Here is a 144,179-nt window from a genome sequence, read left to right on the forward strand (position 1 = left end):
ATTCAAGTTCATTTAAAGATTGATTAATTACTGCAAATATAATTTTGTTAATCTATTATAGTCATGTATAGTGACAGTATGAACAATTAAATGTTCTGTAACTAAGAGATAAAGCAAGGCCGGCCCAGCCTATACGCAGACTATGCAGCTGCTTAGGGCCACCACTAGGGGCCCCCAATCTGGCAGCCTCATTTTATATGTTGTTAATAGAGCATTGTGAATAATGTGGCGCGCATTGCCGTTTATCTATGCAAACATCCATTTTCTTGTCATGACAATCTGGCAACCTGGGGAGTGACGTCGAACCTGCTTTGCCATGATTGGTGCTCATATTTGCTTGGAAAATAGATGCACGGATATGTGAAGAGAATTTATCCTGGAGCAGAGAAACGAACGAAGAAGAAAATCGGAGAAGAAAAGAAACAACAGTATCAAGGTAATAGAGCATTTTGTTGTTGTTGTTGTCCAAGACACTTCGACTTGAAAGTTGTTGTCAGCTGAGCTTGTCAATATGCCGTACTGGTAATTGCCATTAGCCGCAGGGCGAAGGCCCGGAGCTAATCAAGTAAAGCCGAGCAAGTTGTCACCTGTCGGCAACGGCAAATGTACGGCTTCCGCTGATTGTAGTCAAACGATTGTAACATCCCAAATAATGATGTCAGGCTTCCGTTGTTTTATAAAGATTTATTTCAATCACTAACACAGCACCTGCACGGAAAAGCAGAGCGTGCTCTCCCACTCTCGCTGCTGTGTGATGCGTTTAATTGCGATCACGAAAAAAACACTGATCACAAAATAATGACAGTCTAAATTAGAAGGAGTAGTAATTTCGAAATTTTCCATGGGCTAGGAATGAGTTTCCGTTTCAGAAATAAACCGTGCGGGCGATGACGTAACACATTAGGCTTCTCCTTTTTACGCATGCGTACTTTGTGCAAATGGAGGTGTACTTTGCAAGGGGGGGGGGGGGGGGTTAAACGCACCTTAAACGAAGTGTGAACAGGTATAAAAAATAGTTGGCAAAATACCCTGGAAAAAATTAACTGCCTTAGTGTAGTCATTTCATTTATATGGGACATTATTATCAAGTGGTATGTCTCGTATCAGCCTATGGTGAATTAGTTGCGCACTCCCCACAGTACACGTTTTTGTTGACGAATATTTTCCTGGGCTAAATTTTGTTCCATGTAATCATATTTATTACTTTGGATAATTCAAAGGAGCTATTGAGAAGTATCTTGGAATTGGAGGTGGAGTGCCGTCCTCTTCACAAAATGAAGATTTCCCCAAATGTACAATTCAAGGTAATGCTTGGCAATGTTGTGTACATAGTTGTGAGACCAAGAATCAAGAAAGATGCATATGAAGTTACAATTTTAATACATTATACAAAAATATAGGCCCCTTGGCATTATTTTGCTTAGGGCCCCCAAATGGCCTGGGCTGGCCCTGAGTTAAAGTGCCTGTGACACAATAAAAAAATCTTAACTAGCATTATTATTGGAATTAAAATCATATTTCAAGATGATTCGACAATTTACAACAATTTGGCAAAGCGCAGATGATGAGAAATGTGTCTTTTAATCTGCCGTTTAGCTCCTCCTGTCATTATAGCGCTCTGGAGGAGGAAGCGTTTTTCAGCGATTCTGGTTCAAGTGTGGATCTTTCAAGCGATTTTGTCAATCCAGTGGAAGCCTGTCTCATACAGCGCATACATGTTTGAGTCGTATTAGGTGGAGGAGGAAGATTGAGAACGACAACAAACACGAGGCTAATTGCGAAATAAATTGGGTGGTTATGACAAATAACAGTTTTGTGCTAAATGGCGTATGAAATATCAAAAATGCATTTATTGAGTACAACAGGACTAAATTACTGCACAATGGTCAAAGCTGCCGACTTCTTAAACCTCCTGAACGGTATTTTATACCACCGGAGTTAGTCTGGCTCTTGGTATATCCCTGCGGGGACTCGGAGACTAAGAGCTAGGCTACATGCTAACCCGAACCGAGCGGCTCTTTAAAGTACCTTCCTCGCCTTTCGAACACAAAAAAATCACACAAAACTACTCCCAATTATGTCACACACGGCGGTGGGAGTTATTGTCTTCACTGATCAGCCAGCCCCCGGCGGTGAGCAAGTTTGGGCTTGTCGTTTCCCTGCTTCGGCCCCGGCAAGCAGGCAGTGCTCGTCTCTGGGGACGCAGAAAGGGAATCAACGCCAAAAATGGGGAATTCTCGGTGGACAAACCGGCCGACGTTGGAGCCAAGGATAGCGATCTCTCGGTGGGCGAACGAAGAGGGCAGAGAGAGGTGGGAGTCTCTACACAATCAAGAACCGCAGACGAGAGCTCATGGCTGCCCGAGTACGGGCACTCATTGGCCGGTGACCATGGTATGCGACAAGCCGCTAGTCGTCGGAAGAGGTAGGCGTTCCTGCCTTCTCGGTGGACAGGGAGCATTGTCACCCACAAAATGCAAGCCACCTCCTTATTAAAACGTGCGCCATAATTCCAGTATCTGACATAATATAAAACACGTAGCTTACTCACTTCCTAGTCCGTCCAATGGTCCCAAGGTTGTCGGACTTATTTTGCCCATTCATCGCGGTGAACGGTATCTTTTTGGAACCCAAAAAGGCTCACACGCCTCTCCCTTGTGCAGCAACAAATGCCTGCAGCACATTGGGCTGGGGTGATGAAAAAAAATATTTATCGGCAAAATCAGCTGAATCCACAGTCCTTCTGTATAAGTTGTTATGGTTTATGGTGAAGATGACTAGTCTGCTCACGTCACATTCGCATTTTTCCTCAATCCAGACTCTGGCCGGAAGTCAATCATTTTCATGGCGCATGATTAAAAAAAAAATAATAATAATAAATATATCGATAGCTTCCACACACATCCGAGTGGTCAATTTCAGTCAGGAGCATAAAATAAGGTGTGAAATATGAAATAATGTTTTTTAGACAACCATTCACACCCTCTATGAGTCAAGGTTGAAGCCTCACTTCCTGGACAGAGTCAACTTTTAATTGTCATGGGGAGCTGATATTATGACATGCTGTTATGTTGTTGTCTGGTAATGTTGTGTTTGTTTAAAATAAATCATTTAAACTAAATTTAATTTGAAGTCCGTCACCTAAGTTAGGGCATCAGCATCAATACCCAAAAGTGAAAATATTACAATTATAACATATTATTTTAAGGGCCACCATTTTTCTCTCTGGACCAAAAGGAGTGTGTTATTAGTGTCCACATTTTATTGGTAAGGTAGATTTTAACATGCTTTAATGAGAATTGACATGGGGAACCATGCACAGGACTGCCATTAGATACAACACATACAATACTAGTTGTGAATTGTATTTTCAAGCACCTCTCTCTCAGTCATATTTGTAGAAGATGAGACAATAGTCTAAAACCCATAAACACTGGTATATAGTACATAGAAGTTGCAAGACTGAAGAGGGAAGACTGGAAACATGGTTTCATCTTTTTGTCGACTGGAACCTTATTAATTAGCGTTACAAAGCTATAGAAGCCTAAAGTCCTCCTTCAGGACATTGTGAATTCACTGTATTCACAATCACTTTCTCTTGTTTTTGTTGTTGTTGTCTTTTTTCAACTACTAGGGCTATCAGAGATTAGGTCAGCTTTTGCTACTCCGAAGTGATAAAATGAAATACTGTAATTTGGAGCAAAGGTGCACTGTTCCGGGAAGCAGTGGTTTATACCACTTAATGGTCACATATGAGTATTTTTCGAGCACACTATAACTATTATATCGCCATGGTTTAATGCTGAAGTCGGATCTATATTTACAAAATAAATCAGAAATGTAAATTTTTGCCTTAATCAGAGATGCGAATGAAAGAATCATTATGATGGAGTGCAGCCAAGAGAGCATGAGGCAGCTTACGACAACCTTTTTTTAATCCCCTTGCTCTCTGTCTCTCTTTCGCCCCCACTCCCTGTTGCGACCCCATCCCATCTTTAGCCTCTCTGCTCTCTCTCTCTCTCTCTCTCTCTCTCACTCTGTCTCTCTCTGGCTTTTTTTTCCCGATCTGCTGCACAGTTGTTGTTGTTGTTGTTGTTTTTTTTTTTTTTTCATGTGGCGAAGACAAGCGGGGAATTGGCCAAATAAAACGTAATAATGCTCTCGTTATATCACTATGACATCTGGCCCCAGAGTGACCTCCACCTGCCCACGGGAGGTGCAGTTGTGCCGCTGGTGCAACAATGCAAGCTGTGGATGTGCTGGCTGGGTCCAGTGTGCACTCAACATGCCTCCGGTTGGGCCCAGAGAGCCAGGAGAGGCGTACCTACACTAGGAGGGTCAGGGACTTTTAAAGGTGGCAAATGAGGTAAGGCATTTCTGTGAATATTTTATCCTTACAAAAAATCTACGTAAAACAAGTACAACATTGAGTGTGAAGGAACACCATGTGCAATACACTGAAGAGCAATTTCAAGAAAATTCCTGAACTCTATTGAACTTTATTGGATAACATAACACAAGCGATTGATTAACTTGATTGAGCTTAACCACAATGTGTTATGTGACCAAAATGTATTTTCTATCACAATTCATTGACAACTTCTTACTGTTTGTTATTTTAAGGTCTCCAAGTATATATTCTATTTATTGGTTAAAAGTAATATAGGGAACAAAAGCATGTATGTTAGAACTATTCACTGATGATGTCTTAACAGTAATAAAATATACCGTAGAAGGACACAATATATCGCTATGCTGTAATACTGTATTTGATTATTAATATCATGTGTCCATTATTTAGTTTATTTGTTTTCCTCCATGACGAGGAAAACATTTTTTTGTTTTTGTTTTATAGCTAAATTATCTATTATGGAGTGTTCATTTTGAAAACCAACTTTACTCACATGGTGCTGTTATGGAAAAGTGGTTAGCACGTCTGCCTCACAGTTCTAAGATCAAGGGTTCAGTCCCGCGCTCTGGGATTCCTGTGTAGAAATTGCATGTTCTCCCCATGCTTATGTGGTTTTTGGCTGGCTTATGAGGCTTATTAGAACACTCCAAATTCCTCTCTAGGTGTGATTGTGACTAGTTGTTTGTCTATGGGTGCCCAGCAATTGGGCACCCAATCCATTTCAGGGTATACCCCACACCTGCCCATAGTTAGCTGGGATAGGCTACAGCAACCCCGCAACCCTTGTGAGGATAAGTAGTACGCAAGATGAATGAATGAATGGATTAATGAATAATTGGATGAAAAATGTCTCAAACACAAATGCAGGTGCCCACTGATCCGCAATTCAATAATTCACAAGCATAATTGAATAGTTAGAAATGATAAGGCAAGATAAATACACGCATATCGCGAAAAATAAGAAAAAAATGATGGACATATTTGTGCACCCCAGAAACACATTCAATTCATCAATGAATTTGCAGATCTGAGAAACAAAATATTATGAATATGTTTGTGAAAATCACAGACATTCATGTATTTGTGAATCTGTAATGTGTAAATTGCAAATGTACTTATGTGTAAATATCTAAGCCTAGATGTCTGATGCCTTTTCTCAATCATGTATGAGCGTGACCACTTAGCCACAAACACGGCTTCGACAATTTAAAAAAATATTTTGTGGATATATTCGTGCATTTCTAAAATGCGAGTAAATCGCGGATGAATTTTTGGTTCTAAAACCTTGAAAATCGCACATATATTTTTTGATCTTCATAAAAAAAAGTGTGAATTGCTGCTGTATGTGCGTAAATATTTTCTTCAGACAAATCTCTCCCCATACAAGTGTATGGAAAAAGAGGAAATTTAAAATACTAAATATTCAAATTGGATCCAATCAGCTGCTATTTAATGCGCAACAGCACTTGTGCAGAAAAGGAACAACTAAAATAGCAAAAAAAGGACATTCGGGGCGCTTTCAACGCAATTTGTTGTGCTAACCTGATCAAGTGGCACTCAAGGTTATTAAAAAATGTTTAAGGTAAAGAAAGAAAGAAAGAAAGAAAGAAAGAAAGAAAGAAAGAAAGAAAGAAAGAAAGAAAGAAAGAAAGAAAGAAAGAAAGAAAGAAAGAAAGAAAGAAAGAAAGAAAGAAAGAAAGAAAGAAAGAAAGAAAAAACACAGTTTAGTTCCACTTTAATTTAAATAAACATAGAATGAACTACATTTGTAAAGAAGGAAATCGTTCAGTTTTTTTTGTTTGTTTGTTTGTCTGTTTTTCATTTTTTATTTGTATTTTTTTACAGTCTTAGTAGTGAAAGTTAGAAAGTGTGACCTGAAAAAGCACACATGTGGAGTGATAAAGGATTTCACATTTGGGCCAACGTTAACATTTATTGTGTGTGTGTGTGTGTGTGTGTGTGTGTGGGTGGGTGTGTGTGTGTGTATATGTGTGTGACTGCATTATACGATTGTGTGGCACCTTGGATTAGTGTAATAGTCAGTCCAGATGGCTATATTTTCCCTGTCTGGCACAAAAAGTGGGCTTCTGGAAAATAATGTAACATTTCTGTAAATGAGACAGGGTTAATCTCCTTTGGGGAGGTGGAATGGGGGAAGGGATTGTGTTTTGCAGTCAATGAACTGAGTCCAGAATAAAAAGTTTGGACTTGTTTGGGTTGTGAGTAAATGTTTTCATTCGAAAGGATAGCAAATGATTAAAATTATTAGGGGTTTGTATAGTAAAAACTGTACAAAACTGAAGTGCAGTACCATGTATGTATGCAGGTATTTATTCAATGTGCAGGGGAGGGAGCTGACACCAAAGGCGTAGGTTTGGTCTCAACATGGGACGATATGACAGCAAAACCTGCATGTACACTTTTTGCTGGGAACGGGACATTATTTAGACCAAAGAGATTGTGTGAACGGGGTCAGGGCTACGTTTCTCACGAATATGAACCTAATTAATTGATAGGCTATATGATCAATGCAAAATAAATCTGTATTGATTTATACTAGCCTTAGTTCATATTGGTTCAGGTGATACTCTGTTCGATTCAAACCTTTAATTTCAAAACTAGTAAACAAACATTTTTGAAAACTTCCAGAATAATTGTATGGATTTTATTAGCAAAGTTAAATTGTAATATTTGACCATAACTTAAATTACCATATATTAACATGCACAATAAATACAAACTTGTTACAATAGTCTTTTAACTATCCAGGAATGCAAAGAAAAATAAACGTTTGGCTTTGGACCACTCAACATTGTCTAGCTAAATAAATAAATTAAATATAATTTAAAAAAAAACTTCTTAGTCAGAGTATACCAAAAATGGTAAACAAAAACAAACAAAACAAAATCAGGTAAAACACTACTGCTTTTATCCACAGCCAAACAAATGTATGATTATCTGAAAAATAAATGTTTGCATGGGCTGCAAATAAAAATATTTTTAAATAAATACCTTTGAAAATAAATAAATACATTTCAAAAAAATCCAAGACATCAGGCAATGAAACATGCGTTGGGGGGGTGTACCAGCTCATTCAGCAAGTGAAAAGGGGTAAATGTAAGTCTGAACATAATTACAATAATTCCCTTCATAATGGTAGGGTCAATTCTACCCTTACAACAAATGGGAATAGTATTTAAGTTAACTACATAACTGAACTCATTATATAATGCAAATAAGGTTGCTTTAGAGTTGGTGGAGACAATTTGAGCATCCTGAAAATTTGGTATTGTTATGTCCCTACTGTCCCTATGCAAACCTATGCCCTTGGCTGACACATATCCAAGCTGACTTTGGGTGAAAGGCAGATGACAACCTGGACTGGTTGTCGCCAGTCCAACACAGGGCAACACACATTTAAAATCACATTCACACAGTCACTAAGTGAAAATTAAAACCGCACAAGTTAATCGTCACACCATCAGTGATTGGCAAAGTAGTAGTAGACGACAGCCAACCCGAATGAGTGTGATTAGTTGAAAGATGTTCACCATTTATAAGATATAAGTAAGCTTCTTCGATTTGATATTTTAAGATGTTTTACAGAAAGGTTTTAAAAAATTAGGAAGAGTTTTTATTTTTCTCTGTGTCCGAGTGGGTGCGTGTGTGTGTGTGTATGAATGTCGGTGTGCAGGGGTGTGTATGCGTGTGAGCGGGCATGTGTGAAAAGGCCAAAGACGGATTTTGGACCCAGCTGCTGTGCACAGTAACTTGGCCTGGAGCCTGCTGACACACCCCTGTCAGCTTGCATCTTATAAATGCCTTCCGGAGACTGCACATGAACAACATATGTGCTCCACACATGATAGGAGGGAAACCATTGATGTGCTGCGTTTTATTCATGAAAACCTATATAAAGTATTTTACAAATTGATGCTGTGATTGGAGTTCCATTCAAATGTGGTTATTTTGTGAGTGGGCCACCGTCAACTTTTTGGCCTCTCTATATTTTGTGCTAATCCTGTACATATATAAATATAAGGGGAATAAGTGAACAGTTTTTGCCACATTTTCTATTTCAGGTCAATGAACACTATACTGTACAACTCCTTCTGCACTGAAAAAAAAAACATTTGGGGATGTTTAGATTTACTCAACTCAAACTCAAAGAATGTTCAGGGAACGAATTCTAAACTCCTTGGCTGAATGTGATGTAATCACTAAAACAAACGCAATTAAAAAGTGTTCCACGCTGTATTGCTTTGTTGTTGACGAAAACAACAATATTTTGTCTACGAACAAATTTTTCATGACTATGACGAGCTAAAAACATAGCTTGGGAGACTAGAACATAACGAGACCAATGCGAGTTTTCGTCCAATGAGACGCAATTTAAGAGCAGTGCACACAGTGTTGTTTTGTTGTTGTTGTTGACGAAAACGAAAATATTTTGTTGACGAACAATTTTTTCATGATGATGACGGGCTAAAAACATAGCTTGGGAGACTAGAACATAACAAGACCAATGCCAGTTTTCGTCAAATGAGACGAAAATGTCATATTCATTTTCTGCTTATCCTCACAAGCGCTGCGGGGCTGCTGGAGTCTAACCCAGCTAACTATGGGCTGGATGCTGGGTACATCCTGAACTATGTGTCAGCCAATTGCAGGGCACATATTGACAAAACAACCACAAACAACAACAGTTGCACCTACAGATAATTTGTAGTGTCCAATCAGCCTACCATGCTTGATTTTGGGATGTAGCAGGAAACAGGACTACCCCAAAAATACCCACGCAAGCACGGGGAGAACATGCAAATTCCACACAGGAAGGCCCGGCATTGAACTCCTCAACAAATGATGGCTATCTAAATTTGGGGCCTGTTTTTTGGGGGGTGGAATGGTTGAATCAAGACAACTAGACTTAAAAAATATTGTTTCCTTGAATCAACCTTTGTGGATTAACATGACATTGATGATTGAGAATCTAATCAGAAATGATTTCAGGCAACCTTTAAGTGTTAGGTCTCATGAGCATGGTCACAGAACAAATTAACTTAACTCAAGGCAAAACTGCATTTGATTGATTATTAATGTGTACCATTTGATAAAAAGAATGACACTAAACAACTTGTTAGCTGGTGGTGTTTACATTGAAAGTTAACTTTTTTCAGCACATATATGTATATATGTGTTTGTGGGGGGCTACGATTTTTGTTCATCTGTGTCTATCTCTGATGACTAGCTGGTATCTGTGTTGATCTGACAGAAGAGATCCCCCAGCTTATGGCACTGTGCTGCCCAGCCTGCATTAATCCCAAAAATCTTGTCCAAAAATATCACCTCCACAAACTAATGTCCCAAGAAATCCTAACAAAGAGTAGACCATGCAAAACAAGATCAGCAACACAACAGAATGTCTCTGGACGCTCTTTTGATAGATGATTAAATTACCTCTTTATGTACCACACACTGACCTTTGCTACAAACTCTGTGATTCTATCATAATGATCAATATTTTGTATGCCCAAAGACCAGTCAGAAACTAATTCAAAATTAGTCTCCAAGCGATATATATATATATATATATATATATATATATATATATATATATATATATATATATATATATATATATATATTTTTTTTTTTTTTTTCAAATAAACTGTATGAATGTAACTTTGACCATGCATGCTTACTTGCATACATACTTGTATTTGGCCCATACAACCATAGTGTAAGTGACGTGTTTATTCCTACATCCTTCTACAATTGAGGTTCAAAATGTATATTGTAAATTGTATAGATACCAAGTTATTTTTTATTTTATTTTGGACCTATATGATGGGCGCATCTGCTCTGCTACAGAAGAGTTGGTTTGATACTAAGCTAGATCTGGCTGAACATCTGTTCATTTTAACACACATCTGGTCAAGTCACAGGGGTTAGCTCACTAAAATGTGATATCTCTTAGAGCAGCATGCAATACCATATTTGTGGTACATATCTCACTCTATGAGAACGCACACGAAGTGCAAGCTATTATCTTATGGCTTTCTCACTGATTGACTTGCTGTGTATTAATAGAATGGCAAGAATAGACAGAGCGGCAGGCGTTCACATGTGCCCCATGTGACACCTCTGTTTTAAGCTTCCCTGACACAAGTCCAAGGTCATGCTGTTTCTTTAGAACTAAATTCTCATCCGTGCTGCAGTGTACTTTTGTCTAAGGAACTGAAATTTTATGGCTGCTTTTCTTTTTCTATTCACGTGACTCACAGACACCAGCGAACCTTTAAAGAATTCAATTGTTGGATGACTATATCACCAGCTTTCATCCCTGAAATCTTCATTATTCAATGGTGACTATTAGAATAACAAATAGGATATCAAAGTAGGGTTTGTGAGGGTATCAAACGGATTAAGATACACATTGTTGAAAAGAAGGCCACCGGGATTGTTCGGGCATATTCTTGTTACAAGTGGAGTTGGCTTCCTTACATGCCAATGTGTTTTACAGTGTGCAAAGTGGTATGCCACTGGGGTTTGTGCATCCAGGAATCTGACATTTGATCATACATAAACTCTGCTGTTGCCATCGGGAGCCTTGCTTTCTAATGATGGAAGATTTTTGGGACCGAACAGAACAGAGCAATGGAGAGTCAGCCGCATCCTTCGTTAGACTGCGCAGAGCTTGGCGGTGACTGTAAAATATTGGGATGTAATGAATGGATCATTTTTTAAAATGGCAAGTTGGACAAAAACGATAGAAGTCACATAGGGTGAGAAAGTGCATTTATTAACCTTGTGTCGATTCATGTATTAATAGGCTCAGTATTACTTTCCATAATGTGACCACTACATTATATTAAATTTGTTCAAATTTAGTATCGTTTTCATGATTACTAAATCGCTTGTCTCCAATGACCTTCTTCTCTGTGTGTAATTCAAATTGTTGCGATAGAAAAATAGGATGTGAGCTCTGGAAATTGAATATTGTAAACAAAAAGAAAACACATTATACAACCATTTTGAAGGTAGTTGCTGAATATTGATAACTAAGTCATAATAGACAGTCGACAAGCAATGGATAATCAGTGCTCCAAAATAGTCTCTGTCACCTTAGCAAAGAAACACATGCTGCTTTATTGCCCCGAGCATTAGTCCTATGAGAATAAGGAGAGTACTGTCCAGATTTTGTTTTTACACTCATTTACCGTTTTCACAATCACACAATTGTCACAGCAATGAAATGTCAGTGTAAAAAAAAAAAAAAAAAAAAAAAAAGTCGGGATTTGTCCTTTTTTTCTTTCAGCCTCCCTTCTCCATTTTTGTATATTTCTTTTGGTTCTTATATATCTTGCCCTACTGATGGTCTTCAAGGACATGATGTTGTGTTTATTTCCAACTGACTAACTTCTTGTGCCTTCCATTCCACAGGTCCCCTGGAAGAGAAGAGAAGACGTCGATGTGATTGCCAAGCAGTTTGTACTGTATCCTCTGGCAGAGCCACTCATCTAGTATCTGGTTATTTGATCCTGGGTCCTGTTGTTCTGCTTTGGATTAACTGGAGCCATGGACATGGCCCTGGTAGACTTTGGGAGCCTAGATGACCTTGACATTGGCCTTGAGGATGAGGACACTTACACGGATGAGACCACAGCTCTTACTGTGGACATACAAGCCCCAGATCATGAAATGCAAGGTGGCACCTACCGACTGCGAGCGCCACAGATTGCCGCATGCACACCATCCCAACCCAGTCCTGTTCCATCGTGCATGTGGGAATCCACATCCACAACACCACTGCCATTTATACAAACGTTGGAGGTGCCCCATTCCCCAATGCTCACTCCAAGCCTAGGTGGCAGAAGTAGTCGCTCTAGTATGATCTCCAATTGGAAGCTGCTCCTAAGTAGTGAGTGCACAAAAGAAAGTGAGGCAATCTTTAGCCAACTTGCTAAAGAGTGTTGCGAAGACATTTTCGTCGATAAAAGAGGGCTGGATGATGGAGACCAAAAAGTCATTATTAACATCGCCGGTCTTCGCTTTGAAACTCAGCTCAAAACATTGGACCAATTTCCAGATACACTGCTGGGAGACCCTCAGAAGAGGATGGACTATTTTGATCCAATGAGGAACGAATATTTCTTTGATCGGAATCGACCTAGCTTTGACGGGATTTTGTATTACTACCAGTCTGGGGGCAAAGTCAGGCGTCCAGCCAATGTTCCTCTGGATGTGTTTGCTGATGAAATATTGTTTTACGAGCTTGGAAGTGAAGCCATGGAGCAATTTCGAGATGAAGAAGGATTTCTTAGGGATGTTGACATACCCCTCCCTAATAATGACATTTCCAGACAATTCTGGCTGCTATTTGAGTATCCAGAAAGCTCCAATGCTGCTCGGTGTGTTGCACTGGTGTCCGTGCTTGTCATAGTCATATCCATCCTTATTTTCTGCATTGAAACACTACCGATATTTAGAGATGACACTGACATTGTTGTGCCCATGACCATAAAGCCTCTCAACTTATCAAGAGCTTACACTTCTGCAGCACCACCTGGTGTAATGCCCATCGTTTTCTCTGATCCCTTTTTTGTTGTTGAGACTGCCTGCATTGGCTGGTTCTTTTTTGAGCTATGTATCAGATTTTTGGTCTGCCCAAGCAAAAGAGATTTTTTCCACAATCTTATGAACATTATTGATATCATATCCATTATCCCTTATTTTGTCACTGTGGTGACGGAACTAATCACAAAGCCTGAAGAGAGTTCTGGACAGAATATGTCTTTGGCCATTCTACGGATTATACGCCTGGTCAGGGTGTTTCGTATTTTCAAACTCTCGCGCCACTCCAAGGGGCTGCAAATCCTGGGACAGACTCTTAAAGCCAGTATGCGAGAACTTGGCCTACTCATCTTCTTCCTTTTCATTGGAGTTATCCTTTTCTCCAGCGCTATCTACTTCGCTGAGGTAGACGAGCCTAATACACAGTTTGTTAGTATTCCTGACGGTTTCTGGTGGGCAGTGGTGACCATGACAACAGTAGGCTATGGGGACATGTGCCCCATCACTTTAGGCGGCAAAATGGTTGGGACATTGTGCGCCATTGCAGGTGTACTGACCATTGCGCTACCCGTTCCTGTTATTGTCTCCAATTTTAACTACTTCTATCACAGAGAGAATGAAGCTGAGGACAAGCTGTCCTTGGAAAATGCTGTTGAGCGAGCCATGATGATGGACATGGGTATAAAACAAAGGAGCAGCACCTCACTAAATAAAGCCAATGGTATTTGACAGAGGAATATATTGTAACTAAGACTATTTATTTTGAAATGTCTTGAATACACACACTTGCCGGTATTTTACATGAAAAGGGGAGCAAGAGAGAAAGTGCTACGGATATACTGTATTTAACCCTTTAAAACCTAAGCCTATTTTGGCCGAATTTGCTTGGCTTTGATGTTGCCTTTATATTTCAAAGAAAAAATTGTTCACAAAGGACAGGTTGGGTCCCTTTTTTCAGGACACCATAACCTCCATGTCCAATCTGTTGTTTTCTTCACTGACCAATAATAATCAACATTTTGGACCCAAAAAGACAAAAAAATCCCAAAATATTTTTTCAAAATCTGTCATGTTGATGTCCCATTGACAACCAAACATGCTCGACCAACCGTTTTGAAGCTTGATAATATTTATTCAACTTGTTAGCATAAACATTCAATAGAAAAATTAAGACTGAATAGTTTTATGTTTGACAATTCAACACAAACAGCAGGTATGGTCATAGGCGTTTTTGGCCTTTACACATACTATGGTCAAAACAGGTTATATACAGTGCAAAATAGTGAGATTTTTTTCTTTTTTAATATAAATATATATACATCATCTAACACAAAAAGGGTTTAGAGGATATCTCTTTGTGAGGTTAGGTATTCTACCCATCACCTTATCAAAGTATATACATGCAATCAAGCTTCTCGAACACACACATCTATATACAAACTGAAAAGATTGATAATGAAGGAAAAATCAAATATAACCTTGAAAAAAAGTATTTTAAAAAATAATGAAAAGTAGTTCAGTTCCATTTTTTCAGGCAAGCGACTCAATGAAGAATTTTTTTTTTTTTCCAACTCAATAAAGTTTCCTCTTGAACAGGACACGGAGCTGCGTCACACATGTCGCAAAGCCCACTCTTCCGCCGCTTGCGCACTGTTACTTCTACTCGCCGAGACACCGACTCATCCGAGGAAAACAACGACAAAAACGTCTCATCCTCTTCCTTGAGTTAATGAAATAATGCATTAGCTTGCGCTAAATTTAGTTTGCGATACAGTCCGCACGTTTAAAAGTCGCTCGCTCAATCCAACCGGCCGGGGCTCGCTTCGCATGCCTCGATTTCCTTAGGTGGCGCCTCGCTCGGCAATTTATTAAAAATGTTCACAATAGGTTCGCCGTTCTTGACCTCACAACGGCTCTTGAGATATGTACTGTAGTCTTTCTTGCTGCTTTCAGTTTTGAAAAAGGACAAGAAATGATGAAAAAATGGAGATAAATACATGGCCCATGCAGCGTTTTAATGCTTATTCATGAGTGCAATAAAACTATAAAACTCAAATGACATTATCTCCCGTTTTACTTGATCGATTGACTTCAAATAAAAACTGGTGTGGACATCAACTTCCGCGCTTTCAAATGAGAGGAACCAGCAGCACGTTTACAGCGTGATGAGACTTCAAAGATGATATGCGCAAACACGTCGCCGCCGACACGTTCGGTGTTAAAGGGTTAAATATAGTAATATAGCATACTGCATCAACTAAATAATGATTGGACTAAATAACTTTCCATCATCCAGTGTCATCTTTGTTTTAATATCCTATCATTAGTTCTGATGTTACTTTACTTTACTTTCTCTAGATCAAGCCGCATAATGAAATAGAAATGACCAAATTGTCCTCTTTGGTGTTGAAAACAAGGTACAATGAATGACACACTATGATTTGAGAATAAATTGGGTGAAAATGCTACTCTTACCTTAGAACGCCCACACAAATAACTACAAAGTAGTGTTTTTCCTTCCACTGTTGCAGTGCAGCGTGCTCCTCCTCACTTCATACAGCAAATATGTTAAATCATGCTTTTATTATATGACGATGAAGTCTTATATCTGTAGTGTTAAATTTTGTTGATTTTCTGTTGCTACAAATATACAGTACATTATATCTAGCAGGTAGAATTACAGCCGAGACAAGTCAATGTCATGTACAAAAATGAATAAATCATTTCAAAGAATTCAATAAATTAATAAACATATTTTGTAGGTGAGGCATTCCTTTAATTTCTGCATTCTTTTTTTATTTTTCACCTTCTGTGTTGTAGCCGCGTATACCTTTGAAATTGCTATGATACTAAATACTACCTGTTTGTGTCATAACTAGAACCTGACCATCCTAACATCAATCGATCTATTCATCCTTGCATTCATTTCCTCTTTCCTGTTCTTGGTTGGACATGCAGTGTTCCTTCAAATGATGTCCATGACTAACTCCTTAATTGCATGACATTCCATTCCACCCAAGCTCAAATCAGATGTAGAACAATCCATTCATTCTCCACATATTGCATACTGACATTCAGAAAATTTGCTTGTACACAAAATATTTTTTGACAGGGAGGACATATTGAACAAGCACTGCTGTCCTACAACAGGCTGAAGGTTAGCCTCACTGGCTAACTTGTAACCTACAACAACAATAAGTACACAATTACTTAATCACAGCTAGCCAGGGGCGTTACCAGGGGTGGGCAGTGCTCACCCACGGACATGCTCTGCCCACCCAAAGAAAACTGGATGAAGTACCACTGGCAGTCTGGGTACCACGTATGGTATCCCATTCATATACTAGTAGTACTGATGTGATCTAAGTTTAAACCTTTGTGTTGTTACCTCTTCTTTCACCTTAAAACAAAACAAAAACAAACAAAAAAATGAAATGAAATGTTGGTTTTGTTCCTCGGGGGCGTTACGCACATTTACGCATATTTTTATTTATTTATTTATTTATTTATTTATTTTTTATACATTTTATCAAAGTTTTCACCAGTGTTCACCTGGCTGTTGAGTTTGGTGAGTTTTGAAGCATTCTGAGGGGGTCAAAGTAGGGCTTAATGCGTCGGCAGGACAAAGAATGACTGCTGGGGGGCGCTTGCCGCTACATAGTGTATTTGGAATTTGTCTTTGCATGGTCAAAGATTGCACCTGTGTTGACCTGCCTGCCGATTTTGGTGCATTTTGAAGCATTCTAAGGGGGTCAAATTGAGCTCAAAGGGCCTGCTGAACAAAGAATAACTATAATAATAATAATAATAAAACCAAGGAACCACAATAGGTTACCTAAAAAAATATTGTCACCTGCATGTCCATACTGTTCAGTCATGGATGTGTTCTAAGTCAAATCAAATCAAATCAACTTTTATTTGTTTAGACCAAATCACATCAACAGTTATCTCAAGGAGAAAACAAAACATGTTGTAAGGTGCAGAAGCCCTACGCAGGATTTCAACCTACTTGAGCATTGTAGCATTTTTTTTTCTTTTTTTTTCTGCCCACCCAGGTAAGACTAATACCCACCCACACCTTGCATCTAGGTAACACCACTGGTGCTAACCCATGCTACATACAGTATCTCGGAGAAGAACGTCAAAGTTAGTGTCCAGTGGGAACAAGGGATTAATAAATTGATGAAATTTGTACGAACAAATATATGTAGATACAACAAACTCCTTTGGGTCATTATTGTAGCGTCACTAACACAATCACATGCTATGTAGGAAGAAATTCATTCTTCAATCAGCAGCCTTTTGCTGTTGTACACTTAAAAGAGCCCAGTTTAAGAGCCATTCCATTCCCAACTGTTCATTTCTTTTAATACAGCAATCTATTAATAATAGAAGTGGGTAGTAGTGTGTTCCATTATTCCATAATACAATAAACATCTCCAACATAACACAGCGTGGATCAATCTTTCCAGAGGTAAACAGGAAGCAGGAAGTGCACCTATTCTTCTCCACATTACAGGTAATGGCAGAGAGTAATGCGTAATGCGCAAGTCAAAAAGGACAATATAACTGGAGTCGGCTGCGGCCACGCATATGCGGAAAGATGTGAACCTCTTCACTTAAACTTCATGTATACAGATCAAATTCTAATCAATTCATACGACTGATTTCAATTAGATTGAAGAAAACCACCCATGTGAACGTACCCAAAGTTACTTATGACTAGAGTATTATTTTCACCGAATACTTTTTCACTTGTACTGACTTGTAATTTATACATACTGTATATATAATAGGCCTATATGAAAAAAAATCGTCGTCTCGCCCACCCGGGCGGTATGGTCTCTCCTTTCAAGCACAGGTCCTCTACCAGAGGACTGGGAGCTTGAGGGTTCTGCGCAGGATCTTAGTTGTCCCTAGGATTGCGCTCTTCTGAACGGCGATGTCGGACGTTGTTCCTGGTATCTGTTGGAGCCATGCACCCAGCTTGGGGGTCACTGCCCCTAGTGTCCCGATCACTAATGGCACCACTGTTGCCTTCACTTCCCACATTTTCTCCAACTCTTCCTTCAACCCTTGATATTTCTCCAGCTGTTCGTGTTTTTTCCCCCTGATTTTATATATAAATATATATATATACATATCAGGGGTCGCGTTAACCGGAAATTTTCCGTCGTTGACCGGTTTTTTAAAACGGTGACGGAAAAAACTGAAGTCCGTCCGTCATTTTGACAGGTTGCAATTCACACCCCAGACCACAGGGTGGCGAGTTAGCATATTAATTAGCTATTGTCTCTCTTAATGCATGACGTCGTTGGATATTGTGTCAGAATATTGTAGCGTCACCGGGGTCTGGCGGCGGCACCGTGATTGACACATCAACGCGAGGTTCTTATTGGTGCACCCGGTGTGCCAGCGCGTCATCCAATTGATGGAAAAGATTGCCGCCTGTGTATAGAGCCCAATCACATGACGTCACAACTCCGCCCCCCTGACCGGAGCCGCCATATTGTGTGTCAGCTCGTCATGCTTACACATTACCGCTACGGACATGCCTCCTATTACGGTGTGTTTTTCTGCTCGTTCATATTAATAATCAAAATGGTGAAGTCATGTGTGGCGGTTGGTTGCTGTAACAGAGAAGATAGACGGAGAGACTTGAAGTTCTACCGTATTCTGAGAGACCCGAAGATGAGAGCGAGATGGACTGCTGTAATTCGACAAGAAATCTGGGCACCAAACGATCACCACAGACTATGTAGTAGTCTTTTTATATCTGGTAAGATGCATTTAATATATATTTAGAAGATTTTGGGCTGACAACCACAATTAAGATCATTGTGTGACGTTGGTGATTGGGGTCTATATCGTTGCCTCCTTTTCTTTGGGGGCGGAGTTGTTGGCGGTAAGCAGAGTAAAAAGGGAGAAAAATACCACGACTTCCGTGTCTAATTTTTCGCCGCCAAGCAAGCGTTACAATATTAATTAAAAATGAATGAAAACTAAATACTATTGAATATGTCATCATTATCATTTAAAAAATTTAAGTGACGGGTAAAAATAGACTATGACCGGATTTTTATGACCCTGTCAGTCAAAATGACGGACAACGAAAATGTCTAGCGCAACCGCTGGTGTATATATATATATATATATATATATATATATATATATATATGGCGGAAAACACAGACAAGACTGAAAAAGCAGTTTCTGCTCTTGTACTCCTCTTTAAAAGAAACTGCTGTATATTAAGCCAAAACAACTGTTGTGTTTGATAGAACAATATTTCTATATGCTACCCTAGCAGATTCATGGCGCATTAAGCCCCCAAACTATTTTTGATTTGCCCATTTTACCCTGAAAACCCCCGTTTACAGACGTCGCGCAACCGTTTTTGTTTCAACCCAGCCATGAAAACAAGGTAAGTAATTATATTTATTATTCAAAATGTCTGTCATTTTTAGCTTAGAATCATTAACTGATGCCTAATATTAAAAAATATATATTTAAAAAAAAAAAAAAAAAACTTAAAAAAATTATTCACTCGCATATTTTAAACCTTTAAAGAAATTACGTCACAATGAAAAAAATGGTCACGGATATCTACCTCATAACTACCAGTGAATTGTTTTTTTTTTGTTTTTTTTTTGTTACTGTCTCATTTTCTTTGGTAGATGATAAATAATCGATCCAAAGAAAAAATGTTTAAAAAAACGTTTAAAGGGGTAAATATAAGAAAAAGAAAATCCCGACCACTCCTTGATGTCTGCGATTTCTGCATCGCGACCCATGTTATATTACCATGTTTCACCCATAAAAAAACAAAAATAAAACAAAAACGTAGCTGTGGCCATTCACAGCTGTGTCTTAACACTCAGTGATACCTCCAACATTTAGGTTTTGGATCAAAACAAGGTAAGTACGTGATAATATCTCGTTAAAATCATGGCGTCTGTAATTCTGCTCTCGCGTGCTCTCACCTCCAGATAGGGTTTTGCTGTTTAAAAAACTTTTTTTTTTTTTTTTTTTTAATCAAAAATGCCCTCCTGTCCAAAATGTTTCTTCCCCCAGAAAATTGAGATTTTAAGCATTCCAATGATGTATCACACATGCATATCAGACAATTTTGAAATTTGGCCAAATTGGGGGGTCTAAGAGTGGAAAGTCAAGTCACCTGAGTGTTTTCCGCCATATATTATTTTGAAGTTTTGGCTACTCTACACACCTCTGAATATGCCAGTCAATTGTAGAAAATGTGTCAAACATAATATCTTGTACCGTGGTTAAAATATCAAACATTGAGATTTTTTACATCGGTTCACCTCTAAACTACAAGAGAACATTATAAATGAAATCTTAACTTTTTTCCTTTATGTTTATCAGCGTTGTCAGTAACGCGTTACTGTAATCTGGTTACTTTCTTTCAATAATGAGTAGTCTAACATGTTCATTTTTCCAAACCAGTAATCTGATTGAAGTTAGTTTTCATAGTGTCTTTGCGTAACTATTTTGTTATTGTCGCATAATGTATGCAGCATGAGGAATATTGTAGTGTAGGAAGAGCATTTTGAATAGAAAAATGCTTGAAAAGTTCCAGGTATGTGTTTCCATAGTAACTGCTCACAGCTACTTCCTGTTTTGGTCTCGAGTCACACGCGCTAACTGTTTTGGGACTGAGAAAGCGTGGGCCAGGCTGCCAGTGTGGGTGCACATTCGAGCCCAGTGTTGAGATGTGCAGGGGAATGTTGATCTGTGTACATCCATGAATGAGCGTGAGTATTTTTCCTTCATTCTGGAGGGTATCAGCGATAGTTTGAACCCCCACATGTGCGTCTGTTTCGTAGCTTTTGTTGCTACGACGGGCAGTCATCGCTCCAAGTTGGCAAGCATTGTTTACATCATATTCATATTGCACATTTATGCTGTGAGGGGACATGTTCGTTTAGCATCTTTGGGATGTGTTGTAAATCCGACTGAGTGTAAAGTGCTTTGTTGCCGCCACGTTTCGTGGCCAAATTCACAGCGTGTGTGTACGGCGTATTTCCAGCTTGTACATTTGTGCCCGCCCCCACCTTTGTGTTTATTGCACTGTGCAATTCATTTGTGTGTTGTTGATTACTGTGCAGTCAATTTGCATTGTTTTACATTGGCACTGTTATGTTGTTAATCCTAACCTGAAATTCAGAATTTTTGACATTAGGATTAATCTTCGAGTTAGCAGGGTTTAATTTGTCGGTGGAGTTGATTTTTAAAAAATTCCATGCAGTTTGTCAGTTATTTGTTAGTTTGAGGGCTCTGGAGTGGCTAAGCTAGCGCGAGTCAATGGTGGTTGAAATCAACTCCATTGACTAATTAAACCTCCGATAAATCAAAGATTAAGCCTTATGTAAAAAAAATCCCCATTTAAATTCAATTATCGGTAAGTTAATTACATGCGTTGTCATTCTTATGTTGAGGTGGCAAAGGGAGAAAAATTGTTGAAAAGTAACTGATACATTACATTTAAAGTAACTTCATTACGTTGATAATGAAGTAATCAGTAAAGTAACTAGATTACTTTTTTTGAGGCGTGCTCAGTAATTAAATTACTTTTTCCAAGTAATCTGTGACAACACTGGTGCTTATATTTTGATAAGAGAAACACACGTCAGCTAAAAAAAAAGTGCTACAAGCAAAGACAGTGGTGATGCCAATAAAATTATCTTCAAGTATTGGTCACCGATTTAATAAACATAATCTCCCTCTTTTGTCACTTCTACAGAAATGTCCTTAGGCAGTGGAGGTCAGCGGATCCAGCTGTGGTTGCACAAAGTATGAGGTTTCTCGAATACTTGTATTATATGATGAGTGAGTGGGGACATCGTTATCAAAGATGTTTTGTAAATAAAGATATCACTATAATCGACTCATATGGGCATTGGCACTAACTTCTAGTATCTACTACTTGTAAAATGAAGCACATGGCATTGCCGTTGCATAACATAATAATCCTTGTGTGAACAAATCATTTCCAAAATGTGTTTTATACAGTCAGTTGAGGTCTCATTGAAAGCAAATGACTGCTAAAGGACCCAAGAATGCAGAACACAGATCAAAGATTTATTGAGCGAATTCCTAGACAGGAAGGAGCGTTGTCTTTCTATGAATTCTGGAGCGTTGGATGAAAGGGGCAAGATAACATGAATGCAAGTCAGGCAATGGCAGGAAATGTTCTGGGTCAGATCCCCGTCACTGGTTGAGGGTCACTGAAATACAGGCAGAAAAAGGCAGAGACACGGGCAGGGTACAGGCTAGAGGCAGAGATCCAAAAGGTCAAAAACATGTATTAAGGTCTCGGAAGGCAAGATGACATTAGAACACTCATAAGTTGCTTGCAAGGGCTAACAAACTCGCACTGAAGTAGAGGCCTGAGAGTGTATTAGTAGGGTGGCTATGTTGACCATCAGGTGTGCAGAACAGGTGGGTGGAATGAGTGCTAATGATGGGGGGGGGACGCTGGCCTGCTGCTATGCTCTAACGCAAATATTACAAACATTATTGGACAGTAGGTACATCACATCACCAATTTCAATAACCTCCACCCCATCTCCAACCTACCTTTCATTTCCACAATTCTTGAAAAAACTGTTGCATCCCAATTCCATAACCACCTAATTACCAATGACATTTGCGAGCACTTTCAATCCGGTTTCCGCCCCCTCCATAGCACCGACAGACTTACTCAGAATTACAAACGACCTCCTTAAAGCATCCGATTCCGGTTTATCATCAATTCTCGTCCTCCTCGATCTCACTGCCGCCTTCGACACCATTTTCCACACAATCCTTCTCGACCGTCTCTCCTCCATTGTTATCACTCACACACCCCCTTCCTGGTTCACTTCCTACCTGTCCAACCGCACACAATTCGTCAAATTCGGCCCCCATAAATCCAATTCCCTCCCTGTATCCGCTGGCGGGCCCCAGGGTTCTGTCCTGGGGCCGCTCCTCTTTATCATTTAGTACATTCTCGCCCTCGGTTCCATCTTCCGCAAACACAACATTCACTTTCACTGTTATGCGAATGACACCCAGTTCTACATCTCCTCAATACTAACCGCTCCCTCCCACCTTCATCCCTCACCCTCTGCTTAGATGACATTAACTCCTGGTTCTCCTCTAACTTCCTCCTACTCAACAGCTCCAAAACAGAAGTCCTCCTAGTTGGAACCACCGCAATGCTTTCTCATGTCCATAAGTTCTCTATTACTATCAACAATGTAACCATCTCTCCTTCGTCTCAGGTTAAGAGTCTGGATGTCATCCCTGACAGCATGCTCTCCTTCCGGTCACATACTGTATCAACAACATCACCAGATCAGCCTATTTCCCCCTTTGCAACATTTCTCGTCTCCTCCCTTCTCTCACCCGCCATACCGCTTCCACCCTGGTCTGCAATCTAATAACCTCCCAGCTCAATTATTGCAACTTACAGCTCTTTGGTCTCCCTAACAAGTCCCTCCAGAAACTGCAAAACACCACATCACCTCCATCCTCACTCAACTTCACTGGCTTCCCGTCAAACAAAAACTCAATTACAAGATCCTCATCATCACTATCAAAACACTCCATGGCCTGGCCCCTCCCTACCTTTGCAATCTACTCAGTTTAAACAATCCAACCCGTCCACTTCGCTCTACCACCATTCCACCATGTCCGCCTCTCCACCTTTGGTTCCAGAGCTTTTAGTCAGTGAACCCCCCAGCTCTGGAACTCCCTACCCCTGATCTTCGCAGCATATCTACCCTATCACTTTTCAAATTCAGACTGAAAACACACCTGTTCACTCTTTCTTACCCACCATAACCCCTAGCTCTGCTTATATTTTTACTTCTTTTTATTGAGCTTTTAATCTTTTATCCTTTTAAGACATTTTTATCCTACTGTGATTCCATGCCTCTTGTGAAGTGTCTTTGTGTGGTTTGAAAAGTGTCATTAATTTCATAAAGATGACAAGGTTTCTAATAGGAGGCATACAAGTGATTTGGAAATGTCTCCCTTAAATAGAAACAATCAAGTCTGATAACTCACTTTGGCACACGGGAGTCTTCCTGCTTTGAACGTGCTTACCTTATCTATTCTTCTTCTCCTCATTTGACTTTCTTTAAAGCAAAATGGTTTCTTTGTTCATCACATGACAGTTACTGAACTGCGCCCAGTGGTTTTGTGTGACTCTTGAGAAAGGTTTGTATGTTTTCATTCAAAATAAAAAGTCTGTTGGCTACTAGTGTAACTGAAACTGATTTGCAATTTGTATCACCAAATCAGATCTTTTCTTTATACTGAAGTAGGAACTTGAATAATTTATGTGTGAGGTCACAAGACAACTGTCCAAATCCTGCGTGCTCAAAACCTGGAAATGTACTATCGTGCGTGTGAAGACCTATCAAGTGTATATTTTGATTGGTTGTAATTTGTTGTCAAAAAATCTTACAAATAGGAAAAACAATTGAATAAACTACATTAGTGACCTTGTTATTGGCCACTCATGAAAACAGTTACTAAACCGTTCACACTGTGCAAGAGTTCAGCCAGGTTCGGCCACATGGTTCAATCTTCAGCAGGCCAAAAAATCCATACGCTCACAAAAAAAAAAAAAAAAAAAAATTACCCATTCATTAAAATTTAAATGGTGTTCTCCAGTAAAGTCTGACATCTGTTTCACTCTGCTGATTGCGTGAACAGGATTAATGAGAATTATCCACATCGGGCCTAACAGATTACCCAACTTCAAGACAGATAAACCAACAGTCATGGTAGGTCACAGTCATTCTGAGGCTCCATAAGTGACACATTTTTAACCACGTGTTTTTTGTTGGAAGGGTGTTGTTAGGTAGTTATTTTATTTGTGTTTACCACTGTTTCACTCAGCTCCACAGTACAAAACCCCAGCAGTGCAATGGAATAAAAATGTATATTTGTAAGATTTTTATAAATTGAAGGTTGTGGATTCAAACCTCAATCCTTGTGAGAGTGGAAGATTATTCGGCACAATAGTGAATCCCCAGTTGCTCCTGGTGCGCGGAGCGACATAAGTAAATGAATAAGAAGACAGTGTTAAAACACTTTCAACGCCAAAAGATGACGAAATGAGCAATTGAAATCAGTATCAGCAAACTATTTGAGTTCAGGAAAAAATGTTTTACTGTGTAACTAAGGTTGCTCTGGTTTATAAATTCCAAGGTCACAATCTCGCTAACAATTCTGCTGTATTTTATACAAGAGAATTAAAGATTTAGACACGTGATTATCCTTAATGATATAACAATGATAATGATATTCATTTTATTCAAATAGGCATAGTTATTCTTGTTGACCTTTTGGCACCTTATGTTCCTTCTCAAACCTTAAATGACTCCAAGGGGAAAAAAATGAAGTCAGTAGGTTCCAGAGCATTTTCTGTTTGGAATCCAGAGCTTTGGAACAGTTTAGCTCTGGAAATTAGAATGGCTCAATCCTGGAAGGAGTATTCTCTCTTATTTCCTTAATATAATATGTAAATTGAAATTTAAAACTACAAATCAAATTAAACAAAATAAGCGTTCTTAAATGTGATACATAATATGGGAAATCACAAAATTTGCCAATGGTGTAAAACTAATTGGTGCTCACAAATATAGCCATTCAAATCCTCAAAAGTATCAAAGCACTTTGATGTATAGTATTGCATATCCCCTCACATACACCAAGTGAGGTAATAGCATAAGTAAGGCTTTACAAACCATCAAGATGGATTTAATGCCCTCCTTCCTCCCCTTGCATGTGTAATCGGAGGATAAAATATATACAAACACAGCTAGCATGTACAGTATGAGAACAGAAAGTTTTCTGGAAGGTAGGCGACAAATGCAACAGAGAGCAATATCAAGATGGATAATAATATATATATATATATATATATATATATATATATATATATATATATATATATATATATATATGTATGTATATATATATATATATATATATATATATATATATATATATATATATATATATATATATATATATATATATATATATATATATATATATATATATATATAAACATTTTTAAGTGGGTGTTTTTCTTATCTGTGATGAATGAAATTTATTTAGGTGTTCAGTTAATGCCCTGGTTTTAGAACTTGCAACACCCCATGTTACTCTTCACACTATTGCTTTGGTCATACCATACCAGATCCTCTTCTGCCTGCTTTCCAATCTAATGGATCCAGAATGGTGGAAATGTCCTCAACCGAATCGTAAGTTGACTTTGTCTGAACCATTGTGTACAATTTAAAAAAGTCATCAAAGACTACGAAATTGTTATTTTATTTCACCAAACTATTCATTTGCAACTAAAGGAGGTGGAATATAAATAATAATGTAGGGTAAATGTTATGTTTTTTATCATTTGTAATTTTCCTTAACAGTATGCACTGGCACATAAATTATGACTGAGCAATAGTGATATCTACAAACGTGTCCTCTCAGGTCTCAGTTTTTACAAAAGTAGCTGCTATCTGTGTGACAGGCTTTGGGGTAGAAGAGCAGCGTATTTTATAGGATGTTTTTGATTCATTAGGAAGGGATTTTTGCTCTGGCTGTTGTTTTAGTGTGTGTATGTTTGTTTGTGTGTGTTATCCGTATCATCCGCCCACAATCTTTATATAAGAGGATCTACTAGCAGGTAATAGGCCATCTGTATGACACGGGGATAGATATCAAACAGACTGTTTCAAATCAGTGCCAACATATTCATAATTGTGACAGAATGAAAAGATGATTACTGGAGCAGGGTATTCTTGTGGGGTACATGCAGGTCAGTAACTACGGAATCACAGGAATGTCAAAACAAAACACAAAAAATACACAAATAAATAAATACATAAAGAGAAATAAACACTAAAATAAAAATGTTCAATAACATAAAATTTTCACAAACAGAAAAAACTGACAATGTTTATAATTGGATGATACTTTTATTCATTGAAAAACACAAAAGGGAAAAACAATGGTAATTTTTGTCGTTGACTTTCACTTTTTTGTCATTTAAAAACAAAAATGGGAAAAACAATGTTAATTTTTTTCTTTGCCTTTTCTATTTAGCTTTTCATTGTCCTTGTCTTTCTCTTTCGCAATTGCCTTTTTCTTTTGCTTTTAACGAAAGCAATGGTCTGTCAACTTAAATGGCGGTGGCATTAAATTTGATTGTCATGGTGACGGTGTAGTTGCCTGTCAGCTGCTTCTCTAATCAGTTGTGAAATGGATTTTTCCATATCCCTTCAAATAAATGATGAATTAAAAATCGCACGTGATAGGTTCCCCACCCCCCCCCCCCCCCCCCCCGTCCCTCAACTAAGTCACTTACCTTCGGTTAAAAAAGGAGTAATCAGCTATCGACTACTACTGCTATTCCTGTTTGGAGAGCTCCTCCCAACGTCATTTGATTGACAGACCATTCCTTTCAGTAAACAAAGGCAAACAGCAATTGCGAAAGAGAAAGGCAAGGACAGTGAAAAGCTAAAGAGAAAAGGCATAGAAAAAATTCGCCATTGTTTTTCCCGTTTGTTTTTCAATGACACAAAGTAAAAGTCACTGACATAATATACTTTTATATTTTCACTGATTTATTGATTCATGGTGGAAAACACTCAGGTGATTTGAAGTTCCGCAGAATAATTGTATATCAGTGTGTGATACATCATTGGAAAGCTTAAAATCTCAAATTTCTGGGGGAAGAAAATTTTTGAACAGAAGGGCATTTTTATTAAAAAGAAAAAAATATATATAAACAGCAAAACCCTAACTGGAGGTGAGAGCGCACGAGAGCAGAATTACTACACATATCACTACACATCACTGGCACTGCACTTTCCTGGTTCCACTCCTACCTCACTGGCCGACAACAATTCATCAGCATTAACAACTGCACGTCCCCTGCTGTTTCCCTACCACAAGGTGTCCCCCAAGGTTGTTCTTGGCCCCCTCCTCTTGATTCTTTACATCCTCCCCCTTGGTCAGATCATCCGTAAATTTGGACTGCAATTTCACTGCTACGCCGATGACATCCAAATATACATCTCCACAAAAACCATCTCACACAGCACCAAATCTACACTTCACAACTGTCTCAGCGAAATTAAATCCTGGATGCAACTTAACTACCTTCAACTCAACAGCAACAAATCTGATATAATCATCATAGACCCTACAGCTCACATCAATAACAGTCAATTCTCCCTTACCATCGACAACTGCACCCTCCCTCTCTCAACACACTCCCGCAACCTAGGTATCATTTTCGACAATGAACTAAGATTCGATCAGCACATCAGCCACATCACCAGAACTGCCTTCTTCCACCTCAAGAACATAGCCCGCCTCCGCCCCTCCCTCACCTACTCTGCTGCAGAAACCCTCACACATGCATTCGTCACCTCCAGACTCGATTATTGTAACAGCATTCTTTTCGGATCTCCAGCCAAACTCCTCAATAAACTACAATATATCCAGAACTCTGCTGCACGCCTTCTCACCCGTACCCCCTACAGCAGGGGTCCCCAAACTACGGCCCGCGGGCCGGATACGGCCCGCAGCCACATTTGGTCCGGCCCCCTGAACAACAAAAAAAAAAAATTGTTAAAAAAAAAAAAAAAAAATTTTTTTTTTTTTTTCAATAGAGTTATTTATGTCCTGGCTTTTTTCTGTGAAGAACTGAGCAATGGTTATTTGGTTATTATCTATTTAATTAATACAGTATTATTATATTATATTATATTACATGATATTATATTATATTATATTATATTCAGGGGTGCACATAAGTGGTCCGCACATGCGTACTGGACGTAGACAAACGCGCTGGCCCTCAACGGCTTCCATACGCTTTTGCATACCGATGGCTGACCACTATTTGCGGCGGACACGAGAAAATAACTTCTCAAAATGTCGATGAGGCAGGCCACACTGAGTAATTACTTCCGTGTTTCCCCCACCCCCGTCAAAAGACAGACAGACGACAGAGACGTCACCGGAGCTACCGAAAAAAAGGACTTTTGCTGAAAAGTGGCTACAGGAGGTACCATGGCTAGAAGCGAATGATGCTCGCACGGAAATGCGGTACAAAATGTGCCGTGAGAATCCCAATGTCGCCGATTAGAGCAACGCATTTTATGTAGGGTCAAAGAATTTCAGCCATCCAAACTTTGAAAAGCACGAAAAAAACAGAGAGCATGTGGCAATTAAGAAAACTATCGATGTCAAACACGACCCCATTCGCCCTATGGACATGTGGCGGAATAGGGCGGAATAAAGGTAATGAACAGCGACATGCACTGACAAACGTGTTTTTGCTCGCATTTTACAAAGCTAAACATACACGTTCAATGAGGTCTTATGAGGAGGACATCCCACTTTTAAAAAGGCTTGGAGTTAATGTGGGAGCCGCATAATGCCCTTTATTTTGAATTGGTGCTTTTATGTTTATTTCTTAACATTTCACTTCAAAGTAATGGCAATTTTGTTGTGCCAGTTGATGTTAATCAAGCATTAACTGTTAACATAATTAATCAAAGTTAATTGGCTCTAAGTAAAGCTTGTCATAAATTTATCGCATCAGGTGGGTCGGCTCTCAAGCTCAATGAGGACCAAGTCACATCTCCAGGTCCTCCTCTGAGAACCTGGGCAAAAAAATTATGTGCACCCCTGATTATATTATATTATATTATATTAAGGGCTATCAAAGTTATCGCGTTAACGGGCGGTAATTAATTTTTTTCATTAATCACGTTAAAATATTTGACGCAATTAACGCATATGCCCCGCTCAAACAGATTAAAATGACAGCAGTGTCATGTCCACTTGTTACTTGTGTTTTTTGTCTCCCTCTGCTGGCGCTTGGGTGCGACTGATTTTATGCACCATGAGCATTGTGTAATTCTTGACATCAACAATGGTGAGCTACTAGTTAATTTTTTTGATTGAAAATTTTACCAATTTTATTAAAACGAAAACATTAAGAGGGGTTTTAACATAAAATTTCTATAATTTGTACTAAAATCTATCTTTTAAGAACTACAAGTCGTTCTATCCAGGGATTGCTTTGACAGAATATTAATGTTAATGCCATCTTGTTGATTTATTGTTATAATAAACAAATACAGTACTTATGTACAGTATGTTGAATGTATATATCCGTCTTGTGTCTTATCTTTCCATTCCAACAATAATTTACAGAAAAATAAAGCATATTTTAGAGATGTTTGAATTGCGATTAATTACGATTAATTTTTAAGCTGTGATTAACTCGCTTAAAAATTTTAATCGTTTGACAGCCCTAATTATATTATATTATACTATATTACATTATATCATTTTTATTTTATTTACTTTGGTTCCGTGAAGAATCCAGAAAGGGTTATTTGATTGTGGCTTTCTGAAAAACAATACATTTTTACATTTAGGCACTCCTGCAATCGTCACACTTTTTCTGTTACAAACTGACCCCGGCCCCTCATCAGAGAAGAGAAGGGTTATGTGGCCCACACAGGAAAAAGTTTGGGGACCCCTGATCTAACATATTGGGGAAAATGCAACAGTAGCAAAAAAAAAAAAAAAATTAAGCCATAGTTTTGAGGTAGATATCCATGACTTATTTACAAACGCCATTTTTTTCATTGTGATGTAATTTGTTTTAAAGTTTAAAATATGCGAGTGAATAATGTTTTTTTTTTTTTATTTTTTTTTTTAAACAAAATATTAGACATCAATTATTAATTCTAAGCTAGAAATGATAGACATTTTGAATAAGAAATATAATTACTTACCTTTTTTTTTTTATGGCTGGGTTGAAACAAAAGCGGTTGCGCAACGTCTGTAAACAGAGTTTCCAGGGTTAAAATAGTTTGCTGGCTTAATGCGCTATTAATCTGCTATGGCAGCATATAGTCATATTGTTCTATCAAACACAACAGTTGTTTTGGCTTAAAATACAGCAGTTTCTTTTAAAGAGGAGTGCAAGAGGAGAAACTGCTTTTTCAGTCTTGTCTGTGTTTTCCGCCATCTATATATATATATCTGCAATCTGAAAAACGAAGATGTATTTTTACTTTAAAAAGTTTTAATATTAGTTATAACTTTGTTATAATGAATTAGCTGAAAATCTAACACGGATGAGAATTACGTGTTAAAACACTATCAACATAACTTCTCAATCAAAATAACAATTGTGTGCGTGTTAAATATTTGCAACACTTTGTTATGTTTTATGATACATATTTCCACAGTCCTTAGGGTTTATTGATACCTTGAAAATGTTTATAGTAATACGAATTCCCAAGATAATGAGCAAAGAGGAAACGGAAACATTTAAGTTGCAGGCAATTGGTTTATTTAAAATTACCAAGTGTTAACTACAGTAGGTGAAAAAGTAAAACTGCCCATATGACAATACGCCACAACATCAGTATACTATATAGAACTTCACCAAAATATTACACCAGGAAATGAAGGATGCAGTTTTTGAAATTACATTTGTCAGAGGTGCACAATGTAAGATTTGGACTTGAATTGTTCATGAAATGGCCATAATATTTCTATAGACACTAAAGTAACAGTTTTTTGGGAAATACTTGTAAAACGGATCTCAAGGGTTAAGCAGCAATCTTTCAATTTCCATTTTAAAAGATGATTTACGCGTTGCAAATTTGTTTCTGTTTTGCTTCCGTGTTGATCATCAGCCAATCACGAGACCCGTTTCCAGTCTTCGTCTGGATTGCCACAGCCTGCGCCAGCTTTAACAAACCGTCTAAATTATGTCTACCACTCCAGCAAAAAACGTCGATACGAATTTCAAGGGATTCAAAATAATAACAGGAGCAAAACAAGTATATGCATTCATTTGGCGCAATTGCGCTACGTTATTTAGCATGTGGATCCACTGAGCGGTGCTACGTTTCAGTCCTTAGCATGTGGATCCATTGACCGGGGCAGAGATAAGTCTTTACGCGTGTAAATATTTAGTCGGTAATTGAAATTAAAATGGATGGAGCGATAAATTTTCTTGGATGGATGCTGTCAATGCATGACCAAATTATACTGTATTTTTCTTTGCCAGTGTGCTTATACATTCAGAAAAGTACCCCTCCCTGCTGTCATGGTGAGATAAACTAACTTGGACCTCATATCATGGCTCTTTTCATTGTAATTACCAGAGGTGGGAATCTTTGGGCACCTAAAGAGTCAATTATGATTCAGAGGCTACGATTCGATTACAAGTCGATTATTGATGCACCCCCCCCTCCCTTAAGCAGCTTTTAATGTTTCGTACATTAGTTACAAAAATAATCTCAGGCTTAAATAAACAACTATTTCAGTATCAAGTTAACAGTTCAAAACATTAAATAAAATACTCACGTCCCCATCCTGTATCAGCAGCTTTAAACTACATTAATTTAATGTTGTGAATCAACCGTTAAAGTTGTTAAAATTGCTCCCGTTATTCCATAACTTCCCATCTGTCTACTTTCGACATTTGAAATTTTCAAAACTGTTTCATCATTTAAAGATAGAATCAAGTCAAGATTTTGTCGATGTAGGAGTATTTTAGACAAAAAGTTAATTAGGTTCGTTTGTAAGATTCGCTACAACAGCCTTCCAGGGAAGTCTACTGCTTTAAGATGGCGGCTGTTTAGTAACGCCGGCAAGTCTATCATTTCGCATCTAATTTTCTATACTTGTGCTGCTAACGCCACCGAGTCTGTCATTTTGCATCTAGTTCTTTATACAATTGATATCTACTGTTGCATTATGTGGGTGTAGTTTGTAGCGGCTGTCGGCAGCCGTCAGATATTATTGTTTTTTTATTTAGCGGCATGACTTAAGCCAGAGACGTGGGTTCAGCATTGTAATTACCCGGCTAATGACAAGCATGATGTTTACTCTCAGACCGTTCGCCATTGTGTCCCGAAGACCGTGCTGACTGTGTTTTAGTTCCGCTATTTGGAACTAAATGGCTATTTCAAGGAATTTGGATGTTTGTGAATCGTTCTCGAATCTTTCACGGCCGAATCGCAAATAATCTAAGAATCGGAAATTTCTCACACCTCTAGTCATTACTAAATGTTGGCATTATTACATTGAAAACATCTTGGATAAAAATAAAAAATAAGATATATCTTCTGCAGAGCATTTGTCGTATGCCACTTAAAGTTCTTTTCCTGCAGCTCCTCCAATCTGAAGCGGTATTCTAGGAACTCCAATAGGGAGGGAATTTTGTGCTGGTCAATATTTTGATCTAGTTGAAGTTTCCTTTTTGGACATCAACCCTACATTGCGCACCTTTAATTAGAGTAACATGAGCAGTTTAAGACTGTTTTCATCTGTGACAGTGCTTTAATGCTTTAATTGACCGACTGGGTGCTTGTCAGTGAAGTATATTGCTGCATGTATAAAAACAACATGAAAAATGCTTCATTACGTTAATTCAGTCATATGCCTATTTACAAAATAACGAGGTACAAATGCCTTACATACATGACTGAAGCATAAGGATGACTGTAATTAAGAGAACGAGAAGACAAATTCTTGGACACCACTTAAATACTGCCAAATGTGTACAGTGGACCCTCCTCATACGAGCACAATTCGTTCCACAGTCAAGCTTGTAACGTGAATGTCGTCGTATCATTAATGTATTTTCTCATAAGAAATAATTGAATTACAGTTAATGTAACACTTCCAATGAAACCCCCATATTACCCTAATATTAATTAAAGGCATTACTTTTAAGGCTAAATAATCAGAAAAAGAAACTAAAAGTACAAGACAATGTTATTTTTATATTGTATAAACGCTTACCAGATTGTAGAACTCGAACGCTTATACTCATAACATGCTAACACGTGCACTCTTTTCATCTCCTTATTAGTTTTTGCATTGTTTCAATTCCGAGCATTATTTTCTTTTTCTCACCATTGTCTTTGGCACCACTTTCTTAGGGTATAAAATTGATGTTTACTTGTAAGCACAAATGATTTGGATGCATTTAGATTTTAAAAAATAATTTAAAAAACGAGGATGAGCAGCAGGTGGACAAATGGGGGACTGTTGATGCGAGATGCTCGTATGGCCTCTGGTGGGACGCCGAGACACTTTGGAAACACAGCAATGCCACCTGGTGGGATGCCGAGGCACTCGTACACGCCACGTGAGAAAGAGGCTTTTCTGGATTTCACTTGTATGGTGAAAATTTGCTCACATAATCAGAGTCATTTTCTCCCGTGACAATGCTCGTATCGTGAAAAACCCATAAGGTGAGGTGCTGGTATCATGAGGGTCAACTGTACAATGAAGTGCTTAAATGATGCATTTCATCGTAACACAGTAAACCAAAGTGCTCTTTGGCAATATGCAAACAAAGAAACTGTGTTGACACAAGTTGAACACATATTAAAGAATATGCTTTCTGGGTGGACTACTTTTGGAAAAAAAAAAAAAAGTCTTCTGGAATTTTACAACCCTCGCAACGGAGGTATGGATCGCAAACCTCCAAATCTGACACTTTCAGAATAAAGAGGAGAAGCAAACTTGCGACGTGGAGGGCGACTGTGCTTTTGTGGAACCTCATTTTGAGCTTGACTCAACAACTGCATTATGGACAACATCCTGTGTGGTAGATCAGAGCAGATATAATGCAAGAGACATGTCAGTCCACATTGAAATTTAAGAAAGCATGAAACAATAGGACCTATACAAACTAATTATCCACTAAATAATGTGTCTAACCTGTCATTCAGGTTCTTCTTGAAGGTACAGATCATTATTCCAAAAAAGAAGACTGCAAACTGTCTCAGGCCACACCAAGTCCAAAAAGCTCGTTCTGGAGTCTTTCGGAGCAGCACCTCAACTCTGCGTAGGTTAGAAAGTGTAGACCGCTAGTTAAAGTGGATCAATGTGTGTCAATGCTGAAAGATGCTGTTGTTTAGATGTGCAAAAGACATCGCCAGTTCCTACATCACATGGTAAAGACGCAAGTATAAGATAGCTTTCACATATCGACCCTCGTGAAAAAATTCCTTGTGGGTTATCTGAAACCAATCTTATGTAACTTATCTATATTTCATGGCAATGATTCTGTTCACAACTTGACACACTTCTTAAAGGGCCTCACTTATGGACAAAAAATTGGCACTAATTTTATAATTTTGTAAAAAATACTTTCCTGAAAATAGTCTGAGTTGTATTTTAGAATTGTCTTCTGAGGATTTTTGTGATAGATTTTGGCCCTCCCACACTTAAACTGAAAACTGTGAGCACAAAAATGAGTCCATTTCCCAACAGGAGTATGTGTGTCTCTCCCATCTAATGTAAAAAATCAGATGCCATAGCTACTTTTCACTTTTCAGTGTGCCGCCAAGACAGTCGTCATATTACCTATCTGCGTTGGTGAAGCACATATATGGGGTATTTGTGTGATTAAATTATGTATTTCACTGCCTCAAAGCGAAACCATGTTCAACTATTTTTTTCAAGTTTTTAACAAACAAGTCTAACGCAACGCCTCATTTGTAACTGTCGATCCACTCCATTGACTCCAAGAAGTTGTGAACATTGTTAAATAAAAAATACATAATCATAAACATGATAACATAGATCAAATACAATAATAACATGTAGACAGAGGGACATGTGAGGCCGCGGTGGGCATTGGCCAGAAAGTCATAAATTTTGACATTTTTAAAGAGCGATTATGAGTTATTGATTGTGGTACAAAAAAACATCCCTCCCTGTACTATTATCATGAAAAAATAGTGTTGCAATGGACATTCAAAAGTGTGTACAAAGCTTTAAACAGGTTTATTTCATAGAGAAAAAGAAATAGAAAATTTTAGAATGGCACTCGAAGGTGTCAGATTCACTTCACACTCAAAACAAAAGTTATGTCACCCGTATAAGTATGATCTTGTTCCGTTGTTGCGCAATATTAATAGTTATGGCATGCCCAGGTGAAGGAGGTCGGATTCTTACATTTCTACAGTCTCAATCAGAGTCTGGAACAACAGCATCATAGGGACCAGCAAGTAGGTAAAATATCCAGAGGGTCCCAGCATGCTCCAATACGTTGTCACGTTGCCCAGCAGAACTGTAACAAGAATAAACATATTTGACTGGGCTGGGGTCTGTTTCCTGAATGCAGCTCAGGTAAGTGTAAGGTAAAAATGCAGTCCATACCATTCTTGGCGGAGTCAAAAGTGAGAGGAAGTTCTGTAATTGTCAGTTTTCCAGTTGAAGATTGGAGTTCAACAGAAGTGTTAATCTGCTTGCTTTGGCTGCCTTGAAAAAACGGCAATTCTGTTGTCTCAATTTCATTATCCTCTTCTTCCTCGGGAGCAGTCTCTGGGAATATCGGTGTTTTTGTGCAAGAGTAGTTGTCGAATCCTTGGGACATGGTAAACATGTTCATGTTCGAGAGAAGTTCTGAATACAAGGAGGGAGGAAACGTGAAATAAAGATTTAAATTTGTCTGTGCTTCCCCTCAAGGTTTACCTGACCTACCATTGCGCAGAAGAAATTCATAGGCATCTTTGTAACCACTGTGATAGGCTTGTTCTACAGTCTGAATCAAGAACAGAACATTTTGTATTGGTTGCCAGTAGTTTAACTTGAACGACGCAGCATGAAATTGAGGTTCAACATGAAGGAAGCCATTTGTTATTTATCCACGTTGACAAAATAGGTCAACTCATTACTGCTTGGAGAATATAAAAGATATAATCAGTTATTCCGCAATTCATTGTGAAATAAGGCTCACCTCTAGCTTTATGGGGTAGAGTGCATTCCAAAATCTTAGGCCATTGGCCAAATTGCCCTTCAGAGTTAGTCCGGTCACCACCATGTCCAACATGCATGGTTGATCAGGGGGGCAGATGTCTGTCTCTCCAGAGAATGGAGAAACGGTTAAAGTATGACTGGGTAGTGCCAGAACTGGCTGTATTTTGCTGAAACCTCCATCCATATAGTGCTGAAGATAGGATAACACAGACACATTGTAGTAGACTATAACATGACATGGTAATTTTTCAATGCTACAAAATACTCACTACTCCATTAAGGGAGGGAGGCAGCATGCCGCAATATCCCGGAACAAAGCAGCTACAAAGCAGGGCCTGAAGTATCGAAAATTGAATTGAAAATGTAAAAATGAGTTAAATCAATTGCTATTGTGTTTTTAAGGGTTGCTATGAATCAGCAACAATCATTTTAATCTATAGCTGCCCTCACCTGTACGACATCCTCTTTTGACTGGTACTCTGTTATAACAGTGTAATGGCCGTCATCCAGACGGGTCATAGCGACAGCGAGACGCCCATTTGCAAGGAGATGTGCATCAGTGGGAAGGTTTTTGTATAATACATATTTTAACCATTGCAGAATATCAACAGAAGGGTTAAATGGCCCAAGTGCAAAGGCCTTCATCACTTTTGCGAAGTTCAGCATCTCATTTCGCATCGAGACTGGGGAGAAAATGAAGAGAACATGATTGGAAAATTAATTTGCAAACACAAAAAAAAGCATTCATTAGGAAAGACAGAGACACTTACTCAGGTTTATTTCACAGGCAACAGCAGCAGCTACCAAAGACCCTGCTGATGCACCGAGGATTCGTGGTGCCTTGTGCAGTATCCATGGCGCATTTTGTAGAAAACACTGAGCAACGCCTATCTGGTAGGTGGACAAAAAACCTGATCCAGAAAATGAAATTGAAGATGGTGCCTCTCGAAAATTAACACTGGATACCTCGAGAACCATTTTGAGGCTGTCAGTAAAAGCCAAATTCCAATTTCAATCAGTTATCTGAGAATTGCCCAAAAATGTGTGTCCGTCTCAAAGATACTATTCGGTGAACTGTAGGAGGTTTTTCAGTGATGCCTTTTAAAATATCTCAATTAGCCATAGCATATTAGTCAAGCACATGTGATTCTCGTGAGCATACAACACTCTTACTATTTGTCGTCTACTGTTAAGTTTATTCCTCTGAAGCTATTTTCCATGTGACACCATCAGATGATATATTCAAATTTGTTTTAATTACGGATGTGGATCATTAATCATAGAAATATACCCAAAATATAATTCGACAAACAGATGTCCCTTTGGAAAAGTGATTATACAACAGAAACTGTAAATGAGCCTATTTTTGTGTTCTAGTTGCAGTAGGGTTTAATGATTAATAATAGAATTATTTCACCATCATGGTAAAAGAAGCAAGAAATAAAATGCACACACTTTTGGTCCTGCACAGATTTGAATATTTATTAAAACAAGAACTGCATTGAGCTATTGAAATGTGTACTGTTGGTCACCATGACATATCTGTGCAAAATCCTTATTCTGTTCAAAATGAATCTCACAATATTTGTTTCTCATATGAATTATAATTTTTGTAGGCTCTGCCTGTACGTTTCATCACAAAACACAACATTAATGTAATTTTGCATTACAGAAGTCAACGCAGCATGTTTTGTGGAATTGGGTATAGTGGTCAGCACCAAAGTTGCTGTTGTTCACTCCTATATAGAGCACATCCCTCTCTCTTTCCAAAAAGCAAGCTAAAAATGACCAAAACATTGTCTAAATCATTCATTCAACTGGCGCAAACTCATAATGATCTAAATTTGGGATATTTTGCAGTTTTCTTTTTTCATACCCGTAAAAACATTTGAATACAACTCTTCAGTAATGTTTTTATTAGTGTTAATTGTTGTTAATTTATCAACAGAGGTGGGTAGTAACACATTTCATTTACTCCGGTACATTTTCTTGAGTAACTCTTTGAAAAAAAAATCTACTTCTTAGAGTAGCTTTACCACGTAATACATTTTATTTTTACTTAAGTAGATTTGTGAAGCAGAAACACTGCTCTCACTCAGCTACTTCGGGTTACACTAGTCGTTACATTTTTCCTCTTCATTCTACACATTGATTTTATTTTTGTCAGAGATTCCGACAGTGGCTGTCTTAGTTTGACCAATGAGACGTCGCAACAATAACCGCATGACTCCATTACACCAATCAGAGGAAACAATGCTTTTCTCCACCAGAGGGCGTTTATTCTCTTTGGACCTGTGATGTTTCAAGTGTTAGTGTGAATTTGATGATTTTTGTGTCATCTTTTTGGCCTAATATGGTCATGTAATAGATTATAGTACAGTATAATAATAACAGTTCATACACAAAAATATTTATTCATCATTCGTTTCGTGAGCCGCTTATCCTCACGAAGGTCAGGGGGAGCTGGAGCAAATCTCAACTAACTATGGACAATAGGGGGGTACACTCTGAATTGGTTGCTAACCAATCAGAGAAAAAAGGGAAAAAGTATACCATTATTTAAAAAACAAAATCATACATTGTAAGCAATTACTCACAATGTTACTCCTTACTCGAGTATTCTTTTCAATAAATACTTTTTTACCTGTACTACAGTACGTTTTAGGATGACTACTTATACTTAAGTAATATAATTTAGAGGTAACACTGCTCTTACTTGAGTAAAACCTTTGGGTAGTCTACCCACCTCTGTTTATTAGTGATGAATTAAGAAGTAATACAAATAATCCACTTGAAACCATTAGATAAGATCAATTAGACTGAAAATGCCTTGTGTTGTAACATCTTTTTTTTCATCTCACAGGACAAGTTGGTGAGCACTCTGGAGAGGTACGATCAGGGGAAACCTGAAAACGTTCTTCGCTGAATTCAGAAAAAGGACTGCCATCTGGAAAGTTCGAGTCCTGAAGGGGTGAGTGAGCTGGAGATGCGTTGTCCTCCAGCTCTTTCCTGATGTCTTGTGGTGTTTTCAGAAATCTAAGAGTTGACAAAAATAACACGTTCGCTGAAGATATGAATGGCATGAAATGAAGATGAAAAAGTGTGACGAGTGGGAGGAAAGGGAGACCTGAAGAGCAATTTTTGTCCGGGCTCCTTTTTGATGATGTTGAGTTTATAATAATGCCTCAAAGCACGAGACATTTTTTCATAAGTCATATTATCCCGGTTCTAAAAAGGACGCAAGTAAGCATTAGTTGGTCTGCGAAAAACTTTGAACATATTTGAACTACACATATTTTGGTACTATATTTTTCGGACAATAAAGTGCACCGGATTATAAACAGCATCATTGCATCAATGTACTAGATTTGTTCTTTATCTTTTATTTATGCAATTATTGTTTGCTTTATTTATTTATAATTCGTCCCATTTTTTTATTTGTGATTTACAATCAATTTAAGTCTTGAGTAATTTACTGGAGCAGTATGATAGTTATGCTCCCCAAAAATAGGTTAGAGGCCATTAATCACAACCAAAATTCATATACCGTACAAGACACAGTCAATTTTGGGGATAAATAAAGGATTTGAAGTGCGCCTTACAGTCTTAAAAATATAGTACTTACCTTGTGATGTCCCCAGAGATGTGCCAAGCCGTCGGGATCAACTATTCTGAAAACTAGACTGCTGCGGTCCTCCCATCGGATGTATTCTTGATATTGGTCATCACACAGCATTTTGTAGACATAATCCCAAAGAAGCCTACACTCTGCTCCAATTAAGAGATAAAAAGTCAGTTAAACCAGTTGACCAGGTAATACTACTATTGTTGTACCTGTGATCAAATCACTTTAAAGGTTCAAAGGTTTGGCTGACTCAAATGGAGTGTTTCACCAATTTTACTGATTACGCATGTTAAAATATCTATTATTAAATTATGCTTGTGAATTGATATCATGAGCAGAATTAACTGCATTTTCTAAATATTTAAATACATTTGCAACTGTGCCACTACTTATGACTGTGCCAACTTTTGTGTTATGGACAGACACTTAGTGATTTCTTTTTTTTTCTTTTTCTTTTTTTTTTTTTTTTTTGCATTACCAGCAAAAAAATTGAGCAACGAACTTCTACTGACTATAATATAAAATCATCATCAGCATCATAAATGTAGTAATATTAAATTACACAACATTTAAAATGTTTGCAATAAACTACAGTATGCCTAAACTCATGCCCTGATGCTGACACAAATGCATGATGTCACATCACTCACTAATTAAGCCAAACCCCTTTGTAGGCACACAGCCAACACTACAGTTGTTATGTGACTGTAACAAGGTATTTTATTATTTTTATTACCATATTTTCATTAAACAGCGTTTTTGTTAGAAAACATGTTTTACAAAGGTGGTAGTTTGTGTGACATATTAGTGATGTCAGTGCTTGGTCAAAAACAAATTCAACTCTTTAGTCAAGCACCACAGTATTTGCCAATAAAGTTATGACGCTAAATAGTATTATCAGTTTTATATACTGTAATGTTTGTGCATTTATACTCTGCAAACACCTTGACAAACTTAGAACCCTGAATTAAGTTGAGTAAGACTTCTTTTAGTAGTATAAAACATGTGAAACCACTGGCCTTCTTTTAAATAGGTCACTAGGATTTTTTCCCTCTTGATTTGGCTTTTACATATTTTTTAAGTTATATCCATCAATAGTCTCGTTGTGCTTTTCCATACCATGTGTGCGTATGTGTGTGTGTGTGTTCTCTGCTTTACTGAATAACAGTCATTGATATGCAGATTTTTTTTTAAATTGCCATAACATCTAAAAAAAAATCATGCATATCAATGCAGATTTTTTTAATAGCCATAACATCTACAGGAAGGTAATGTGGGAAAACATATGACAATCCCCATAAAACTTTTTAAGCACGGCTTAAAACTGTATTGCCTGTAAGTGCTTGGAATTTTTTTTACTATGAGGAAACAAATCATTACCTGGTAAGCGACCACCGGGTTTGTTTGTTTGTCTATCAGACGTCACTTGGCAAGACAAATTCAGGGGTTGCTGTATGAGTCTTTCTGTTTTGTCTTATTTGTGGGATACAAAAAAGAGAGGGCCAAAGGTCAGAAAACATGTGAACACAACACCAGAGCACCAATAGTGTTGCATTCATTAAAAATCTAAGCAACTGAAAGTGAAAATATTTTTATAGTAGGTGAAGGAATTAAAAAAAGGTGCAGCACTAATAACTGTAATGTCATTACTGGCCTCTGGCGTTGTAAGATTACTAGCTCCTTAAAAGTATGCTGGCATGCACGTACTCTCTGCAATGGAAACCACCTTGTTCTTTCCACCACAGACCATTGGTAGTTACTTAACATGAATATGAAAAATTACAGTCTGTTATACTTTCACACACAATTATATGAATGAGTTATCGATTTTTAACACACCATTTAGAAGGGTATGTTTGTGAAACTTTGGAACGTTGACCGTTATACACAGTGTTAATAATCAACCAGCTACTGTATTTGTTAAGCCGCTGGTCTGCATTTCAACGAAAGTAAAATGCAAAAAGTAAAAAGTAAAAGTAAAATAGTCTTTTGGGTTGAGAGAGACGCAAATCCAAAGTTTTGAAATGTTTCCTCAAATGTGTGAATTCTTGAATAAGGTGTTTGCCTGCAAAATATTAGACAACCCAAAAAAATTGTCATCAAGATATTATTAAGATAGTATGGTTGATGGCTGTGGTGTAACCTTGTGTGTTATTTGAGGAGGGATGCAGTGAGGGTTCAGTTTTTGGTTCAGGGATCTGGGGCCTCTCTGTGCTTTGGATATCACACGTGGTTGAGGGTTCATGTCCAACACTCTTCTTTTGCTTTATCACACACTGGAGGATCTCATACAGAACATCACCTGCAGACAACCAGTTGGTACTTGTGAAATACTTTATGTATGTGTAAGAAAAGTCAAATCATGCACGTTACCTGGATTTAGCGTTACCTGAGCTTGGGCAGCGATACCTGAAGTCCTCCTTAGTGAGAAGGCACAGGGCTCGGCCATTCATCTCAAAGCATCCCTTCTCAGGCCGCCGTAGTGAATACTCTTTGTGGGCCCAGTGAAGCCAGAGGGAGACATCAGCCCTATCCCACAGAGATGGATTTATTCCTGTAGACGCACAGTTCATTAAAAAACATTATTTGAGTTCTTTTGTATGTGGGTCCTTCCAAAATTTGAGGACAGTTTTTTGATTAAGAGTTTGCCTTTTTTTGAAAAACGGGCAAGGTTTTTTTTTTTTTTTTGCTACAGTTTCAAGGGGGGAAAATATATATAAATATATATAAATCGTCGTCTCGCCCACCCGGGCGGTATGGTCTCTCCTTTCAAGCTCGGGTTCGCTACAAGAGGCCTGGGAGCTTGACGGTTCAGCGTAGGATCTTAGTTGTCCCTAGGATTGCGCTCTTCAGAACGGAGACGTCAGACGTTGTTCCTGGTATCTGTTGGAGCCAAGCACCCAGCTTGGGGATTATTGCCCCTAGTGTCCCGATCACTACTGGCACCACTGCTGCCTTTACTCCCCACATTTTCTCCAACTCTTCCTTCAACCCTTGATATTTCTCCAGCTTTTTGTGTTCTTTTTTTCTGATGTTGCTATCGCTCGGGATTGGTACATCTATCACTACTGCTGTCTTCTGATGTTTATCCACCACCACTATGTCAGGCTGGTTGGCCATCACCAGTTTGTCTGTCTGGATCTGGAAGTCTCACAGGATCTTGGCTCGGTTGTTCTCGACCACATTTGGAGGTGTCGCCCACCTTGAGTCTGGGGTCTCCAGTCCGTACTCAGCACAGATGTTCCTGTACACTATGCCTGCTACCTGGTTATGTCGTTCCATGTATGCCTTGCTTGCCAGCATCTTACACCCTGCTGTGATGTGCTGGACTGTCTCAGGGGCCTCTTTGCATAGCCTGCACCTGGGGTGCTGTCTGGTGTGACAGACCCCGGCCTCTATTGATCTTGTGTTTAGGGCCTGTTCTTATGCTCCAGTGATCAGTGCCTCCATGCTGTCTTTCAGTCCGGCATTTTCCAGCCACTGGTATGTTTTCCCCATGTCACCTACCCCCTCAATTTGTCGGTGGTACATACCATGCAGGGGCTTGTCCTTACATGATATCTCCTCATTATACTGTATCTCCTCAGGCCTCCTCTTTACTGGGCTTCTGTTGCCTGAGGCATTCACCGAGCAGGTCATCACTGGGGGCCATTTTCATGATGTACTCTTGAAGGGATCTAGTTTCCTCCTGGATAGTGGCTCTGATGCTCACTAGTCCTCGGCCTCCCTCTTTCCGCTTTGTGTAGAGCCTCAGGATGCTGGACTTAGGGCGAAACCTTCTGTGCATTGTAAGGCGCTTCCTTGTCTTGTTGTGGGTACCTGTATCTCTTCCAGTGGCCAGGAGTTAGGACAACATAAAATATGTATGTATTAGTGCTGTCAAATTTATTGCGTTACAAGCGGTAATTAATTTTTTTAATTAATCACGTTAAAATATTTGACACATTTAACGCATGCGCGGAATGACCCGCTCATGCGTTGCCTCAAACGGATTACAATAATGCCGTTTTTTGCACATTGAGAGCTAAGAGGCATAGAAAGGCGAGTGGACACAAGCGTTCATTGGATTGTTTATTGGCATTAGCTTCGGCAACTCCTTCACAACAAACATATGTATCATTTAGTGAAAGCACAACAAAAATAATATTCCTACCTCTCAAAAAAATAATGTTAACAAAAACAATGTAAAGATAACTTGCATTCCCAATCAAAATAGCTATGCACAATACAAATAAAACTTACTCAGACTTTGGTCAAACTCTATTCAAACATTTCGTTTAGCTCAACAAATACACTGGATGGCAATATTTAGTCCCAATATACAAAGTATCAGAGGTCTCGTACGTTGTGAAGCCAGCACTCAAATTAACGTGAAATAGAATGGAAGGACCAGTAAACAGGGAACTACGGCGTCAGTCGAGGGACAAAACACACTCATTGGCTTGATTTGTAAGTCATTTAAAACTCATCATTGACACCTTGTGGTGTATTTCAATCACTATCTTATGTAGTTAAAGACACTGTGGAAGAACGGCAGGGAGCCCGAGTGACATCACCGCTCGGCGACGCCAACAATGGCGAGCTACTAGTTTATTTTTTGATTGAAAATTTTACAAATTAAAATGAAAACATTAAGAGGGGTTTTGATATAAAATTACAATAACTTGCTCTAACATTTATCTTTCAAGAACTACAAGTCTTTCCATCCGTGGATACCTTTAACAGAAAGAATGTTAATAATGTTAATGCCATCTTGTGGATTTATTGTGATAATAAACAAATACAGTACTTATGTACAATATGTTGAATGTATATATCCGTCTTGTGTCTTATCTTTCCATTCCAACAATAATTTACAGAAAAATATGGCATATTTTAGAGATTGTTTGAATTGCAATTAATTACGATTAATTAATTTTTAAGCTGTGATTAACTCGATTAAAATTTTTAATCGTTTGACAGCCCTAGTATGCATACATACTTTATGAAATATAACAAAATTATTTAACATTTACAAGGAAGACATCAACAACCCCCCACCCCCTTCACATGCATACTGTATTTCCAGCCAGATTTGGAATGACCCATATCATTTTTTAATAACAGGACTCACGTAGCTGTCCGGGAAGATGCCACAGATCATCCTGTATGGGAAGACCAACTTGCAGAAGCTTGTCTTTTAGGTTGAAATGCCCACTTGGCGGAATACTGTTTTGCGTTCCATGAATTGAAGAGGAGGGACTTCTTTTTTGATTGTCTTCCTAAAGAAATGTATTCACATGTCCATAAATATACACACTCCCAAACCAAAACATCATGCCTTAGTGCCCTCGAGCGACCTACCTTCACCAACACTGACGTGGACATCCCCTGGACTGACATGTTCATTTGCGTGTGCCTCCGATTTCAAAAAGGTGAGCTTGACTGATCAGGCGAGCTCTAACACAAAACTCAAAACCTGTTTGCTGAGAAGCACAACTGTACTGTTTTCGGATTCAACCCTTCCCGGAAATGAAAAGCGAAAGAAATCTCGAGCGCATTGTGCGCAAAATACTCCGAAAAAGTTGTCACACTATACTTTGAACAGTAGATGGCGCATGTGTTAATTTAGCTGGTCAGCGTGTCCCTCATTCACAACACGAAGAAGAAGTATCGCTGATGTTGTGACTTGAGAGGGAAATATAAACGGAACTGCAGTTTACTCGCTTTTCACATCATAAAACGACCGCCGAAAAGCGACAAAGAAGCGGACAAACAGAGCAATACAAGTAAATGTACCGTTGCATCGTGAACGATGCGTGTAAATGTGTTTTTTGAAGTACAATGCTACTTTGTACACTCAGACTTTAGCAAGCAACATTTACCTAATTTTAAGTTCGAAAACGTGCTATTTGTCTTTTTCTATGTCATAAAATTATGTCCACGGTATAATTGTATGGAAGATAATATATTTAGTATTCTGTGTAGTGCCACAAATTCAATTTTTCATACGATAACGACATTCATTTGCTGTCAACAACAGTATGCAGCGAGGCTCCCGTTTGAAGAGAGAACTTGACATGTTGACCAACGAACCACCACCGGGGATTACATGCTGGCAGATCGAGGAACACATTGACGACTTGCAGGCTCGTAAGCAGTAATTTTAGCCTTTATTTGGAAATTCCCCTCTCCCGATATTGCATTGAGTCACTGGTCGTTTTAGTATTCAGCATGGCTGTATCGATTCAAAAATTCACGATTCGATTTGTAGGTTATCAAGATTGTAGAGCTACAATTTGACCTACAAAACGATTTTTCAAATGTAAAAAAAATGTTGCTAACATAATAATTACACTAACATTTAACTTGATGTAATAAATCAACAGATCATTGAACATGAACAAGAAGCAGAATAATAAAATAGAATAAATAAATATTGCCTCACCCACCCACCCACCCACAATGAGAACAAAGAGATTGCTTTTGGGGGAGAAAATCCAAATGAATTTAATTGTTTTAAGTGTGATGGACTCTTGAATTATAAGGTGGAACCACAAATACGTTTAAAAACATCTTATTTTGCTATTGATCTTTTGCAAATGCTGCTTCCTGGACGGCCGTCGACCAATCATACGTCCTAGAGACCGCTGTTAAGTGAGCACTACATATTGCTAACCCGATTTGGAGGATATTGCACTGCTATTGCAATAAAATAAACCACGCACACACTCTGGTATAAGTCTCCTTGCCATGGAATGCCATGCTGCCGGAGTCACGAAGCTTGACAGAATAGCATCAGTAACTCAGGGGAGTAAGGGAAGCTTTTGCGAAAAGTCAATTGTATCTGTCTGTGGGTTGGTACATCTGTACCCCAATGGTGCGATACGAGGCATTTCTTGGTAGGCATGTCTCACAATTGAGGTTAGGGTTAGAAATAAGGTTAGCTATAGAGCAAGCCACGCCCCCCTATTGTGTCATCACGTCGTAAAAAGGTGTACTTTGTTTCTATATGTGCGTTTGACAAAATATTAGAATGCAGTGGAACACACAAAAAAAAAACATTGCAGATTTAGGACAAGGGTTTAGGGCATGGCTCAATCAGACAAAACATATGCTCAAACAAGTAAGGGAAATTCAAATCACCCACAAGAAAAAAATTCAAATTACTATTTTTTCAGTGTATTAGCAGTAGGGATGCAACGATTCAGTTAAGTCACGGTTCGGTACGATTTTCGATTTGATTCAATACATTTAATTCTCTGAAACAAAAAATACAAGTGTTTTTTTTGTTTGTTTTTAATTTTGCTAACAAGAAAACCTAACAATGCCATCATATAAACATGCATTATAGTGCATAATATTTATGTGCTTACTTCTTAGTGATTTGAAGAAATTTTGTAGAACAATCTTTACTGTTTGTACTTATTGCTACTACTCTCTTCGCAGGTATGTTTACCACATGAGCAAAATATCCTATTAGTGGTCCTAGTCCATCTGTGTTACGTACTGAATTAACAATATTTGCAGCATTATCTATAGTCACTGGTATGGATTGATTTGGCCAGTTTAACTTCCATTCAGTCCTGGCGGTTTTTAATTCATAGATGTAGTATATGGACTATGCGTCTCATGATCACTCTGGGGTCACGCAGCCAACGGCATGCGACGGGGAGGGCGCTTGTGCTAACGTAGCATATCTAGGTTGCTATTTGAATATATCTAGTGTGTGCGCACGAGTGTTGTCGGGCATTAAAAAAAGTCACGTCTGCTCATTACTGCACAACACCAGCATTTGACAATCGACTTTCATAAACAGGACGAGTTTGAAGTACAGCGCTCTTGATTTGCCACTCATTGTTCATCATGTAACCGTGAGATAGCTTTCAGTGTCGTCCCGGGGTGTGCAGCTGTCTATTGTCAAAGCGAGGTTGTTCATAGCAGCCAAGTCGGCAACAATATATTGGCGGACTTTGTTGTATGTATCCGTAAAGACAGTCTTTGTTAAATTTGTACGAGTGGGGATAGCACAGCAGCACACCAAAAATGCTGCCAAACAACGGATCTGTACAACATTGAAGCCGGCAAGCCGCCTCCTAAAGTTTCTGTCTTTCTTCACGAGCAATGATCCTCGTGCGCCACACCTCCCACAATCCAGGCGGTTTGGGGGAGGAGCGGAGGAGGGGGGGCTGCTAGCGGCAGAGTTTGTTTTATCAAGGCAAAGCTTACATGGACATTTTAGCAAAAGCAACAACAAAAATAAATTCGGAAAAAACCTTTTGGGAGCTTTTCATTTGGATCGAATGTTTTTGCGTATTGAATCGAAGAGGGTGTATCGAATGGTTCGATATAAAAACGAGTATTGTTGCATCCTTAATTAGCGGCTACTTATTTCCCCTCCTTTGAATCATGTGGTTTATAGTCCAGTATGGTATATATGTGGATTTTAACAGTCTAATGAGCTGGATGTTTTTAGTTGTGAATATCCATGCGTCTTATCATATAGTGCAGTTAATGTATGACCAAATAGTTTACTGGTAGAAAATTTGGTGGGCTCGGCTTATAGTCTAAAAATGACAGTAATGCATAAAATCAATTTATCGCCCAGTGATATTGTACGGGAATCGATATAATCCACAAGAAAGCAGAGTAAATTGCTTTTGCCCTTTGCTTTGCAGAAATAGTTGGTGGTACAGGAACTCCATATGAAGGCGGCGTCTTTTCCCTGGAGATCAAAATTCCTGAAAGGTAATATGTGCAACATTTAAACGGTTCAAATGCTGCCTACTCTACTCAATGAGAATGTCATGTCTTTTATAGATATCCTTTTGAGCCACCGAAAATTCGATTCTTGACTCCCATTTACCACCCAAACGTTGACACTGCTGGACGTATCTGTTATGAGGCTCTCAAACTCCCTCCAAAGGTTATAACAGTGGACAAAACAAATTGCTTGAATGGTGATGTTGGTGGATTGAAATATTTCCTGGTTTCTTTTTTTGTGTAATCAGGGAGCCTGGAGGCCCTCCTTGAATCTCCCAACACTTCTCACTTCCATCCAATTTCTGATGGCTGAACCAAATCCGGATGATCCTCTAATGGCTGATATAGTGAGTTATATTTAATTAATTTATTAGTTGCTGTGTAGCAAATAACAATCACACCACTGATACCCAATGTACACACTGAAAACACTCAGGTGATTTGAAGTTCCACTCTAAGACCCCCGATTTGGCCAACTTTCAAAATTGTCCGATATGCATATGTGATACTTCATTGGAAAGCTTAAAATCTCAATTTTCTAGGGGAAGAAAAATTCTGAACAGCAGGGCATTTAAAAAAAAAAAATTAAACAGTAAAACCCTAACTGGAGGTGAGAGCACACGAGAGCAGAATTAAAGACGCCATGTTTTTAACGAGATATTATCGCATACTTACCTCTTTTCGGTCCAAAAACTCCATGTCGCATGTATCACCGAGTGTCAAGACACAGCTGTGAATGGCCACAGCCGGACTTTTTGGGGGTTTTATGGGTGAAACATGGTAATATAACAAGGGTCGCGATGAAGAAATCGCAGACATTAAGGAGTGGTCGAGATGTTCATTTTCATATAATTACTCTTTTAAACATTTTTTTTTTTTTCAATTTTTCTTTGTATCGATTATTTATCATCGAACATATCGGGGAAAATGTGACAGTAACAAAAACAATACAATTAAGCGACAGTTATGAGGTAGATATCTGTGAGTTTTTAACAGACACCATTTTTTTCATTGTGACATAAATTTTTTAAAAGTTTAAAATATGCGAGTGAATAACTTTTTAAAGTCGCTTTTTTTTTTTTTTTTTTTTTTTTTTTTTTTTCATAAACAAAATATTAGACATCAATTAATGATTCCAAGCTAAAAATGACAGACATTTTGAATAATAAATATTAATTACCTTTGTTTATGGCTGGGTTGAAACAAAAGCTGTTGAGCAATGTCTGTAAACGGGGGTTTGCAGGGTAAAACGGACAAATTAAAAATAGTTCGGGGGCTTAATGCACCATGAATCTGCTATGGCAGCATATAGACATATTGTTCTATCAAACAGAACAGTTCTCTTTGCTTAAAACACAGCAGTTTATATTAAAGAAGGGTGCAAGAGCAGAAACAACTTTTTCAGTCTTGTCTGTGTTTTCTGCCATATACATATGTATGCAATGACGGTACTGTAAATTTATCGTGTTTTAAAGCAGCACTAGGCAACCTTTCAGTTTTGGTCGATTTTAGTGATGCCAGTGGACAAAAGCGGTAGTGTTTTTCCTTAAGGAAGACTGCGTTTCCCATGAAGACAAGCGCACACCCGCACAGTGTTTTAAATTCATGATGTCCCTGTTGCCTGTAGATGGATAAAACAATATTTCTGTTTCCAGCCTCTGTGTGAAGGATGAATAGTAATAGGGTAATGAATCCAATCGGGGCTAAACAATAGCCTTTGACAGTTAGCAACCGTCTGGCTTAGTGTGGCTAACCCCAAACCCCCAAACTCGTCACTGTTGACGAGTATGGTTGGGGAGGGGGAGGCGTCACACCAGCGAGTGAAAGTGGGGCCAGTGTTTATTCTTGGGTATCCTCGTAGCCTCTTTTTTTTTTTTTTTTGCTCCTGGGGCAAAACGTTTTCTATGTTGTTGCTCAGCCATCAGAATTCGCGCGAAAGCGTTTACATAGACTTCCATCTTTATAATGAATGGGGAATGGAGGGAAGTGACGTATGCCGTAAAGCAGTCCGCACATTTCTAGTTTGTTGATTTCTGTAAGTTGATTAGTGCTGGTAAAAGCAATACAGACGCCCTTAAGAGGTGTCATTCAACTAGTTGTCAGTCGACGTATCATCACAAATGTTATGAAAATATTTTATAAAGATTGAAAAGTACCTAGTGTTGCTTTAATACAGAAAAGGGGGCGGTTATACAACTTTTTGAAATTCAGCTCTTGGTATGTCAAACGTAGTTATTCCACAATTGCATCTATAGCGTAGACTACAGATTAACAAGTTTCACTATTGTGAAGCACTTTGAGAAACATTTAATTAATCACAGTGATATATCATCATACAAGCATACTAATATGACAGAACACAAGACTGAATCTCCCGATCGCCCACTGCTATTGTTTCCTCTGTGGGAATTCCCTCAAAAAAAATTCAGGCAGGCCCCCCCCAAAAGGTCATATAATTGACCACGCAGAATTAGTGAGCCACCTGCCTTGCTAAAGCCTCCTCTTAATATGAAAATCGGTTTAACTTGATGAAGAAATACGGTGGTTCTTACCACACTCTCCCATGATGCACTGTCAGAAGAGTCAACAGTGACAACACAAAAGATCGTACAATTGTGTAGATAATAATGCTATACATAGTAAATCCTCTCTATTTACCATTTAATATTTATACACAGGCATCAGAGTTCAGATACAACAAGCAGCTGTTTACACAGAAGGCCAGGAAATGGACCGAGGAACATGCTGTTCAGAAGATGAAGGTAATACAGAAAAATATTTCTTTCAACTTTACAACAAGCAAAATATTTCGTTCGTTTTGTTCATTAAAACAAACTAGCTAATTCTGATCGGCAAAAGATCTTAATAAGTATCACAGATCACAGTACTTATACTAGTACAATAATGAGCAGCTGTTACAAATGATGGTATTTTCTTAGGCAAGTCTTAATGCTACACATCTATTTTAGACGGCACATTTAGTTAGTACGATACGGTAGTGTTTAGCTTACAAACTGGTGTACATCTATGTGCTCAGGGATTCTTGGAGACCAGCAACAAAGACAATTTGCGAAATCAGAACGTACCGTCACGCAAGAGAGCATTGCCTGATGCTGTGCAGGACCAAAATGAGTTGGCAAAAAAAACTGCTTTATAGTTTCAACCATCTTTGTTTCAGCTAAATATTTTTCCATGCATCTGTATGCATTTTTTAGTGTTCATTTTGTTATTATTTGATGTATTTACATATTTATAAGCATTGCCTGCTTGTTGCCTGTTTTGAGAAAGAGAATACAGTGATGTTTGCTCCATAAAGCATTGAGGGCTGAGTGGTTGCTGTACAGAATAAAGCTTGTTTTATTCAACCGTATTTCTCACTTGTACAGTATACAATAGTATTTACAACTTACATAGCAACACATGTTTGTATTTAATTCGTCTATGAATTGATATATTTTAAAAATATATATTTGGTGTTTTATAATAGGAAAAGAAAGCTTTAAAATCTGTAATGACTCAATATTAGGGATGCACAGGTACCATTTTATTTCAGACAATACTTACATTTGAGTATTCACCAATATCAAGTACTTGCAATAGTACTGATGCTGAAATGTTTTGTTTTAATAAATACTGTTTAAAAGCATGATGTGATAACTTCTTGAACATTTCATACTAGTCACTTAAACTTTTTCTGGAGTAAAGTGTTATCTACCATTCACTTTTTAACATTGAACTATATTGTTTTCTCCCTGTATTGCTGCACTTTTCACCTAACGGTAAATGCAGCTTGTAACATATGTATTTCAGTTCTAAAGTATACCTGCCAGGACAACTGGAGTTGTACATTGTAATACTTGTTGCATGTTCTGGAATTTGTTTTAAACAAAGGTAATGAGCAGGTTGTCATTTTTTGAGGTGTTAGATTATGTAATGGTGGAGCAATTAAGTAATCATTGAATTTGTGAAACTTTCACTGTACGTGGACTTGCATGTCTTATTTTTTTTGCATTACTATATATACAACATAGATATTGTACTGACAGGACAGAGAAGGGCCAGAGTGGGTGAACAACCCCACCATAACATTTCATCTAATGCTGGAAGCGGTGCATCCCTACTTGATACCGTGCTAGTTCAGAGGTAGTTACATTGCATAAAGTGTACACATTGTTGGTCTACCCTAAATGTTAAAATAAATGCTAAATCCCAACCAAACTTTTTTTCCCAAGCATATTTTGTGGAGTAGATATCCTGTATTTAATAAAGAACAATGTTACTTACATTAATTTGTTGCACACATTTAAAATTGTTAGCTTAATAACCCTAGGTGCCTGACAATTAATCCCTTTATATTGTGTAAATTAAAAGGAATAGACAAAAATATAGTTATTCATAGCCAGCAATTTGTAACTTGGTTGTTGCATTCCCATGATCAATCACACTTTGATATAACATTTCTACATAGAAATCTGTTCTTGATATCTTTTAAGTCCACCATGCTGCAAGTTCTCCAGGGTGTCTTATTTTTCATGAATGACTCAGCTTTCACTGGATCTTTCTCGAAGATATGCAAGTCTGCGACTGATGCAGTCCACTGGATAGCTTCTTAAAGTGTCATTTTCATTTGCATAATGGTATTTTAAATCCTTATTGCAGAGGAAACTTTTTGTTGCCATTTCCCTCTTGAGATGCAGTCTACCACTTATTGTGTCTCAAAAGAACTCACCAGATACATGTGCTCTCATTAAGAGGTTCTTACTGGACTTGGCCCAAGATTGGTCTTCCTGCCACTGTACATGACCTTTGAATGTAATGTTTCTGCTTTTTAGGCAGTTAGCTTGGTAATTTACGGATTTTGAACAACAGAGTTGGTCGTGGTTGAGTGATGCATCGGGCAATTTTCGCAAGTATCTTGAGTCAAAGTCTTCAGACATCCTTTGTTGTCATGGCTCCCTTGCTCTCTCACTCTCTCTTTACCTTTGGCTTTGACAATGGGTGTCTGGCTAGAGATGAGGGGAACTGAGGAAGTGGAAGAGCACTGAGAAAATCGAATTGGATCCATTCGAGAATGGACAGCAGAGCCCATAGTGCACAGGGTTTCACCATCATTTAGAGAAAGTTGTGTTGATGTTTCAGAGCAGGAGCTCTTCTCAGTCTCCACAGAAACCAATGAGTCTATGGTGGGGTCGCGGCGAAGCTGAAGAGGTGCTTTTGAGCGATACCAGAAAAAATACTTGGAGTGGTGTCGTGTGAAAAGAAGGAAGAGTAGGGGATTTAGGCAGGCAGGTAGAGGCTGTAGAAGCAAAATAATTGATTTCAGCACCTCCTCTTCGAGAGATATGAAACCCAGCAGTGAGCAGATGGAGAGGAAAGCTACCGGCACATACAAGAGTCCATTTGTGAATATCAGCCAGGCGACATGTTTGATCATAGCACAGTCCCACAAGCCCTCACATTCTCCTCTAAGTAATTCCCAGTATAGTCGGATGTATGAAAATGTTACAATGAGTAGGCACAGGGTGTTCATCATTATAAGCACTAAGGGAAAAATTAAGGCAGATTGTAACTGAGAGACTGAAGGTGGCAGAGGTGTCGGTAGGCAGAATGGCGAGGATCCATATTCCCCAATTCCAATTAGAGGAAAACAGGCTAGGATGAATGAGAGAAACAAACATAACAGTGCGAATATACGTACACTTCTCAATGACGGTGATTTCCCATAGCTACGAGCGCATGTCACACTTACTCCACATTGTACAGCTGCCAACATCAGAAGTAAAACACTTGCTTCAGAGGCAAGCACCCACACCCATCCTGTCACCTGACATCCAAGGCCTCCTTGCCAAGGGCCACCGTGGTGGCTAAAGTCTCCCATTGTTAATGCATCTACAAGGGCCAGGGTGCTTGTACAAACACCTGTTAGCAAATTAGAGGCACCCATGCATGCCACTGTGAATCGTAGTGGTGACAGAGAGCAGTTAGAGTTGAATAAAGAAAGAAGAAGCAAAGAGTTTCCAAGCAGAGACACCAAGGAAATGGTCCATAGTCCGACACGAACCAACCAGCTTCCCATCAGAGAGTCACAGGGACGGAAAGGACCTGTGGCACAAAAAAAAAAAAAAAAAATCTAATCCATCATCTGTGGAATAAAATCTTTCGGTAGTTCTCAATTTTAGTGTTGAAATATTTTAGACCTGGTGAGGGAGTACACTGGACACTGGCTGGAAGTTTCGACTCCTCTATTTCCAGCTGGAATTCCTCTAGGTCCTCAGGGTCATCTGAAATCATTAGGGGCAAAATTCAGTGCGCCAAAACATACAAGCTCACACTAAGTAGACAGATTGAATTGTCTGCACATTCATACAAGCAGACTGTGACACCACTGTCTCGAACAGCCAAATACGATATTCATATTTATGTTTTAACATATGCACGTCCACCTCACAATTCTGAGATCAAGGGTTGAATCCCGAGCTCCGGCCTGCCTGTTCTACCTGTGCCAGTGTCTGTTTTCTCTAGGTACTCCAGTTTCCTCCCACATCCCAAAAACATGTTGAAAAAAATAGGCTGACTGAACACTAAATCAGGGGTCCCCAAGTCCGGTCCTCAAGGGCGCCTATCCAGCCTGTTTGCAAATCTTCAGGGTCATTATCTGGCCCTAACTCATCTTGAAAGTATCCCAAAGATATGAATGTGTGCATGAATGGTTGTTTGTCTCCTTGTGCCCTGCCCTGCTACTGACGATAGTTGGCTAAGAAAGGCTACAGCACACCCATGATCCTCATGAGAATGAGCGGCACAGAAGCTGAATGAATAAAGGTTTTGATATGTATAATTGGGCGATGTGGCATGAAAATAAAATCCATCATACTTTTTAAAGATTATAAGAAGAAAAGACGGAGAAAAAAGTTTATAAATCATTCACAATTTCGACAATTCAAAAAAATAAATAATGCATAAAATCGATTTATCGCCCAGACCCATGTATAATAAATTGGTACTTTCTTACATTGTGTGTCAGTGTGGTGAGGGTAAATGGCAACAGTTCTCTTGTGAATGCCATCATCTGTTTTGCTTTGTTCAGTCTCCCACTGGCTGACAGTCTTGTAGCTATCACATGAACCATAAACACAGCACTGGTAGGCATATGGCATCTCAATCACCCTGTCACAGACAAAATCAGAAGCTTTATTGGCACATGTTCCAACACAGTTGTACAAAGATGTGATGAAATAGCTTGATTGTTATATGGCAATGGGTAGTGTCCACTGCACACCAAGTGTGGTACAAAAAATGATAAATGGACTGTACTTACTTACAATGAGACTAAGCACTTTCCTATAGCCCAAGTGCTATGCAAAGTATCATATTAAGATACCTCAAACTGGCTGCTGGCATGTAAGGCACTGCTAAGACCTCTGGGAGTGATAGTGAACATTTATAGTGAACTATTAGAGCTGAGGTTTGAACCTGACCTTCTGGTAGAGCTTAACAATTATGACCAAATTATAATTTCAATTATTTTGACAACCATCCTAATCATATAGGATTTTTCTTAAGAAAAGCATGATTTTAGATGAACTCATAGTAAAGAAAATATAAAGAATTTAAAAATCTTGTTTCGAATCACAGCCTTTTATCGATTTAATACGATATTCTGCAAACATTTAACACACTCATTTACATTTCGCCTAAAGCAATACAAAGTACAATGCAATTTTGACTTGTTTGACAATTCTGTTCCTGAAACATTTTAGACATTTGAATGAAAACCATTCTTATCAACCAAATATCTAAAAGATAACGCTGCTGATCAATGTTTTGTGTTTTAATCCATTTGATTTGATCGTTGTTCTAATCATGCGATGTATTGATCCAGACCGGTGAGCCCCTCTAGAATGTATTTTGGCAATTTACCTGATATGAGGGAACTGATCGATGCTGAAGGCATCATACAATTCAATGTTTCCTCTAAGCTTGAGATGAGTAAGACCCTCTAGGCCTGCAGATGGCAATGAGCTCAGCCTGTTTTCAGTCAGATCCCTGAAATGAATAAAGGAATCAAGAAACAAGGCGTTGATTGTCAGATACAGTACCTCCACTTCAAGTTAAAAAAAAAAAAATTATATATCAACAAGATGTGCAGTATTTCACTCAATGTTCATTAACACGATTTTGACAGTGAATATCTTGAAGACAACATAAAAGGAAACATTATAATAATAATAGTCAACTGATATATATCACCATGTGTTACTCACAATTTGACCAAGGAATGCAAAGGGGCAAAGGCATCTGTATGGATCCACTCTATCTTGTTCCAGCTCAAATCGCTGACAAAATAAGGAAACAAAACGAAAGAATTATATTTTGACAATTTTACGATACGGTACTGTATGTCTGTGACCAGTAGATGTCAGTAAAACTGCATGTTACTGCATCGGTAGTTACAGAAATCCTTTTCTCTTTAGTTAATTTAGTCTTTAATTCATTCATTCATCTTTAACATCTCACTTAATTTGGGATATCTATTTGTACATACATGGCCAGTTTGGCTCACCTATAAAATTTGAGAAGCCTTAAAACGCCTGTTTGCAACATCGTAGTCTACAAACCATGTTGGCGTATATTGTCAATTTAGTTGGGTCTTGACATAGATGCATTTAAAACATAATGAGGGAGAACGTTTTTATAATGTGCCTCCCAGCAAAGGTAATCTTGTATAACAATTTGTGAAAAAAAACAATGGAATTTCATTTTCATGATGTGTAATAGAAGCAAAAATTATCAGTAAAACCTAAGTGTCAAGTAAGTAGACAAAATTGCTGTGAGTAAATATTTTTACATGGCAGAAATGTTTTAGACAATCAAATGCGAGAATTTCCGATAGGCCTCCATTGGTCGTGGTGTCAGTTATACCCTTAATTTCCTAGGCTATTATGATTGTGATGTTGTTTACATGCGAGCAGTCATACAGTTATGGACGACATTTTCGGCACCCCTGGAATTTATCCAGATAATACATTGTTTCTCCCAGACATTAACGCAACTAAAAATGCTTTCCGTATTAATGTGTTAGTTTTTTAGGATTTGCATTGGAAAAACACGCACAAAAAAAAGCTGAAGAGAAAAGCCAAAATGTACAAAATTTTACACAGAATGCAAAAAAATGGGCTGGACAAAATTGCTGGCACCCTCAACTCAATATTTGGTTGTGCATCCTTTGAAGAAATATCAGAAAGCAATCGTTTCCTATAACTATCAACAGGTTTCGTGCACCTCTCAGATGGAATTTTGGACCACTCTTCTTTTGCGAACTGTTCCAGGTCTCTCAGATTTGAAGGGTGCCTTCTTGCAACAGCAATTTTGAGATCTCTCCACAGGTGTTCAATGGGATTTAGATCACATCAATCGCCACCTCAGAATTCTCCAGCGCTTTGTCTCCGACCATTTCTTGTTGCTATTTGAGGTTGGTTTTTGGTCATTGTCCTGTTGGATCACCCATGACCTCTGAAGTAGACCCAGTTTTCTGACATTACACCCTACATTGCGGCCCAAAACATTTTTATAGTCTCCAAATTGACTCCTTGCACACTATCAAGGCACCCAGTGCCAGAGGTAGCAAAACTACGCCAAAACATCATTGGACCTTCACCATGTTTGACTATAGGCACTGTGTTCTTTTCTTTGTAGGCCTCCTTTTTTCTGGCACTGGGTGCCTTGACAGTGTGCAAGGAATCATGAATTTGGAGACTATCAAAATGTTTTGGGCCGGAATGTAGGGTGTAGTGTCAGAAAACTGAGTCTGCGTCAGAGGTCATGGTGTTTCAACAGGACAATGACCCAAAACATACCTCAAATAGCACCAAGAAATGGTTGGAGACCAGTGCCCAATGGCAGAAAAAAGAATGAGGCCTACAACAACAAAAAAAAGAACACAGTGCCTATAGTCAAACGTGGTAAAGGTCCAATGATGTTTTGGGGTTGTTTTGCTGCCTCTGGCACTGGGTGCCTTGACAGGTTGCAATGGGTCATGAAATATGGAGACTATCAAAATGTTTTGGGCTGGAATGTAGGGTGTAGTGTCAGAAAACCGGGTCTGCGTCGGAGGTCATGGGTGTTCCAACAGGACAATGACCCAAAACATTCCTAGAATAGCTCCAAGAAATGGTTGGAGACAAAGCGCTGGAGAATTCTGAGGTGGCCATGGATGAGTATGGATCTAAATCATATTGAACACTATGGAGAGATCTCAAAATTGCTGTTGCAAGAAGGCACCCTTCAAATCTGAGAGAACTGGAACAGTTTGCAACAGAAGAGTGGTCCAAAATTTCATCTGAGAAGTGCACGAAACGTATTGATGGTTGTAGGAAGTGACTGCTTTCTTATATTTCTTCCAAATTATGTGCGACCAAATAATGAGTAGAGGGTGCCAACAACCTATTTTTTGAGTTTTGTCTAAAATTGTGTCAATTTTGACTTTTTTCCTCAGCTCTTTTGTGTTTTTCCAATGCAGGTCCGAGAAATAAACACATTCATACTGAAATGCATTAATTTCTGTGAAAAAGTCTGTATTTTCTGGAAAAATTCCAGGGGTGCCAATAATTTCGTCTATGACTGTATATACAAATACACTGATTCTACCCGATGAAAAAACAAAGAGGAATGCTGTGCATTTTATTGTACTACTGTTGTTCTAGGTTGGTCTACGTTGCTGAATTTTGTTTCCGTGGGTTGTATTTACGGCTCCCAATCTGCTGCTCCAATAAGGTTGTGTGGTACAGTCATGTAGTGTTTTTTTTGTTTTTTTTAACACCATGCTGCCCAAAATTGATAAACTCGCAGGCTTCTCGTGCGTTCGGACATCCTGGCTGCCAGTCTGCATGTTACCTCCAGGACAAAGGAGGGTGGGTATAATCAATGTCACGTTTGTCCCAAAATGACTACATCTATGAGCTGTGTCATTTTCTGTGTTTAAACCTTATTTTCTTTGTGATAGTAATTATAAGTAATTCGGGGTTTGCATATTTAGATTCAGAGAGCAACCATTTTTCACATGAAGGTCATTAACACTAAACTTTCCTTTTAAACATGTGCAAAAGAAAAAAGTTTGATTTACAGCATTTTTAAAGAGATGAGCTGTTGGAAGGTGCTGGACTCTATCCGGGTGAGTTGGTTATGCTGAAGCCCTCTGTTGAGAAAAATGTGAGCCATTGAGGTGAATATCATTGTGTACCACTTTGTGAGGTTGTGGTAGCAAAAGCTCACATTTCTTGGAGTGAAGAACATTTGCAAAGGCTTGGCAGATGACGTATCTGGTTGTGTGACAGCTCCCTACAACACAAAAAGAAAACACTGTTGATTCTAGGGTATCCTGCTCATAATTTGACATTTGTGCATCTGCAGTTTTTTTTTCCAACTCTATACGGGCACATCTGTATATGCATATACTTACAACACTCTGAGGTGAGGCAGCTGTTCACATAGATCTAGAGGGAGAGTTGAGAGACCCGCCTTAGTCAGAGTCCTAAAGAGTGAGCAAGACAATCCTCTCATTATGGTTGAAGTGCAAACAAGTAACAAAGAAGATACTGATCTCCTTCAAACCTATCATTGACAGTCCTTAATTTGTCTGTAGGTTACTTAAATTTTCATGAATTCTGAAACATGCGTTTTTTATGCCAATATCCTTGTTAATGCATGCGTTTCAGACTTAACAGTCAACCATTTTATTGTTTATATCATGAAGGGAGTACCTATGAGGTCTCTCATTCTGTAGTTATTATTTGTTCGATGCAAATAGAATCACAAAATAGCTTCAGGGATGTGATGGTGTTTATAATTTCATATCAATATCGATGAGTGATGGTTTTCCCCTTCTGTTTTTATCATTTGAGTCAGAATTGAACCACCTGTCTTTGTTCACGTAGATAGGACAGCAGGTTACCTAGGACAATCCAATGGATGGAACCGCTCCTTATGTTAATGATTCAACCTTGGTGCATGTGCCATCTTAGTTATCAGGTGTGTTAAAGCTGTGCCTAGTTAGCAAATATGACTGTTTTTTTTGCAAGTGGTTGCTCAAAACAGACACTTACAAAATCTCCAGACTGGTTGTTCCTTTCAGGTCAGGAAAGTTTTGAATTAAGTTCGCTCCGTTCAGGGAACTGCAGTAGAAAAAAGATGTAGTGTCTGAAAGGTGCTCACTTTCCCTGGTACATACATGTTTTTCCACAAGACTGTCTAACAGCTCATTATAACCATCATCCAACATTAATAGAGTACAGGCTGTTTTGGCTGTCTCACTAAACATCATAAGTCACACTATTCAACATGTTCTTACAACACACACTCTCACCACATCAGATAACAACAGAGCAATATGCGAATACAACATAATTCAGGAGACCTTTATACGCCTGCTCTCGCCGCATGGATCGCACAATGATTTAAGTAGTGTTTGGGCGAACTAACTGAAACCATTTTCTACTGACCACATACTTACAGTGTGTGTAACTTTGGTAAGAACTGGAAAGCAGATTTTCCCACAAACTGGATGGGGTTCTCATAAAAATGGCTGTGAAAAAAAAATATATATATATAATTATACATAATGGAGTGGCATATTGTTCGAGCTGTTTACTGAAAAAGCCGTATAGTTTTTCATGTAGCGTTAAGCAAAAGCATTGAGCTCACATGGTTTGAAGCTGAGGGTTTCCCACAAAGGCCCTTTCGGGGATGACTTTGATATTGTTGTTATGGAAGCCTCTGAAAATTAAAGTCAATAGGGAATATATAGTTAGGTTGTCTATAAATACGGATCTGATTTGTCTTTGTGGGTGTGGTTGTGTGGTGGTGTGACAGAGGAATGTCATGTTGCACCTGCCGCTGCACAGCTGAAATACATTTTAGGGTACAAGAAATTTGAACATGAACACGTATGCTGTTTGTATCTGTAACACGTGTGTGCTGTGGAACATCTGCTGAATTTGTATGAAGACTGTGGGTCGGTGTGTGTCTGTGCTGTGCAGTGGGGGTGGGGGGTGAGTTGGGGGGTGGGATGCAGCACCTGCTTTGGGTGAGAGAGATTGTATCCGAGTGCCACATTAAATTCACTTAACGGGATTAGTGGGGATAATGCAGCTATGATAGTCATGTTGGGCAGGTGTTATTTTGTGTGGGGGTGCGTGTGTGGGGTGTGTGTGTGTGTACGCACAGTTCCTGAAGCTTACTCAGTGTCCTGATGGCCACAGGGAACTCCTGGAGATCATTGTAATTTAAATCCCTACGAAAGATAGATAAACATCAAGTTGCCATGGTGAAATAAAATAATGGAAACTCATGGCTCAATAGGGGTTTCACCCAAAGGGCATGGAAATCAAAACTTAAGTATGTACAGAATAATCATCTAATCCTCTTTCTGGCAATATGCGTGTGTGTTAAACAATACAGGTAATTTTCTCTCTCCGAGAAGCTGAAGGGACATTTGCGTGATCTTTGTTGCAATCACTTTATTATTTGGGTATCATTATTTTCCTTGGAAACTGTATCACAACACCTGTTGCTGTCACTGGCTATGTTTACATGCAGTCAATACCCCTCTTCAGAATCACGTTTTCGGTAGTAATCCAGTTCTGTAGTGTGCAGAGGTGGGTAGAGTAGCCAAATATTTTACTCAAGTAAGAGTAGCGTTACTTCAAAATAATATTACTCAAGTAATAGTAAAGTAGTTGTCCAAAAAATGTACTCAAGTACAAGTAAAAAAGTATTTGGTGAAAAGAATACTCAAGTAATGAGTAACATTCTGAGTAACTGCTTCTATTTATGTTGGATTTTTTTTTAAACAATGTTTTTTTTTTTTTCTGAGCACAAAGTTATCTGTATCAACTGTTGTTGTAATGATACTGTACTATAACCCATTACATAACCACATTAAGCCAAAGAGTTAAAAAAAAAAAAAAAATCATTGAATTCTGACGAGAGAACAAAAAAACACATAAATGAAGCATTATTCATCCAAAGAGCATGAGTGCCCTCTATAGTGAAGAGTTCCTTTATTAATGACATTAAAAGGACAATATCTCTGGCTTTCTGTGGTCAATCTGTGCCAAATAAAAACTTGGAGAAAGGTTCATTTCCATGCTTTCGAGTCATGTTGAGGGCAGTGCTTTATATCAGTGTTTCTCAACACTAGTGTGCCTTAAGAGATCGTCAGGTGTGCCACGAGAAATTAATAATAAAATTAATTAATTTGACAGGCCGAGTTGCAGTAGGAAGGAATGATTAAATAGAAAGTTGCCGTTGTGTCCAGACGAGCGAAGTATTGCTCGTGTCACGTTCAATAACCGCTTGGATTTCTAGCCTTTAGCAACCATGCTGTCCGTGACAATGTGGACCACAGCACGTCTACTGTACATCATTTGATTAGACTCGTCAAGAGTCAATATACACGAAAGTGTCCTTTCCATTTTATCTATATGTGGTGACTGTGTTTCACACATTGTCGAGGACAGCAAGATGGCTGATGGGTAGATAGCTGAGCAGTTCTTGAACACGGCGCGAGCAGCTATCCTAAACGTCATCTCCAAACGAAACACCCGTCACTTCAAAACAAGTCGATGGACTATTTTGTTCGACTTCATGAAAACAGAGAAACAGGCAACTTTTTTGAGAAAAACTACAAAGGTATATGAGAAAGCCCTCAAAGCCAGTTACCTTGTGTTGCTAAATCCAAAAAGTCCCACATTGTGGCAGAGACCTGCCTGCAAAGCTATTGTCAGTGAGATGCTCGGCCCTGATGTGGTTAAAGACATTGGTAAAGTCCCCTGTCTGATATTTCCGAGCTTTTCAAGCCTAACTGCAATAAAAAATAATAACAGAGACTGAGAGCTGTTGACGATGATTCCTGCTAGGATATCTGCTTTGTGTTCATCTGAACAGGCTCAAGTTTCACACTGAGTAAGTATAAATATTGAGAAATCATTTTAAAGTTAAGTATACTGCACAGAAAGTAATTTTGCAACATTTTTTTGGTTTGTGGTGTGCCGCGAGATGTTCTCCAATGTAAAAACGTGTCATGACTCAGAAAAGGTTGAAAAACACTGCTCGATAGGAAATACTTCATTTTTTACGGTGCTTTAAAAACACCACATGATTGAATAGACTGGAGTGACGATAGAGAACGGCTTGCATCTGATTGGTATAATGGAGTCGTGATTATTGTTTCGATGCATCACTGGCTAAAAAGAAAGAATAAATCTAATCTACAGAATAAAGAGGAAAAATGTAACCACTCATGTGTAGCCCAAAGTAGCGGTGTAAGAGTAGCGTTTTTTTCTTCACAAATCTACTCAAGTAAAAGTAAAAAGTATAGCTTAGTAAGACTACTCTTAGGAGTACATTTTTCTCTAAAAGTTACTTAAGTAAATGTAATGGAGTACATGTAATGCGTTACTACCCACCTCTGGTAGTGTGTTTGTATTAAATGTGCAAACACGTATAAAAACCTGAATATTCTTGTATTCAGGCTTTTACCAAATATGCTCTTTTTTTTAAAACCAGATTAATCCAAATATTGATCATGTTTACATTAACCCCTTTTTGAGGGTCGATGTGCAGATGTTTTGTTCAATTCTTTTTCTGAATCTTGTCCTTTTTGAGTACAAGAAGTAGTTGTTACCAGTGAAATATGATGCGAAACACTTTTGTAGTTAGGAGGAAACTCATGACCTTATTCGTGTATTGAAAGGCTTTCAACATTATCACTGCTTTAAGACATAATGCACCAGAACATTACTGTCTAATGTGAACCAGAACCTACATACTGGTATGTCATGGCTTTCAGACATAAATCCGTGAGCTTTATTTAACACACTGGCCGATTACAGGTGTGCAGTAAGGTTGTGTTGACTAAGACTCGGCATGATGTCAATTTGTCATGACGTTTTTTTTTTTTTTTTAGTTAGACCTAATGTCAATATACTCCACCAGTCCGGTTTATTCATTTGTAAGAGAGACCAGACTGAACAATGAAGCGTTCTCAATCAAAAGGTTTATTTAAAAAAATTAAGTAGAACATTCACTATAAACTCTCGTACCGCCTTTGCTCAGCCGCTCCACCCCGTCCCATGCAAAAGTTAGATCTCTTCCTAAGCCCTAAAATCGGTGAACAGTTGTCGGATCTAACAAGTTAGCGGGGCTTGATGGAATTCAGGAATGATGTGATTTTTATCATGATATTCTCTGTGCGTGATGGTGTTGCCGCGTGTTGCATTTCGTACAGGAATATGACAAATGAGAACATTTCTGAATGTTTTAAAAACCAAAGTGTTGACCTTTACCTGAATGCTGGCCCCATATAAATATTGCCAAAGACATGTATGTGCTGTTTTAGGGAATGTTGTGAAATGTCAGTGCTCAATATCAATATCCTGTGTGGAATATACTGTATATTGGTTGCCTGATGGCTTAATGCAATAATGGCTTTCATACTACAAAATGGGATAAAATGATGTAGATAGCCACTTGAATTTCTCATAAAATATCACTGTGTGAGATTAACTAGAATTACCAAGGATGGATTAGTTGGTACACATTAGAGATAGGCAGCGGCGCCGATATTTGGAAATTACGTATATCGGTATCGGCCTTTTTTTTTTTTTTTTTTTCAATCCGACCGGCAGATATGAAAAAATGAATTTACAAGTGGGTTATTTTGTCTCAAATGTTACCGTGCCTCTCTCTCCTGCCAGGTGTCTCCTATACTGGTATTCACCCTTTCCTCTGATTGGTTAAATGGTAATGGTAAATGGAGTTACACTTTTATTGAGGGTTTCGCACCTTTTTTAGTCCCTCAAAGCTCTTCACACTATATCCTTATTTACCTACTGGTGACGCAGCACCAGGAGCAACATGGGGTTTAGTAGTCTTGCTCAAGGAGATTCGACGGGAACGACTACCGCTGAAACACGCCAGCCCGTATTATTAGCTATTATTTTGTATTTGTGTGATTCAATAAACATACGTTAGGCATTTCAATGAAGTTCAGTATTTGCATTATTAAAAATGTTTACCCCAATTTTTACACTTTTACTGCAAATGAATATCTGCTCCAAAAATCGGTTATCGGCCTATTTAACTATAAACAATCGGTATCTGTATCAGTCCTGAAAAAAAAACGTATCGGTTGATCTCTAGTACATTTACCTATTGAATTCAGGAAAGAATCATCTGACCCTAACCCTGATCAGATATGTATTTCCATATCATACGATGTCGTCGCGAGTTGTGTGTTACTCATTATTTTGAGTTCATAGACCCATATAAACACACGCATTTCCCCAAAAGACAATCTCTCAATAAGGAACATGTCATTCGCTACACTTCATCAGGTTCCCAAGCATTATTCAAGGAACATTGTATTAATCAGACCACAATAACCTATGCTGGATACAATCTTTCTTGCTCAAAGACACAAACACCCTTTTAAGACTGTACTTTTCTGCATTTTCTATATGTCTGTGTGAAAATAATTCTGGTTCACAATAAGAGGGATTCTGTTACCAACTATATCATTGAGAAATGAAAAAAAAACGCAAAAATAAGACTTCACTGAAGTTTATGAATAAGTTAATAACAATTATGAATGAATTATTTTTAGTTATTTAAAATAATTTAAGCAACTTAATTAAATATTCCAAATTTTGCTTTTTTTTTTGCTAAGGAAAAAATTTTTTGTCAACTCAAATTAAAAAAAAAGTTATATTTTGATGTTGCAGTAACTAAACTATTCTTACTTCTAACTCCTAAATTGTACCAACTTTTAATTCAATATTTTATTTATTTTTACAGTGCAATATTGAAGAAAATGAAAATCCTCTTTAAGTACCTTATAACACTGAAACTATTTTTAGGATGCACAACAAATGAACGTTTGTGTTCCTGTTTTTTTTTTCTCAGGGTGTACTTCAAGCAGTATGTAATTAATTTTTGGGTTATTTTAAATAAGTATGCTTGCTTTAAACACTTCCTGAGGGGTTGTATGTCGATACTTGTTATTACTTTATAATCACAACAATATTTGGGAAAATGGTGCAAGCCTTTTCTTCTGTCCATCATACTAGTATTGTACCATAGACTTCATAATCAAACTGCTGCTACCTCACATTATTTGCACTGCCTGTACATAGGGCTATCGCATACGCATTTTACATTTGTTTATTTAGATTTTATACTTGCAAGTCATTTTTAAGATTTTAACTTATCATGCACTGCAAAGGGATATGCTCCACAATTTCATTGTACATTGGGCTATTCTAATCTATAAAAAGTTGTGATTGTATATGGCGGAAAACACTCATGTGACTTGAAGTTCCGCTCTGAGACCCCCAATTTGGCCAACTTTCAAAATTGTCCGATATGCATGTGTGATACATCATTGGAAAGCTTAAAATCTCATTTTCTGGGGGAGGAAAATTTTTGAACAGGAGGGTATTTAATTTATTTATTTATTTTATTATTATTTTTTTTTAAACAGCAAAACCCTAACTGGAGGCGAGAGCACGCGAGTGCAGAATTACAGACGCCATGACTTTAACGAGATATTATTGCGTACTTACCGTGTTTCGATCCAAAAACTCAATGTAGCATGTATCACTGAGTGTCAAGACACAGCTGTGAATGGCCACAGCTGGATTTTCTGGGTTTTTATGGGTGAAACATGGTAATATAACAAGGGTCGCGATGCAGAAATCGCAGACATCAAGGAGTGGTCGAGGTTTTCTTTTTCATATATTTACCCTTTTAAAGTTTATTTTTTATTTTTTATTTTTTTCTTTGTTTGGATCGATTATTTATCACATATCGGACAAAATGCGACAGTAATAAAAAAAATACAATTAAGCGATAGTTATGAGGTATATATCCGTGACTTTTTTACAGACACCTTTTTTTTCATTTTGACATAATTTGTTCAAAAGTTTAAAATATGTGAGTGAATATTTTTTTAAAGTCGTTTTTTTTTTTTTTTTAAACGAAATATGAGACATCAATTAATGATTCTTAGCTAAAAACGACACATTTTGAATAATAAATATAATTAATTACCTTCGTTTTATGCCTGGGCTGAAACAAAAGCGGTTGCGCAAGATCTGTAAACGGGGGTTTTCAGGGTAAAACGGACAAATTAAAAATAGTTCGGGGGCTTAATGCGTCATGAATCTGCTATGGCAGCATATAGACATATTGTTCTATCAAACACAACAGTTGTTTTGGCTTAAAATACAGCAGTTTCTTTTTAAAGATGAGTGCAAGAGCAGAAACTGCTTTTTCAGTCTTGTCTGTGTTTTCCGCCATATAGAATTTATTAGTAATCTATTTACGGTATATATCATAATTGATTCTGCATGCTTTCCTCAAGTATGAAGTTTCTGATGTGAAAATTGAGTGATTTATTAGCTGTTGAAAACATGCAGTAAATAAAAGAAAAATAAATTGGTATTTTGGGCAAAAACCTATACGATATTGCTGGTTATTGAATATTGCTATTGATCCTAAAAATATAGGTGATTATCTCTGCATTTGGTGATTTTGTGCATCTAGTGTAAAACCTGAGAGTTTTATAGCCATTTTAAATTTTGCTAAACTTATATAAAAAATAAAATGCGGCATTGAAAATGAATGAATGAATGAATGAACAATCGGGATTTTATTAGGGAACGACTTTGAATTTTTTGAGGCCGCTGCTCATGGAGACTCATATATGGCTAAGGTACTGTAGGTAGGCGTGTTTTGGTTTGAGGTCGGTAGCAGCTTTGGTTTTGAAAATATTTTAATTTGAAGTTTTTGAAAATAGGCCCCCTACGAACCGACCCCGTTTCCCGTGTCATGCCAATAGTTTATGAAGTCTATGATTGTACATTTAAAAAGAAAGAAGCTATTTTATTAATGAAAAGCATGCAAAAACTGCAGCTACATTGTACATTTAAAAAGAAAGAAGCTATTTTATTAATGAAAAGCATGCAAAAACTGCAGCTACGTGGCAAGTGTTACACTGTACTTACAATCAAAGTTTTACTTCCTGTCTTAAATCACTGTTAACACCTGCAGCACGGCAACATTAATATGATAAGAGAATTACTAAAAATCTAATCGGTTAATTATCGTTTTAAAAAAAAAAAAAAAAAAAAAAAAAACAGAAAACACACTACAGCACAAGAACCAACAAACCAAGCACAAGTTTGTTTTTGAGAATTCAAGAACACAAAACCCCTTTTGTAGAGGTCTGCTTTGAGGAATCTGTCAGTGACTCATTCCATGATGATGCTTGGAAAATGAAGCAATGCATCATGAAAGTGGTTCATACTTTTTGCTTATCCCTGTAATCTTTGCCTAAAATCTGAGAGAACCAGGTAAGCCAAACAGATTTAAAATGAATAAATACATGTATTAGATGGATAAATTGGAGCGCTAAGTGGCATGTTTTTTTCATGCATTAGAATGTCTTTGAATATGTAAATTGTTGTGTTGAGATACTTACAGAGTTTCCAGACTGTGTAAACCTTCAAAACATCTCATGCCCATGATCTGGATCCTATTGTTATGGAGATGTCTATGAAGAGGAAACAAATGTTTTTTTGTTTGTCTGCTTGTATTTTATTGTTGGTATAATAAAACCATTACCACATCAATAAACAGAAAAATACAGTCGCTGCATTCTGTACTTACAGTACAACAAGTGCAGAGAGGTTGGCGAATGCATAGTCTGGGATATAAGTGATCTTATTGAGAGCCAGGGTCATAGCCTGAAGGGAGGGTAGAGCATCCAGGGCCGTTACTGGGATCTCAGTCAGGGAATTGTCATCCAGCCACAAGTGTCTTAGAGAGCGAACCCCTCTAAAGGCGCTAGCAGGTACTTCAGACAGGAGGTTAGCATCCAGACGCCTATGGAGTTTGAAGATGAGACTTGTGGTTTGTTTTTTGTGGTTTTAAAACACTTTAAGCTTCAAGGAATGTATTTATGAGGATTACACACGCTTGACTCTCCTGTAATGTTAAGCACTTATGGTTTCTTCCATGAAAAAAAAAATGGTTTAGTTTCACCAGCACAGGCATGTACAGTAGCTACAGTATTTTATAATGTGATCATTCATAATCCTGCAGAGTGTAACAAGAAGGGAGTGTCAGGGTTCTTAGAATCTTTCATTCTGGCTTAACTCTTTTAATTAGCTGGCGCCCTCACATCCTGACAGTAAATTACTTTTAGAAAGACACGAACACTGTATCGTTTAAGTTATTCATTGGCAATAATAATAATAAATGACTTAACCAAAAACAAAACTCCTAAAACCAATGGCATGAGTGTGAAATAAACAGACGGAAATGCACCAATGCATACACCAGTGGTGTCAAATGTACTCTCCGCGAGCCGGAGGCGGTCCGCCAGGGGTCTAATCCGGCCCGCAGGATTGCACAAAGTATCGCATTCATATTGCAAAATTACATAGTTTTATTTTAACATCGGCACCGTAACACCAAAGATTTGTGATTTGTACGATCGAGTGCGTGCACTACTGCACTTGAATCACTTTTGTATCCGCGATTACTTTCGTTCATTCGCCCTCTCCCAGTCAAAATGGATTGGACGTCTAACACTGCCAATGGCAGACAATGCGTTAACAAGGAAGTGACCCAAAAATGCCCCAAAATCAATAGGAAGTGACACCAAATCAAGAGGAAGTAACCTGGAAATGCCCCCAAATCAAGAGGAAGTAACCTCGAAATGCCCCCAAATCAACAGAAAGCATCCCAGAAATGCCCGAAGGAGCGAATGAATGGATTGGTCAATGCCTGCCTTGAAGTTGATTTATTTGGCCAAAGATATACTTGTCTGGATTACATGAGATCTAATTGCCATAAGTTTGGCCCACGAACCAAAATGAATTTGACATCATGATTTTCTCAGGCCACATCCCCTATTTGTCTGTTTTGGTCCTTCACATTTAATTAATTTTTGTTTTGTCCTTTTCTAAACCCAGTTCCGTTAATTGTGTTACAGTCACGAGGAAAACAACATATTAGACCCCAGCTCCCTTTTCTTCACGTTCCTTGAAAAACAAATAAGACAACAAAGTACCAGTAATATACCTTATATTTTTATTAGAGCTGTCAAACGATTAAAATTTTTAATCGAGTTAATTACAACTTAAAAATTAATCGCAATTCAAACCATCTCTAAAATATGCCATATTTTTCTGTAAATTATTGTTGGAATGGAAAGATAAGACACAAGACGGATATACTGGACTGTCTCAGAAAATTAGAATACACAATATTCTAATTTTTTGAGACAGTCCTGTGTATATATACAGGACTGTCTCAGGAAATTAGAATATTGTGTATTCTAATTTCCTGAGACAGTCCTGTATATATACACAGGACAGTCCTGTATATATACACAGGACTGTCTCAAAAAATTAGAATATTGTGTATTCTAATTTCCTGAGACAGTCCAGTATACATTCAACAAACGTTACATAAGTACTGTAGCAGTTAATTATAACAATAAATCAACAAGATGGCATGAACATTATTAACATTCTCTTAAAGCGATCCATGGATAGAAAGACTTGTTCTTAAAAGATAAATGTTAGTACAAGTTATAGAAATTTTATATTAAAACTCCTCTTAATGTTTTTGTTTAAAATTTGTAAAATTTTCAATCAAAAAATAAACTAATAGCGTGCCATTGTCGATGTCAATAATTACACCATGCTCACTCATGCTGCTGAAAGCCATAAAATCAGTTGGACCAGCTGAGGGCGCCAAACACCAAAAAACAAATAACAAGCGGACATTACACTCTGCTGTCATTTTAATCTGTTTGAGCGGGGCATGTGCGTTAATTGCGTCAAATATTTCATTGTGATTAATTTAAAAAATTAATTACCGCCCGTTAACGCGATAATTTTGACAGCCCTAATTTTTATCTAATATCTAGCCAGTTCCCAAGGTTTATTTGTGAGAACCAATATCACTTTGATTCTTAAATCATTACGTTTCACAATTCCGTACTCGACCCCCCACCCCCCTCTTGTTTATTAAAATAAACAAGAAATTGAAAAAAAAAAAAGGGGTAGGGTCATGTACTTACATTTTTCCATTAACTTAAGTGAAGAACTCACACCCGATGTAAAGTAGTTGTCATCTCACTGATTAACAGCTTTCTTCTAAACTTCCTCATCTATCACTATAGTTCTTTGAGTGCTGTAGCGCAGGCCTTCTGTGCCTCGTCATCTCCTCCAGGCTTCACCAAACAAACAGAAACATCAAAGTAAAAATCTGGATTTAAATTCTGAACGCTGGTCTTTGCCCCCAAGGGTCATTTTCCATCAGGAGAGCCAACTGTATACACTGGCAAATGCTTTCACATGACATTTTCATTGTCTTTGTCCTTTGAGTGTTTTTTTTTTTTTTCATTTTTCTATTTTTATGCTTCACCCCATCCCTCGGCATCCTGTGTGGACATTGTTTGTCCTTGACCTAAATCACAAGATGAAAGCTGCGGAAGACCCTTAAACTTTCTGTATTGCTCCCCAGGGCAAAATGATAATTGTTCCTGAGAGTGGACCTGCCAGATCTCCAGAAGGTCCAGTCAGTACTAGGAATGTTTCACAGAAACCAATAAAGCAGCAGCTATTTCCTGTCCATTACATCAAAGTCGGGAGTATGATTATGGGAACGTGAAAGAGAACATTCTCTTACATGGCCCAGGAGGTCTTTGGATTTTTCTGCAGTCTGAATTCTTCAGATGACCAAATGTACCTATTCGCTTATGCCAACAGATGAGCACAATGCAGTTATTGTATTCTTTTTGTCAGTTTACTTACTCACTTTTGCATACAAATAATTTGATTTTATTAGTTATATGGTGATGAGATCAAGTGGATTATGTGTTTTGATGAAAGCATACTTTGCTGGAACGGTTCTTTAATTTTATTTAATCATGTGTTTCACGTCAGTTAAAGACACCAGCAAGATCTACTTTCCAAAGCTTTTTTTTTTCAACCTTAATCTTCCTGTGCTGGGCTTATCATTACTTTAATGACAAGGTACTGGTGTTCAACGTAGGGCTTTATTGTGTAGGTGTATTTTCTCTTGACTTGAAGCCATCTCTAAAGAGGAGACATTGTTCAAAGACCACACACGCGTGACACACTACCTTAGCACAATGAAAGTAAAGATTAAAAAGACTGAATATTGACACAAACTGACAAAAGATCTGGCCTTGCCTCTGGTCACAATCATTAGTAATGTGTGAATGAAATGTTTTATTTTTTTAGTAGACGATAAACATTAAGTAAGCAGGTTGAAGGTGAGCAGTGTTGCCATCTTTGCAACACCTTTATCGTTACTGAGGATGTGAAGGGGCGCGTTACTACAATTTGGTTGAATGAAACGTGAGTTGTCTAATTTTGTCACAGATGCCCGGATAGAGCAGAGCGGGAGGAGGGAAGAGGGTGGTGACACCGTTACAAACGCGATGTAGGTGGCACCGAGCGTTAGCATAGCATTCGCATTCTTCTTAGCATTAGTATTTAGAGTGGTGCACGTCAAACTCTCAGATAACTTTTTTTTTTTTTTTTTTTTTTTTAAATACAGTTCGTGGCATCCATGTTAGTATAATTAATTGGAAATAATGTGCTGTTTTCCTGCTGAATGTGCATTATCATCACCAAGTTGGCCTTCATCTTGTAGATGCAACAGTATAATAATAATAATAATAATATATACTAGTGTATATATATATATATATATATATATATATATATATATATATACAGTGTATCACAAAAGTGAGTACACCCCTCGCATTTCTGCAGATATTTAAGCATATATTTTCATGGGACATCAAGAAAGCCCACAAACAGTTTGTGAACACATGTATACAAAGCAAATGGATTACTGGAACCATGTCCTATGGTCTGATGAGACGGGCAGGCTTTCTTGTGTAACGTCTTCAGAAGAGGCTTCCCCCTGGGGTGACAGCCATGCACACCAATTTGATGTAGAGTACGGTGTATGGTCTGACCACTAACAGGCTGACCCCCCCACCTCTTCAATCTCTGCAGCAATGCTGACAGCACTCCTGTAAAAGGTAACATGACATTTTGGAGGGAAAATGACAAGCAGTATTCAATTTGGAGATTTAGGGATGTGCATTTTTTCATTTGGGTGCACTCACTTTTGTTGCCAGGGGTTTAGATATTAATGGCTATATTTTGAGTTATTTTGGGGGGGAAATAAATTTATTATATAAGCTGCACACAGACTACTTTTCATTGTGTCAAATTTTCTTTTGTCAGTGTTGTCCCTTGAAAAGATATACTTTTTTATTTTTTTTAGCAAAACAACTGAAGCAAAGACAGGAGGGGCAGGATATTCAAAGCCTCACTTGTATAATGAAATATATATATGTATAGTAGGGGTGTGACGATCAGTGTTGTCAGTAACGTGTTACTGTAATCTGATTATTTTTTTCAGTAACGAGTCATCCAACGCGTTCATTTTTCCACACCAGTAATCTGGTTAAAGTTAGTTTCCTTAGTGTCTGTACGTTACTATTTGTTGCTCCCACATAGGCTACGTTCATACTACAGGTCTTAATGCACAAATCCGATTTTTTGTCATATGTTTTTTTGGCGTGCCCGTTCAGACTGCTTTTGTCCATTGATACCATTCAAGTATTACGCATGCGCACTAATTCGCAGTCCGACACGAGCTGAGCAAGACGACCCGCATGCGCAGAAGCATCAAAACAAATGACCACACATGCTGGCTGTCCTCCGTCATTCCAGGGATATCATATTCGGCTTTTTAAAAAGAGGACACAAATAACAGACATAAATAATCCCAGTTTAGGCTTATATTCAAAGTATATGGATCGATAGCATGCACGCACTGTCGTGCACGTCACACACACATATGGGCAGTTTGCCCCGACTCTCGGCCGTGTAAGCAATGTTGAAATATTGCTTATATGGAGCAGACAGAAAACCGATCATTCTCAGGCTTATCCTCAACCCATTTTTATTTTTTTTCTGACCGTTGTCAAGTCCGACACTTCCTAAAAAGCCATGTTCAAGGCAAGCTAGGCGCTAATAACGCACAGCTGCACCTCTACCGTAGCGTCCCTCTCGCTTTTTGATGACGTAATTGCTGCACGAATTCCGATTTGAGAGACTGGACAGTACAGACCGCCGCGACAATCTGGAAAAATGTGGCCCAGATCGGATTTGAACCACATACGAAAGTGACCCAGATCGGATTTGAAATCTTCCAGTTCTATGTGACTTGTCACGTTCAGACCGTCAAGTTAATGCCTCACTTGAGTCGGAAAAACACGAAAAAGTCGGATTCGTGCATTAAGACCTGTAGTATGAGCGTAGCCATAATGTATGTAGAATGAAGAATATTGTTGTCAAATACTAAAAGCGTTTTGAATAGAAAAATGCTTAAAACGTTTCTGTTACGTGTTTCCATGGTAACCGCTCTAACTACTTCTTGTTTTGGTCTTGAGTCACACGCGCTAAGTGTTTTGGGACCGAGAAAAGCGTCGGCCATGCTGCCAGTGCAGCTGCACTTTCGAGCCGTGTGTTGAGATGTGCGAGGTAATTTTGATCTGTGTACATCCACGAATGAACGTGAGTACTTTTCCTTCATGCTCGAGGGTATCAGCAATAGTTTGGACCCCCTACATGCGCGGCCGTTTCGTAGCTTTCGTTGCAACGATGGGCAGTCATCGCTCCAAGTTGGCAAGCATTGTTTACATGATATTTGTGTTGCACATTTATGCCATGAGGTGACGTGTTCGTTTTGCATTTTTGGGATGTGATATAAGTCCGACTGAGTGTAAAGTGCTTAGTTGCTGTCACATTTTGTGGCCCAATTGACCGCGTGTGTGTATGGCTTACTGCCGGGTTGTGAGCACTCATCCGCGCCCGCCCCCACCTTTCTGTTCATTGCACTGTGCAATTCATATGTCTGTTGTTCATTATTGTGCAGTCAATTTGCATTATTTTACGTTTGCACTGATATGCTGTTAACCCTAAACCCTAACCCGAAGTTCAGAATTTTTGACATTAAGCTTAATCTTTGAGTTAGCGTCGGTTTAATTAGTCGGTGGAGTTGATTTCAACAAATTCGATGCAGTTTGTCAGTTATTTGTTAGTTTACGGGCTCCGGAGTGGCTGAGCTAGCGCAAGTCAATGGTGGTTGAACTCAACTCCATCGACTAATTAAACCTCTGCTAAGATTAAGCCTTATGTCAAAAATTCTGATCTCCCACTTTAAATTCAATTATCGGTAAGTCATTTCCATGCGATGACATTTTTCTTTTGTCATTCTTATCTTGAGGCAGCAAAGGGAGAAAAATTGGAAAAAAAGTAACTGATTACTTTTAAAGTAACAGTTACTTTGTTAACGAAATAATCAGTAAAGTAAGTAGATTACTTTTTTGAAGCGTAATCAGTAATTAAATTACTTTTTCAAGTAATCTGTGACAACACTGATGACGATACACCCAAGTCACGGTTCAATACGTACCTCGGAACGGGGTCACGGTTCAGTCCAACAGGAAAAACAAAAAGGCTTTTTTTATCTCACAGCATTTGAAAGTTAAAGTTTGTATACCGTTAGACTCTTATATAGATGATTTTTTTTTTTTTTTTTTTTTTTTAATGTAAAAAGTGTACCCTTTGGGGTTTTTTCGGGATGGGGAGTGAAAACATCAGTTCAATTCAGCCAGTCATTATAAACATCTTTAGTGTGAAAGATGTTATAGAATGTATAATGTAATGTATAGAACATTAAACGTAACGTCAGTTACTTTGCTGTTACAATGAAGTAACTGAGTTACTAACTCAATTACCTTTTGAGGGAGAAATTAATTTGTAACTAACTAATTACTTTTTTTTTTTTTTAAGTAAGATTAACAACACTGGTGGTGATTTCTAATATTCAATAGTCATTTATTAGAACATAAATAAAAAATTGAAAACAGGCATGTGTATATTATTTGTGAGATACGGGGTATCCATGTAGACACACAAGCATACAGTGCATACTGGTAGAGTAGACATACATTGTCCCCCAGATGAGACAAGTGAGCCACCAAGCAATCATTAGCAAGCGGATAGCAGTGTGGGTGGTGCAAGAAGACGAAAGCAGAGTGAAAGAGGAAGAGCGGGGGAATTAATGGAAAATGAGGTTGTTTCACAGCTCATTGGAGATGTTCTCCCTGGCCTGCAGTGTCTGCTGTTTCCCTCATGGCTTCCAGATGCTACCATGAAGTGCGTTTACACAGACTAAGACTCAGACAGTTCCGTACTGAATTTAGAGGTACTTAAACTGGTAGTGGAGTGGGGCTTGTGGCATTTTTCATTCACTACTAAATGAGACATGTCTATCTGTGTCTACATACATGTGTGTTTGACTCACAATGAAAGCAGGTTAGGTAGGTCCCACGGAGCATCATCAGGAAGTCTTTCCAGGTGGTTGTTTTGTAGCATTCTAATAGGGGAAAAAATGCATTCGTTAAATTAACTAATGATGAACAAATGGTGAGGGCAAATGAGGCCACCAATAATACCAGAGTGATGAGAAAATCTGACCCAAATAGGAAAAGGTCAGTGAAGGTAAAGGAAAGGAGAAGCTCCTTGGGTGGGCTGTTGATGTCATCCTCAGAAGAAAATAGCAATGAGGAAGTGGCAAGGGCAAGCAATTGGGCACTCAATTTCCCCTCCTGCTCTGTTTCTCCTTTTCATGAGTTACTTGTACTCTTATGCAGTAAATGGTTCAGAGATATAATTAATAAATAAAGCTAAGGTATTGTACTGCTAATTGCTTTATGAAGAACCTAGAAACAATAGAAGAGTAGTAGTTTAAAGGGATCCTCTATTTTTAAGACAAGTAATTCTTAAAAGATACGTTAGTATGAGTTATAATAATTTGATATTAAAACCCCTCTTAATGTTTTTGTTTTTATAAAGTTTGTAAAATTATTTTAAGTGATAGGTCGCCATTCTTGTTACGTCGCAGTGCGTGACGTCACTGGTCCCGTTGCCGAAATTCCAGCACGTCACTCGTTAGCTTTCCCAATATGTCGTCAGTTCTACCCTTCCTATTTGAACCAGATCTGAAAAGTGAAGAGCAGGACAGCACTGTCGGTCGTTCACAAGACAAGCTTCAGGGAAAAATGCGTGCAGCAAATACCTGATAAGACAAAAGTTGGGCAAAACTGGTGATGCGAGAGAGTCCTGTTGGGAACTCCGGTTGGGAGCGAGAGTGCATGCTGTTGGGATTCGGGAAGTCCGGTTTTATTAGCAGATATTCAAGGTAAGCATATTGCGTTTTCAAACTTATCCCAATATAATTATGTAGATTGTTAGCATCCAGAGTTGTCGTGTGCTTTACATACAGTACAGGCCAAAGAGCACACCTTGTGTAATCCAGGTCTTGTATATTGTAATGCGTGGTAGCTAGGATACGTGTATAAAAGTACCAGAAAGGGGAGAAGCTTCCACTCATGCACATTTATTCACAAAAAATAATATTTCCACCTTGACCACTCTTCACTCGGGAGCTCAGCAGTACGCAAACACGCATTCCCTGACGAACTCCAACATTGTTGTAAGGTCCACGTCAGAGTCACTGTCGTCACTGTAGCGTGCCATAGTGCTTTAATTATTCAGTATGATTTGGGGAAAACTCCCACGAAGAATAGTCAGCAAAAAAGATAGCAATACTAATCCAAATCAGCGTTTTTTACCCACTCGAAGATCCAGGAATTAGACCGATCCCATGGAAATATCGCAGCTGCGATCAGGCCGTCGATTCCACAAAATAGACTGATCCAAAAAGCCGCTGTGGGACCGCCGAATAAAAAAAATGGACAGATCCAAAACCATTATTGCAGACGCGATGGGACCGACGGATCCAGAAAATAGACGGATCCCTTGCTTGACTGAGGATCCAGGAAAAATGTTTGGGCGCCAGTTGTAACGCGTGGTGGGTAGGATACGTGCATGCAGGGACCAAAAAGGGGGAGAAGCTTCCACTTATGCAGATTTATTCACTAAAAATAATAATTCCACCATGACCACTCACTTCACTCCCTTTGTTTCCATTTGATTGGAAATTGCATCCAAAAGCAGCACATTGTGGCATTTTACTTCGCGAGTTTAGGCAGCAATAAGCAATTGTTGAACATGCTACACATTTGGAAAGGTACCATTTACGTCATCACTGCGAGCCCGCAAACCATGACGCCAACTAACGGTCAAAATATGGACTAAATATTATAAAATATTGCCATTGATTTAACATTTTATGTGTTTCTAACAACATATTTTAGTACAAAAGAACAATTGTGGTTTATTAGAGCCTACATGTATTTAAGTTAGAGGATCATTTTAATAAATTTTGCTGGATGCTGTACCTGTTAGGGCCTCTGCCCCTCCTTCCTGAGCCCTGCCTCAGGTGAGGGGAGTTTGCTTGATTACAGGTCGATTGTCAGACGGGTGGAGCAGCCAGCTGTGACTCATCATCAGCCAGCTTAAAAACCCAGCGGATGCACCACCACGTCGCCCGATCAACTTGTCTGGTTTCACCGTCAGTTGCTTCTCGCCTTCTTTATATGATATCTCTGATTCCCGGCTCACGACTACTTTGCTCTCGCCCCAGGTCCTGTCTTCTGGGCGCTCCTTGTCGGATTCTACGCCTGCCTCCTTCCGAGGTTACACGCCTGCCTCCTCCAAGCTTCCACGTCTCACGCCGGCTCAGTTACCCCAAATGAAGCAACCTCTACCCGCCACGCTATTTGTGGTGGTTGCAAATAAAGTATTACTCACCGCAACCACCGTGTGTCTGCATTTGGATCCCTCCTCGTCGCACCTCCTAACAGTACCTTTGTTGAATTCATTGATTTGTTGAGCAACCTAAAGATTAGCTAGAAATGAAATGGTAAATGGATAGGATTTATTGTGTAAGGAGCTTTTATCTATAATATTGCTGTGCCAAAAATGCTTTAGACGGGTGGTGCTGCTGCCATGCAAGGTGTTGCCATACCCTCTGGTAGCAATGTAGGGTTCAGTGTAGGAGTTGACAATTATTACTTATTTCCTATTACTATTTTTTTTTTTTTTTTTTTTTTTTTAAATAATACGGTCAGTAGTCAAATTAATGGGAATGATATGATTTTAAAAGTCGAGTAAAAAAACAAAAGTCTTTATTTTATAACTGAAATGTGGATGAAATTGTTCCTTTTTATTTCATCAAAATGTAGATGTGCCATTTTTTTTTTTTTTTTTTTTTTTTTTTTTTTTGCTATGCTTTGGTGATTGTCCGGTAACACTAGCAAGCTGGTTGCGAAGGACAAATCGTGGTTTGTTGACAAATTATCTGACTCCATTTTCTTCTAATTCTGAAAATTCATGATGCAGAGATAACCCAACCTGAAGTCATATGTTCTCAGAGATTAAATTTCATAGCGTAATGGTTGATATTTTATGCCATTGGAAAGCTGAAACCACTCTTTTTGATTGTACCAAATCTTCAAATTAAAACAATGGGTCAATGTGACTCATTTTGATCAGTTTTGATCACATGTTGCAGCATATTACAGAAGTACTCCCCCAATGAATTATCATTGTGTGGGGTTTGTTTGTTCTAATGATCCTAGGACCTATGTTGTCTGGGGCTTTATCCCTTGCTTTGTACCCCTGGCAGGGTCACCCATGAAAAACAGGTCCCAGGTGAGGGACCAGACAAAGCATGTCTCAAAAGACCTCTTATGATGAGCAATTATAATGAATTCCGTTTTCCCTCGCCTGGACGCGGGTCACTGGCTTGGATCTGGGACACAATGTTGAATGTTTGGGCCCGGCCGGGCGCATCCCAAAGAGTCGACGTGGGTTCCCCTTGGGCTTCCCATGGGCTCCCCACCTGTGGGAGGGTCCAAAGAGGTTGGGTGCACAGGTGGTTGGGTGGCAGCCCAAAGAGGGGCCTTTGGCGGTCCGCTCCCTGGCTGCAGAAACTGGCTCTTGGTACGTGGAAGAAGGAGTCCGATCTAGTGCGTGAGGTTGAGAAGTGGTGACAAGATGTAGTCGAAATCTGGTACCACTCCTCTTGAAAGAGGTTGGAAAGTCATCCCCTCTTTAGTTGCCCACAGTGAGAGGAGATGAGCAGGTGTGGGCATGCTTTTTGCCCCCCGGCTCAATGCCTGTACATTAAGATACACCCTGGTAGACGAGAGGGTGGCCGGATGGTTGTTTGTATTAATGCACCACACAGCAACTCAGAGTACCCACCCTTTTTTGGAGTCCTTGCAGGTGGACTCCCTCATTCTGGTGGGGACTTTTTGTTAGGTTTTGTGTTGGTTGTTTCCTTGTGTGACTTGTCCCTTTGATTACCCATTGATTTCTCCTGTTGTTCCTGCTCCTAGTGAGTCCTCCTGTATTACCCAGCTGTTCCTTGTTGTCTCGTTACCCCTTGTCTGCATGTGTGTGTATAAGCACCCAGTTTCTTTTCACTCCTTGTTGCGTCATTGTCAATGTCAGAGTCTCTGTCAATGCAATCTCCACGTTCATGTCAGCGTTTTTTTCCCAGTTCCTCGTCCTGCCCTCAAACCCTGACAGAATGACGCAACCACTCATGGACCCAGCAGGAAAGATTCATTTTCGGCAGGCACGCCGACAGCCATTATCCCATTCTCAACCCACCTAGAGACAACAACATGTTCTTTTGGACTCTGATTTTTCAGACTTTGAGGAGGATCACAATTTATATGACCTCCTTTATTCTGACTCTGACTCCGACCCTGATTTTGATTCCATGCCCTTTTTTTCACCCCCTCAGTTTTTGTCACGCTTCAGTCATTCCACGTCCCCTTCCCAGCCTTTTTCCCTGGACCGTTACTTGGGTTCCCATTTGGCCATCTACCCTGGACCTCCGCGTGGTGGCCAGCAGGGGCGCCCAGGTAAGGGCCGTAGTTCCTACAACCCGCCTTCGATTTCACCATGTAATGTGCCACCCAGTCTGCCAGAGAACATCGTCCGGAAGCCTCGGCGTGCTCGTCCACGCCGACGCCATGCGCCCGCACCAACTCCCCACAGTCCTGTGCACGCGCCGACTCCCTGCAGTCCTGTGCCCGCGCCAACTCCCCGCAGTCCTGTGCCCGCGCCGACGCCCCGTAGTCCTGTGCCCGCGCCAACCGCTCCTTTTTCCTCCTGGGACCACGCTGCTGTCCCGCCAGCAGACGCCTGCGACCACGCTGCTGTCCCGCCAGCAGACTCCAAAGTTCCTGACCCTCGCCCCGACGATGCTGCTCCCCGCTTCCTACCACCGCTTGGCGGCATGGACGACAGAGCACTCCCTCTTCTGGGACGCCAGCCTGATAGGCCCGTGCGGTCACCAAACGTCTGGCGCCCCGGACGCCCTCCCGATCGACCCATCCGGTCGGCCCATGTCGGCCGACCAGGACGCCCGCCTGACTAGCTTTGATGGGCAGATGTTGCTCCCTCCTCTGGGCCCCTTTCTGCCCGCTATGTTGGGACTTTGTTTTTCTAGGGGATGTCTGGGATCCTTGCCTTGAGGGGGGGTGGGGGTACTGTTAGGTTTTGTGTTGGTTTTTTCCTAGTGTGACTTGTCCCTTTGATTACCCATTGATTTCACCTGTGGTTCCTGCTCCTAGAGAGTCCTCCTGTATTACCCAGCTGTTCCTCGTTGTCTCGTTACCCCTTGTCTGCATGTGTGTATACAAGCACGCAGTTTCTTTTCACTCCTTGTTGCGTCATTGTCAATGTCAGAGTCTCTGTCAATGCAATCTCCACTTTCATGTCAGCGTTTTTTCCCCAGTTCCTCGTGTTCCTTGTCCTGCTTTGGAAGTAAGTTGATTTGTTAGCCCGACTTTTGTTTGTTAAGACTTTTTGGATTCCCCGGTCATTTTGTTGGTACTTTGTTTTTTGTTGGCATTAATTAAAACATTTTTGCACCGCCTTTTTTGCCTCGCTTCACTTTGCCTGCGTTTGGGCCCACACACACCTGCGTGCCCTCAAACCCTGACACTTACGTGGGCAATGAAAGTGATACCTGGAGAAGGAGTGATTGGGAGTTTAAAGCGGTAGTTCAGAATTTTTGACATTAGGCTTAATGTTCGAGTTGGCAGGGGTTTAATTAGTTGGTGGAGTTGATTTCAACAAATTCCGTGCAGTTTGCAAGTTATTTCTTAGTTTCAGGGTTTCAGAGTGGCTAAGCTAGCGTGAGTCAATGGCACCTTCCTAGCATGCCCAAAAAAAAAAACATATAGATCTACGAACAGATCCAACATAGTCAAATAAATTCAAAACACAGACCATTGTTCCAAAACACCCATACAGCCAAAAGAATCTCACACCAAACTGCCGTGATTCATTTCATTCTGCAGGATTATTTTTTTAGATGCGCAATACAACCACATTAGAGAGGAGTGCTTCGGCCATTCATGCTCACGCTGCATTCGAGAAAGGTGAGAAGTCGGACTTATACCACTCAGAGGGTACCAGTTGCAAACTGAAAGCATTCCAAGCGAATGTAGACAGCAAAGATGGCTGATCCTGACAAGTTGTTTTTTATTTTGGCCATCAAAAGACATTTTGACCTCCAGCAAACCTGCCTTCTCGTAAGGGATAAATTAGTGGAGGCATTCCAATGATATTTTTTCCAGATCGGTGGTTGGAAACTCTGACTTCCCACTTTCCTCGAATGCAGCATCAGTCTGAGTTAACTGACGGCTGGCAACATGGCGAATTGTGCATTTAGAGGCTTTGGAAACAGAAGAAATGGGCAAAGGAAAGTTTACACAAATTCCCTCTGAAGAACAAGGAACAATATAAACTGGTTACATGCAGCTGGCTACCTTATAAGAATATCAGCGGTGAAAAAAAACAATGTGATATCACTCCACCCTCTCCTCTGCAGAGCTTCTGGATCTCAAATGTTGCAGTTAATACTGCAATTATTGACATGCAATAGTAGTAGTTTTAATAACTATATCCTGAAAACATAGCCAACACTAGTGTTTGCCTCGGTCATCGATGATTTACATGTGTGCATATGTTGTTTTTTATTGGCATGCTCAGATGGCCCTATTGACTCGCGCTAGCTTAGCCACTCCGGAGCCCTGAAGCTAACAAATAACAAACTACACGAAATTTTTTTAAATCAACTCCACCGACTAACTAAACCCTTGCTAACTCAAAGATCAAGCTTGATGTCCAAAATTCTGAACTTCCCCATCAAGCACTTTGGTAATTTTAAGTGGATCCTGTATGCTGAAAGCCAAGAAGTCAATATAAATTAGATTGTTTTTTGTTCTCTGTAATTGTAGCGACTTTTGTTGTTGTTGTTGTTGTTGAAAGTTTTTTTTTAGTTATTATTATTTTGGAGTGGGACTGTGACAGTTTGGCTGCCCTGACGTGTAGCTGCAATTGAATGCGGAGGACAAAAACGACTGTTTTCATGATGTTAGTTTGGTTAATAAAGAAGTTTTTCGTCAATCAGATCTCTGTCACATATTACTTTGTAAATATACAATATTTAAATGTGGAAAGCTGCAGCTTTTGGTCAGGTGTAGCCTACGTGTGTACTTTTTCTGAAATTGTATTAAATTTGGGTGGTGCGGTTTACAGTCAGGTGCACTCTATATTGCAAAATTTACGGTACTCATAAAATTTTAAAAGATTCGCCTTGTCTAACACCCACTAAAATGTGGCAACATTTCATTAGCTCTTGCCCTACTCTGGCTCCTCACATTTTTCCAATTTAATTCTTGTGGTATTCAGAGCAGCATTAGAATAGGTTCATGGTGACTACTTAGTCACTTCTTGACCATGGTGGGTGGCACAACTAGGAGGTCCTTGAAATACACCTGCTATAGTGTGAGTGACATTATTAAAAAAAAAAAATGAAGGAATAAATTCAGTGCACAGGGTACTATTCATGGGAACAACTTCTCACAAAATAATTGAAACAATAAGCTAGCAGTATGGCAAGGAGACTAAAGCCATAAAATCAGTTCTGAAAGGGGGAAGAAATTACTCACAAAACTTTAAGGTTGTGGAGACCCTGGAGTGCGTGGGCTGAGATATATTTCAGCTGATTTCCAGAGATTCGCCTAGAGGATAAAATACAGATCAGACAGTAAGACAAAAAAATTAAAGCACTAGCATAAACTATGCACAGTAAAAGTGTGTGTCCCATAAGAAAAGTTATGCCTTTTGCTTTGTTCTGTACTTTTGCATTTGGGATCAAGTGCTGCTATGACTTCATCTCAATGCTTTGGGGTGAGTGTTGGGCCACTATGCAAATAATATTCCATTCCTTCAATGTGGTTGCTATTGGCCCCGAGCATACCCTGAAACCTTAAGTAATCAAAGGGAGCTGTGATGAGTGAGTAATGTCTGATTTTAATAAGACATGGATTAGCTCAGCAAGTGCTGAAACTAAATGTGTGCTTGTACATCGAGTGTGTGGGGGTGTGCGTGCATGTGTGTGTGTGTATGTGTGTGGTAAGGTATATCCGTTTTATATGCATGTGTGTGTTGTATGACAGGTTGTGCTATTTTCCGTGTCCTTGATTTAAATTGGGCTCATTCTAAAGAGCCTTGAGGTGCAAGGGAGAAAAACCACACACATTCATACAAGCAATCCAATCAGCTTGTTTATCAAACACAGCACCTAATGGTCACTTGTGAGTGTGTATAAGATGTCCAAATAAATAGCATTGAGTCCAACAGTGTAACTCTGAAGGTCAGGAGCTGGAAGCTCAGTTTAAACACAGATTTTCACTTCACAGCTTGAGACCACCCAATTTGGTTAAACATGAAGCCACACGTTACATGTTACACGTTGGCATCCCCTTACTCTACCTTTTGCTCTTTAGTCAGACAGTCATATGTCGTGGTGTAAATCTAGTCACATAATGAGAGAATACTGGCTGCACTTCTAAACCTCAATCACCACTATCATGCAGATGGCAACAGACACGGGCACACATCCAATACTTATGTCGGTATTTGTCAGGTGGACTAACTCCGCTGGCGAACTATTCAGATTCACATGTACCTGCCAATTCTCACACACTTGAAGTGTGTATTTATTAAAACAAATACAGAACAACCACACTAACAGATTGAAGAGCACAGAACGGTTTGTCGTCAAAGCAACACCTTGAACATTTAGTTATGCCAATAGAAGTGCAGGTAAAAATTCAAAAGGTCTTGAACCGTATATTGAATGCATACTACGATGTTGCACAAAAATGCCAGTTAACACAATGTTTACTATATAAAATGGTATGAAAAAGTGTATCTGAACCTTTTCGAATTTCTCAAATTACGGCACAAAATCAACATCAAATGTGATCCTATCTTTGTCAAAATCGCACAGATGAAAATACATTGTCTGCTTTAACAAAAACGACCCAAACATTTTTCATATTTTCATATTTTAGTGAGGATAGCATGCAAACAATGACAAAGGGGAAAAAACGTAAGTGAACCCTCCGCCTAAGGAGACTTAAAGAGCAAATGAAAGAGATTTTTACCAAACAATTTAAGTCAGGTGTGTGCCCAATCACTAATGAGTGGTTTAAAGCTGCCCAGTCTACTATAAAACACACACCTGGTAAGAAATGTTTTAATGAGAAGCATTGTCTGCTGTGCATCATAGCCTGGTCAAAAGAGCTGTCTGAAGACCTGCGATCAAGGTTTTTTGCAAGGTTTATTGATTTGTATAAAGCTGGGAAAGGATACAAAACCATCTGTAAAAGTCTGGATGTTCATCAATTGACAGTCAGAGAAGTTGCCTACAAATGGGGAGAGTTTGGCACTGTTCTCTCCCAAGGAGTGGCCGTCCACCAAAGATGACACCAAGAGTTCAGCGCAGAATACTCAGAGAGGTAAAAAAAAAAAGAACCCTAGAGTGTCTGCTAAAGACTTAATCACTGGCACTGGCACAGTCCAATATCTCTGTGCACACATCAACTATATGTAAAATTATGGCCAAGAATGGTGTTCATGGGAGGACTCCACGGAGGAAGCCACTGCTGTCTAAAAAAAACTTTGTTGCCCGTTTATAGTTCGCAAAAATGCACTTGGACACTCCACAGAAGATTTGCAAAATATTATGTGGACTGATGAAACCAAAGTGGAATTGTTTGGAAGTGACACACAGCATCATGTGTGGAGGAAAAATGGAACAGCTTACAAACATCAACACCTCATCCAGTCCGTGAAGCGTGGTGGAGGGAGCATCATGATTTGGGGCTGTTTAGCTACCTCAGGGCCTGGACAACTTGCAATCATTAATGGAAGAATGAATTCAAAGGTTTATCAGGATGTTTTGCAGGAACACATGAGGCCGTCTGCCAGACAGTTGAAGCTAAAAAGAGGATGAATGCTGCAACAAGACGACGATCCAAAACACAGAAGTAAATCAACTTCAGAATGGTTTCAGAAGAACAAAATGCATTGTGCTAGAGCGGCCAAGTCAAACTGCAGACTTGAACTCCATTGAGATGCTGTAACATGACCCAAGGAGAGCGATTCATGCATCCCAGAAATCTGAATGAACTACAGCAGTTTTGTAGAGAAGAATGGCGAAGATTAGTCCTCATCGATGTGCCGGACTTGTCAGCAGCTACAGGAAGCATCTGGTTGAAGTTATTGCTGCCAGGGGGGGGGGGGGGGGGGGCACAAAATATTAAATGTGATGGTTCACTTATTTTCTCCCTTCTGTCATTCTTTGCATACTATCCTCATTACAATATGAAAAACTATAAATGTTAGGGTGGTTTTAGTTAAAGCAGACACTGTTTTTTTCATCTGTGTGATTTTGACAAAGATTAGATCACATTTGATGGTGATTTTTATGCAGAAATGTGAGAAATTCCAAAAGGTTCAGATACTTTTTCATATCACTGTACTTTTTTATCTATGTAAAGATATAATTCCGTTACTATTGCACTATTTGAATTCTTTTTTTTCCCCCCATAGTTTCACCACTTCAATGTTTAAGATCACCAAACGTAAATATCCGACTATTAAACATAAAAGACGTTTATAAATTATTTGTTCATCAAGTCAAACCATTCAAAACTATCTTTTCCATTATCAAAAATATATTTTCCCTTTGTTAAATCAATCATGAATGACCATGGCTGATTGCATTTTTGGAACATTGTTTATTCAAGTTTTTTTTTTTTTTTCCCTGGCCATAATAAAGCCTTTTTACCTTCAGACCTATTTAATCAGGATAGCACTTAAATAGAAAGTGTGTGATGCATAAAATTGCAAATAGCCTTAAGTAGTATATTTTCTTAAAAATAATAATAATAAATAAATAAAACAACATTTGGTTCACCATATTAAACACTTGAGTGGACAAATACCCCCCACCCCCCAAACACACACACAAAATGATTTGTGGCTTTTTCATGGCACTCTATAACCAGCCAACATGACCAATTGGACCCCATGTGGTGTAAATGCGGGCTGGGTACTATGTGACCATGCGTTGGAAGTGGGCTCCAGTACTGGATTACTTGTAGTACAATCAGGGCTTTGAGGTATTGGCTTGAACTGTGCAAATGGGGTGGGTTCCCTAACAGTTATTTATTGGTTAGTGAAGTCTTATATGGGTTAAATATGGACCTGTGTGTGTGTGTGTAGGGAGAGAGAGAAACACAGACAGACAGACAGACAGACAGACAGACAGACAGACAGACAGAAAGAAAGTATATGTTTTAATGTGTTATTACATCCAAAGTACAGACGGATAGTGAAAACATGTTTTGTTGGCCTTGATCGACTTTACCAAATCATCCTTTGCTGTGTTGACAGTTTCCATGACATCAGTCTGTTTATATATGTGCATACAGTATGTACATATGGGTGAATGTGCCGCACTTTAGCTTTCATAATCATTCCAAATCAATCTGACTCTAATGAAAAGCACCTTGCTCTTGTCAAAGCATTGCCCCAGCTGTTTTTTTTTTTTCTTTTAATTTGATTTTCAGGATGGTTTGGACTTTAGTTGGCCCTTGTGCTTGCATAAAGAAAAACTCCACTTCTTCACGTCTTTCACCCCACTGAAATTAGTTTTAAGAATAAATAAAAGAGACCACAGTGGTTTTATTATTGTTCATTTTCCTAGTGTCAGTATAGTTACATCCAGCTACTATATTTTTCAAACTATATGTTGTACTTGACTATAAGACACACCCACCAAATTTTACAAGAAAAGTGTTTGTATAGAAGATGCACTGGATTTCAAACAGCATGTGTCCACATTATAGACAAAAGACATACAGATCATTTACCTATAAAAATCAACAACTAACATACACTTTAAGCCACAGGGCTCCAAATAGGCAAAAAAAAAAAAAAAGTATCAGTTTATTGTATAAAATAATGGTACGGGTTGAGACAATAGTGACTTAACTTCAACTTTTCTTGAATGATAAGCTATCATCTTATTGTATAAAAGTAATGGTACTTTATTTAAATTTTTAAATAAATAAATAAATGTGACAACTTTTATATTCCAATAATATAATATGGCAGCAAAGCCATATTAATTATATGCCATCGTAGTAAAAGATTGTTTTTTTTGTGTGTGTCTGTATTTACAAATGCTCAGGCATGCACAACCTTTAACACCTTTTATCCATCAACAGAAATCTGATCTCTCCTTCTGTTGAAAGGTCCATTCTTAGGGTCAACCACTTAACCTGGCATTAACCTCTAGATTTATGGAAGTAGAAAGAAGTAGAATTAAAACTGGATGAAAACTGTTAAAGAAATGAATGCATGGCATACAAATTCAAGGAGTCAACATGGGGTGGGGTGTGTGTGTTGGGGCTTGACATAAAAAAAATTTTTAAAAAAAAAGGAAAATATAACTTAACCCAGATGTTTTTTGTGTGTGTGTGTACCCAGAGGATAAAGATTGGGCAAAATTAAAATATTTACTGTTGCTGATGTTTTCTAATGTTGTGTTTTAGCATTTAATTTAGCTCTCCTGAAGCAGTATTCCTTCCATATACTCAGAACATTTAATTGTTTTGCTAGTTGAGTGACTCCATAAGCAACTCCATCCCAATAACTTCTCAAGAAGTACTAATGTGAAAGAGCATATTTGACCTTTTGCTCTACTTGAAAATAAACATGGTGGAAACCTACTGTATTTCGTATGTTTTTATCTCCTAAATCTGTAGACATGCAACTGACTCTTTTATTCTTCTGTTTGACATTCTGTAGACGGACCTTTCTTAATCCTCCGTTTGACTGACAGTCCTTTGCGGGTGTTTGAAAGTTCGCTCAATAATTTCATGAAACAACATTTAATTATAAGCTAAAAAGAGGAATGGAAGATCAATCAAACCTACAATGAAATTGTAGATAATTTGCTGGAGGCAGGCAAACAATATCATGAAATACACAAAGAATCAAAGAAATAAGCACCATATCTAATTTAGACATCTTCATTAAATGTCACATAAATACAGTGTTGACTAAAAGTATTAGCACCCCTGCAATTCTGTCAGTTAATGCTCAATTTCTCCCGGAAAATGATTGCAATTACAAATGCTTAGGTAATATTATCTTCATTTATTTTGCTTGCAATGAAAAAACACAAAAGAGAATTAAAAAAAAATCATTATCATTTTACACAAAACTCCAAAAATGGGCCGGACAAAAGTAGTATTGGCACCCTCGGCCTAATACTTGGTAGCAAAACCTTTAAACGAAATAACTGCGAACAACCTCTTCCGGTATACATCAATGAGTTTCTTACAATGCTCTGCTGGAATTTTAGACCCTTCTTCTTTGGCCAACTGCTCCAGGTCTCATATTTGAAAGGTGCTTTCTCCAAACTGCCATTTTCAGATCTCTCCACAGGTGTTCTATGGCAGGGGTCCCCAACGACCGGGCCGCAGACCGGTACCGGTCCGTGGCGCATATGGTACTGGGCCGCGCAGAAATAGAAAATAAATTATTAACGACTGCATTCTGGCCAATTGACTTTTGCCTGTGCTGCTTAACACACCAATATCCCTGTCTACTCTAGATATACAACTACAGGATAGGAGGTCGTCATAGAAATGCATTGATTGGACCGTTAGCAGTACATCTTGTTTTGTATATCTATGTGCGCTTGGCCTCGATAATAACGTATGACGTCGCCCATCACATTTGTTCCCGGAAATAATTTGTCCCCACACTTGAATGACTGAAAAACAGACGTCTTTGGACAGATTTTTTACGGGGAAAAGGGAACCTGACGAGCTAGAAGATGAGCCTTCAACCTCGAAGAAAACAAAATCTATGCTACTCTCCAATCACTAAAGACCCACGAACTGCGAAGGAGTGGTTTCGTGACCCGTATGTGAATAAACCGAGTGATTCGAGCATGTCTGTGCAACAGGAATATCAACTTGTAGACATCGCATATCATCGCGACCTTAAACGTACATTTGAGACAACAACTCTGCCAAGGTTCTGGATTAAAGTCATTGTGGAATATCCTGACATCGCTAGGAGAGCACTAAATACTGTGCTACAATTTCCAACATCATATCTTTGTGAAGCGGGCTTGTCTCACTCTCGTCTCTTGTGACCATCTCGTCTCAACGAAGCAAGTTCAGGCCTCCCACTGATTCAGCGGGTGAGTTGTATTTTCCCTGCACTTAACACGACGGGGCTAAAAACAAATGTTATTTTATGTTTGCTTTATTTTTCTGCCGCACTTTGCCGGTGTTCTGACAAATTTGGCGTGCGCGTAACGTTAAAAATGACCGCAAATGCAGCGATTCAAAAGTACACACTACAAACTTTCTTTAAAGAAAGGAATATTAACTTACGTTTGCAATGTTAGCTGCACACAACAACTGCACGCAGCTCTCTCACTTCACGACTTTGCCGTGTCGTTAAGCATTAATTTACGCCATTTTCGTGTTGCACATGTATGTTTATGATGTAAATAGTTTTTTTGCACCGTTGGATATCATTTAGAGCCCAAATGAATATGAAAGAGGGCTTTTTTCACTGTCACAAAAGCTTTGGGAGCAAAATTTTATAAGGGTGCAAAATTTGACAGAACACCGGTCCGTGAAAAAAAAAGACCCAAATCACACCGCTCCGTGGTGCAAAATAGGTTGGGGACCCCTGTTCTATGGGATTCAGGTCTGGACTCATTGCTGGCCACTTTAGAAGTCTCCAGTGCTTTCTCTTCAACCATTTTCTAGTGCTTTTTGAAGTGTGTTTTGGGTCATTGACCTGCTGAAAGTGTCTGAGGGAGACCCAGCTTTCTCACACTGGTCCCTACATTATGCTGCAAAATTTGTTGGTAGTCTTCAGACTTCATAATGCCATGCACACGGTCAAGCAGTCCAGTGCCAGAGGCAGCAAAGCAACCCCAAAACATTAGGGAACCTCCGCCATGTTTGACTGTGTGGACCGTTTTCTTTTCTTTAAAGGCGTCGTTTTTTTTCCTGTAAACTCTATGGTGATGCCTTTTCTCAAAAAGCTTTACTTTTGTCTCATCTGACCAGGGAATATTCTTCCAAAATGTTTTTGGCTTTCTCAGGTAAGTTTTGGCAAACTCCAGCCTGCCTTTTTTTGGTCTCTGGGTCAAAAGTGGGGTCTTGCTGGGTACCCTACCATAGAGTCCCGTTTCATTTAGACGCCGACGGATAATACGGGATGACACTGTTGTACCCTCAGGCTGCGGGACAGCTTGATCTTGTTTGGATGTTAATCGAGGTTCTTTATCCACCATCAGCACAATCTTTCGTTGAAATCTCTCGTCAATTTTCCTTTTCCCTCCACATCTAGGGAGTTTAGCCACAGTGCCGTGGGCTTTACACCTATTGATGACAGTGCAGACGGTGGGCACAGGAACATTCAGGTCTTTGGAGATGGACTTGTAGCCTTGAGATTGCCCATGCTTCCTCACAATTTTGCTTCTCAAGTCTTCAGACAGTTCTTTGGCCTTCTTTCTTTTCTCCATGCTCAATGGGGTACACACAATGGCACAGGACAGAGGCTGAGTCAACTTTAATCCATTTTAACTGGCTGCAAGTATGATTTAGTTATTGCCACCACCTGTTATGTGCAACAGGTAAGTAACAGGTGCTCTTAATTACACAAATTAGAGAAGCATCACATGATTTTTCAAAGGGTGCCAATACTTTTGTCCGGCCCATTTTTGGAATGTTGTGTAAAATGGTAATGATTATTTTTTTTCTAATCTCCTCCGTGTTTTTTCATTGAAAGCAAAATAAATGAAGATATTACTTCCAAAGCATTTGTAATTGCAATCATTTTCTGCGAGAAATTAATTATTATCTGATAGAATTGCAGGGGTGCCATTACTTTTGGCCAGCACTGTAAGATACATGGTCATTGACGCCAAAAAGGCAACAATACTAACTGGAGATAAAATGCATTAATATACAACCAGCTATTAAAATGGATCACATGTCTATGGTTTGAAAGATCTGTTTTGTACTCCTACAAAACAGATGTCTTTTAGTTTCAACTACGTGGGAAAGACATAAAACCATGAGGAAAGTATCTGAAGTAGAAACATTGACAATGACCTGCAATAGCCTAAAGTGAAATGGAGATGAATTGCTTTGACATGAAAAGGAATGGAGGTGTGCGGTATATGGAGAGAGGATGGAAAGGTTAAGATCTAAAGCCAAACATAAAACAATTTATTACTAAACTAGTCACAACATAGTATTGGCTTCTCTGGTGCTGCCAGTAAATACAGTGCTCGAGCTTTCTCACACCTGTCTAGGTTTGCTAACATGCAGTGTACCTTTGCAGTGTATATTGTCAACGGAATAAGTTTATTTGGCGTTCTCCCTGTACACTACGGGTGGGGATTAAAGTTTCTGTGCCAAAAAGCTTTTTATTTATTTATTTTTTTTATTCATCATGTTATGTATATCTTTCTGCTTATATTTGTGCACCATTTCACAGTTACATTTTCTTGCTGTTGATAAGATGGAACAGACCACAATTTCTGTCAATATTACTCTCATTGTGGGACTTTTCCTAACTTTTGTTGTGCAGATTATTGTCCCGTTACTGCGCAACCTGCTCTTATTATCTTGTTTTCTCACTCTATCTCCTCTCTACTGTCCCTTCATCTTAGCCCAGGCTGACACAGACTGTCTGCCCACAGTTTTTCCTCACCTCAGTCCTCAGTGTTGGCTCAAGGCGGGTTCCTTTTCTTTAATGAATGGTTCTTGACCTGCTCAATGTATGAAATAGCTTGCAGTGACTTATTTTGTAAATTGGTCCGATATAAATAAGATTGACTTTTCTTGCCATTTTAAAATAATTGTATGATTGTTATAAAACAAAACAAAAAGAAGTAAACAAAAAACAATTTCATATAAATATGAATGCCTGGTTAAAAATAAATAACGATGGTGATGATGTTCACCTCTCTTAATTTTAAAAATCAACTTTGACCCTTGAGCACATGTTTGGCCACACCTGCTGTAGAAATTGAAAGAAGTTAATGTTTAAGAAACAAAGGAGGCCACTCTCCACCCCCATTTTTTCAGGAGTGTCTAAATTTCTCTTCAGGAAGCAGTGAAGAAGGTATGAAGCAATTGCTCTTGAAACAAAACAAATTTTCACATTTTTTACATGAGCAATTGAAAGAAAGAACTGTAATATTTAGACTTTAAAACACATTGTCTTTGGACTAAGAAAACAGATGGTGCTCCATCCAAGCTCTTTTTCTCCCTCTCAAAGACCTCGATCGAGAATGCTTTTTGCCAGTTTTATGACAAAAACAGTTCTAATCAGCCAATGAATAACAAGGAATAGAATTTTTGAATGGAGTCCTTGAACTTTAAATGGTCATATTGTTAGAAGGTTTACTGCTTTTCAGTTCAGTTGACAAAATCTTAATTAGTTAAACATACAGTGGGGCAAATAAGTATTTAGTCAACCACTAATTGTGCAAGTTCTCCCACTTGAAAATATTAGAGAGGCCTGTAATTGTCAACATGGGTAAACCTCAACCATGAGAGACAGAATGTGGGGAAAAAAACTCACATTTTTTGATTTTTAAAGAATTTATTTGCAAATCATGGTGGAAAATAAGTATTTGGTCAATACCAAAAGTTCATCTCAATACTTTGTTATGTACCCTTTGTTGGCAATAACAGAGGCCAAACGTTTTCTGTAACTCTTCACAAGCTTTTCACACACTGTTGCTGGTATTTTGGCCCATTCCTCCATGCAGATCTTCTCTTGAGCAGTGATGTTTTGGGGCTGTCGTTGGGCAACGCAGACTTTCAACTCCCTCCACAGATTTTCTATGGGGTTGAGATCTGGAGACTGGCTAGGCCACTCCAGGACCTTGAAATGCTTCTTACGAAGCCACTCCTTTGTTGCCCTGGCTGTGTGTTTGGGATCATTGTCATGCTGAAAGACCCAGCCACGTCTCATCTTCAATGACCTTGCTGATGGATGGAGAGTTTCACTCAAAATCTCTCAATACGTGGCCCCATTCATTTTTTCCTTTACACAGATCAGTCGTCCTGGTCCCTTTGCAGAAAAACAGCCCCAAAGCATGATGTTTTCACCCCCATGCTTCACAGTGGGTATGGTGTTCTTCGGATGCAATTCAGTATTCTTTTTCCTCCAAACACGAGAATCTGTGTATTTACCAAAAAGTTCTATTTTGGTTTCATCTGACCATAACACATTCTCCCAGTCCTCTTTTGGATCATCCAAATGCTCTCTTGCGAACCGCAGACAGGCCTGGACGTGTACTGGCTTCAGCAGGGGGACACGTCCGGCAGTGCAGGATTTGAGTCCCTGGCGGCGCATTGCGTTACTGATAGTAGCCTTTGTTACTGTGGTCCCAGCTCTCTGTAGGTCATTCACTAGGTCCCCGCGTGTGGTTCTGGGATTTTCGCTCACCGTTCTTGTTATCATTTTGACACCACGGGGTGAGATCTTGTATGGAGCCCCAGATCAAGGGAGATTATCAGTGGTCTTGTATGTCTTCCATTTTCTAATAATTGCTCCCACAGTTGATTTCTTTACACCAAGCGTTTTACCGATTGCAGATTCATTCTTCCCAGCCTGGTGCAGGTCTGAAATTTTGTCTCTGGTGTCCTTCAACAGCTCTTTGGTCTTGGCCATAGTGGAGTTTGGAGTGCGACTGACTGAGGTTGTGGACAGGTGTCTTTTATACCGATAATGAGTTAAAACAGGTGCCATTAATACAGGTAACGAGTGGAGCCTCATTAGACCTCGTTAGAAGAAGTTAGACCTCTTTGCCAGCCAGAAATCTTGCTTGTTTGTAGGTGACCAAATACTTATTTTCCATTCAAATTTGGAAATAAATCCTTTAAAAATCAAACAATGTGATTTTCTGTTTTTTTTTTTTTTTTTTTGTCACATTCTGTGTCTCATGGTTGACTTTTACCCATGTTGAAAATTACATGCCTCTCTAATCTTTTCAAGTAGGAGAACTTGCACAAATGGTGGTTGACTAAATACTTATTTGCCCCACTGTATTTCCAGACTATAAGCAGCTACATTTTTCCTTCATTTTGATTCCTGTGGCTTATAGTCCAGTGCTGCTTATTTGTTCATTTATTTGGGTTAATAGGTAACACTTTATTTGACAGTGGTGTCATAAGACTGTCATAAGCCCATCATAACTATGACATAATACTATCATGGGAATTACTGAATGCTTATGTCATTAAGTGTCATTCAGCAAATTATGTCACTAACTCCATTTATGTCCAGCTTGGATCTTTTACATCAATTCAAAATTTAGATAATTTGCTGGATAACACTAAATAAGCATTCATTTATGCTCATGACGGTGTCATGCTGTAATTATGATTGTCTAATGACAGTCTTATGGCACCACTTCAAAATAAAGTGTTACCAAATACATTAACTAGCAATTAATGAAACTACTGGAACAGTAATTGAAGACATAATTAGCACAGAACATGAATTTTGATTGTTATTTACATCTGTAGCCCTGCAATGAATACTAAGAGACATGTTGGACAACAAAAGTGTTGACAGCAGGTGGAAGCAGAGGTTGACTGCCTCCCCCAAGGTAGCAGTGATGGCCAAATGAAGCTTCTTGAAGCAATGAAGCTTTGTAGCCATTTGGTTCAAAGCTTCATGGTGGTTCATTTGGTCTTATGACAGTCGTATGATGCCGCTGTCAGATGAAGTGTTACAGCTTAATATCTTTTGATGTAAATATCCCATAATCCAGTGAGGACAGCTGCGGTTTATAGTCCAGTGTAGCCTATCTATAAATAAATGCCATTTTTGTGCCAAATTTGGTGGGTGGCAGCTTATAGTCAGGTGCGCCTTATAGTGTGAAATCAGGGTACACTGTACCTACTAGCTTAATAACATATGCTTAACAAGGCTGCAAGCTGCAAAATAACTCACGCCTTTTTCTAAGGTGTTGCTTAAAATTGTAAAAACATTTTCTATGGCTGTTTATGCTTCTGCTAAGACTTGCATGTGTGCATTACAGGCATCTGCCAAGACAGCGTAAAATATGGGGTTTTAGAACTAGCTTAATGCTATAAACAAAAAATATTCAGTCTAAATGAATATCAGGTTCCTTTGAGGAGTCATTCCAAGGCACACTTGGTTTTGCTTCAGGCACTCTCTCAGTAGGAGAGATGAGAGCCAGGCCAGAGTCATCAATCGCTGTCACTGAGGGGAGCACATATCAGCCGCTCAGCCTATGACTTTTGTGTCATGTATGAATTGTTACTATAAAAGGTTATGAACTAAATATGAGCTGAATGATTCCATACTCACAGTTCTGTTAACAGGTGTAGTCGGTTAAAAGCTCTTGGCTGGATATCGCTGATGTTATTCATGCTCAGGTCCCTAAAAAGAGTGGTAAACAACAGAATCAATCAATGCACAGGCAAGCTTATCAGTGGTCTTTGAAGATTGTCAGGCCGTGTAAATCATACGTTGAGGAGGTTTATTTCATGTTGTGATCAATCATCCATAATAAAGAGTAGAACACAGAGAAGATGAGTGGTATGTAGTGGTTAAAGGAGGAGGAGACGGAAATATAGGAACATTTCCTCTGTGAATCTTTCTCGAACAGCTAATTTCCTTCTCCTTCACATTAAGCTTTTCCTTTTCCAGATTTCTAACTCTAATTTTCCTCTGATTTGACCTCTTGATCTTTTCTCATACCTAGCTCCATCCCATTACTCCTTTTTTCGGGAGCCCACATCCTTCCAGGTTTTGCACATTACTGTAAGGTAGACACACTACATCCCTCTGAATCTCTGACACACTCTACCACTAAGTTTGTTGGGGGCGAATGTTGACGCAGCTGCGGTTGCTGAGGTTAAGGAGGGGCATGTTCCGATGTTCTTTCCCTGCATGCATGCAAACTCTTTGCAACAGTTTGAAATTGTACGGCTTTGACAACTTCAGTGTCAGCTTGTGAAGAAAAACACATTTAACCTTGCAACTCAGTTGTGTGAGTTGTTTTAATAAACATCTTGCAAAATGGGTTACCCAGCCACTATTCTTTGTCTTCAATGTCCAAAGTGTCTTAAGCCTGAGTTATGCTCCTGTGATGACGGCGAGGTGACTACGGTGTTAATAAGCATTCGATAGTTCTGCGGTGAGGGAACGCGTTGCTCTGTAAGTCACCGCCAAGTCACTAGAGGGGCGTGGCGTTGTGTTTGTACAGTTTTGGGGCACGCTTGTCGACTTCCTCTAGTTTAACGGAGAAAAAAATAAATAAACAATGCAAGATGGAACGCTTGAATGTGGATCTTCAGCTCATCAACGTTGAACTAATGTTGACCATACAAATGTTGAGGCGCAGGCTACACAGAAGACGGTTTTGAGGCGGTCTGTCTGACTTTTGATGCCGCATAGAGACTTCTAGCCTCGGGTGGAAACCAGAAAGCTGCGGCGGCTAGCTTCAAACTGGTATCGAGCACTGTGTCCAGCGTTTCGTCCGAGGTCTGCAAAGCCCTCCAGCCAGATTTGTTTGCCGTGTCCTACAACCATCCATTGGAAAGCCATAGCAGATTTCTGGCGGCTATGGAACTTCCCAAACTGCGTTGGAAGCATTGATGTTAACATTATCATAAAAGCACCGAGGCACTGTTAAACAGTGATGATGTATCGAGTGTGAACTGTCTGTTGTTGAAAATTGCACATCAAAACAACTCTTTTGACACCAAACCTGTGCTTTATTCTTCATATACTTGGTGTGACACGTAAATAAGTCACAGGCTCACAGCAAACATATACAGTGCTGCTCGAAAGTTTGTGAACCCCACAGCGATGGTCAGATTTTTTGTAAAAAAAACTAAAATAACCTTATTAAATGTTAAGTTATACCCAAATCCACAATACTGACATTCCAAATAATGGACTGAAACAAAAGAAATAGTTATATTGTCATTCTTTATTTAACAAAAGTGGTTGATTTAAGAAAAACTCAGATATCATGTGTGCAAAAGTATGTGAACCCCTTCAGTTAATAGGATATTGCGCCTCCTTTTGCAGAGATTACCTCAACCAAACGGTTTCTGTAGTGACTAATCAGCCTCTCACATCTACTTTGGGGGATTTTTGCCCATTCTTCCTTGCAGAACGCAGTCAGTTGAGAGAGGTTTGATGGGCGTCTGGCATGAACTGCTCGCTTCAGGTCCCGCCACAGCATTTCAATGGGATTTAGGTCAGGACTTTGACTGGGCCAGTCCAGAACACGAATCTTCTTCTTTTTCAGCCATTCCTTGGTTGTATTGCTGGAATGCTTTGGATCATTATCATGTTGCATGATCCACCTTCTGCCAAGCTTTAACTTCAAAACAGATGGCGTCAGGTTATGTTCTAGGATTTGACAATATTCCTCAGAATTCATGATTCCCTGGACTATGTGGAGTTGTCCAGGTCCTGAGGATGAAAAGCAAGCCCAGATCTTGACATTCCCACCTCCATGCTTCACTGTTGGGAGAAGGTTCTTTTGGTGGTATGCAGTGTTGACTTTTCGCCAGACATGGCGGTTTTGGTTGTGACCAAACAGTTCAATTTTGCACCTACATCAGTTGATGAAAACTCTTTTTAATTTAGTCTCGACAACACAACTGTTAAAAAAAAAAAAAAAAAAAACTACTGAATTGATTGATTAGGAAATCAGGTTGAAATAATAGAAAATTCCAAAATGTTGAGGGGGTTCACAAACTTTTGAGCAGCACTGTATACACAATAAATGATGAAGTGCGCCAGCCTCTCTAATCTTTTCAAGTAGGAGAACTTGCACAATTGGTGGTTGACTAAATACTTATTTGCCCCCACTGTACGCTTGTCAGCTTGGTCCATTTTTGCGTGTAGCAATGTTTGACAATGACGGTGATTTCGCGCTGAACCGGAAACAACAGTCTGAGCAGACCAATCACAGACCACGTCATATGTGTTGACGTGACGCGAAGTCACAACATTCTGGAGGTGCACGTCAAGCTACGGCGGAGGGTCATAAATCGGGTCTTCCTTGACGGCACAGGTCTGATGCGAAAGCATAACTCGGCCTTTAGTCTTCAAGGTGGTGATACAATGTGTGCTTCTTTGAGTCCGTGATACTCACTATTCTTAATGGAGCCAGACCACCAGGCAAGCAAATGTAAACTGTGCTCCCGGAAGCCCTTCAAAAATGGTAGTTTTGACATGCAAGTGTTTGTTTGTGATGTCAGCCAAACTTGGCTTGAATGGATTGATCCTCTCGTATGATCTATATTTAGCTGTGAAGGACAGTGGAAAATTATTGCACAAACCATTCTTTGGTTTTGTCTTATGATGAGCTTGCAATGTTTTGCATATTCTTCTGCCAAGGTTTAGGTTTGTAATTAGGTGACCATTTTATAGACCGACTGACATTTAATATGTTCATTTTGAACCCCCCAGAGGTCCCTGCAGAACAGAGCTTAAAGAGGTCCAAAGTGTCAGTCAAGGACACTTAAAATGGAGGATACCATCAGCCAGGGTTAGTGGAAAATTAGCTGTTGCTCTAATGACATTGTGTCACATGGCAAATAAGGCCATCCATCTTCCAATTGCACTAATCACAATAACATTACTAAACTCAACTTGGCTGTTACTTGTGTTCCATTCTTATGGTTTAATGAGTGCCTGAATCGTTTGTAATATTCTGGACTGACATTATACACTTATTTTGACATTTTAAAATGTTATTGACAGATGCTGGGGAATGCGCCATGAAAGATAGCAATGGGCCAATTTAAAAAAAAAAAAAAAAAAAAAAAAAACTAGCAGAGGGCCGCAAGCCTCAACAATCGACAGGATTATAAATTACTTTGAAGTTCTTTCATCTTTCAGATGTCAACAACAGACCCTGAACTAATTGATTTAAAAAACAGTTACAAATTAAATTGGGCGTACAGAAAATATGATCAGATTCAATTGTAATTGATGGGTAAAAAGTTGAAATCTTGTTTCAATCTCTTCCATCTGGAGGCAAAACCTCCCACCGCAAGTTTCTTCTCCTTTGTAGTTTTTTTTTTTTTCTCTCCGTCGAAATCAACACTTGAATTAAAATATATATATATACTGTATATACGCATGTTTCTAATGTATTTCTTTTTTTTAATCTTTCTTTAGAAGCATGCAAAAATGATTAGCAGTTGACTGACCCCCTTTTACAATAAAACCACTTTTGGTGTAATGCTTTTGTTATGTTACATGTTTGTCATGTGTGATTTTTTTTTCTATACACCTCCAATTAGTAACTTAGAATTGAATCCAATTCCTGATTTAAGATGGAGTGAACTTAGGCGATAACAAAATTCCTATGGCAACGAAAATTAAACACTAACAGAATTTGTACCGCTTTCCTGGATGACACCAAAAGTAGACATTGATCAATACGCCTTACAAAACATTTAAGAGACATTGCTTATGAAAAGAACTCCATTGACTTCCTTCGTGTCCTGGTGATTATTCCACAGATAAAAAACACTGTATTTTGTGCTTCTAAGCAAAAAAGCCTTAAAAACGAGTCCAAGTACATAGCAGTGACATTGCTCAGACAGAATAAATAAGCTTCAATGGGGAAAATATTTTGTGATAAAGACACAACAGTGAGTCATGAGGAAAGGTTGAGTGTGGCTCAGTTTGGTTCTGTTCTCCAACAGGCTCGCTGGGAAGCCGGAGAGAGACACAGACATTTCTCCTCTGCGGGCCAAGGCCTCTGCTGACAACTTGACGTATCGTTGGAAGGCGCTGTGCTATGGCTTGTTTTTAAAATCAAATAACAGCTGTGGCTTTTTTAAACCATGATAATTATGATTGATGACTACCACATGTGCATTGTGTCGGCTGGCGCTGTGACGTGCAGATATTTTCAGCGCGAATAAACGGCCGCAACAGAAAATGAGAAAGCAAGAGTTTGGATATTTTTGCAGCCGATGCATGGTGGCTGGGTGTGCGTGATAAGGTGTGTGTCGCACATTTTCACATCCCAAATTGTTTTCCACTAAGCCTGCAGACGTGGTGGTTATAATTGCTGATTAAACCCCACTGCATCATACATGGAAAAATATTACTATGTGGGCTTGTGTGTTTCAAATGGGTCAGTGGACAAAATTGATTTCTTGCTTATTCTTATACTTTCTAGCCAAAAATTCGGATGAGGGGCTTTGTCCTGCATTCACAGCATCATGCAAGACAGTAAATTGTGCAGAGATGATATTCCTGTGGGGAAATGTATCCTTCAACTGGCAGAGGTACACAGGAAATATCAACCCTTCAGATCTCTCCCTCATGCTGAATGATTTTTTTTAAAGTCATGAAGATATTTGCTCATCCCTTCACAACCTGTCGAATGGCTGGCAAAAGCTGTTATACTATGTCCAACTAATAATTCGGCTAACAATGCCAGTATTACAGTAAAAAAAGACCTGTGATGCACTCCATTCATTCTCATTTTCGGATCAATGCCATCTAATTTACAGTTTTGTTAGGTCTCTGTTTTTATGCGTACTGTACATGCACTTTTTTCTAAACGGTGTTAGATGTAAGAAAGGTAAAGTGCGGGATATTTAATTACTTTAAAAACTGATTTATTGAGTAACCATGACAGGAATGTCTTAAGGGGGAAATTTACATTCATCCCACCTGGGCCCTATGCTGCTTTAGTTAGTGCCTCTTTATCACCAAAGCGTCCCATATCTGTTTCAAATTTCAGCCAGAGCATGGAGTTACATTGACCGGTTTTTACAATAATGTGATTTATCTTCTTTCCATTTAGCCATCAACAGAATCACTGAAGTGTGTTATCAACGCTATGATCAAAGCCTCCTCTGTGTGTGGGTGTGAATATGCCCCTAGCTCCATTGTAGACAATTTTCAATAAGGTGGCTTTCCCTGACAAGAGTGATGATTATGCGCAACAAAACAATGTGCCACACGATATGAAAAATGGCTGCGCTCATGTTCTGAGGTTCACCTGAGCTACATCCACCATAATCAGGAGGCACACTGGCTTTTTTTTTTTTTTACATAACAGACCACCCTGCTCGGTGAATATGCTCTCAGATGAGAACAGATGTGATTATCAGGATGAAGTTTGTAGTATCCGTATTGCTAGTCCTGAATTTTGTCGGACAGGAGACTAGGAAGACCAACACTTTTTTAATGGTAAAACATTCTATCAAAGCACTTAAGTCGAAATGATAAATAATATGATCAAATGCATACACAAATTGCTTCATAGGCGGTCATGTATTGCTGTTATAGTTTAGTTAGAATATCCTTCCTGCTGGCCATCTGTTTATTTTCTGTTTTAACATCCATAAATTCGTAATAACATTATCGGTTATGCTCAGCTTCCAACCAGAGCTGATCTGTGAAGGAACAATGCATTTTTTAAATTGAGCTATTGATTAAATAAAATTATTAAAAACAACTCCTGTCCTTTTATGTCAGTAATGTTCAAGAAACTGTTAAGTACATTTCATGTTTTGTTTGTTCACTGAAGCCCATTAATACTGTCTTTATTATGTTTTCTTCATAAAAAAAAAAAAGTTAAGTCCGCAAAGACTGTACTGGACTGTCTCAGGAAATTAGAATACACAATATTCTAATTTTCTGAGACAGTCCTGTACATTAATCCACCATTTAAAGCAGGGGTGTCCAAACTTTTTGCAAAGGGGACCAGATTTGGCGTGGTAAAAATGTGGGGGGCCGACCTTGGCTGACGTCCTTTACATAGAACAATATACAGGACTGTCTCAGAAAATTAGAATATTGTGTATTCTAATTTTCTGAGACAGTCCAGTATTTTGTTTATTTTATTACATGAAAAAGTAGCCAATTTATGTTCAGTGAAATGCGGAAATACGAAAACAATTTAAGTCAAAAGGGTGTTTATTAAACGATACTATACGGGGGGGGGGGGGGGGGGGTATATCAGTTCTTAGTTAGTTTTAAAATCAAGTGGTCATTTTTTATTTGACTGAAATCGCGTTGGTGCCTAAAATCGGCTTCCTTACGTGGTTCTCGATCAAATTTATTTGTTCACTGTGCATCGCCACAGGACACCTGCAGTACAGTGACAACCATGCACCATTTGTGCGTGTTGGTGTCAACTGAGTGAATGTTTAATTTAAGTAGAAATAATATTTAATAAATGATCATTAAAAAAAATATCCAAGCATTTTGGAACATGTAAGTCCTGCCAAAAGCTTGCCTCCTGAACTGAAATACAGTGATCCCTCGCTACTTTGTGCTTCAAACTACACGACCTCAGTCCATCGCGAATTTTTTTTTCTATTAGAAAAAAAAAAAAAAATACAGATGAGCAATCACGTAGTCTCACTCTCGCTCCTTCCCTCTCGCTGCTCTTTGTTCGTCAGGCCGTGCACTGGAGTTGCTTTTTAAAGTTAACAAACTTCAAACGCGCTGCATGCGTCAATCATTGTTTAACTTGTTAAACAGTTGCTGTGGCAATTCATTGTGTGTAAGTGAGCAGTGGAGTGAGCCTAGCATTTTTCGGCCACAGTATTTCATTCTTGCTAAAAAATCATTTGGTGGAACAGTAACATGTTTAAAAACCTTATCATAATTATTACATTTGATGTGCTTAAAAACCATTTATAAAAATGTATGTATTTTTTTTAATGATGCTTTGGGGGAAAAAAACGCGATTTTGCAGTTTTCACTTAATCGCGGCGGGTTCCGGTCCCCTATTAACCGCAAAAAAAGAGGAATCAATGTAAACATGTCCGCAGGCGCATGCAAAATCCTGCTGAAGTGGGAGTGTTAACTTAGTGAATATTTGATCTTTGTACAATTATAAAATAGCAAAGCTTGGTATCATTGAAGAAGGATTGGAGTCGGTTTCACTGCAATGTGTCTAATGCTACAGTACGTTCACACCGCAATCCACAAATTACTTATGTATTTATTTATTTTAATTTCGATATTTATGTGTAGCCATTCATATTGCGCAAATATATGCGACTCGCAGTGTGAAGGGAACACTTCCATAACGTCACATGCATGTGCACTGTAAGTCTGTAACACGTGTGATATGTCATCACGTGTCGCAGTGTATATGGATGTTAATATGGTGTCTTCAGGAGGTCTCGACTGCTATGCTTTGATGATAACTTTTGAGCATTTTATGCTACATGAGCCAACATTGATTTTAGCCTAATAGCCTCACGTGCATATCAAGAAGCAAAATGTATTTCATCCTCCATTGCTTGTTCCTGTCTGTTTGTTTTATTGAACAGTAGTAACGTATTTCACTTGTTGATGACATAGTTCGGATGTGTAGGGATGAGTATTCGTATTGCAGAGGCATTGAATACAGTGCGATTTATATCCACATAAGAAAGAGGCCTCGGTCAAATATGAAAAGATTGGAATTGGACTGTTCATACAGAGCAAAGAGTTTAAATATTGAATATTCTAGTTGGAACGATTAAGTTACATATTAATGAGAATTGGGATTTTGCAGAAACTAAGCTAAGCTTACAAAACTAAATCCGCTTGATTCTGGGCACTTTCAATACAAACATGGTAAACTGGCATCTGGGCTTATGTAACAAAGTTACTGGCAACACTGGTCTTAAAAGGCAAATAAATAAAGGTGTGTACACCGTAACACAGCATGCAATTGTGCTTTCAAAAATGTTCCAAAGTCTGAGCATCTTAAGAATAACATCAAAGCAACCTAATTTTGGATGCTCAGCAAATGCTGGAGGCAATGTCATGTCACTGCCAAATCATTATTTTTCTGTTGCCTTTCATCTGAACTGGTAGGGCAACAAGTATTCTGCAATCTGTTGATCTGATGAAATATACATACGTATATATATCATTATTTGGGATGCAGTAACTGCATATACGGTATTTGGACTACTTAGGGGTGACATGCTTCCATAGTCCTACCAACAAGATCCATTAAGCCTAACCTGATATGCTTATCTGCACATCAACATAGAAGACAAAATATTAACAAAATACACAGCAGAGTAAGATTAAAACCAAGAACAAAAAGTAAAACTATTTGTTTTAAGGTTTTAATCCTCTCATATTTTCCCCATCATGCCTGTATGGATTTTCACTGGTTCCTCCTGTGTCTTCCCACATTACCCCCCAAAAATATATTGTAGGCCGGTGAAACACTCTAAACTCTGACCTATGGGTCAAATCTGGCCCCCAATGTAGTTATACAGTATTTGGTCTGTGATACAGTGGTATGCAAAAGTTTGGGCGCCCCTGTTCAATTTTAAGATTTACCTTTGTAAATCACTGATTGTTTTGAACAAAATTTCAGTTAAATATAGCATATATTTATAGCAGATGAGTGCAGTAATATTCAAGAATTTAAATTAACTTTATAGGATATAGGATCTTTGCTTGTGTGTTGGCATGTTAATCAAGACCAGCAAGTTCGCTCTCTTTTTTTTTTGTCGTAGTCCTTAGTAACAGTGCTACCACATTCTTCGACCAAATTTGAACTTCTGCCCAAAATTTTCAACACAAAAGATGGGAAAACTGAGCTTTCAATACAGGTGGGAGGAACATTATCCTTTCACCAAAAGAACAGGACATACTTTTTTTTGGTTGGAGATAATATGGCTGCTGCAAAAGAAGACAATGGCAATCTAATTTACCTGAACCAATGTGTAACAGAGTAACTCAGAGTTTAAAAAGCTGAGATTAAATGAACATTTCCTATACATTTTTGGAAGAAGAGTTCCATAAAGAAGGAATTTGAAAGGCAACAGATTGATCGAGACAATTTTCTCTTATGTATCTAGATAAGAAACCACATTATTGTATATTAATTTTTTCCTCTTGTGTTTATATTATTAGTTTGCTTAGTCTAGTTACTGGTTTGATCAAATCCTTATTTAGTTTTCCTATGAAAAGGTTTGAACATTATTTTTATAGAAGGAAAAAAGACATGCACAAAAGGACTAAGTCTTTAAATGAAAATAGGATTGAGTGCGGATGGTGACCTTGTCCCTGTTTTTAATTTTGGCTCGCTGTGAATTTTAGTTTTACAGCACGACTGCAAGTTTGTCTATAGCAACCCATTCAGAATGTATCCCACCTTCTTCCCGTAGTCAGCTGCGATAGGCTCCAGCACCCAACCTCTCTTAAGAGGACAAGTAGTACAGATAATGGATGGATAAAAGATTGTTTTGTTTGGGACATGCGATAGCAATTGTGTCATGCATGTTGCCCTCAGGAAGGGTAATTTTTCATATCGACAATTACACAACACAACTTATCCTTTATTTCCCAACATGCCAGATAATACATGACTACCTTTTTCATGTAATGTTTTAAAGTCAACAAGCAGCTAGCAATAGCCACAAGGTTTTTCCCTTTTAAGTCAGTTTATCTGCGAGGAGCCTTGACCATTTAGAATTCTGTTGGAACACAATGACTAGATCCCTGTCTACAGTGCAGGAGTTCTGTATTTGCAATGCTTTGAAGCCACACCTTGGCTGTCTTGTACTGTAACCATGGCAGTATTGTTTTCTGTTGTATTCAGCCAATCAGATCCTCTTTAACCCAGTCAAAGGCACAATAAGAAAAGATCTTTTAACCCACTTAGTGGGGCTGTTTGTCAATGGTTGGGACTTAAATGGGTGTTTGTGTGTGAAGATGAGGTCTATGAATATGAGTTTTACAGTTTATCTTAATAGACCAACTAATTTGGCTTTCGGTATTTGTCGTGGTCACACAACTTTGCACGTGCATGCGCACCATGCAAGAATAGTGCAGGAAAGAGGCTGCACAGCTGTCTTCCCCCTCCTCCTTCCTCTTAAGATGGTTTCATCCTCCTGTTTTCTTTCTCTTCTAGACTTCCTGGGAGGGGTATGCTGCCCTTTGTGCCAAACTCTTTATCAGGCCTTCTCTTATTTACTTCTGTCTCTCATTCACGGGACACAAAGCGCAATGGAAAGGGCGAGGAAGTCTTTCACCTGGACAAGAATGTCCACAGGGACAACTTGGATACAAAAGAGCACAGGAAACAGATAGGGAGGTGGAGAAAAAGAAGAGATAAGGCAGAAAGGGGAGATGTGCCTCATGTTTTATGCTCTTTTCCGCTCGTTGTCATTTTGGGGATAGTGACAGGCAATGTCTGGGAGGAGAAAGCGGCTGTTTAGTCTAGGGTCATGTCATGGGAAACCCATTCATGCCCTTTGGGAAGCCTTCATAGACTGGTAGATTGCAATCAGGGCACAAACACACTCTTATGTCCACTTCTTGTCCTCCCACACATGAGACAGAGAGGAGAGATGTGAAAGGTCAAGCACTTCAGTAATGGAACAGGAAGTGTTGGAGAAGTGTCAGCTACACGACGTACAACTGCCTCCGACATGTGGACAGGACTGACAGGCAGCTGTTGTGGGTCGGCAAAAAGGACCTTCATAGTTCATTAACATTTTCATGGTCTTTACATGACACAAAGTATATACTATGCCTTTGTTGTTCATGTCTTTGCAAATCAAAGCTATGCCTCATATAATTACATTTATGGCACATGCTTTAAATATGTTGCCTCGAAAGTTCTAATATACAACCATTTCAATGAAACTGTTTGTGCAAACATCCTGAAAGCAAATCTCTAAAATGTGGTTTTTCTTCTCCTCAGACTTGCTGTATTTTTCCAGGAGTAATTTGTTTAATGAAACCTGATTATGAGTGTGTGTGTTGGGCTCCGTTATGGCTTCATGTGGTTGAATGGCAGAAACAGGAGGACATTGGATCTACTTTGAAATCCAGTTCTGGCTCCCTGCTCCTTTAGCATTGCACAGATCATTTCCTCTGCAACATCTACTGTATGTAACAGTGGCCACACATAAGAACCTAGATGTTAAGACATTTTTACCCGATAATAACGAAGATTTGTGGCTGCTGTTATTTTAAAGCCTTGTGCCATGCAAATAAAAAAACTGCAAATTGATTTTCCCTCTTTCTTTCAAATCGAGTCTCAGTAGCAAAAATCACATCTGATGGAAAGCACACTCTGCAGACCTGTACCCAGACCTGAGTCTTGAGGGGGCGCATCAACTCCACAGAGTTGAGGGCAATCGTTATTATGATTCTTCTCTAGATTAGCTTAGAGTCCCCAAGACCAGTGCGTCTCAATTATTTTCTGTTACGCACCCCTCAGGAAGACGTAAACGTTCCGCGCCCCCCCAATTCTCTGCCGCCACTGTAAATATACTGTAGTATCATTTGTCTATAAAATTCCTAATATTACATATAAGTACACCTCTGCATAACATTGTGTCCATTTTAATATTAAAATAAAAGGAATATAGATCAACTTACAATCCATCCATACACTTGCTACCCACATCCATACTGTAAAAATACACTCAAGATAGATTTTTTGACCATTTGAGACTGAAAAATAACATTTAATAAAATCAATAAATAACAATGAATTCAAATTGATTAGCAACATTAACTCATGAGGACAATGTGCCAAACAATTACACAGGAAAAAACAAAAATTAATAGAACAGTGTCATTGGACTGGGGGATGGTTTTTATTTTTGCAGCAGGCAGTATCAGCTCCTTTGCTATCGTGTGGGGTTGTTTTGCCCTGAGGAACTTGGTATGCCATCTTATATGATACTACCAGTGTTTGCTGGTTTACTGATGTAACACTGACAAAGCGGGACGATTGTTGGCAATATTGGGCACATTTTTGCTTAAAAAAAAAAAAAAATCCTACTGTCCGCTGTGAACATTTTTAGACAAAGTAAACGGACTGGTCTTTCCTCGTCTCATGCTGTACTAAAAGTCCAATGCTACATACGCTTCGTCATCTTTCCTAGTCTTAGCTTTTCATATCTCCAGTGCTCTTTGCTGTGTGCTCTTCTTTGGTTCAATAATACTGCCCCCATGCGGAAAGTGGGAGCGCCACTGCATGCCACCCACTGAGTGTATGTGAAATTACACTTTGTTCTAGTAGGGCAAAAAATTATGCACCCCAAGGTCACGTGAGCCCCCCCCAGCATCGCTCTCCGCCCCTCTAGGTGGGCCTGCCCCACTATTTGAGAAGTACTACCCTCGACTATTCGAGCACTGCCGTACACAATGTGTAGAATGACACTGGTTAACAAACATAATTTTTAGATTTTGTGCATAATACGATGGCCAGATGTTCCCAGGTCAGCCTAGGGAGTTTTCATAGTCTGTCCTGAGTTGTCCCCCTGGTGAGAAGTGCCAAAACTGATGCCCGAGCCACGTCCTCTTGCTCCTCTCAATGCGGAGAAGCGGCAGCTCTACTCTGAGCCTTTCCCAGATATCTGAGTTTCTCACATAATCTCTAAAGGAGAACCTTGACACCCTGCAAAGGAAACACATTTTGGCCAGTTCCAGTTCTTTTGCTCATGTCCCACAGCTTGTGAATGTCGGTGACAGGTGAAAATTAGATCAACTGGTAAATATCACTTTGACAGACCGATACAAAATCTGCATCACTGTTAGCACTGCGATGTTGGTGTTTATAGCGAGATGTCTATATCCCGCTCCATTCTTTCCTCATGAACAATACCCTAGGATACTTTAAATACTGTATGTTTTTCTGATGTGTAATAGTGAAGAAAAATGTAAATAAAAGCCATGAAGTGACCGCCCTTAGTCAAGGCAGACGTTATATCAATGACAATAATATTTAGCCAATCAAATCCAAGTATCCCAGATTGTCTCCCCTTCCTCATGACATCCATAATACCCATTGTCCCATCCACCTGTTTTTAAGTCTATGAGTTTATGTGCATGGGTATAACTGACATCACAAAATGGCTGTGCTTGTAAGCGGTGTCATTTTTGGGGTTTAAACATTATTTTCTACATTATCAGAGGTCTAAAAAAATAGATATATAAATATGAAAGTAATTTATACCAGTTGTTGTCTGTGCGTTTAACTCCTCTACCTGGGGGCAGGACATGAGTAGGGCACTCCACCATTTTGTGATTGACTACCATGATTTTTTTAGACCACCTTGAGGGAGGTCTCAAATTCTTACCTAGTTAGTTCTTGTTCTTCTTCCTCTTTTTGTGTAGGACACTAAAACTGGTACTCCTCTGGATCACAATGTCATTTTCAAATTTGATTCCAGGCATGTATATCCTCAGTGGCAGAGTTTTAATTTTTTTTTGTTCTGTTTCGGGGCTGATTAATTAGATTATAAATAAGGAATTAAAATTGCTCCTCCTCAGTTATTCTTGGATGACTCTCTATGCCATTTTGTAGGTATATTCTAGTGATGTATACGCATCGGTCCTCACAGCCCTATTTCTCTCTTTGTAGTTCTCGAGAAATGAGAGTGTATCCGTAAAGGAACTATGGTAACGCAAGTGGAGGTCTGACGTGGCAGAGGAATAGTATATTAGAATAGTACAGGTCATGTATCGGGCAGTAAAATAGTATTGAGATGTTATATAGGTGTGAGGGGAGTTTACGGGGGAGGTGGGACTGTATCACAGCTCAGCTCTGAGCCCCTTCATCTTTGCAGAAGTGATGTATTGGCTGACAGATAGGTTAGACTTGAATCGTTTTCAATCATTATGTCCAGAGATGACAATGTGATCCACTGTGGAAGAAGCACGTGGATAAACATTTAGAACGGTGGAGGCATGTCGTGCAAAGAATGAAAATAATGTGAATGAAGATAAGTAAAACAATAAGAATATGTGCATCACTGGGGGATTATAGGGAGAATTGATAATATTGGTGGTTGTCTTTAAATACATGGTATTGAGAGTATTGGTGAGTCTGGTAAGTAGTTGAAGAAAACTGATCAAATGTGGTTGCAATAGGGGGATGAAAGTTCAGAAGACAATGGCGAGGTCGCAATATACAAAGTAGAGGCATTGACACAGAAGAAACAAAGGAGAGGAAACCTGGAGGTTTCATTTTGAATTCCATTATACAGTGGGGCAAATTAATATTTAGTCAACCACTAATTGTGCAAGTTCACCCACTTGAAAATATTAGAGAGGCCTGTAATTGTCAACATGATTAAACCTCAACCATGAGAGACAGAATGTGGAAAAAAAAACTCACATTGTTTGATTTTTAAAGAATTTATTTGCAAATCATGGTGGAAAATAAGTATTTGGTTAATACCAAAAGTTCACCTCAATACTTGGTTATGTACCCTTTGTTGGCAATAACAGAGGCCAAACATTTTCTGTAACTCTTCACAAGCTTTTCACACACTGTTGCTGGTATTTTGGCCCATTTCTACATGCGGATCTCCTCTAGAGCAGTGATGTTTTGGGGCTGTCGTTGGGCAACACGGACTTTCAACTCCCTCCGCAGATTTTCTATGGGTTTGAGACCTGGAGACTGGCTAGGCCACTCCAGGACCTTGAAATGCTTCTTAAAAAGCTACTCCTTTGTTGCCCTGGCTGTGTTTTTGGGATCATTGTCATGCTGAAAGACCCAGCCACGTCTCATCTTCAATGCCCTTGCTGATGGAAGGAGATTTTCACACAAAATCTCTCGATACATGGCCCCACTCATTCTTTCCTTTACACGGATCGGTCGTCCTGGTCCCTTTGCAGAAAAACAGCCCCAAAGCATGATGTTTCCACTCCCATGCTTCACAGTGGGTATGGTGCAATTCAGTATTCTTTTTCCTCTAAACAAGAGAACTGTGTTTCTACCAAAAAGTTCTATTTTGGTTTCATCTGATCATAACACATTCTCCCAGTCCTCTTCTGGATCATCCAAATGCTCTCTAGCAAACCGCAGACGGGCCTGGACGTGTACTTTCTTCAGCAGTGGTCCCAGCTCTCTGTAAATCATTCACTAGGTTCCCCCGTGTGGTTCTGGGATTTTTGCTCCCCGTTCTTTTTATCATTTTGACGCCACGGGGTGAGGAGGGAGTTGAAAGTCCGTGTTGCCCAACGACAGCCCCAAAACATCACTGTTCTAGAGGAGATATGCATGGAGGAATGGCCAAAATACCAGCAACAGTGTGTGAAAAGCTAGTGAAGAGTTACAGAAAACGTTTGGCCCCTGTTATTGCCCACAAAGGGTACATAACAAAGTATTGAGATGAACTTTTGGTATAGACCAAATACTTATTTTCCACCATGAATTGCAAATAAATTCTTTAAAAATCAAACACTGTGATTTTCTGTTTTTTTTTCCACATTCTGTCTCTTATGGTTGAGGTTTACCCATGTTGACAATTACAGGCCTCTCTAATATTTTCAAGTGGGAGAACTTGCACAATTCGTGGTTGACTAAATACTTATTTGCCCCACTGTATGTAAGGTTTTCCTCAAGGGGGTCGTGAGATGCAAGAGCCGATCCCAGCTGACTATGGACAGGAAGCAGGGTACACGCTGAGCTGGTTGCCAGCCCACTTCACACTGTTATTCTATATTTTCTGTGTATCCATATCCACAACAATGCACTCAACCTCCCATTTGTCCCGTCCGAGTCGGTAAACAAGGGATTTTTTTTGTGTGTTTTACTTAGGCGTACTGAATACTTCGGCTGCACCATCGGTCTGCGATGCTTTCTTTTTTTGAGATTTGGAAATCTGCCCACAGGGCTACATCTCGAGGGTTATGTCACACATGCTAACCTACACAATGAAAACTGAGGGAAGGAGTGCAAACAGTGTATGGGGAAAAGAGGACCTTTGGTCAGCCTAATCTATGCATGTTTTTGGGACGTGGAGATATTCAATATTCTTATTCAGCCAATCACTATGAGTCAACAACGCATGCCTCTGAAGAAGTTTGGGGGGGGGGGGAGTTATCATGTAGAAGGCATGAGAGGAAATAGGATGCTCGGGGAATTTATTCATCGGTGTAGAATTTCAGTGGAAATTCAATATATCAGAGTAAATAAGAAAATTGCTTTTGAAAAATTCCTTATATGGAAAATTTGTATTGTCACTGGTATTTGACCCTGAAGTTGCTTCAATCCCGTTCATCAATAAACTTCTCATGAAATAAGAATAGTCATTATAACCCCTATTTCCTCATGCTTTGTTGTTTTATACAGTGCATTATTAGCTTGCTTTCTGTTTTGTAAAAAGCTGTTTGAATATGTTGAAATGTGACAAATAATTAAACTTTCAAAGTACCAGTTGGGGTTGTTTGTTTGATTATGCCCTGCGATTGGCTGGTACCCAATTTAGGGTATATACCACCTACTGCCTGTAGTTTGCTGTGATAGGCTCCAGCACCCCTGCGACCTTTGTGAGGATAAGCAGCATGCAAAATGAATGAATGGATGAATGAGTACCAGTTGGTTGTGACTGCAAAAGGGAAAATAAATCTAGACAGTGTTTAGAATACGTCACTTCTTCGCTAAATGTGTGGTTGGTGAGAGTTTTAGTTCCTGTCAGTAGTGGTTATAAATATTTTGCACAAGGAAGCTGAATAATTTGGAAATTTGAAAGGGTGTCAGATTGTGGTTGTAGCTTGTCCTCTTGTCTCTTATAGGGAATTATGTTCTTTATAGAAAACAGATTTAAAAAAAACTCATAAATTTACTTGTTTCTTATCCAAATACTATTTAAAGTAGCAATTGGCAATCTTACAGCTGACAGGTGTATTTACTGTTATGCACTTGTACAAAGGCAGCTTGGGACATTTATTGAATTGCTAACGTCCGGTGAAACACAATGGTATCTTTGTCTTGGAAAAGTGAGAACTACAGATGCATGCAAGCACTCACACGCGCAAACATTCCCATGAATTCCCAGGCATGGAAAGGGGCACAATTGGAATCTGGGCCATGTAGGCCTTCAGAATTCCCTCAGTCAAGAGGCACCCCTCATCCTCACGTCACAGGCAGCACATTCCAAGCCCCCATATCATACATGCTTTTCGCTACTGTGCCTCTCTGAGTGAATACACTTTTGTTTTACGCTTTATTTAAACCATGTACATATATACAGTATGTAATGTATATGCACGTACAGTGCACAATACACTATAGTAACTCTTGTAAAGCAATTCATTCTTAAAGGCTAGTTAGATTGCATAAAAGATCCATGCATACACAATAAGGTCACATACCCACATCCTCACTCAAGTTCTCTTTAAGATGCCGCGTTGTGATTGAGATGTTCTTTTTTGCCGCAGAGTACACTGTGGCTACTGTCTTCTCTCACATTACCTATACCCTGGAGAATTGTCATTGTGTCCATTATGTTTCTACCTGCCCTCTGTCCCTGAGAGACATTTAAGAGCTTCCCAGGTTGGTGTCAGGAAACCACAAGCCGGAACACTAACTGCCCACTCCTTTCCAACAGCCCTGTGGCACAAATATCAAATATCTCAGACGGAAGTGGTTGTCATGTTCTCTGTGTGAATCTACAAAAGAATGTTGTGGAATTAATATGTGAGGCAAACGCTTCCGTTTTTTTAAGGAAGGACAGAAGCAAAATAAATAACAGGGAAGGATAATGTTGCTTCCTCTCCTTTGTGAAGGCATTTATTACCCTGTCTGTCCTTTTTGAAATCAAAGGTGCGTTTTTGTTTCTTAACTAATTGTAAGCTTGTTGTCAGTTTTCCACAGCTTTAAAATTGGTTTGCCTTTAGTGCACTCTTCATACCATGATGTATTGAGGCAAATTTCAAACATATTTTACATTAGCGAACATGCACTTGTCTGCAACTGCTCTAAGCAACTATAAAGTTCAGCCATGTCTTGTGAATGAAAGCAATAAATGAAGACAAAAGATTGTATGGGTATGAGTGAAGGAGGCTACCAGGCACAGTTTTCTGGAGCCAGTGACAGCGGTGATGCTGGTGCTGATAAAAAGACAGAGGGCCCACAGCTGACAGTTTACAAAATACAAATATACGTGTACAAAGACAGTTTTATCTTTAATTCTTTGGGGTTTTCCAGGGCTTATACCCCAAACAATTCATCACAATTCACCTACCTGTATGTGTCTTCCACTGTCTCTTGTTCTTTTTCTCTCTGCCTTCCTCAGACATGATGTTTACAGTATGTCCCCGGTCACTCATGATAGGAATCATTCCATCAAGATAATGGCTAAATGACACGCACACGACAGTTTCATTTACTGCCACATCATAGAGGAATGACGGTATCTTCTTGATGTGCATGTGTGAGTGCATGTGCTCGCTATGGGAGTTTTCAAATGGCCTACAGTCATACTCCAATGTTCACCTCCTTTCTGCCCAGCTTTTTCTTCCTCATTCTCCTGTTCATTTTATAGTCCTGCTTCATTTCAACTGGCTGGAAAACATAATTCCCTCAGCAGTCTGGGTGGTCTTCTCATACGCGTGCATGTACATATGCACGCATGCACACACACAGTCTATGGTTTTCATCTGTGGTACTGTACTAGCTGCAGTTTCCATTAGAAGTTCACCACCAGCTCCGAAACCCCACCCCCACAAAAACAGCACCTAATCACTGCTCAATTCCGTTTCATGAGGAAAACATTCTACTCTCTGTGAACATACTTTAGTGCAGTGACAACTTGAGATCACCTTGCGACCTCCTCCTAGATTCTATTTATTTACCGTATGCTTAAAGCCAATGACTGATAGGTTTTAATGACATTGTGCACAGGACACACAACACATATTAGAGCACACGCAGGTAGACGCTCATCCTGAGGCTGTCTTTTTTCATCTATTATCAAAGAACCAGTCTTTTCATGTGTCTCACATGACAGCTCATTCCATGCATCGCCTGCAGAAACACATTTCATCAGAAATCTCAGCCCTGTCTGCTCAGGATTGCTCACAGCAACATTTGAATTCCTCTCCGGAGTCGACCTGCATTGGATGATACTAGACTGATTACAATTAAATTGTGCATCTACCTGTTTACCAAGGGCTCGGCCAAGTGTGCAAATGTACAAGACATGGGATGAGGGATTCATAGCTTGATGCGCCCCGAGCATATATTGTACACTTGGGCACACTTTGAAGTGCTCTCCAATGACATTGCTGGATGATGTCATACAGTTTCACAACCTCATGTGGATCAGGATCATGTGGACTGTTCCCAAGAAAATCCCGGTGACCTGCGAAGCTGCACTCTGCCCTAAGGCTGATCCAACCTCCACAGACAGAGCTCACTTGTCACTCTTTCTCGTCTTTCTTGAGTCAGGGAGTACCTGTGTGTGTTTGTGTAGGTGGGAAGGAGGGTTTGTTTATGATTTGATGTTCATCACCAAAGCAAAATGGCAATCTATGAATCTCGTGTGCAGTGTTTTCACTTATTGTGGCGCGCTCTCACTGTCCTCTCAGCACCATCCTCATGCTTAACTGTGCTCCTCCTGCAGTAAGCGTGTGTGTTGCTGTGACTGTGTGTGGGCATGTGCGGTTGGTCTCAGAGTTTATTTATCTTGTTCTAAATCACCCCTCAAACTCACTAATTGGTCCAGTTCCAGTGTTAGGTAATGAAGGGAAATGAACGATTACTCTCATGTTTGTAGTGAATGATCTGCGTTCATGGGTGTATCTGTGTTTGAGTGCATGTGTGTGGCTAGAGGTATGGAGGGGAAAGAAGTCCACAGAAAGAGTTTCAGGTCGTCACTTGTGAGTGTGCTTTTCACAATGATTCCTGGGTAGATTTTGACCTGTGGATTCCCAAGGAACATAAGAACTCTGGAAATTGGATGCCTCCATCACAGATGTGGACTGAAGCATCAGTCATGCAGAGTTATCCATTGTATCCTGCCTTTGTCTGACAGTAATGTTTGATCTTTCCTTACCTCCTTGGAATTTAATCTCCCCCGCTGTTTTAATACTTGTACATCCCTGTGTGAGTAATTGCTCCATCACAGTTTCCTGGATTTTACTTCACCTTGATATCAGTTATCATGACATGCCTCCAATATGTCCTCGGAGGCCTATGTCGAAAAGCAATTTGAAAGCTCTGGCAGCTTTGTCAGAAAGTCTTTCACATTCTTTATTCCCCTCTGCTCTCACAATTAGACACTCCTGGTGGGGAGCTGATATTTTGCCTGCTAATAGTCATGTTTAGTTATAATCACATTAAGTCTCATGTTGGATCTTTTCCAACATGTACATACTGTATTTTTGGAAAATATGTGCCTTTCCACAACTTTTGAATAATTATCAAGTACTTGCTCAAAAAAGTAAAAATATTGCCACCATGAAAAGCGCAGCAGATAAATCCCTAACCCTTACTAATTAGATACACAGTATTTTTATTTAGTTTATGCACTATTTAATGTGTTCTATCAAGTGCAAGCACAGGATATTAACTGTCACACGCACCATCCTTCAACTGGTCCCCAGTTGGTGCTCAGAAATCTGACACTGAAAGAAGTGCTCCATTTATTCTTTCTTCCTTTTAGAAGTCAACACAAACACACTCCACGTTTTTATCAACAAACTTCGAACGTCGCTGTCCCGGGTCAAATGTGACTCCAAGTGTTGCTAACTCCCATGACATTTTTCCCACATTCAAATGCACGTGATGTTGCCTTTGTGTGTTAAAAACTGTGATACACAACAGTGTTACATGATGAAACAAAGTAATTTAAAGGGAAGATGGATGGTCAAGGATTGGGCCAATATCAGATTTGAATAATTACAATGGAGGACAGAAGAGAAGGTAATAAACCAGTGCAGTCTTTCAAGTTTGTTACTTACAGGTAAGTGGTGAGTGGGCTGATGTTGCTTGGCACGGACGATAGTCCTAGCTCCGAGCAGTCCACCATGACGAAGATAGCATCTTGTTCACACTGGCATGGTGATGGGCACAGCATGGTTGCTGCTCCTTGTCTTTCCTGCCTCCGGTCATGGGCCCAGACTCTAGGAGTAGATGCCCCGACTCTATCCATCACGCAGAGAAGGAGAAGCACGGGTAGCATGTCTGACCGTCCACCTGCCTGCCTCTACACCTGTAATGGCTATTTGTGTGGCTTACTTTCTTCTGATCTGTCTGCTGTGTCAGTTGAGGGAAAAAGCAGATATGTCCTGAATTCCTCTGGAAGTGTTTAATGAATGATCCTATATAAAATAGTAAGACAATCTTGTTCTCCAGGAGTCCTGCACTTGCTGCTGTCACAACCTCTTCATATTGGTCTACGCACTCATTAAGTTCCAACTTTATTTCCTTTTTATATGCCCTCTAGTTTCGAACTATTTAGCCTCCTAAAAGAAATGCACTATGCCTTCCCTTTTCTCTCTTGTAAATATATCTCGCTCTTTCTGCCTCCCACTCCTTACCTATTGTAGAAGGAGCGCATGAGTGGTGAATGAACTCCTCTCATTGGCCCATAATTTAGGGATGGGCTGGAGCATCTCTAGAAGGTGGGAGGGGCCCCTGAGTCCAAAACTCTCCCTCTCTTTCTCCCTCGCTTTGCCCTGTTTTATTTTGCTTGGAGGCTCAATGTGAGGAGAATGAATGAATGAATGTTTGGGGAAGGGGCACGCATGGGGTGGGGGCAGGGGGCAGTACAGTTTGGTGTGAGACAAGAGGGGACCTTAGAAATGGAAGCGAGAGAGCGCATTTATAGATGGAAAAAAAGGAGAAAAGTTTGGAACTCCTTCCATGGAATGGAGGTAGTATAGTGTGTTTTGGCTGTTGTGACAACATCAGATGAAAGGAATCAGAGTGTGACTGTTTGGAGGAAATTGCAATTCTGACACTTCAGCGCCCCTCTGTCACTAGAAAGATCAGAATGTGGGGTCTCATAAGTCACACCTTCTCAGGTTTCTGGTGCTGGATTGTTGGTATCTTGAACTCACAGAAATAACACTCAAACGACAGCATGCATGCAAACACACAGAAAATACTGTTAGTCTGGTGAAGCTTACCGTTGATGGTAAACGTCAACAAACCAGTGAAAATAATTTTGCAAACTTGGTTTCACCGGTTAACCGCTACAAATCAGTTGATAAAGGAAACTATTTTAATGAAACTAAGTAAAGGCAAACAACTAAGATAATATTGTTGCAACAGTGTACACAATTCTAAGAAACGCAATATATATTGGTATGAAAAATTATCTGAACCTTTTGGAATTTCTCACATTTCTGCATAAAATCACCATCAAATGTGATTTGATCTTTGTCAAAATCACACAGATGTAAAAACGGTGTGAGATTTAACTAAAACCACCTAAACATTGATAGGTTTTTATATTTTATTGAGGATAGCATAAAAACAATGACAGCAGGGGGGAAAATAAGTAAGTGAACCCTCTGCCTAACGAGACTTAAAGAGCAATTGAAAGCAATTTTTTACCAAAAAATTTTAGTCAGGTGTGTGCCCAAACACTAATAAGTGGTTTAAAGCTGCCTGCCCACTATAAAACACATACCTGGTAAGAATTGTCTTGATGAGAAGCATTGTCTGATGTGCATCATGGCTCGGTCAGAAAAACTGTCTGAAGACCTGCGATCAAGCATTATTGATTTGTATAAAGCTAGGGAAGGATACAAAACCATCTCTGAAAGTCTGGATGCTCATCAATCGACAGTTAGAGAAGTTGTCTGCAAATGAAGAGAGTTTGGCACTGTTGCTGCTCTCCCAACGAGTGCCCGTCCACCAAATATGATGCCAAGAATTCAGCGCAGAATACTCAGAGAGGTAAAAAAAAGAACCCTAGAGTGTCTCCTAAAGACTTACAGAAATCACTGGCATGCACAGGCCAATATCGCACACATCAACTATATGTAAAACTATGGTCAAGAAGGGTGTTCATGGGAGGACTCCACGGAGGATGCTCCTGCTGTCTAAAAAATGTTGTTGCTTGTTTAATGTTCGCAAAAAGGCAATTGGACACACCACAGAAGTTTTGGCAAACTATTTTATGGAGTGATGAAACCAAAGTTCACTTGTTTGGGAGTAACACACAACATCATGTGTGGAAGTAAAATGGAACAACTCACCAACATCAACACCTCATCCCCATTGTGAAGCATGGTGGAGGGAGCATCATGATTTAGGGTTGTTTTGGACCTCAGGGCCTGGACAACTTGCAATAATTAATGGAAGAATTCATTCAAAGGTTTATCAAGATGTTTTGCAGGGAAACCTGAGGCTGTCTGTCAGACAGTTGAAGCGAAAAAGAGGATGGATGCTGCAACAAGACAATGATCCAAAATACAGAAGTAAATCGACTTCAGAATGGTTTCAGAAGAACAAAATACACGTTCTAGAGGTCCCAAATAAAAGTCCAAACTTGAACCCCATTGAGATGGTATGGCATGACCTAAAGACCTCGATTCATTTCAGACATCCCAGGATTCTGACTGAACTACAGCAGTTTTGTAGAGAAGAATAGGCCAAGGTTAGTCCTGATCGACGTGCCAGACTGATCTGCAGCTACAGCAAGCGTCTGGTTGAAGTTATTGCTGCCAAGAAGGGGGGGGGACATTAAATGTGATGGTTCACATACTTACTTTTCCCCCTTCTGTCATTGTTTGCATACAATCCTCAATAAAGCAGACACTGTTTTTTCATCTGTGTGATTTTGACAAAGATCAGATCACATTTGATGGTGATTTTATGCAGAAATGTAAGAAATTCCAAAATGTTCAGACACGTTTTCATCCCACTTTAGCTCCATTAGGTTTTAACAATTCAAATGAATGTTAAATGAGAATCAATACACACCAGTGGTTGCTTGTATGTAGTGTACCGTGGTTGAGCCGAAATACATTTCATATGTTCCTGGATGCTTTCCCTACAACTTTGTCTCATCTCAGCAGAATCCTTAAGTGTTTCGGATAACAATGGTTGTTATTTTGAACGTTCATAATTCTGTCTACAGTATATTGCATACAGGCCTCAATTCTAGTTGAAGCAAAATGACCCCAAAGCACCGCCATGGTTTACCAAGGATGTTCCTTTGGCTGTGTACCATGTGTTGCTTGTGCATGTCTAAAAGTTCTTTCGTTTCAAAATATCTTAACGCATTACCCTATGTGTTTAAAAGACGTTGGAAAATATTTGATTTTTTTTATCTTGTGTTTTTCAATCTCACAAAACCCAGGAATTTTATGTCTTTTGACTGTTGCAAAATATCTGTGGCATAAGATGTTCTTCACTCAACTTCAGATGTCTTCAAAGCACTGGAAGTTGCATAATTAACTAATTTGGCTGCTGACATGTGTGAATAGAAATGTTTGCCTTATTTAAAAAAAAAAAAAAAATTTTAGGTGCAGTTAGCCTGCATTGTAGCACTGTCTAGTTGTGCCACTCATGTTACATGCTGCGTCTCCCCCAACTCATTCGCTAGTGTCCTCTCCAATCTCCCCATTGCTTGTTTTAAGACACACGCTAAGGTTCGTCGTCTTATCTTGGCAAGAGAGACAATGCAATGTTGCTTTAGCCTTCAAACGTCTGTGCTGGGTGATCATCACAAGCTAAATGTAACTCGTAGCGTTAGCTTAGCATTCACGTTCGCGTTAGCATCAGGATATTGCTACCGCCGAGCGTCCTCTAAACTCTAAACTCTCAGACAAATTTTTTTACATGCAGTTCGTAAAAAAACTAGGTGACACATTTGTCACCTAATGCAAGGTCGGTCTAATATATATATATATTTTTAAATTTTACAGACAAAAACATTTTTATTGAACGTAGACTAAAACTAGACGAAGACAAAGACTTTTTGAAATTACTAAAATATGACTAAGACTTCGGGGATGGGAATCGAAATCCGATTCCAATTCCGAACCGGTTCCTAGTGTTTCGAGGCCTCGACATCACAATGAAAAAGCCTTAACAATCCCTTTAACGATTCCTATAGATGCGAATTGCGTCATCACGTGACGTGTCTTGTTGTCCAGACGCATCAAACTAGCATGGCGCCAAGAACCACTCGCTCTAAAGTTTGGCTACACTTCACCAGGAAAGAGGTTGAAAATGAAAGGTTACGATGGTTTAGCATGAGCATTGCAGCCGTAAACATAACAATGACAGCACGTAGGTTCAAACGCTCGAAAGTGTGTCTTCACTTCACGAGGAAAAATTACAACAAAGCGATTTGCAGTCATTGCAAGGTGGAAATAACTGCATCGGCAGGGAATACGACTGTACTGTCCTCACCGAGACGCTAAGGCTCAGTCCTGGCTATACAGCTAGCTAAACTCCCAAATGACGATGCACAAGACATTGGTATAATTTGCTGACTTCATTCAACCATCACTTAAAGAGTGAAACTAAAAATAGAAGTGAAACAAATCAATTTCGTCCCCAAGAATAAACAGGTTCACATCAACGTAAATCAGCGGTGATTAGCTGCTAATACAGTAATAACAAAAACGGTTAGCATGCGTTCGTTAGTATTAGCACATCGTTCAAACCACTACACAACTGGATTTAAGTGTCCGATCGCGAGTGGAAACACACAACAACAACACAAAAGATGATACATACAGGCGTTGCCTCTGTGGATTTTTTTTTTAAACATGAACAAAGAACCTAGGCTCGTAGCAGTGTTTCCCTCTCTCACTTACTCCCTCACTCGCTTGGATGCTTTGTAGCTGCACTTCTACTTCGCGTGTAAGCGCGCTCTTCTTCACGTGAGCGCGTTATTCTTCACGTGAGGAAGCGCAAGGGCACCCCCACTTGAGCATGAAAGAACCATAAAAACTAAAAGGCATGCATTTCAATATAATGGTAAATAATACACTTTAACACATATTGCCAAAGGCAGAAACACGACCTATATGCCAATATATACCAATAATTTTTATTTCTATTTGAAAAATGTTTCAATAAAATGTTACACATTCTTATGTATTTGCCACTTATTGCCACAGTTAACATTGAGGCATTGGGCCTCTTTTGACCTCGTTGTGAGTTTGTAAGGTTGTGACTTCTGATTAAACAAACTCGATGCCAATCAAAACGTTTGTTCTTCCCAAATTAGAATCGATACGAGAATCGATAAAGAATCGAATCGTTAAGCAATATCGATAATGGAATCGGAATCTTAAAAATCGTATCAATTCCCATCCCTACTAAGACTAATAAGGATTAATGTCCAAAAGACGAAGACTAAGATGAAAATTAAAATGGCTGCCAAAAACAACACTGGTTTCATTTTAGGAGAATGTGTGTACGCATTTTGCTTGTGCAAATGGACACATGCAAAGCTATGTCGATGAAGGTTTGAAGAATTTGACCTCCAACCTCAGTATGAAAGTAAGATACAAATAAAATACTGTATGAGTGCTGAAGTAAAAGATGAAAAGGAAAATAACTTTATACGCTTAGTTTTTTTTTTTTTTTTTTTTTTAATACCTATGACCTGTCTCTTTGTCTTTCTTTCCATGCCATTCACCAGAGGCTCAATAGTTTCTCATTAATTAATTAACATTCCTATGTCACTGTGTTTTCTGAGGGTCCTTTGTTACGGCCCCACAAAACCTCTTTCAGAGCTGTTCTTCACATAGTCTCTCTCATGCGCGCTCTCTCTCTCCCACTCGCTGGTTGGCTCTTTTCTTCCGCTTTGTAATGGAATGTCTGTTTTTGCTCCCTCTGTCTATTGTCATTTTAAATATGCTGTGTGCGGCGGTATCAAGTGATGCTTTATGTGTGCTCTTTTACTGCAAAGCCCTTTGAGCAAATATTCTGACAGTTCAAAGGCAAGAGAGACTTTGCATACACATGCAAACACACAGTCCTCTCCACTGGTGTGCACACACTTAAAATACTGCATACACCTGCATGTCTCCCACTCCCTGCACTCTCCACCTTTCCCCTTCCTGTGCAAGCAGCTCTGTCATCTTTTAAACGATATTTAATTGTTGGCCTTAGGGGATCTTTACAACACAACTGTAAAGCTTGCATGTCTGGTCTTCTGCCCTTCTCAAGTCGTGTTTCTGTCTGCCTCACTCTTATTTTAGCTCCCTTTTTTCCCTTTTATGCTTGCTTTCACACCTGCCTTGTAGACTTTCTTTTAGTCAAATGACTTTTCACTGCTACTTTGTAACTCAGCAGATACGTAGCAGGAGGAAAACTGATATTCCGTTGGTAGCTTCTTTACTAATGAAGTCTTCTATAGTGCTTTTGTCAGATGTACTGCATGTTATCCAAACTTCACCTGGCCCTTATAAATATATGACACCAAATATCATTAGAACATCACACAAGATTAGATTGAAAGTGTATGGTTTAAATGTGAGATATACCGTATTTTTCGGACTATAAGTCGCAGTTTTTTTCATAGTTTGGCTGGGGGTGCGACTCATACTCCGGAGCGACTTATGTGTGAAATTATTAACACATTATGATATCACTTCACAGGTTATTTTGGTGTTTTCGAGTGACACTGATGGTTTGGTAAACTTGTGAGCATGTTCTTTATGCTATAGTTATCTGAATAACTCTTAATAGCTATGTTGCGTTAATATACCGGCCACGTTTGCATTTCGATGTTCATGCATCATGTAACATTATCATACGGTACACTTATTCAGCATGTTGTTCTCTATGGTATTTTTATTTTAAATTGCAATTCAAGATGACATATCTGTTCTATGTGTTGGATTTTGTCAAGTCAGTTTCCCCCAAAAATGCGACTTTTACTCAGGTGCGACTTATAGTCCGAAAAATACGGTAGCAAAAGAAGTCTTAGGCATATAAAAATGTTCACATCTTCATCAGTAGCAACACTTTTCACTGACCTCTGCATTTCTGAAGCCTCCATTCTAATCTAAATGTCCCTTCAGAATCTACAAAAAAAAAAAAAAAAGTGTATTAGTGTCCTTGAGTGTTTACATGTACCATACATCATCATTGTGGAATCTGTTCTTGTGAGGATTTAGGCAAAATTACTGCACTGACATAGTAATATTTCAGTGAGAGTGAGTTTTTCTCAAATTTAGTCTTCATTTTGCATGTTCCAAAATAGATTATGAGAAAGAGAAATGTGCAGAGAAATGAAAGATTGGATTGAAACATTGGTTCGCATTGTCCACTAATCGATCAATTTTCTAGAACTTACCTGCAGGGCATATTTAGACAAGAAATATCTTGCCACTCACATTTTGACCGACAGGGAAATCAGATTGCCAAATGAATGTATTTATACCTGAATTAAGGTGTTGGTATGTTTGTGCTCATTTTCCCCGTGTCTCTCAAATGTTCTGTATCAGATCAAAGGCAGCCACCCCCCCCACCCCCCTCCTTTTTGCTATGCTCTCTTGACTATAAACATTACCCAAGCAGCGGTTGCCTTGAAGACACACAGACAAGTAGATACCTGACACTAACTCGAAAGCACTCACCGTGGTCTTCTTGGAATAACATCCACACACGCACACTGTGCTACCTGAGCTCCTTGCAGCAAGAGGAGTCCATTCAATAGGTTGCCACTCAATCACCACCCAAGCCACTTCACCTCCTCACCCATATGGCCTACCCTATCCCCCAGAAAACCTCCTTCCTCCCAATTCCCTCTACCAGGACTGCCCCAATCTAAGAGTAGTATGTCAACGTATTTGTGTCTGCATTTTTTGTGGATTCATGGGCTCAAGTGGGGCGACTGCAGGCCGGCATCGTGCAGCGCCGGCTCAGCGGAAGAAAGCGAGACACTGCGCTTTTCTGGTGGCGGCAGGTGTGTTCTCTGGCTTTTCATGGGAAACCACCTGAAAGGCAACAAAAGGTTCCTCTCCTTCTGACCTCCCCGCCTCCATCTTTACCCCGTCACTCTCTCCCTCTCGCCATCTCACAGTACAAAGAAACGGAATGAATGAAAGAAAGGTGGGGTTTAGGGGGATGAGGTAAGAGGACAGAGGGGGGGTCACGACAATAGTGGACCTCCAGAGATGTGATTAGTCATGGAGTTCAGTAAAGCCCTCATCAGAGGCCAAAGTGTTGAACTCATCACCTCAGCTGGAGGCCTGTCAAGCCCTGCACTATGAAAAAGCAGGATGACTCTTTTGGGTTTGAATGACTTCTTTCGAAGAACAAGTTGGTCATTTATTCCATGACTGAGTGATCCCGGCAGTCAAGTTAATACTGTATGTGAATGTCAGCAACAGCTATCCACATAAAATTCATGACATCACATTTGTCACCTAATGCAAAAAGAAAATAGATACACGTACAGTATGGACAGTACGTTCAACCATCAAGTCGAAGAACATTTAATTTTTTAGCGTGCGCGTCACTGGCATGGGAAGACCAACAAAGATAGATTATTATAGTAAATAACCATTTTGAAATAATTAAGTCAAATTGGATGATTACCTGGCATATACAGTGAGGGAAAATAAGTATTTGAACACCCTTCGATTTTGCAAGTTCTCCCACTTAGAAATTAGGGTTGGGAATCTCTGGCATGAAGCCGATTCGATATGTATCTAGATACACAGGTTACGATTCGATTTAAAAAACGATACATTTTTAAGGCCGAGCGATTCGATACGATTCGATACAGTTTAAGAACGATAGGGTTCGATACAGAGTGAAAACAATACGATAGTAAACATTTGTTGTGTGTGTTCGTACAGTATTTTAAACATAAAAAAGACCATTTCTAATAGCAAAATTAAACAACAAAATTTCATACCAATGTTATGTTTTGGGGGTTTTTTTATGAAAAAAAAATAAGGCTTACTATATGACTGTCATTTTGTTGGATGGGATTGATAATAAAATAAAACTCCAGTGACAGACAACAATAAAGTGTAGTAATTCAATTACTGTATTTCCTGGTGTTTTGAACACAAGAGGTAAGTAATTTAAGTGCAAACTTTCAACGTAAACATCTTACAAAGAAAAAATATTAATTATATGCAGCAGCTCTAGAAAATAAGAATTAAACCTGCAATGTTATCATAAATAAATAATAAATTATGATTTACCACTGGTATAATTGGGCGAATAAAAACATAGAATTTTAGACAGACAGGTCAATAATCATTACTTTAACCTCATACACAGCAAAGTCATTCACTTATGCCTGTGCTTCCACATTTTTTATTCCTCATCACTGTCCATATCTTTTTTGAAGGGCAGATTTTTTTCTTGAGGAAGATAGGAAGATCAACTAATCCACGTGTTCATGTTTAAGTAGACTGTGTTTCGTAGAAAAAAATCTCCAGATGGTTGTGCTGCCCTTTCCACCATTGTAGTGGGTTATTTTTCAGGGTTAAAAACTCACGATCTCTGTACCGCTCCACACCTCACACTAGCTCTGTCCCATGCGAACAGATCTCGCTGCCTTCCTCACTTCAAAGTCCGACTTTTGTTTTCCTGCGTGCGTTGAAAATCAGTCGCTGCACGTCGCTGGCGTCGGTGCTCAAACTGTCCATTGTTTTAGCATGTTGCTTCGTTGCCACTACTAGTTTCGTTTTGGGGTGTGAAGAAACCGCTACGGAGCGTGCATTACAGAGGTTTTGTTAGCTCTCGCTTTGTTATGACACGCCCGTGACGATCGGGTAATGACAGCGACTAGTAGTGGTTCTGCCGAAATGCACGGGAAGTTGAGGCAACCACGACCGTGACTTGTGCTTGTCTATATTATATCATGCGTGCGGTCTCAATCAAAGTGCGCTGTGTGGTGAATAACTCAAGCGCAGCATGTGACGTAAAAGCTAAATTATTATTCCATTAAGCAATACATTGAACTAGGCATTAGAAGCCGATTCTTGTGCTCACGATAGCCGAATTCTATCTCTACTATCGGTTCATTGAATATTTAATGGGTAATTACTGTCAAATGGTAACTTTACTATCGATACAGCTGTATCTCTCACCTGCAAAACCGGATATCCGGTCGTATCGGTTTATCGTTCTCAAGCTTATTAGAAATGATGAGCGGGTTTGAAATTTTCAAGATAGGTGCTTGTCCACAGTGAGAAACAATCTCAACAAAAATCAAATCCAGAAATTACAGTGTATGACTTTTTAAAATGTATTTGTATTACACTGCTGCAAATACTGTAAGTATTTGAACACCTGAAAAAAAAAATTAATGTTAATATTTGGTACGGTAGCGTTTGATTACAATTACAGAGGGGAAACGTTTCCTGTAACTTTTCACCAAGTTTGCACAGACTGCAGCAGGGATTTTGCATCTCTGCTCCACACAGATCTCTAGATCAATCAGGTTTCTGGGCTGTCACTGACAAACACAGAGTTTGAGCTTCAGCAGACTGCAGCAGGGATTTTGCATCTCTGCTCCACACAGATCTCTAGATCAATCAGGTTTCTGGGCTGTCACTGACAAACACAGAGTTTGAGCTTCCTCCAAAGATTTTTGATTGGGTTTAGGTCTGGAGACTGGCTAGGCCCCTCCAGATCCTTCATGTTCTTTTTACTAAGCCACTCCTTCGTTATTCTGGCTGTCTGCTTCAAGCCGTTGTCATGTTGGAAGACCCAGTCACGACCCATTTTCAATACTGTCACTGAGGGAAGGAGGTTATTCCCCAAAATCTCACAATACATGGCCCTGGTCACCCTCTCCTTAATACAGTGCAGTCGTCCAGTCCCATATGAACAAAAACACCCCCAAAGCCACCCCCTCGGTTCACAATAAGGATGGTGTTCTTGGGACACTATGAGTGGAATGAAAACCAAAAAGTTCCATTTTGATCTCATATGACCACATGACTTTCTCCCATGACTCCTTTGGATCATCTAAATGGTCTTTGGCAAACTTAATACGGGCCTGGACAAGTGCTGGTTTAAGCAGGGGAACTTTCTGTGCCCTGCATGATTTTAAACCATGATGTCTTAGTGTATTACCAACAGTAACCTTGAAAATGGTAGTGCCAGCTCCTTTTAGGTCATTGACCAACTTCTCCTGAGTAGTTATTGGCTGATTCCTCACCATTCTTAGGATCGGTGAGACCTTACGGGGTAGATCTTGCATGGAGCCCCAGTCCGAGAAGGATTGACAGTCATGTTTAGCTTCTTCCATTTTCTAATAATTGCTACAACTGTGGATCTTATATCACCAAGCACTTTGCAATTGTGCTGTAACCCTGTCCAGCCTTGTAGAGCTCTACAATTCTGTTTCAGTTGTCTTTCGACAGCTCTTTGGTCTTGACCATGTTAGGAATTTGAGTCTTCCTGATTGTATGGGGTGGACAGGTGTTTATATGCAGCTAACCGCCTCAAACAGGTCAAAAAGTCAGATTTTAAAAGTCCACCTCCACCTCACTTATTCGTTGGACTTTTTAAAAGCAGCTAACAGGTCTTTGAGGCTCACAATTCTAGCTAACAGACAGGTGTTCAAATACAAATACATTGTTAAAAAAAAAAAAAAATCACACACTGTGATTTCGGGTTTTTTTTTTTTCTTTAAATTGTCTCTCACAGTGGAGAAGCACCTACCATGAAAATTTCAAATCCGTCCATCATTTTTAATTGGGAGAACTTCATAGTGTGCAAAATCATAGAGGTGTTCAAATTCTTCTTTTCCTCACTGTATGTTCTTCCCCGTACACGGTACACAGCTGCTGGGATTCTCTGCTTTAATAGTCATAATGTTGCAGTACTGTACTGTATATCCAAGTAGCAATTACTGATATAATATTTGCAATGAAAAACAGGAAACAAAATAAAGGTACACGATATGAGGTAATATTTCTGCTTTTGTTGAATGTTGCTGCTATACTCACAATTCCCCATGAGAGACGATACAGAGATTTGTTTAATTCTCAAGAATTTAGCAACAATTCCTATTTGCCTAATATTGTGAACTGGTAAAAGAAGTGTGCTTTCACATTTCTTCACTTTGCTCTGCACAAGCAAAGACCTTTTTTGTGTATTGATCTTGTTTTCGCAGTAGTGACAGACAGGGATATTTGTGGCTTATATATTTTTCTCCTGATTAGTCAGCCGACTAGTTTTACGATTAGTCGACTAATCTTATAATTTTCTTTCTTTTCTTTTTTTTTACTAATTTAGCAATGAAATTTTTGTTGACGCTTATTAATTCACAAAACGATTTTGGAACACTTAAATTCTTTATTAAAGTACAAATAATCATGTAAATAACAATAATTAATCAAAAATAAACAATGAGGTTAAATGCTGATAGCATTTACGAGTGCAAAAGAATGGAAAGTAAACAGATTCAGAACACTGACTTTGCCTTTCCAACATTATTCAAAACAATTCTTAAAAAAAAATTCTAGCATAATTATTATTATTATTATAGCATTCTACTATATATAATAGTAGTATAATCTTTAAAATAATTATTCATTGCCAATCATACTTGTCATAAAGAGTGTCATTTGAAAGCTATTCTTAGTGTAGAATCTGTATTCTGTAGTATTTACATATTATAATATTAATTCTGAAGTATGTGGGGTTAACTCCAGAAATCGTTATTTATATGATGAACATGACATGCTTTTATTTTGAAATGTTCACCGGAGGTACGTTCGCTAAACCGCTAACCGAAAGCTTTACACGCCGTAAAAAAACATTCTTCGTCATTGCTTGTGGTGTCACTAATGGATTTTTTTTGTTAGCAAATGCTGTTAACCAGCTGTTGAGTGTTATTGTATGACTGATTGGAACTTTACTGCATTGTTTCGCCACAGGGTGTGCTGTCGTGTATTTTATGTACGGTGTGAAGAAGAAGAAAGTTAAGAGAGGCATTGGCAGCCTGTTCTCTAGTGACGGGATCTGTCGTTCACTTGAGTAAACGAATCCATTCCGGTTCGTTCAGTAAAAGGATTCGTTCAAACAAATCGTTCAACGAATCGTTCGCCCCCCTCATCTCCCTCCCCGCCCAAATGAATCGTTCGGTTAGTGAACGGGAAGTGACGTTGCCGAACGAATCACCAAAGACCGCTTCGCAGTATAACTGAAAGGGAAGTGACATTGCTTGGTCCCTCCCTCTCTTGCACACAGGCTCCTCATTGACCACTCGTCGTAGTTTCAGAAATGAGTGACAGGCGATATCATTCTGCTTTCACAGACATCCTCGTCTCCCTCCTGCTGCTGCAAAAGCGAGGGAGAACTTCCGCGTCGTCTGTCCTAGTTCAATGGGATCAAAGTCATGGCTCGTGCTTGCATTTCGATTTAGGACACGGTTAAACATTTTCCTTTTGTGGGGGGAGTGGGGGTTTGGGGTCGGGGGTGCACGGACTTTCTTTAGCATGATCTTGATCACATATATAATGCTGCTGCTACCAGCCAACGGAGCATGCTTGCTGTCACGAAAATAAAAATAAATCGAAAGTTTAATTTCTAAATATGGAACGACCAACACATCATATTTACCTCTTGCACTGTTTTATTTTTGTTTATATGCTCATCACTATTATTTTTGGTCACTATTGTGAAAACTAAAGTGTAAATAGCTAGTTGTCAAATGTGCTGCTCTGAAATAAAAACAATACTACATTTTGATATTTGCCAGTTTATTGCAAATCAGTATTAAGATGATCGTATTGAATTTTTGCACTGGTATTAATAAATAAAAAAATACTGTCAGCTCCCCTGTCGTCCCCGCATCTCAGATCGTCAAATGCTGACGAGAAATAATTGTTTGCTCTTTATGATGTCGCCTTTCTACTCTCATTAGTCAGTTAAGAAAAATGTAGACATATTGCGACATCTCCCGTGTCCGTGTGCGTTGCTTTTGGGCGCTTGAGTAGCACATGATGGACGGATTGACATAATTTGTCAAATCAACCAACACCGGACACGCTCTGACACGAAAAACAAAATAAAACACTCGGGAAAAATTGACATGTATATACAGTTTCATTGCAAATCAGTATTTTGGTGATCATACTAAATATTCTTTTTTTCTGTGCACATGAGGTAAATATCGCTGCCATGAAGCCTCCATATAGTGACAGTTCTCTCCCCCCTTCACTGCCGTCACGCGACCGAAACTCAGCTTTTGCTTGCCTCATAGCTACCCGTGTTTTAAATTATTGTAAATTTGATTGTATGTCGTCATTGGTAGTCCCGAGTCTGTTGAGAAAAGTAGTACACTAAACCATGCTCGCTAGATTTGTGTGGTGTTTTTGTCTGTTTGAGCAGCATTTGATAGGCTCCACGTTAACAAATATTTGACAAAGTCATTTCCTTTCATTTTTTGACTCGTTCACCGCATAGTCATTACTGGAAAGTCAGGTTTGCAGCAAGCTAGGTCAGGAACCGGAGGACCGAGTCACTGAACGGGAAGTGACAAAACTCAGTCTTGCCCCCCCTGCCTGCACGCTGACTGCTTATTGGCCACACGTGGAAGTGAGTGACAGACGCCCTGATTCTGTTTCCGCTCCCTTCCCTGCCCGCGATGAGGCTGGCATCTGATTGGTCGTGTGCGATGTCAGAAGACGCTGCCGCTTGCTCAACGCCCTCCCACGCAGCGAACAAGCACCAACTTCATAGAAAGAATCAGTGCAGATGGTGATTATTTCGGTCTCGTTCACCCAAACAATTCGTTCAAAAAGAACGAATCGTTCGCGACCGACACAACACTACTGTTCTCAACTGCTCCCTCACTGCACTTTGGTGCTCATGGAGAGCACGTTTGCTCATGTGTTCGAAATAAACTATAGCCGACGTGCAAAGTAGCAAGCGAGCTGTAAAAATAGCGAGCTTAGTGGTGTGAAAAACGCGGGAGAGCCAAGTGAAGCTAACGAACAGCTAAGCGGAGCTAAGCAATGCTAAACGGAGTTAAGCAAAGCTAAACGGCGCTAAATGAAGCTAAGTGACTGATACTCAGTCCGTCATCATGGAACAGTCCATTGTAGTGCGTGTGTTTGGGGGAGATATAATATAAATGCAGCATTCAAATGACATTTTTTGTTGTTGTTGTTATTTGTTTGTTTGATATGCTGAAATAATTATACATGACAAATAGTTGGGAGTGCTGCTTGCTCCGGTGGCCCAAGCCCTTGCTCGTTGGGGCAAGGACAGCTGGTTGGGGACCCCCTACTGGTTGGGGACCTAAGACGATCGCCTGCTTCGCCTGAATAGTAGATCCGCCTATGAGTCTAAGCCAGCAATGCTTTACTGTTGTTTGATGCCAATTGACTGGCACCACAGTCTGCTATGTGGTTTTGGGTAAGAGTAGGCATGCGTTTTGTTTTTGTTTTATTTTTATTTCATGTCAATGTTACAGCTGTAGCCCTGCTCGCTAAAGGGTTGATTGACACAAATTTAATCTGCAGCATAGGCTATCTCATCAAAAGTTTGTGCACATTCTTATGACATACAGCATGTGTGTTTGTGCACGCTTGTGAGGAAGGTGTGTGCTGTCTTTGTTGCCAGACCTGCTTTAGCATGATTGTATCAGCTATGTCAGAATGGAGGAAGGCATATGAGAAATGTTAACAGTGACTAAAATTGCTGGTTTGTCTCCTAAGAGTTCAGTCCTAAATGGCAGTAGAGTGGATTTAAGTAAAACCGACAAAAAGGCTTCACATTAGCCACATAAAATCCCAATCATCTTACAAATGCCCAAACAGTATAAGTCATGCAACTTTGAACACTCTAAAACAGGCATGTCCAAAGTCCGGCCCGGGGGCCAAATGCGGCCCGTGGTCAAATTTCATCCGGCCCCCAGCCTCTGTCATAAAATCAATAACGTCTGGCCCGTACACAGACTTAATAAATTGGTCAGCAGTACTGCTACCAGCATATGAGGTAGCTTACACACTATATGCTGCTCCTTATTTACCCACTAAAAAGCAACATTACTTTAAGCAACATTACCCCGTGTGACCTTTTACTCCCAATTTTCTAAAATGGTGACAAGCAATAACAACAAAAAAGTTGACTCTGACGGCCGACACTTCAAGGATAGGTTGAAATTGGACTATTTCTTCACTAAAATACGCAACAACTGTGTCCGCCTCATTTGCAAAGAGACAGTCGCTGTTTTTAAAGAGTTCAATGTATGGCGATTTTACCAAACAAGACACGCTGACATGTACGACAAGATTACTGGGAAGATACGTAGCGAGAAATTTAAGCAACTTGAAGCTAGTTTAATGTTACAACAGCAGTGTTTTGCAAGAGCCCGAGAGTCGAAAGCTTAGCCACAAAGGCTAGTTGCGAGATTGTTGAAATTAGTAATTAAAAAATAATAATAAAGCAAATGTGACACACATAATGGCTTGCTAAAATTTGCTTAAATATATTGTTCAACATAAAGGACGTCAGCCAAGGTCGGCCCCGCACATGTTTACCACACCAAATCTGGCCCCCTTTGCAAAAAGTTTGGACACCCCTGCTCTAAAAAGATGGATAGTAAAGATAACCAGTCTAATCGTACATCATATTGTAACCTGCTTGTTTCAGATGGTAAATGAGAATTACATGACGAAATACCGCCATCTTTTGCCAAGAAAACGAACAGCATCACTTTCTGTAGAATATTGGTTTTCTTTCTTTCTTTTTTTTTTTAATGTCATAAAATACTGTCCAATGTCCCGGTTTTGTTCTCCAACATATGTGCAAAGGCCAGAAGTACATAAAATTGATCTGTCAAGATCATTTAATAACTCTATATCATTTGGGCTGCTTCAGTTTAGGTTGGCTGGCCTCTCCAATTTACATGGTGTTCTTACGTCTGGGAAACATATAGTCTCTGTAAGATTAATAACATAATCTTCAATTCATCAGTGAGATGCATTTCACTATGCATGTTGTTATATGACAGAATAGACATGCTGTGTATCTTGGCAGACAATCCACCTGCACCACACAACTAATCAATCATTTCAAATAGTAATTAAAAAAAAAAAATGACACCATTCTCTGATCCTCCATGGAAATGGGAAGCCACAGTATTTTGTGACTTATGGCATTCTTCAGTCATAAAATGCAGTACACATTGACCCTGCCACCACGGAAAACTCCTGAAATTGTACCAATCACAGCGAGAAATCCAGATGCACCCAGCTCACATGGCTCCACTGTTAATTATACTTTTCTTCACCCTGCCATCTTTTCATATTAAATGTGTGTTTACATACTGTATTTTAGGTGTTAGTTGCCCTTGCTATGTTTCTGTCTGGTATCCTACGAGATGTGTCAAAAAGGTTCCAGGACCGGTGTCACAAAAGATTTATTTTTAATCCAAACACCAAGTTTTCCCCTCTAAGTAATCCCCCGGGAGTCATCAAAATTTTCTTGGACTTGTCCGCCATGCCTTCATGATTTCTGGAAGGGATTCTCGGCAGGTCCATTATCATCTTTGACGTTAACAATGTTTTTAGAATGGGTCCCCGTGATGACCTGTTTGAGCTGGAAAAAGAGGAAAATGTTACATGGACCAAAGTCGAGTGAATAGGTAAATTGGACTTTTTTAGCAAGGAACTGTCAGATGCCAAGAGCATTGTGAGCAGGCACATTTTCATGGTGGAGCAGCCTGCATTCACGCTTGGTCTCTTCTTGCAGACTCAATTCAAATGTATTTATAGCACACTTCAACTCATTTGCTGTCCTTGACAGGCAAGGTGATCTACTGTATATCTTGTAAATACCGCTTGGACATAAGACAGTATAATGTCATGTAATTCAGAAATAAAGTTTAAACAGTAGAATAAAGTGAATGAATGAATTATTTGATTAATAAACCAGTGAGTAACAACAAGGGTAAACTCAAGATGTGTTAACATCTAAGAAAAGGATTACAAATGGGTCTTGAGGCAGATTTTAAATAAGGACTAAGTTATTTGTTGCGTTGTAATAAGCTACTGTAGCTATACATTTCTTTAAGTTTTGTTTGTTGTTTTTAAATTGACAATAAATCACTGATCCAATTATCTAATGAGATAAATGACTACAAAATGGATTAAGGACTCTAGTGGAGTGATTCCCAACCAGGGTGCTATGGCAGACCATGTGATCCGCGAAGGATGCTCTCAATGCCAGTGTCGTGTACTGACAGGTAGAGAAGGTCAAATTAACTCAAAAGCCTTGAGAGACAGCGAGAACCAAAATTGGTTGCCATGTGGCAAAATGGATTTTGCCATGTGGCATTTTTTTTGCCATTTGTCAAAATGGATTTTGACATGTGGCATTTTTTTGCCATTTGTCAAAATGGATTTTGACATGTGGCATTTTTTTGGTAAATTGCAAAATGCATTTTGGTTTGTGGCATATGGCATTTATTGGGGGCATATGGCAGTTTTGCAGGCCATGCACATCCATGCCATTGACGGCTATGCACGTCCAAATTTTCTATTCATTTTAAATGGCAGGAAGGTCTGTTCTTTACCTCATTCTCTAAAGTGTATGGTCAAAAATCACAGCCAAATATGTTTTTCTGGCATTTAAAAGGAATGGAAAATTTGGACGTGCATAGCCGTCAATGGCATAGCCTTACTTAGGTGCTAGTTGTATGTCAATGCGCTGTAATGTAAAGTGTATGGTCAAAAATCACACCACACGTTTTTCTGCCATTTAAAATGAATGGAAAATCTGGATATGCGTAGCCGTCAATAGCATGGACGTGCATGGCCTGCAAAACTATCATATACCCATAAAAATGTCACAAACCAAAATGCATTTTGCCACATACCCCCCCAAAATGCTATATGTCAAAATCCTGGCAAAAAAATGCCGAATGGCAAAATCCATTTTTCCACATGGCAAATACCACTTTTGGTTCTCCTTCCTGCTGAAAGCTGATTTATTTCATAATACAGTATGACACTGTACACTTTTTCTGTGAAGAACCCAGAGAGGTATATTAGGTTATTATCTATTTAATTAATAGTGTTATTATTATTTATTGTTATATGATATTATATAATATTATATATTTTTTTATATTTTCATTTTTATTTACTTTTGTTCCGTGAAGAATCCAGAAAGGGTTATTTGATTGTGGCTTTCTGTATAACAATATTTTTTTACATTTAGGCACTCCTGCAATCATCACACTTTTTCTGTTACAAACTGACCCGGCCCCTCATCCTAGAAGGGAAAAGTTAGGTGGCCCTCACAGGAAAATGTTTGGGGACCCCTGCTGTACACAATGACATTTGGAGCGTTGCGCCACCTGTTGTTCAATACAAATATAAAACATCTATATTACTATAAATAAATAGATAAATAAAATTATTATGTAGACATAATCCACTAAAATGCATTTATATGTAAAATATGGCAATAGTACTTAAACTACCTGCGGGACAACTACACTACCAAAAGTCTTCTAAACAATTGAGTGATTGGCTAGTTTGTTCTATTTATATGTTGTTTGTATGCCATAAATTGTTGTCCTGGATTTATTGTTGACTGTCTTTGTTGCTGCTGTCTGTAATGTGATTTTCCCTCCAGGGACAATAAAGACTTGAACTTAAACAATGTAGCAAGTGCTGGCTATGGTGACACAATAAAGCTGTCTCTCTGCCTGTTGCCTTTCATACTACAACATATGGATTAGGTTATAGCTTCCATCAACTATAATATGAGAAGTAGAATAAATTGAATGAATTCATATTTGGTTCAGTGGTGTGCTGTGCAATTTTTCTTGCATAAAATATACGCTTGGTCTTTTTATAGGTTGGTCAACAGTGATCTACTCTGTCCTTGCTTGATTTAATTTCACACCCAAGCTGTGAATGACCGTCTTTTTCTTATCTTAGTGTGAAAACTGATGATTTATGTGCAATCTTTGCTTGAGTTTGTGTGTTATTCAGATAAGGACTGAGAGGCGAATGTAGTTTATTAGTGTTTATTGAGACCACAGATTATAGAACTGCTTGCTGATGGTTCCAAACAATCTTCCGTGGGAATGCAAATTCCCTCCAGTTCCCAATCCCATTTCTTATCTGCAACATTCCCGTAAGAATTATGTATTCTGGCCTCCCATACAATATCATTTCACCATTGCTTTGCTAATCCTAAACACTACAATGTTACAGCACGCACAGTAGTTGTACTTAACAGGTGTGTAAAACTGTACGATGGATACCTCCTATAATTTAGGGGATGTGCCCAACAAACAAACAGATTCCGGGAAGAACAGTGCAAGTGCAATACAAAGTTGATGGTGATGTTTGGAGTCGTCAAACCTCAGGTTTTGCATACACATCTGTGGCTCTGATAAACCCAGCACATTAGCAACACCACAGCATGACCAACTGTCTTCTCACATGCAGGCTTATTACTGGACTCCCCTTGCCTCTTTTAGTACCCTTCTTTACAGGAGGTGGAGTTGGTGTTTTATCACTTTCCACACACATTAATAAGAACACACAACACAAAGCAATAACGTGCAAGCTCCCTTTTTTGTCTCAGGGAAATTCCCAGTGAGTTGTGCGCATACAGGTGATTTGCTTATGCTCACTAATCTAGGGGGGTGTACTATAACTGTTAACCCACTACACCTGGAAATACACACATAGCCACTTGTTCTCGGGCAGCAATGGTCAGTAATGTGTGTCTGAATGTAATCATGAGTCTCATTTCACCTGCCAAATGGAGACCGTTAACCTTGAAGAGTCTCAAACACCAGGCAACTCTAATCTATCATGCGCAACAATTAAGCATGCTCAACAAACAGCAACATGAGAACTATGCAAATGTAATTGGTAGTTAGCATATATTTCTTCTGGTGCATATTTTCAAACTCATATGTAAGCAATTTTTTTAAAGGAAATGTAAAATGAGTTTGAAATGATATCGTTTTATTGGGATTCTAATTGACAAGAGTCCATACAGGTATGGATTTATTATTTTGATCATCCAGGTGCAAGCTATGCTTTTCCAACTCTGTCATTCAATTCAATGCCGCACATAGGGAATTTCCAGTTTCCAGCATATTTTGCCAGTCCTTTTTGTTTGTTTGTGTATTTTTCAAAAAGCTTTACAAGGTTGGCAGTAATAACTTTTACTACGTTCTACAGTATATTTTACTATGCAGTATAACTATACCACTGTAAGAGATTATTAGTCCTTAGTAATGGGACAACAATAAATAAACAACTATCTGATTATCAAATAAATCCACAACTATTTTGTGAATCGATTCACATTTTAGATTCGTCATAGTTTCAGTATCTCAACAGGAAATATTGTCAGATTTCTGGCAGTAAAGCTAATTTATTATCTAGTTATCAAAATGAAAAGAATAGGCAACACATTTCCTATTTTTGGACATGTAAAAGAAGTAACTAAACCAGATTTAATTATTCATTCATTCATCTTCCAAGCCGCTTATCCTCACAAGGGTCGTGGGGGTGCTGGAGCCTATCGCAGCTAATTATGGGCAGCAGGCATACTACACCTTGAATCGGTTGCCAGCCAGTTGCAGTAAATTTATTCTGTTTGACTAGTTCAGAATTTCAGATAATGTCCCTTTTTATAATAACATAGTAGAACATACCATAACTTTATGGACTATAAACCTGCTACTTTTTTTTTTTTTACCCTATTTTGAACCCTGATAGTCCAATCTATCATATATATGGATTTCTACAGGCAAATGAGCTGCGTGTCTTTTCATAAAAATATCCAATAATACCATGTTGTCACCTGTGGCTTATAGTCCAGTGCAGTTTATACAGTTAGTCAACTAATACAGTTTTCTAGTAAAATTAGGGTATGTGCGGTTGGTGTGCCTCATCATAAAAAATTACAGTAGCCCGTGTTTATTTATGTATTTATTTTTTTGTGACTAATTCATCAATTAATTGAAGAAATTTACAAAATTTACAAATGAATCAAATATTACGATAATTGTTAGTTGCAGACTTACTGTACTTTTATGATTATGGCAAAATGGAGGTACAGTGGTATGAAAAAGTATCTGAACCTTTTTGAACTTCTCACATTTCTGCATAAAATCACCATCAAATGTGATCTGATATTTGTCAAAATCACACAGATGTAAAAACAGTGTCTGCTTTAGCTAAAACCACCCAAACACTTTTAGGTTTTCATATTTTAATGAGGATAGCATGCAATCAATGAGAGAAGGGGGCGGAGGGAATAAGTAAGTGAACCCTCTGCCTAAGGAGACTTAAAGAGCAACTAAAACCAATTTTTACCAAACAATTTAAGTCAGGTGTGTGCCCAATCACTGATGAGTGGTTTAAAGCAGCCCTGCCCACTATTAAACATGCACCTAGTCAGAACTGTCTTGATGAGAAGCATTATCTGATGTGCATCATGGCTCGGTCAAAAGAGCTGTCTGAAGACCTGTGATCAAGGATTGTTGATTTGTATAAGCTGGGAAAGGATACAAAATCATCTCTAAACGTCTGGATGTTCATCAATTGACAGTCAGTGAAGTTGCCAACAAATGGAGAGAGTTTGGCACTGCTGCTTCTCTCGTAAGGAGTGGCCGTCCACTAACGATGACTCCAAGAGTTTAGCGCAGAATACTCAGAATTCACTGGCACATTCTAATATCTTTGTGAACACGTCAACTACAGTATATGTAAAACTGGCTAAGAATGGTGTTCATGGGTGGAATCCACGGAGGAAGCCACTGCTGTCTAAAAAAAAAAAAAAAAATACAATCTTGCTCGTGTAATGTTCTGAAAAAGGCACTTGGACAGTCCACAGAAGTTTGGCAAAATATTTTGTGGACTGATGAAACCAAAGTTAAATTGTTTGGGAATAACACACAACATAATGCGTGGAGGAAAAATGGAACAGCTTACCGACATCAATACCTTATCCCCACCGTGAAGCATGGTGGATGGAGCATCATATTTTGGGGCTGCTTTGCTGCCGCAGGGCCTGGACAACTTGCAATCATTGATAGATGAATGGATTCAAAAGTTTATCAGGGTGTTTTGCAGGAAAACCTGAGATTGTCTAACAGACAGTTGAAGCTAAAAATAGGATGGATGCTGCAACAAGACAATGATCCAAAACACAGAAGTAAATCAACTTCAGAATGGTTTCAGAAGAACAAAATACACGCTCTGGAGTGGCCAAGTCAAAGGCCAGACTTGAACCCTATTGAGATGCTGTGGCATGGCGTAAAGACAGCGATTCATGCCGGACATACCAGGAATCTGACTGAAGTAAAGCAGTTTTGTAGAGAAGAATGGGCCAAGAGTAGTCCTGATCGACGTGCCAGATTGATCTGCAGCTACAGGAAGTGTCTGGTTGAAGTCATTGTTGCCAAAGGTGGGGGGGGGGCACAAAATATTAAATGTGATAGTTCACTTACTTATTTTTCCCCCTTCTATCATTGTTTGCATACTATCCCTACTAAAATATGAAAACCTATAAATGTTTGGGTGGTTTTATTTGAATCAGGCAATTTTTTTCATCTGTGTGATTTTGACAAAGATCAGATCACATCTGATGGTGATTTTTATGCAAAAATGTGAAAAATTCCAAAAGGTTCAGATACTTTTTCATACCACTGTACCATAATTTATGGACTATGAACCTGCTACTTTTTTACCCTGTTTTGAACCCTGTGCCTGATCTCCAATCTGGCATATTTATAGATTTTTGCAGGCAAATGAGCTGCATATCTTTTTATATTAATATCCAATAATCCAATGTTCTCACCTGTGGCTCATAGTCCAGTGCGGTTTATAAAGTTAGTGAACAAATACAGTTGTCTAGTAAAATTAGGGTGTGTGTGGCTTGGTGTGCCTTATCATCAAAAATAACAGTAGATCGTGTTTTATTACTAATTCAGCAATTAGTTGAAGAAATAATAAAAAAATCAATCAAATTAATCAAATATTAAGATAATTGTTAGTTGCAGACTCGCTGTACTGTTATAATGATGGCAAAATGGAGGTACTTGTAAATCACAGTAGATTAATAATAATTATTATTTTTTTATGTTAACGTGTGACTAAAATAAAAAGGCCTTCCTACCCTCTGCCTGGGCTGCCGGCCACGAGAGTGGGGGGTGGTTGGAGCTCCGATCTCAAGTCTTCCCGCAGCGGCTCCACGGTGCTCTCCTGCTTCCGCCTTCCCCTCTCTTCTCTGCCTGGGTCTCCGCCCTGCGGTCCGGCGCGGGTTGCTGGCTGGATGCCGGTGGGTCGGCTAGATGTCGCCTGCTCCGGGGGCCCCGCCCTGGAGTTGGTTGGCAGTTGGTGGTCCTGCTATGTACCGCCGCGGGCTGGGGGGCAGCGGCTGTGGCTCGTGGGCCAGGTGGGCGGGCGGGGGTGTGCGTGGGGGTTGGTGGTGCGTCCCCTCTTCGCATCCCTGAAGGCCGGTTGATGGGCGCGCAGGTGGCCCGGGGGACTACCCTGGATCCCTGAGGGGTGGTGATGGCCCCCTTGGTGGGCTGCGGGAGGAGGGATTGGCTGGGCTGGCTCGCCCCCAACCCCCAAAAAGGGCCGGGGCCCTGGGGTGGCCCCCACGCAGCATCTCCATTCGCCTGCGGGAGTATCACATGTTAGATGGGACTCACGCAGGACT

General features: G+C 39.2%; 5 protein-coding genes across 11 annotated transcripts; 2 read left to right on the forward strand and 3 right to left on the reverse strand.

Annotated features, from left to right (window-relative positions):
• Positions 1–4,091: 4,091 nt before the first annotated feature.
• On the forward strand, positions 4,092–15,732 carry kcna10a (potassium voltage-gated channel, shaker-related subfamily, member 10a). 2 transcript variants are annotated; one of them, XM_057830558.1, is made up of 2 exons: positions 4,092–4,366; positions 11,855–15,732. In XM_057830558.1, the coding sequence occupies exon 2, from the start codon at positions 11,990–11,992 to the stop codon at positions 13,712–13,714; it is 1,725 nt and encodes a 574-aa protein (XP_057686541.1). In that variant the 5' UTR covers positions 4,092–4,366; positions 11,855–11,989; the 3' UTR covers positions 13,715–15,732. The 2 variants fall into 2 exon arrangements, with proteins under 2 accessions (XP_057686541.1, XP_057686542.1); XM_057830559.1 differs by lacking the exon at positions 4,092–4,366 and adding an exon at positions 10,674–11,196.
• A 15,571-nt stretch (positions 15,733–31,303) lies between these two features.
• Positions 31,304–37,941, reverse strand: pnpla1 (patatin-like phospholipase domain containing 1). The gene is made up of 9 exons (XM_057822699.1): positions 37,612–37,941; positions 37,292–37,524; positions 37,111–37,176; positions 36,822–37,031; positions 36,566–36,626; positions 36,242–36,487; positions 36,038–36,152; positions 34,796–34,918; positions 31,304–34,675 (listed from the first exon to the last, which is right to left on the reverse strand). Exons 1-9 carry the CDS (start codon positions 37,817–37,819, stop codon positions 34,522–34,524), a joined length of 1,416 nt encoding a protein of 471 aa, XP_057678682.1. The 5' UTR covers positions 37,820–37,941; the 3' UTR covers positions 31,304–34,521.
• A 198-nt stretch (positions 37,942–38,139) lies between these two features.
• Positions 38,140–46,029, reverse strand: etv7 (ETS variant transcription factor 7). Of its 2 annotated transcripts, XM_057822713.1 has the most exons (8): positions 45,810–46,029; positions 45,580–45,727; positions 42,856–43,020; positions 42,610–42,768; positions 41,847–41,939; positions 40,467–40,609; positions 39,969–40,069; positions 38,158–39,877 (listed from the first exon to the last, which is right to left on the reverse strand). In XM_057822713.1, the coding sequence occupies exons 1-8, from the start codon at positions 45,852–45,854 to the stop codon at positions 39,694–39,696; spliced, it is 1,038 nt and encodes a 345-aa protein (XP_057678696.1). In that variant the 5' UTR covers positions 45,855–46,029; the 3' UTR covers positions 38,158–39,693. The 2 variants fall into 2 exon arrangements, with proteins under 2 accessions (XP_057678705.1, XP_057678696.1); XM_057822722.1 differs by lacking the exon at positions 41,847–41,939 and having other exon boundaries at positions 38,140–39,877.
• Positions 46,030–46,085: 56 nt separating this feature from the next.
• ube2t (ubiquitin-conjugating enzyme E2T (putative)) lies at positions 46,086–53,437 on the forward strand. Its single transcript, XM_057822736.1, has 7 exons — positions 46,086–46,234; positions 46,489–46,598; positions 49,124–49,193; positions 49,266–49,371; positions 49,457–49,555; positions 51,887–51,970; positions 52,246–53,437. The coding sequence occupies exons 2-7, from the start codon at positions 46,490–46,492 to the stop codon at positions 52,363–52,365; spliced, it is 588 nt and encodes a 195-aa protein (XP_057678719.1). The 5' UTR covers positions 46,086–46,234; position 46,489; the 3' UTR covers positions 52,366–53,437.
• On the reverse strand, positions 51,288–120,123 carry LOC130907496 (leucine-rich repeat-containing G-protein coupled receptor 6). Of its 5 annotated transcripts, XM_057822664.1 has the most exons (19): positions 119,799–120,123; positions 119,522–119,704; positions 98,153–98,224; positions 85,345–85,416; positions 77,706–77,777; positions 69,936–70,151; positions 69,748–69,819; positions 62,428–62,496; positions 61,908–61,979; positions 61,717–61,788; positions 61,310–61,378; positions 60,667–60,738; positions 60,480–60,545; positions 60,331–60,402; positions 57,473–57,544; positions 57,129–57,254; positions 56,221–56,375; positions 55,406–55,489; positions 51,288–55,310 (listed from the first exon to the last, which is right to left on the reverse strand). In XM_057822664.1, exons 2-19 carry the CDS (start codon positions 119,635–119,637, stop codon positions 54,058–54,060), a joined length of 2,802 nt encoding a protein of 933 aa, XP_057678647.1. In that variant the 5' UTR covers positions 119,638–119,704; positions 119,799–120,123; the 3' UTR covers positions 51,288–54,057. The 5 variants fall into 5 exon arrangements, with proteins under 5 accessions (XP_057678647.1, XP_057678638.1, XP_057678655.1 ...); XM_057822655.1 differs by having other exon boundaries at positions 119,522–120,123; XM_057822672.1 differs by lacking the exons at positions 85,345–85,416; positions 98,153–98,224; positions 119,522–119,704; positions 119,799–120,123 and adding an exon at positions 77,857–84,416.
• Between the last annotated feature and the right edge of the window lie 24,056 nt (positions 120,124–144,179).

Source organism: Corythoichthys intestinalis, chromosome 2, assembly GCF_030265065.1.
Source record: "Corythoichthys intestinalis isolate RoL2023-P3 chromosome 2, ASM3026506v1, whole genome shotgun sequence".
NCBI classification, from domain to species: domain Eukaryota; kingdom Metazoa; phylum Chordata; class Actinopteri; order Syngnathiformes; family Syngnathidae; genus Corythoichthys; species Corythoichthys intestinalis.

What these genes read in the sequence shown, in the direction of transcription:
- etv7 (XM_057822713.1), bottom strand. Translation starts at nt 45,854, where the DNA reads ATGAACATGTCAGTCCAGGGGATGTCCACGTCAGTGTTGGTGAAG. An exon ending in GCATCTTCCCGGACAGCTAC is followed by an intron (nt 43,021 to 45,579) that starts GTGAGTCCTGTT and finishes GTGCGTCTACAG; the next exon opens with GAATAAATCCATCTCTGTGG. An exon ending in GTATCGCTGCCCAAGCTCAG is followed by an intron (nt 42,769 to 42,855) that starts GTAACGCTAAAT and finishes GGTTGTCTGCAG; the next exon opens with GTGATGTTCTGTATGAGATC.
- ube2t (XM_057822736.1), top strand. Translation starts at nt 46,490, where the DNA reads ATGCAGCGAGGCTCCCGTTTGAAGAGAGAACTTGACATGTTGACCAAC. An exon ending in CATTGACGACTTGCAGGCTC is followed by an intron (nt 46,599 to 49,123) that starts GTAAGCAGTAAT and finishes TTTGCTTTGCAG; the next exon opens with AAATAGTTGGTGGTACAGGA. An exon ending in GAGATCAAAATTCCTGAAAG is followed by an intron (nt 49,194 to 49,265) that starts GTAATATGTGCA and finishes TGTCTTTTATAG; the next exon opens with ATATCCTTTTGAGCCACCGA.
- pnpla1 (XM_057822699.1), bottom strand. Translation starts at nt 37,819, where the DNA reads ATGGTTCTCGAGGTATCCAGTGTTAATTTTCGAGAGGCACCATCTTCA. An exon ending in TGCCTGTGAAATAAACCTGA is followed by an intron (nt 37,525 to 37,611) that starts GTAAGTGTCTCT and finishes TTTTCTCCCCAG; the next exon opens with TCTCGATGCGAAATGAGATG. An exon ending in TCTACCCCATAAAGCTAGAG is followed by an intron (nt 36,627 to 36,821) that starts GTGAGCCTTATT and finishes TTCTTGATTCAG; the next exon opens with ACTGTAGAACAAGCCTATCA.
- kcna10a (XM_057830558.1), top strand. Translation starts at nt 11,990, where the DNA reads ATGGACATGGCCCTGGTAGACTTTGGGAGCCTAGATGACCTTGACATT.
- LOC130907496 (XM_057822655.1), bottom strand. Translation starts at nt 119,742, where the DNA reads ATGCTACCCGTGCTTCTCCTTCTCTGCGTGATGGATAGAGTCGGGGCA. An exon ending in CTACACCTGTTAACAGAACT is followed by an intron (nt 85,417 to 98,152) that starts GTGAGTATGGAA and finishes TTTATCCTCTAG; the next exon opens with GCGAATCTCTGGAAATCAGC. An exon ending in TGTTCTTCACTCCAAGAAAT is followed by an intron (nt 60,403 to 60,479) that starts GTGAGCTTTTGC and finishes TTTTCTCAACAG; the next exon opens with AGGGCTTCAGCATAACCAAC.